Source organism: Amborella trichopoda, chromosome 3 (assembly GCF_054954075.1).
Source record: "Amborella trichopoda isolate Santa Cruz 75 chromosome 3, AtrichopodaSantaCruz75HAP2 v2.0, whole genome shotgun sequence".
Classification (NCBI taxonomy): domain Eukaryota; kingdom Viridiplantae; phylum Streptophyta; class Magnoliopsida; order Amborellales; family Amborellaceae; genus Amborella; species Amborella trichopoda.
In genome coordinates, this window is record NC_142338.1 from 36,978,260 (window position 1) to 37,122,438 (window position 144,179).

The window sequence follows — 144,179 nt, forward strand, 5'->3', positions numbered from 1 at the left end:
TGAACTCAATGCAGCCCCATCTCCTTCTCCTCCAACAACTAAAGAGCTGACAAAGCCCTGTGAACTCTCTGCGACCTCCCCTTCAGTAGCAGAACGACCGGAGGAGAACTGGAACTCCAGCAAGGCACCTTTGCAAATCCTGCTAAGGCCTCGAGAGACTCTCTTCCTTGCTTAGAAAGTCTCGGTGCTTCCCGAAAAGGTTCGCAATCACGCTGCGAAGCTTCACACCTCCTGAAGCTCGCCAGAAAAATCCCTAAGGACCTGTCTCTGCAAGTGTTAGCTGGGAGATGCTTACTGAAAAACCCTCACCAGATAGCTTTGGTTCTCTCTCTCTTTCTAAAAAGCTTTCTACTGTTTACCCTTCAATAAAACAATAAACTGGGGTTTCTCCTATTTTTATACCCCGTGGTATCGCGAATTGCCCCCAATAAATTCAGAATGACGCTCCAATCCCCAACTCTTGGAGGCGATAAGACCAGGCCGGGGCGGGCCAAGCCCGAGACTCAAAGCATCATTGCCACGCGCCTCGTCAAGACTTGCGGCGCATGCCTCATCAGAAGGCTAGTGTCGCGCGCCCCCTTAAGACTTTTACCAAGCGCCTCAACCAAAGACTATTGTCGTTCATCTCGTCTAGAGATTATCACCATGTGTCTCATCCAGGGGTCATCGTCGTGCGTCTCGTCCACAAATCACCACTGCATGGAACGTCAAGGGCTACCTCGTGTGCTTCACCAAGGGACTTAACGCATCACCTAGGCATATTGATGAATGTGCCACTCCACACCTAGTGTCACGCATAGGCCTTGACACTCCCCTTTAGACCATCATCTCTCATACTCAGGAACTTCAATCCCTACATCACAATCTCACTCCTCAGGGAGCTCAGTCTCCAGTGACAGCTATATTCCCCCATGGAGTCACATCCCCTCACCGCTACTGCCACGGTCCATGCTGCATGACTTTAAACTGCACTGCCACGGTCCGCGCTGCATGACCTTAAACTATACTGCCAGGGTCCATGCTACATGACCCTAAACTGCACAGCTATAGTCCTTGTCACATGACTCAAAACTGTACGATCATGGTCCGTATTATACGACCTTAAACTATAGCGGAGGTCTAGTTGCATGACCTTAAACTGCAAAGTCCTTGTCACATGACTTTTAACTTATGACCATGGTCCAAATGTGTGACCTTAAACCATAGTGCGTGTCTTGGCCGCATGGCGATAAAAGGCTTAACACCATGGTCCAAACTATATGACCCTAATCTGTACCAGAGGTCTTGTTGCATGACCACAAACTGCATGGTCCTAGTTGTATGACTTTAAACTGCATAGCCATGGTCTGAGCTACAAGACCTTAAAACTGTAATGCGCAGTGCGACAAATAGTCCATACGCATAACTCCAACTAGACCCCCAGCGGAGTTAGATATATGCAAGGATTGTACTCATCCCATCATCTCCAGAGTGTTAAGGCCATTCTTACCCCTTCAACCCACGGTGGGGTACATCTATGCTCTGGCCTGTCAAAGTTCCATGCACACTAATATTTATTATCCTCGTGGAGTCACACTGGTCCCTCCTAATCCCTAGTGAAGCCTCTCCCATTTACTACTCCTCGTAGGGTCACCACCTTCATCTACATCTCTTTGCATGTGTATAGGCTTAACTATCTTTATCCATAGGGAATCAGATTGCTATCCACATACCTTCCCCCCATGCAGCCCTATTGACATGGCAATTCATACACGGTCCACGTTGCATGACCCTAAACTGCATAGGCATGGTCCAAACTATATGACTTTAAACTATAGCGGAGGTCTAGTTGCACGACCTTAAATTGCACGGTCCTGGTTGCATGACCTAAACCTGCATAACCACAGTCCAAGCTATATGACCTTAAACCATAGTGTGCGTCTTGGCTGCATGACATTAAACTGCTTTGCCCAGGTCTAGGAGGCATGACCTTAAAACATGCCCCCGTTAGCCGCACACCCCTTTCACGTGCATCTTCATGCACGCTTTCCCCAACCACCCATTTGTGTGTGCGTACCCTCTTCTTCTCCCCAGTGAGCATACTTAGGTGCATACGCCCTTTACGTGCATCTCCACGCATGTCTTCACTAGCCGGCCCATTCATGTGCATGGGCCACCTTCACCATCTTTCATCATCCCCTAGTGAGTCTTACTCATGCTCGCCAAACGGCAAGCCATCTCGGCACCTATATTAGTCGTTAGCTAGTGGATCACCACCTTTGACCTATCATCCAACCAACTCTCCATAGGAAACTTTATGCCATCCTCCCAAGTGAGTCAAAGTCATCACCAGACTCACTCTGTGGCCTCTACAGACTGTCATTCCTTACTGTTACAGTCCAACTATATGACCCTAAACTATAGTACGCATCTTGGTCGCATGACGTTAAAAGACTTCGCATAGGTCTCGAAGGCACGACCCTTAACCACGCATTCTCAAAAAAATGGGCATGGTGTAGGGAGCGCCATGAGTAAAAATGATAGACAAGCATGCTCACAAAACCATGAGTAAAAGAGTTATGTGGAAAAGAACCCAAGCACGGTGAAAAACCCAAGAGGGCATCGTGAGCAAAAATGGATAAAAAGGGTGGACATGACCATAAAGTCATGGGTAAAAGAGCCTAGAAATAATAAAAGTTAGTGAAAACCGTCCTCAAGGTGCCACTTCCAATGTTCAAGTGAAAACCCATCAAAGGGGGCTTGAACCGACAAAGCAGGTTGACGCACTTTCACAGCATCAGTTGACTCCCTGATTTCATGGCTCATCTGGGAGTGGGAGCCACATAAGATCTCCCCAGTTTCATGGCTCATCAGGAACTAAGAGCCGCATAAGATCTCCCCAGTTTCATGGCTCATCAAGGAGTGAGAGCTGCATAAGATCTCCTCAGTTTCGTAGCTCATCAGGGAGTGAAAGCCGCATAAGATCTCCCCAGTTTTATGGCTCATCAGGGAGTGAGAGTCGTATAAGATCTCCCTAGTTTCATGGCTCATCAGGGAGTGAGAGACGCATAATATCTCCCCAGTTTCATGACTCATCAGGGAGTGAGCTGCATAAGATCTCCCCAGTTTCATGGCTCATCAGGGAGTGAGAGCCACATAACATCTCCCCAGTTTCATAGCTCATCAGGGAGTGAAAGCCACATAAGATCTCCTCAGTTCAACAACAACAAGAGTCCTTGAGGGTGAGGATGGCGACCAAAAGATCCCTCCAGAAATACTAAGAGCCATCGCAAAGGCAAGAAACTGACGAAGCCAGGGTCTAGCCTGCCATGGGTTTCAGTGTAGTCTTCGTCAAACCCCCTAGCCTACATGGGACCAGACATTCGGGTTGGGTCAGAAGCCTTTGACTGGACCCCGCTTAACGGGACCTACAAGAGATACCTTGAGCATCAAAATCAAACTTGGTGTAGCAGCAAATCGATCGAAGGTTCATAGCATTTGGCCTTCAAAAAGGCTTGGTTCTGTACGAGGAGGTCCTGACAAATGCCTCATGCTCTAGAACGACAAATAGTCTCTTGAGGGTGTGGACTTTGACAAAGATCCCTCAAACTTCCCGAATGATTGCACTTCTCGATTCTCTTGAAGTACAACATTCGGCGGGGCATGTTGTTGGAAGGTATTTTTCATCAACATGGGGCCCCCACTCAATAAAGGTCTAGCAAGTAATCGAAATTTTGACAGTCTCATAACAGCCTCAGAACTGACTAAGATCTTCATGAGTTCTCTCAAGCGTTTCTTGCCAAGTTTCATCGCATTTCGACATGTCTAAAGCAGTGCAGACTGAGAAATAGTTTCGGCAAAATCAGCCCCTAGCACCCTAAAATGGAACCCTATAACTAGAGCTACATTTTCAACATCTCAAATTGCTATGGGACCACCACTATTGGATCAGGCATGGTTGAAAACCCATAGATGTCAAGTTTCGGCTCAAATGGACATTTCAAGAACTTATACGCGAAAGGGTGAAACTAAAGAAGCCACATGCTATTCCCGTGCAGCCACCTGTAACACTGCACCATTAAAGGGACAGTCACGATCAATGATTTTCGATGATTATATTTCACTCATCTTAAGTTGGATCGTGCTCAAATTTGGTGAGCATGTTTGTTTACTCAAGACGAGCGATTCGATATGTGGCACGTCCCGTGACGATACCCGAGCGCAAAGAAAAGCTAGAGAGAAATTATTGATCCGTGAAGAAAGTACAGGAAATCTAGCAGCATCATGCCTCGTTCGAGTCCCCAAATCACACCGCTTGCGAACTTGATCGACGTAAGACCAATTCCATTACGGGCATAAGGTCTTGGGCCATCTCTGACCCGAACCCTGTACATGATTAACGGTCGGATTCTGCACACAAAGCTAATGAACAGACTACAAATTCTATCTTCGAAATCCTGGATTCCAGCCAAAATTCCAAACTTGTAAAATCTTCGTTCGGCCACGAAATTGAGTTGTGTTTGGTGCCCTGTGATAGTAGTGGCATGCTCAATGTGATTTCGCGAAGAAAACACATAAAAACATCAAGGAACAAACACACTATTGATCCAAAGTTTCAAGATCTACTCGAATTTTAAATCACATGATTGTGCACCAAAAACACGATTCATGGCTCGAAGTTGGTATCAAATCGATCATCATGTCGAGCTCTACAAGAAAACAATCATCTTACGATCAACCAGGCACCAGAACGACCCCAGATCAGCCATGCAAGATCACGCAAGTCCTAGGGCAACACAGGGACTGTTCTGGAATTCTACAACTTGTTAGGAAGGGGGCAAATTTGTCATTTTGCACCATATTTTCTAATTTCTTTTAATTCAATTTAATCTTAATTTCCAGCAATTAAAGTTACTTGATCATCCACCCATGTTTGTGGCATACTTTTATATATAAGTACCATCATTATACGTAAAAAAAGAGGAGAAGAGACAGAGGTATACACACACAAGAGAAAGTTTTCACTTAATACAAGTTTATCTTTCTTATCATTGTAGTGTCATGTTTGAGAGAGAGAGTGAGGTGAGAGAAACTTTTGACTGGTACCCCTAGAGTTGAGGTAAACCTTCTCTCTCTTCTTTTTCTTTTCTTCTTCTCTCTCTCTTCTCCCTCTTTTTCGTCTGAGTTCCTTACAGAGGTCATGCACGATAGTGGCAGTGTTGTGCATGCCTCTCCCTTGGTCCCACAGGTTGTGCAGGGCGATGGCAACGTCATGTACAAGTTCCCCTCCCCTTTTATTCATCTGTCTCTTTCTTCTAGTGAAGTCTGTAGACGCCACTGCCTATCGCTGCCCACAAACGTAGTAGTGACGTCTCAACGAACAACCCAGACAATGAAGTTTGTTGCCGCCTACGAGAATCTTCCTCTATTGCATGTCTGACGAAGAAGGCGATACCTATCGTCGCCCGCTAGAGGCTTTGGCGACAACCATTGTCGTCCGCAAGATACCTCCCCGCGATCGGTGCCCATCATCGTTTTCCCTATGTCTCATGCCTCTTGCCGTGCGACCTAGGAGAAACCATCGTCGTGTGCCTTGTCAAGAGCCAGCACCGTCCACAAGGGATGTGTCATCTCCTCGGATTGTTAACGGCGATGCCCATTGACATCCAGATTTCCCCTTCTCTTTGCCATCTCGTTCTTTTCTCTTTCTCCTCTCACTTGACTGAGGGTAGACCTAGCCTATCACCGATGTGTCGACCTCGATTTCAAGTAGTATTGCCACCGTTTTGGTCTTGAGAACCATGCCCGTCTTGTTACCACTTCGAGTCGGTAATTTCTAGTTGTCATGTTATTCTTACCCCTACATCAAGCTCTATTCTCTTTTCTATCTTTCACCGAACCTTGCACGTCATCGCCTTCTCATGTGAACATGCATTGCCCTTAGACAAGGGTGGGTCCCTTCGACCCACTTGTCTTACAAATTAACCATATAAGTGTTGTGTAAAAAAACAATAGGATTACAGGTCAAGGGAGGCGATTCTGAACCAACTCAAGCAGCTGGGGGGCCTGCTTCGTGATCTAAGAGGGCGCCCACGTGAGCCAGCCTGAGTAAGTCCCGAACCCACCTAAAATTCCTCTTTCATTGGTTGGTATACCTGCCCCTTGCCCTAAAACAAGGTTCCGAGAGAGCGATCTCAAATCCCGGTTCACCAGAAACCTGAGACACATGCCGCCAGATCACTTAGATCCGGAAGGCTAGATCGAGGCACATAACCAGTGGGTTCATCCTAATGTATTTCAATGACATTGCAATGAATGATGTCGTTCGTCTAGGGTTCCTCTGTGTCTTGTAACTGGGGGAACCAATTTTATTTTCGTAAGTCTTCTGAGGTAGAAGACTCTACTTCTTGTTGGAGAGGCAACACTTCCATCCTCTTTGCTTGTTTAAACTGCAAGCTCCAATAAATCCTTCCCCAGAATCGAAAACGATAGTTTCCTTCTTGACAGGCTCACTCGATGGAGGTGTGGGCAAAGTTGATCAATTCGGGTAAAGTATGTTGCCAAGGAAGAAGGGAGTTCGTAGACAACTTGATACCTGAGATCTGTCTGAAGAAGGGGGGGGCTGACTGGTTGCCACTAAGGGCATTCTCCTATCTCGAGCCCTGTCCTCGAGGATAACTTGTGTGTGCAAGGAAGGAGGAATGGAGATGATGGTGCTCGATGGGAATTTCTTCGAGTACCATGTAGCGAGCAGCTTTAAGGCAGTCGGGGGGGTGGCAGATGCTCGTTTCCCCTTCATGCTGGCAGCATCCTTGGGCCTGCATGTGTGTGCTTGATCCATAGCAGTGTTTGGGGTGGTTCTAGGCCACCAGCATGTATGTGCATTTGTTTGCAGGACTTTTGATTATCTTGAAAGTCGTGTGCTCGTTTGGTTACAGCCTTTGGGCTGCCCCGAGCTGTAGGATTAACATGGATGGTATTGGTGGCATTAGAACCACATGTGTTACGTCCGGGCCTGAAGAAACCTGAAGCTATTGAGGAGACTGGGGTGGGTTGTTACTTGCCCCATCTCGTCACAGTGACGGTTAGACCATCAGTGATGACGTGAGTGTATGTGTACATGACTGTTTCAGGGCCATGCGGACTGGCGTGGAACTTGCCAGAGCATGGTGTGTGTAGTGACTTGCTAGCACTAGCGATGCCCTTGTGTGACACAAGTGGGGTTACCTTTTGGTTACCCGCATATATGGTGATCTTGTTGAGACCCACCCAACGAAGGGGAGTAGTGGTGCAAGGACCACGTTGAAGCTTGCGATTGGCGGGGTGCCTGCCAGTGATAGGGTGCTTATGCGAGGGGGATGACTGTGGTGCCACCCATGCATTTAACATCAATGGATTTCCCTTTGATTTCGGAGGAGGAGGAACAAGGGGTGTGCCCTGAGTTTTCCTAGGTTAGACTTGGATAGCATGGTCAGTCAGGCGGCTTGAGTAGGATGTGGAGGAGGCATGATCAGATGATCCGCTCGCCACAGGCAAAGTCTCAAATATGAGCATGCAGAAAACCCCAATTCAGACAAAAGAGGGATAATGGAATCCCATTGCAATTTTAGAGAGAGAAGGAAGAGAAACAGTTCGAGCTAACGATAGGATGGCGTGTCCCCAGTGGAGTCGCCAGTTGGTTGGGGCCTAATTTTTGCCTCAGTCCTCGCCCAGATAGGGGGTGCACACCGGGGGAGAAAATCCTCTCTCAAACAACCACGGGGGATTTGTGCGTGTCACACTTTCGTGGGTGCACGTTCGTGAGCTCTCCGGAGTGTTGATAGGAACCAACAACGAGAGATATTTTTACGACAGTAGTGTGTTCCGACGCCTGCCTTGCCGCTTCGGGTTCGTGGGATACACCAAGGCATTTCGCCCTTTTAGAATAATAACGAAGCCCTCCTATTGTCTGCCAGTAAGATTGGACAGGGACTCTCTTCAGGCTTCAAAAGATATATTCTCTTTCTCTCTCGTGCTTGCGATTGCGATGGGGGTTCGATTATTCCTCTCTGTGATGATTCCCTCAAAGAGGCTGACTGGCTAGTGGAAGGGTGAGGAAGGACCCGAGAGTTAGAACTCTTGGGTTCACTCAGGGTTGAACGTTTGTCGCGAACGTGGGTTACTGCACGGAGCAGATGACGGGTAGAGAAGAACAGAGAGAGGGTCCGAGGTGTGGCCTAGCTTAGTAAAGAAAGAGAATGGAACCGCACACTCGAGGGGTATTTTCTCTATTTGAAAGTTTCTCTCTCATCTTGATCGGATTAAGGGTTTAGAAGCAAAAGACAAGTGAAAACAAGTGTGATACCTCTATTTGAGTGATGATTAATCCACCATTTTCCAAATGACTTAAGCTTGTTTATACAGAGAACTCACCAAACATGAGTGAATGCTCAAAAACTAATTAAAAGAATTTAAATAAAATCCTGAAATTAGGTACAATGACCAAAACGCCCGTAAAATATGTTATGCTAATGAAGAAACCATTCATCTAGGAGGAGCCTTTTGCTATTGCCAGATCTTCAAAGCTTTTACGATGCTTTTAGCGATGGTTCGGTCGATTTGCCATCGTATCTTCAATGCTTGTTCGATCCTGAGCATTTTGGCGCCCTTTAATCATGTTGAGGCAGCCTTTTCCCCATAAGGTGGAAGTTCGGCAAAATTCATGAACTTCGGTCTCTAATGCCATTCGACCTGTGATGCTCTGAGTCTTTATTTTGTTTGCAGATGAAGGAGGAGACTGTCACAGTCGTTTTGTATAAAGTTTGGTCCGTGTTGGTCTGTATTTGCAGCGTTTCCTAATTTGGGAGGTCACCGAAAAAGGGATTTCGGTGACCAAGCAGTCCTGCTTTTTTTGTAACCTTGGGATTTGTGCTTATCCGACTTTGGATTAAGTACAACAGTTATACCAGTTTGCAGCTCTTCGCGAGGTGGTTGCATTGAACTCGTTTTTGTGTTGATCCGATGCACGGATCTCGAGGTATGCTTCACAAGTGTCTTCTTCTTGAAACCCTTATTTTTCTTGTTTCGTACTCACCTTCTTTCTAGCAAAGGTTTCACATTGGGTCGCACAATGGTGCATGTCTTAGGTTAAAATGACGGGGTCGTCATGATTTAGAACATGTCTAAGTTTGAGATTTTCCTGATTCCAGACGAAGGTTCTATAGGTCATTGAAGTCCATCTCGAAAAGTGAAGTCGCAGCCTCCATGGTTGGGGACTGGTTCAGTGGGGCCGCACCACGATAGTGTAAAACCTACCCGTTTTGAGGTAATTTGGGCGTAGAATCCTTTTGGGTGGTCCGATTGAGTCCAAATATGGTCCTCGAGGGTTGTTCGACATTCTGAATACAACGACGGTAGTATGGTACTGTTCTGAAGGCATTAGCATAGGGCTACAGTTGTAAGGTCTTTCCTTGATACGGTAGTACTCTTCCCAAGTTGTTCAGTTTGACGCTTATTTCGTAATACAACTTTGGTCTGTTAGTATCTTGAGTACTAGTAGAACCGAGTTGTCACTGGCCTTCTCCTTATTCGTGTGAGGGACATAAGTATATCAAAAATGACATACAACAATAAGGATGTTAAATTTATAGTGGATTTTATGTATCAACATACAATTGTTTTAGATTTAATAAGAAAACACACAAATGGAAGGGAATTGAAAATGTATAGTAAAACTAGATTTTCCACTAACTTTTTGATAGTTCAATATGTATTGCAAGTAGAAGAGGGTTTGAGATTGATAGTTTCATCTTTTGAGTGAAGAGCTATGAGTTATAACAAGAGTAAAAATGAGAAAAAAAATCACAAAAATAATTCAAAGCTCCAAATTTTGGAATAATGCGATTGATACAAGCACTGCATTAAAGCCGCTTATCAAGGTGCATTGTTTGTGAGGGGTCAACTATTGAGGATTTATATGAAGCAATGCAAAGGGCAAGGGAATCACTAAAAAGAAATTGTAATGGCAATGAATCTAAATATCTTGAATTGTTGAAGAACTTTGAAAAGAAACAAAAGAAAAATGTAATTCATCCTGTTCATATTGCTGCCATATTTCTTAATTCATCTTTAATGTGTGGTGGGTTTGTTAAACTTGATAATCCTGAAATGAAGGCTAACATTACCTTTATTTCAGATACAAGGCTCCAGAAAGCGCATAAAAATGTATTATTTACAGAGTTGCTGAAGTTCCATACATGGGATCTAAATGATTTGATGGTGTTCCGATATGATTATTGTCAACAGCTCATCCTCGTAAGTATCTCATTGTATTATTACTTTTTTGTAACTTCTTGTATTATTAGTTTTTTCAGTATTTTAAGAAAATAAATTTTCTTTCATATTTAATTTTATTTTAAATGTGACTAAAAACTTTCTTATTATATAAGAGTTTGTTTGGAAGTATGTGGAGAAACATTCTACTTGTTAGAATGGTTGACATTCGAATTTTGAGCCAACCATGTAGCTCGTTAACGTGTGAAAGAAATTGAAGTACTTTGAGGTGACACACACAAAAAATGGAATAAATCGACACCAACTATGTTAACTAACTTGGTTTACATGAGAGTGAAGTCGAAGACGATGACTGTATCTCGTCAAAATGAAAAGCGTGATTGTGATGCAATTAATCTTGAACAGCTTGGTTCATTGCCAAAAGATATTTCCAAATAAACGAAAAATGAGAATACCTCTATAGATTATAATCTTGATGATGATGATGATTCAATGCTACATGACTTGGGGCTTACACTTTCCCAAACTCCTAAGTTTTCTACTAATTCTGATGACTCTACCATGCCTTATTTCAATTTTGAATCTTTATAGTGATTTTTGTATTTAATTTTGGATGATGGGATGAGAGTCATGAGATATTTAAATTGATTGACTTATTTATATTAGTTTAATAAAAATTTTACGGATAGATTAGTTATTAATGGATTTGACATATTTTTTATTTTTAAAATTTAAAAATTTATTCTTTTTTTCACTCTGATTTTTTAAGCCCAATCCAATATATTTACAATATTTTTACATAAATTATTTTTGCCAATCCATATTTTTGACCCGATTTTTCATGCTACTTTTGAAAATAAAATCGATTTATTTTCGATTTTATAGTGAGCTGATATATTGATATTCTCCAACTTGCTAACTATGATATGGACTCCAATTCAAATGTTTTAAGTATTCTTCTAACTTGATTGTAGAATCTACTTAATGTAGGTTGTTTGCCTTACTAATTTAGGATACTTGAGATTTCTAGGAATATTTAGGTTGGACTATGGTCTAGGTATAAACTATGATTTAGTATATATCCTATGGTGTATTGAAATAGTATGATCTAGGAATCTAGAATTCAAAATTAAAATTAAATATGGAAGGGATGTCTACACAACCCAAAAAAGGAAATTTAGTATTTAATATTTGAATTTTTTTTATTAAGGTTGCAACTAGCGTTTTAAAAATCGCCGAGTCGAACCGGACTCGCCCGGTTCGACTCGGAATTCACGAAAAAGGGACCGGATCGGTTCAAAAACCGGGAATCGTCCGGTTCTAGAGAGAACCGGACGATTCCGCACAGTGACTCGCCGATTCACTGTGCAGAATCGGCGACTCCGTGAAGAACACGGGTTGCACAGTGTTCTTCACGGATTTTTTTCAAATTTGTCATTTTTTGATCATTTTTTTTGTTTTTTTTGGCACGTGATCTATTTTTTAGGCTGTAAACAGCTTTATTCAGCTTTTTTAACGATTTAATGGTGGAAAAATTGGTTGTTTTTGGATCAAGAAAAATTCGGGGTTTAGGGTTTCCGCCATTTCTGAAATTTCATGCCAAATAGGGCATGAATCTTTCAAAATTTGTAGGCATATTGATCTTAAAGCTGTGAATCAAAAGATTTTGTTACTAATTTGTGATAATCGTTGAGAAAAACAGACTTTTTTGGAGATTGAAGGCTTCGGTTCACAAAAACAGGTAAGAACTTTGGGTTTTTTTGTTTTTCCGCCATTTGATTTATTTCATGGCATATTTTGAACAAAATGAGTTCAATAATTAGGGTTTTAAATCTTTATTGTGTCTAGTATGATTTAAAATTTTCAATTTTACGTAATCTGGTCAATTACAGCAAGAAATTTGATATGAACAGTGAAATGTCTGCGGAAAAAAATTCCGCTGTTTTTTTTTTTTTTTTCCGCCTTTTGATTTTGTTTTCATGATATATTAGAAATAATGTGTTAAAAATTTAGGTTTTTGATTCCTTATATTGTTGTTTATCAAAAAATATAGTCAATTGGATGTAATTTATTCACTTGGAGGTGAATTTTTGAGTTAAAATCGCTTATGTAAAACGACTCTGTGAAGAACAAATTTTTTTTTTTTTTTTTTTTTTTTTTGTAGCCCATGATAGAATTTTTTGTAATCTATGATCGAATTTTTTGTAATCCATGATCAAAATGTTTGTTTTTTTTTCTTGTAATCCATGATCGAATTTTATTTTTTATTTTTTATTTTTGTAACCCATGATAGAATTTTTTGTAATCCATGATCGAATGTTTTGTAATCCATGATCGAAATGTTTGTTTTTTTTTGTAATCCATGATCGAATTTTTTGTTTTTTGTTTTTTATGTAACCCATGATAGAGTTTTTTGTAATCTATGATTGAATTTTTTGTAATCCATGATGTAATTGTTTTTTTCTTTTTTAGTAATCCACGATCGAATTTTTTGTTTTTTTTGGTTTTTTTTTTTTGTAATGCATGATCGAATTTTATGTAATCCATGAACGAATTTTTTGTATTCCATGATAGAATTTTCTGTAATCCATGATCGACTTTTTTGTAATCCATGATCGAATTTTATGTAATCCATGATCGAATTTTTTGTAATCCATGATAGAATTTTCTGTAATCCATGATCAACTTTTTTGTAATCCATGATCAAAATGTTTGTTTTTTTTACTTGTAATCCATGATCGAATTTTTTGTGTTTTTTTTTTTTTTGTAACCCATGATTGAATTTTTTGTAATCCATGATGGAATTGTTTTTTTTTGTTCTTGTAATCCACGATCGAATTTTTTGTTTTTTTATGTTTTTTTTTTTTTTTGTAATCCATGATCGAATTTTATGTAATCCATGATCGAATTTTATGTAATCCATGATCGAATTTTATGTAATCCATGATCGAATTTTTTGTAATCCATGATCGAATTTTTAGAAAATTTATGAATTTTTTTTTTTAATCCATGATCGAACTTTTTGAAAATTTGTTAATTTTTTTTTTTAATCCATGATCGAATTTTTTGAAAATTTGCTGTACTTTTTTTTTTTTATTTCTTTTTATCCATGATCGAATTTTTTGAAAAATGATGATTTTTCAAAAAGATGTGAAAATCGTGATAAAGTTTTGATTATCATGATGTATTAAACATTTAAACCTAATTTTTAATTTTTATTGTTTGAGTTTGCTGTAATTTTTTTTTTTTTTTTTTCATGATCGAATTTTTTGAAAATTGATGATTTTCCGAAAAGATGTGAAAATCGTGACAAGGTTTAAATTATCATGAGGTATTAAACCATATTTTAAATTTTTATTGCTAAAGTTTTTGTTGAAAAAATTGTATGTTGATGGATTATTTATGCAAAAAAATGCATGTTATTATATTTTCAATACAAAACTGTATTTTTTTTATCTGTTGTTTATGGATTTTTAAGTTGGAATGACTGATGTTAGCCGGCTCTTTGAAGAATTGTTTTTATTATTAATTTTTTAATGCAAAAAATGTATGTTCTTGATAATTGAGTTGTAGCCATGTTTGGAGCTTGCATTTTGTATTATTCTAAATGTTTGTAATTGATATGTACGAAATATTATTGTCAAAAAAGGTATTTTGCAATAACAAATAACAACGAATATGACTACATGAACTACCGCAACATATTATCACTACATATTGTGATTATTTTTCTTTTTGAACTGTCAGGTTAATTTAAACTTTTTACATCTTAAAACAGTTGAATCATGTCAAGATCTACAGAAGACCCTGCATGGCAACATGGGGTCAGACTTGATCCCAACAAGAAAGACAAAATTATTTGTAATTACTGTCAAAGAGTGATAAGTAGTGGGGTACATAGGTTCAAGCAACACTTGGCAGGGGTTAAGGGAGAAGTTTCTGCATGCACTAGTGTCCCTAGTAATGTAAAAAAACAGATGGTGGCAATTCTTAATGCTAGCAAAGGTAAAAAAATTGCCAAACATAGGATGAATGAGGAGATAGCTAGTTTATATACACCATCAAGCAGGAATGATACAGAAGAGCAATATAATTATGACCTAAAAGAGCAATATAATAATGAGCTGGACATGGCCACAAGATTGAGTTTATATGAACAATATCAGAGGGAATGTGGGTTTAGAATGCCTGGTGGGTCTAGCTCAGACATGCATGGTGGGCCTAGCTCCGATATGCATGGTGGGCCTAGTTCAGATATGCATGGCGGGTCCAGCTCGAGCATGTATGGCGGGCCCAGCTCAAATATGTATGGAGAGGTTGGTGGCAATATGTATCAAGAAGAATCAGTTGTTGAAGAAATTGTTTCTAAGTTACCTAGGAGTGCCAGTATTGCAGGTCATGGTCGTAAAGACCCATTTCTCTCAAAGCCTAAGTCACAACAGATGACCTTAAAAGGCATGGTTAAAGGTACAAGAAACATGTTAGGGAGATATGTTGGTAAATGGTTCTACGATAAAGGGATTCCCTTTGATGCAGCCAATAGCCCATATTTTCCACCTATGGTTAGTGCAATCCAGAGAGCCGGGCCCGGGGTAAAACCCCCGACGGCATATGAGCTCAGTGGGCCAATATTAGACGAAGAGGTAGAGGAAGTTAAAAAGTGGATTGAAGAATATAAACAGAGTTGGCCAAGGACAGGAATTACTCTCATGAGTGATGGTTGGTTGAATAAAGTTAGCAAAAAGGAGTTTTTAAACTTCTTGGCCTATTCCCTAAAAGGTACAGCTTTTTTGTCTAGCAAAGACGTATCAGGGACGAAGAAGGATGCAAACTTCTACGTACGACTATATGATCAGATAGTGGAGGAGGTGGCGGATAAGCATGTAGTCCAGTTTATTACGGACAATGCGCGTGCATGTGTTTCTGCGGGCAGCAAGTTGATGGATAAGAGGAAGCATCTAGTATGGACCCCGTGTGCTGCACACAGCATCGATCTTATGTTAGAGGAAATCGGTGAGATCAAAATTGTGAAGGAGACTCTAGATGAAACAAGGTTGGTGTCGAGATTTATATACAACCACTCGAAAATATTATTTCTGTTTAGAGAACACTCTAAGAAAAAAGAGATAATCAGGCCTGCCATAACCCGCTTTGCGACCGATTACTTAGCTGTGGACTCCATTCGACAATCTGAAGGTGCATTAAAGAGATTGTTTACTTGTGAAGAGTGGTTAAATGACCGCCTCTCGAAGTCCAGTACCGGTGTAAAAGTGGATAACATAATCTCAAATAGGCTGTTCTGGTCTCGATGTTCCAGTGTTGTAGAGGCCACTGCCCCTTTGGTCACGGTGTTAAGAATGGTGGATGCTGATAAGAAAGCTACCATGGGTATCCTTTATGAAGGTATTGAGAGGGCGAAATCAGCTATTGGGGAGAAGTGTAATTTTGCTAGCAAAGTGATCGAGATTATAGAAAAGAGGTGGAACACCAAATTCGGACGTCCAATTCATTATGCTGGTAAATATATATTTATATCATTACAATGTTTCAGTTTAAATCATTTTTTTATGAAATTGTAAATGACATTTTTCTACCTATATATTTTTTAGGTTACTACTTCAACCCAAAATTTTTCTATTTGACACCTGAACAACCCCACAAGATTATGGAAGGGGTCAGATACATTATTGCAAGGTTGGAGAGAAGCCATCGAAACCAAGTAGCAGCAATACAAGAGGTATTATTTAATGTTTGGGTAAGAACTTCATTGAGTTGTTATATTTGTGAGGAATAATGCACTAAAACGTAATATATTTGTTTTAGCTTGCTATGTATAGGGATGCTATAGGATCTTTCGGAACTAGACTTGCCAGAAATTCTCGAACTATGATGGATCCAGGTTATCCCCTCGCTAATATTTTGTTTATTCATATATTTAATCTTATGAATTGTTCTTGCCCTTACAATGCTTTTTACATTTTAATCCAGCTGAATGGTGGGAGATATATGGTACTGATGCACCTCACCTAAAGAGGATAGCAATCAAGGTGCTCTCCCAAACATGTTCTGCTACTGGCTGTGAGCGCAACTGGAGTACGTTCCAATGGTTGCACACTACTAGAAGGAATCGACTTGCTTCTGAGAAGCTTCATAAACTAGTCTACGTTCATTATAATTTAAACCTCAGAGAGCGACAAATAAGAATGAAGCTTGAAGACTATGGGCCGATAGACTTAGACACAATATTTGTCACAGACACAGCAGACCGATGGGTAGTCGAAGAGGAGGAGCCAGTGTTGCACAAGAGAGCGTTCCTTGAGGCTATCGGTGATGAAGATATTGAAGAAACTGATGAGCGGCATGAAAGAGGAAGCAGCCAGCCAATGTATCCACAATATGTCGATGATATTGCACCTAATGAGGGAGAGTGGGAAGGGGGTCTAAGAGAAAATGAGAGAGATGATGATTCTGAGGCCACCCTATCCCAGCCATATTATTCACATATCGAGTCCCAACAGCAACAGTGTAGGGATGAGCACGACAGTGCAGGTGAGCATGAAGGATGGACAAGCTTCGGGGATTTTGGACTGGGAACACAACAAAACACTAACACTCAGGGATTTGGGAATAGTCAGACGCTCGCTAATATCGATGATTCGTTTTTAGATCGAATCAATGAATTGTCAAACGAATTCAATCAATGGCACCAGCGTGACCAAGAAGAACAACAACGTCGTCTATCATTTTATTTTTAGATCGTATGTTATTAATTTTATGCTTTATTGTAGTCCATGTATGTTGATATACTTATTCCATGATAATTCTATGTTTATCCTTTTGTGTGATGTAAATTAAATGTTGAATGGCGGTTCATGCAGGGAAAGAACATATCAATATTCGCATATTCATCCAAAAACATGAAAATTCTTAATGGAGTACCCTCATTTTTTATTGAATTCCTAAAAAACAATATTTATAATGAATTTTAATAATTTTTTCGGATTTTTTTGAAGCTTTATTCTGACCGATTCACTCGATTCCGATCCGGACCGCCGATTCGTCAATCCGGATCGCCGATTCGCCGACCCGGATCGGTTTTTGAAAAGCCCGATCCGGGTCACCGATCCGGTTTTTAAACCATTGGTTGCAACGATGCATCTCAAAAATCCATCGAAAAAAATTGTTTTAATATTGAAAAAACCTTTTAATTGATCATCTAGATATCAAGAGATAAGAATATGAAAAAACAAAAAGATTTTGAGTGCAAGAATAAGTGCATCTTGCACTATATTATCTAGATCGTCAATTTTCAAGATTTTCATATGTTTATATATTTACTTGATTTTAACTATTTTTGAGATAATCTTAAGAATTTTTTACATCAAAATTAATAAAATTTAGAGGTGCGTCTTAATTGGATTGTTAAAGTTGGGATTGTATACAATGAAACTATTTACCTTTTGTACAGGGAGGTAGGTCATAATTACTAACAACCATCCGATGTGAAATCTGAAAGCTTAGGTGTGTCATAAAGTTCGAAAAAATTTCTTTTAAACTTTGAGCTTGGTCAATAAAATAAATATAGTTACCTAATTTCATATCCAATAGTTAAAATTAATTGTGACCTTCTTGTACAAAGGGTAAAAAGGAAAAATTTATATCTAACTGAGGCTCTAAACTATCAAATTAGAGCTTATATAACAAATTTAATGAGAATAGGCTGTTTTGATGTCCAAATATCATCCGTTTTGATGTTTAAATATCCTCAAATCAATAATCTTGACAGCAATATGCATGGACACGAGAAAAAAATAGATTTCTAAGTTTTAAAAATAATACATTTTGTAATGTATTTTTTAACCGTCAATTTTCAAAATTTCTAAATTTTTATAGAGTAGTTTATCTAACACTATTTTGAAGCTTTAAACTTAATAAATAAAAATAAAAATATATTTTAAATCTATTACAAAATATTTCCAATATTGAAATCACACCCAAAGGTATACTTCCCCTTTCTTTATTGACATTTTGAAATTAAATTAAAAGGTTATAAACAAGGTGTTACGTACGTGATGTCTTACGGCAAATTTGATAAATTTCCAAAAAAAAAAAAAAAAAACGCACGACAAAATGGCGAATATCCAGTCGTCGCCGAGGACAACAGGAAGGTTGCGAGCGGCGTAACTCTTGCTTGTTTGTCAATCTCGGCGCGTAGAGGGCGAGAGACTGTCTCAGAAGTTGCAGAGAGAGATGAATAGTCCAGGGGGAAGTGCCCTTCTTGCTTCCCATAAACTCATCCCCTTCTCCACCCTCTTTCTCTCCACCCCTTTCCGTCTCCACCCATTTTCACCCAAACTCTCACATTCTCGTCTCATTGCCCATTCCTCTCTTCCTTATCTCTCCTCCATATCTACTTTCACCAACACCCCATTGATTACCCCCCATGATATCGATTATAAGAAGAAGAATGTGAAGGAAAAGGATATAGTGGATTTTAGTAGAAGGGATTGGAGGGCGAGAGCAGATGAGGGGGAAGCAGAGGGTGGAGGCGCGGATGACTTCGAATACGAGGAGGACGAGGTGGAAGAGGTGGACAACAAGAAAGATTATGACGTCGAGTACGACAGCCTGCGGCCTTCTCATAGCGACGACATTGAGATGGTCGACAGCAAGACCTTTGTTTCGACTGAGGGATGGGACTCTGAGATGGTGGTCGATTACAAGATCAATGAGGATGAGTTCCATAAAATCCGACTTCTTGACTGTGACTTCTTCATAAGAAAACCCCCAGACCTTGATAACGATGTCTATGACTTCAGAGAGGTGGGTTTTCTTATCTTTTTGGAGTGTTTGGGCTGTGAGTTGCTGCTATCTTTCGATGGTTTAAGGCCTTCGTTTTTTTTTTCGTTTCTTTTTTGAGGGAAGAATTTTTGGGTTGTATTTCTGTTTGTTTTCTTTCTCAAAAAAAAATACAAGAAGAATTTTTGGATTGTTCTGAGTGAATTATCATAGCATTTTAAGTTTGAGTTGCTGTTATACTTCTTGTTTTGATGGCCAAAACTTGAAGGAACAAAGTGTGGGATTTGGTTATGCCTTTTCTTTTCTGGTTTCTTCAGGATAAAAATTATTGGGGAAAGAAAAGCTGGGAATTAGGGACTAGGGTTTTCTCTATATTTCGGTATAAATTTAATCTCTGATTTATCGCTTCCACTCTTCTTGTTTTGGTTTGATTATTAAATTATGCTCGATTACAGTGTTATTTCTGGTTCTTATGGTTCCCTGTCTTAGAGAAACCTTATTGTGCTCAATTATATATAATCACTATCTATGACGTTTGTGATGGGGCTGTTTTGAGCAGTTGTTCGTTTAGCTTTGTCACCTTGTGCTAATGTTTGCAATTGCTTCTGATGATGGTTGTAGATGTATGTCACTCCTCCAGACACAGATGTGTATGCGATTCCTAGGGTCTTGGCGCCCATGCCCAAGAAGGTAAATTTGGCCATTTTGTTATAATTTACTTTTGAATGTTCTCCTGTTGAATGCTTCTTCCGTGTGCTCTTGTGGAATATGGAAAACATGTAAATGGGTATGCTAATGTGCTTTGTCAAGACACTTTTTGGTTCATTATCACCCTTGAAACTTAGTCTATGCCGTGAGCATTACTTTTTTTGCATGTGAGCCACAGGGGTAGCCTATGCTTGTACCAACTCACCATATTGTTGCTACTTGGGGTTTAGAGCTGCCTATAACTTAGAGGATTAATATAGAGTTCTAAGAGCAATATGATGTGGCGGTATTTTTTAAACTTTTTGATTTGTTTTAAGGTTTCGAAACTTGCAAACTAATTTGTTCAAACGACTAGAGTTTCTATTTAGTGTTGGATTATGGTAATTGTCTGGATTGAAACTTTATATTATCCTAACCAGGTGGAAGTATGTTCTTGGTAAGATCTTTGCAAATTTGTTCATGGGGAAGGAAAATTTTGGAATATTGTTTTTTATGTCCGCAATTAAGTTTGAAAGGAATTAGTTTTTTTTCAACGATTTAAAACTCAAAAAACTCGGGTTTAGACCCACCAGGGTCCTGACCCGTAGTCAGTGGTCAGAGTTGGCTGACTCTCACTAACACTCGTCCAAGTCTCTGAGGAAATACTAAGGTATCTTTTTCTCAAATCGGCCGGGCATGTTGCCGTATCCCAGTGACTTGGACGAGTCCGAACCTAAGTCATCAATTGTTAACACACCAGTTTGTTTAATTATGTTTGGTACATAATAAGTCCTCATGCACAATAGAACGTCTGTGGGGAGAAATGGCATGCAAGAAATGTCAACCATCTAATCTCCGGTGACAGGTGGCCACCACAATGCCAAATTATTTCACTCAAGGACTGTGAAGAAAGGTCTGGACGATAACTGATACATCATTTAGAACTTTAAATGCCCTGGATATATAAGAAACAATGTGGTTTGCTGGCTATCTAAAACTATGGCAGTATCTTATGGTTATGTCAAATACTTTATATCAAGGTCATGATGTAATTTTCAAGTTTACTGGCAAGTTGCGAAGGATAGTTCCTAGATTGATGAGCGTATGAATTGATTTGAAAACCGATCCTCCTTAGTAACAATTAGAGCTGATTGATGAGTTGCAAGTATTTAGGAACCTGAAGTGGGTTCACTTCTCAGCTGTCACAGCAAACATCATGCCCTGAGAACACTGACGCCATAGTAGTAGGCATTTATAGTAAACAAAGATATCCTGACATTTGGCATCCCTAGATTATTCATTTATTGATTTTTATGAAATTGACTGTATTGTATTAAGTCATAAACATATATTGTTTACAACTAGAATTCTCTAAGGAAAGGAAATCCAAAACATGTCATCAAGTTTGTGGTGGTTTCACTTGCTTTTGCTAAGGTGTCCACAGCCTCATGAGCCTCTATCCAGGCATGCATGAAGACAGACAGTCCTAGTGATCTCAAAGATTCTCTATCAAATGGGACGCAATGTCCATGGCAATCTTGCCCAATGAATTACATTTTGGGAGTCCACTTCAGACTGACCCTATCTACTATTGAAGAGTTTTTTTCTATAAGGGCTTGTGCCTCAGCCAATGTGGGTTGGCAGTGGCAGTGGGACACATGAAAAACAAAGTGGAATGGGCTGAACTATCTCTAAAGAGGCCTCCTATATGTGCTGCTCTCATGTTGCCTAAGGACTAACCATCAAAGTTTAGTTTGATTACCCCATTGAAGCCATAGGCTTGACCTTGGGATTATTGTCAGTTAGTATGAGTTGTGACTCTCCAACGGCCGCATGAAGTTCCCTGAAGAGAAAACCAGAAACTCCTTTGTGATCCTTGCCCAAGTGACGATGAAAGTTAAGATAAGTTTCTCAACCCCAACTATAGCTCGGCTTTTCAAAACCCTGCAACTGTGCTTGAGCCAAACGGCCCAAATTGTTTGAAACAACTAGGGACACAAACTTAAGAGCCGCAGCATGTATGGAGGGAGAATTATGTGAAACAATGTTGAACTTTTAAGATGTAACCCTCTACAGTCTAAAAAACAGATGATCTGTAGTTCTTTTACTTCTTTGGAGTTTGCACAGAATGCCTCGACTTGGAAGATGGACTCCTGTCTCTTGATTTTCCACAAAGCTTTGTCAAAACTGGGCTTCAAAAGTCCTCTAACATTTTCCTTAGTTGGGAAGCACCGTATAAACCTGCCTTTTTCTCATTAAAAGTCCTCTGAATGCTGTACAGTATAGGAGGAAGGTTACAGAAGATTCTATGTTATTTTAAAACCATACTGAAATATCATATTACTCTTTCTACATTCTCCATGACATATTGAAACGATTAAAAGGCTACAGCATGTGGGATTGTGCTTTAAGGAATAATTTTGGGGACCAAGAACTTGTATTGAAGATGAGCATTATTGGAAATTTCAATTCCATGGTAGGACAATCAACTTTAGTTTAACTTCCATGATATCATAAAATTTACATTGAATTCTGGAAAGGAGCCCTTATTCAACCTCATTATTACTTGAAGATGATTCCATGATATACTGTGTGCCATCCTGGGGACATATTAATCGTTCTATAACTCAAACAAGGCTGGTTTAAATGTATCAAGTCGCTACCTGTCTCTGGGGACATGGACAACTTGTATGTGTGCTTGCTTTCTAGCTAGCCATGTTGGTTTGTTGCATGAACGACATGTTGACATTATGCCATTACTGCCATTTGATTTTCGGATTGAACATTTTACATGGAGTTCTTTTCAAATCTTCTCTGTAATGAGAAAGCTGGCTACTCTTCATTTCTTCTTTGCTGTTTTTCTTTATTGAAATAAGCTAGGTGCCTAGTTGTTTCTAAACCATTGGTGGTGCTTCCGAACCCTTTCACTCTAGCTAATCGAGTGAGAAATTTCATTACTTCGATGTGGCCTGGTGCTTAGTAATTTAGTGAAATTTGTGGCTATGTACATTTAGAAGGACCCATTAGTCTTATAGGTGCTTCCATTCACAGTCGATGGATGATATTGAGATTGTGGAGAATGCGTTGGGCTTCCATACTCATTGGTTTTGCAATAGTAGTTCGACTAAGAAACTATGAATGATGGCAGTGCTAGCCTCATCACCTAATATTTCATGCATTTCCCTGGAACTCTTGTTGGATCTTTGCTTTAAGCAACATTTGAGTACCAGAAATCTGACTTCCATGGTTTCATTGAGACAAAAACTACAGTGATGACAATAGCATAAATCGTATATTTGTAGCTGGTAGTCTGGTACTGCACCCATAAAAGGAGGTGGGCATGATTGTAAACCAATTCCTTGGTATTATTGACAAGATTCACTAGTTCTGCATGCTCAGCATAACTTATGATTTTCCACCCTTTAGCATTCTACAAATCTCACGAATTCTGCATGCTTACATTCAGAGTTTTAAGACTTGGCCGACGTCACTCGGAATCGGCTGGGTAACTCGGAATCGCCCTAAGGGTGACCTGAGTTTTGGGCGAGTAGGGTGTCCAACAACTTTATAAGTTTTTATTTATATAATGCGGCGACTTTTAGTTGTTTATGATTAAATGGCTCCACGGGTAGCGGTGACGAAGTTTCCTTGCAGATCGAACCCCCCCCCCCCCCCCTGAAACATCATTTTTGAAAGTTTTTATTTTGAAAGACTCTTTTGGTACGAGGAGAGTTCCCCAAAAAGAAAAATTACCCAACAGTAATTGAACCTGAAACCTGCTGCGAAGGACCAAATTTATTTTAAACGGCCTAACCAACTTGCTTTCAACGCTTTGATTGAAAAATCTGTCACTAAATATGTATATATGTCAATTTTTATGTTCATTTTCATTAAAAAAAAGTGAGCTGGACTTGCCCAAGTTATTCGGACTCGGTCGAGTGACTCGCCTCGGCTAGGGTCCGAGTACCTTGGCCGAGTCAATTTTTTTAACATTGCTTACATTACAAGATTGCATCCCTTAAGCGCAAAAGTTTGAAATGGCTATGAAGCTATTGACTCTCTCTAGAAGTGAAAAAGCCATATTGCAAAGCTGCATAGAAATGTGATAAAAATGGAAGCAGAAGCTATTTATCAAGAAAAAAAACTGGAGCAGTGGTTGTCTGTCTCTATCTCTCGAACATGATCCAAATGCAAGAAAGTTGGAATATCATCACTGGAGAATGTTTCCAAAGCAGTAATTTATCCTTTAGAACTAGCCAATAGAAGGCATAAAAGGGTGAAAAATAACAAGTATATAGGGAAGTGTAAGACAATGGGCTTGTAGCCCATGTTTGCGTCATGAAACTAACTAAAACAAAAACACAAACGCCACATCTTGGCTTATGTAGATCATTGAATCCCTCCTTCCCCCCCCCCTCCCCCCTCCCCCCTCCCCCCTCCCCCCTGCTGGAATGTTGAACTCTATCTTATTATGTAATATGTTTCTATATACTGCATAGGAACTTCTGAAGTTTGCGTGTGTTATCTTAATCTTGATCCTTTAACCTCTATCTGATATTATGTTTGTTTAATCTCTTTTTCATGATGAAGTACATCCGCTGTTCAAAAAGTGATTATGCTTATTATCATGTTACTGAACCACCGATCGATGGACCTCGGGATCCGCTATATAAATCTGAAAGAGGGATCATGAAGGTATGGGCATCATATTATGTGCTTCCTTGGAATCTGAATATGATATCTTATCTTACATATTGTTTAGACAATGTCTTGTAAATGGCAATTCTTTGGTTCAGGGCATTGTAATTGATCAACTGTGTGCATATGATATCCATTGGAATGAAATTGAGCCTAGGAGATAACTGGCCTTTTTGCTAACACAAACATAACTTGTCTGATGTTGAGCTTGTTGAGTGTCGCCTCTACTACTCTATATTCACCTATTGGGATGTGCTTTTGCATGTTTGTTGCAATTTTTATTTCTATTAATATAAATTATCAAAAGGACTAAGAGAAACTCTATTTACCCAAAAAACGATTAAGAGAAACTCTATACCTTTTATATTGTATTGGACTGCATATTATGTTTCCACTTGTTTGTGCGATTGACTTGTTATTTTCTGTGGCCATAGTCCTTGCCATAGTTTTGGTGGAGTCCTACACCCCATTTCCCGGGGACCTTTTTTGTGGGGCATCAAAGGCTAGGGTCTTGTTCCAAAGGGATCAAGCCCCATTGTATTTGAGAGAGAAGTTTGCCGTTTGCATGGCGAGCATCCATTCTGTATAACAAGAGAGGTACAATCTTGTGTTGGAAGGTGAAGGGCTTAAGATCTGTAGTTGTTGGCTGCACTACAGATTCGAGAATCCAAAGAGGGTGTATCTAGTGGCTGATTGATCACTTTCATCATTTTGGGACTATAGAGCTTCCTACCATATTCCTTGTTTCTCTTTGTCATGTTTTTGTGGTGTTAACTTGTAGGTGAAAACCAATTCCTTGATTTATTTCTCGTTACCTGGCTATGTGATAATATTCTTTGCTATTGAAGCCATTGCCCTCTGTAATAGAAAAGAGGCTTCAGAAGTGCCCTCTTTAGAAGCGTAGCCAGTTTCACTTCGTTGATTTGAAGTTTGTTATGTTTTAAGACTGGATGAAACCTCTCTTCTATGTGAAGATTAATCTTTTGCCTTTATTTCCATTTCCAATCTTGTAGATCTCTCCACTTTGTCTTTTAAACTTGCTTCTTGTTGTCTATTCCCCATTCTTGTTTCCCTATTTATATTCCATATTTTTCTTTTTCAACATTTTTGTTTTTCTTACTATTTTTATTTGTAGTTGTTGATCCTTTAATATGTTATCCTCTTACTTTTTTTATTCGCGGACGACATAGTTTTGATCAATGAGACCCGAAGTGGCGCCAACACAAAGTTAGAACTTTGGAGGTATGCTCTAGAATCTAAAGGTTTTAAAATTAGCCGAACTAAGAGTATATGCAATGTAGTTTAGTAATTATAGGAGTAGAGACAAGGAAGTAGTTAAGATTGACGATCAAGAAATATAAGAAAGAGCGCATTTTCGATATTTTGGGTCGATAATTCAAGAAAATAGAGAGATTGATGAAGATGTCGCATATAGAATTGGAACTAGGTGGGGGAAGGGAAGATGTGCAACCAAAGTTTTATGTGATTGCCGCATACCAATGAAGCTGATGGGAGGTTCTATAGGACAACTATGAGACTAGCTTTGCTCTATGGGAGGGAATGTCAGGTGGTCAAGAAACAACATACCCATATGATGCGCTAAGATGAGTATGTTGAGATGGATGAGTTGCAAGACAAGAAGGGATAGAATTCGTAATGAATACATTTATGAGAACGTAACTGTGGCTCTAATAGCCATTAAGATGAGAGAAAGTAGACTTAGGTGGGCTGACCATGTGCATTGTGGATCCAGTACAAAACTTGGTAGGAAATGCGAATTGATTTAAGTGAAAGGTTCAAAAAGGGTTAAGGGTAGGCCCAAAATGACATAGTTGGAAGTAGTGAGAAAATATATACGGACTTATGGCCTCATTGAGCGTATAGCCCTTGATAGAGCAGAAGAGCTGACCAAGATTTGTGTAGTCGATCCCATACAGTTGGGAAAAGGCTCTGATAATGATGATGATGATGATGATGATGATGATGATGATGATGATGATGATGATCTTTTAACATATTAACAATTATGTTGCAATGGAGAAAGAGTTTTGGGCACATGTATCATTGTAATGATCAAAGACAAGAATCGTATGTAATCTATAAAAGCAATAAAGTGCATCGTGGAGTAACATATTCTCCTTCGAACTACCAAATAATGATGAATGCAACATGCATGATGCTTAGTAATGCAGGATTTTGAGAAGTAGCTTGGACATGGATGACATTCCCAATTGGTTGCCCATGCATTTCCCATTAACCATTCACTGATAATGTCCTCCTTTTCATGGATGGTGATAAAAGAAGTCACTTCAATTTGACGAATTAGTTAGCATCTAGCGACAATACATTAATAAAAAGTCTTTTTTTTTTTTTTTTGAAAATGGTGACACTATATACACACACATACACATACACACAAACATACGCACACACACACATGCACGTGCACGCACACAAACACACATAAATATATATATATATATATATATATATATATGAAAACACCTAAAAACATGCATGAGTAAACTTCGACAATATTTTACTCATGGCTCATCACTGTTGAAAGTCCATAATCAGAGGGTCACGATTATTTCATAGTGTTTGAATTTTAATAATTTTTTATAAATCAGATTAACCTTAAATTTTGTAGGCTTGTGCATCTCAATGTGGCACACCTAAATAAAGATAAAAAAATAATTCAAACAATAAAAATGACGAAACTACTACAAATATTTCAGGGAAATTTTTGTCATTTTATTTTCAAAACATATTTTGTTTGATATTTTATATCTGTGCGAGTTGGTTAGATGTAAACACACTTCAAATTTTAGATAACTTAGATATGTAGAAAAATTTAAAATTCAAATACTATTAGATAATCATAGCTGTTTGATGGACTTTGGATGTTGATGAGCCATGAGTAAGTACTGTAGAAATTTTCTCATAGTGTTTGTGAGTGTTATCCATACATATGTATATGTACACACACTAAAGTAGTTAATTATGAAGAGTACTCACGAGAGGTGAGTATAAGGTAGCCCACATGCTGGGTGCTCTAATACAAAAAGGTAAGGAATAAATAGAGAGAAAAAAATGTAAGGAATCGATGACCGCCCCCTTTTAAAGTGACACCGCCCCCTTTTAAAGTGATATGTCAAGGGGAAGGAAAAAGAAGAAAAAAGTGGCGGGGAGGAGATAAAACAGAGGATATCCCACTTGCATAGGTGGTCTATGCAAATGACAACAAAGCTAATAGAAAAGAAACAGAGGCAAAAAAAGTGTAGATGGCAAAAATACATAGAGGTCACCCACAAGTTGGGTGCTCAGCCACTAAGGATTTGAAGAGAAAACATCAAAATATCTAGTGGAGGCCATCCACAAGTTGGACACTCATCCATTAGAGGTAGGGAAGAGATAGGGATGGTCCCAAACTTGGAATAACCTATAATATGTAATAAAAAGCTGGGCTGGAGAGGGGGAGAGAAAGAAATGAAGATCGGGGGTGAGATGGGACAACCCACCAATTGAGTGCTTAGAGAGAATAGAAGTGACTTAGAAACTGCCTTGGGGGAAGAGAAAAATGAGAGGGGGGGGGGTGCAGAGTAAAGAAAAGAAGAAATAGAGAAAAAGATAGAGAGATAAGAAAAGAGGTGAGACATAGAGAAAGAAGGGTGTAGGTTAGAGAGAGAGAGTAATGGAGAAAGAGTGTGGAAAAGACTAAAAGTCGGATGAACAAAAAACCAAATTGTAAGATTAGAGAGGGCCCAAGGTGGCATCGCCTTGCGTGGCTAGAGTGTCATTCTCCATGTTAACCTCCCACCAAATATGACGAAAGGCTGGCCTTTTTAAATAAAAAATATAGCGAAAAATAAAATTGAGGTGCCAAGGACATTGACTCCGTGTTGGCCCAAAGAAATACATTGGCATTCTGTCCTTCGATTATAACATTTTCTCCCCAACTATGGTCGAACCGTGTAAGGCCTTCAAGCAGGGCCTTGGCCTCTGCCTAATTGTAGTTGCCATAAGGAATCCGAAGAAGTAACCAATGGCATTGTTGTCATTATCTCCGAAGATGCACCTGAAACCACAAGGTCCTGGATTTCTGAGGGAGCGACGATCAATGTTTAATTTGGTTGAGCCCTTGGAGGGTGCGGCTTACTGCGAGGAGCGAGTGGCCTTGTGAGATCTAAACTTGATTATTTCTACCCAATGTGAGAAGAAGTATGCTTTGGGATTATGCTTGAAAGGATTGAAGTTGGATGCCCAAAATATAGTGAGGTTACAAGTGGCATCTGCAATAGCCATGCTCAAGTTGAATTTTCTTCTAAAGATCCTTGAGTATGCTCCCACCAAATGGTCCATCCGTCCAGAGAATTGCCATAACTAGAGCTCTCCAAAGGAAGATCTCAAGCTTGGGCTATGGCGGGAAGAAGGAGGTAAAGAGTTGGTCAACTGATTCTGGGGTCACTCATGCTAGTTAAAGTTCTTGAGTGTCAATTCCCAAATAAAGGATGCAATCCTGCAGTAAAGAAAGAGAGGGGAATGGGTCTCTTCTATTTCAGAGCACAAGTAGCTGCATTTAGGAATTATCTTCCAGCTAAAGGCTTGGATTTTGGGTAGGAAAGAAGGGATTCAGACTTTGCTAGTAGGGGAGGGGTGAGGGGGAGTCGAAGAGATGGACTGGTAGAAAGAGGAAACATGGAATTTTATGGAAGAAGAATTAGTCAAGATGACTCGGTCCAAACCACAGCCAGTAAAAAACAAATATTGCAACATATTATGGAGCATAAGAAAATCTTCCGTCTCCAAATCTGAGAACGGTCTTCTAAAGGTAAGGTTCCATACCAATGGGGTCAGGGACAAGGCCAAGCATTGGGAGACCATGGCATTGGGTAGGTTTTCCACTAGGAATAAATCTGGCCATACAATTTTGTGTGTTTGGTGTCCTATTTAGTAGTTGGACTGAAAAAAACACTCTTATCTCTGTGGTTAACTTTGAACCTATTGGAAGCCAGAAATTTCTATTGATAGGCCTAGACACTCAGTGTTGATTAGGTCTATTAAGCGGAACCATCCATGTTGGCCGGTGCTGTACTAGTGGAGGATTGCCTATCTCCACAGGAGTTGATGGTGGATGGCAAAGTGCCACCATCTTTATTACCTAGTAAGGGGTAGGTTCATCCTTTTTAGATAAGGAATGCCTAGATCCCCTAAGGATTTGGGTAGAAAAGTTTATCCCATTTTACGAGATAAATTTTGTGTTTAGAGGTATCAACTGACCAATGGAAAGCTTTCATGAGGTGGTCAGTGGTAACAATAACCAAGGCTCTCATAAGAAAAAGAGACATGAAATAGATTGGGATATTATGGGAGTGCCTTTGATGAGGTCCGACATCCAAGGGAGAGGAAACGACCTTCCCATAGGCCCAATGTGCGTTGAAGGCGCTTGATGACTAGGTCCTAAAGGGTCTTGTGGGATTGCCAATGCACAGAAGGAGACCAGATACTTGACAGGCAGAGAGTTAGTTCTACATCCTATTCGGGATTTCAAATTTGGAGATAGCATCAAGGTGACCCCAATACCTAGGAGTTTGAATTTAGCTAGGTTGACCTTAATCCTAGTGGATAGCTTGAAATAGCGAAGGAAAACCTAGAGGTTATTGACTTCGGAGAAAGAAGCATTGCAAAAAAGACAAGGTTATCATACGCGTAATGGAGGTGGGAAATGGACTCTCCAAGTTTTGGAGCTTTGAAGCCAAAAAGAGTACCTTCCCAGTACAACCTAGCAAGGGATCTGGCAAATATCTCAGCAATAATGATGAAAAGAAAAGTTCGTCAAGGACATCCCTGTCCAAATGGTCATCAGCCTTTTCCCACTCCAATTTAATACTCAAACTACTTGCCAGAGGGGGGCGGGAATGTCTGTAATGAATAGCTGTGAATTCATTGATAAATTATAAACTTGTAGAGCAGTAAGAGTGTCTTCATGGGTGGTAATAACTTAAAGGACCTTATGATTACATGTTCTTTTAGTGGGAACTTCAAAGGCTTTCATGAATCCACTGATAAAGAACAATTCAGAGCAATTATTGGTTGGCAACCATAATGCATGGATGCATGTGATTGGGGACACAACTACATCTTTTTCATATTTATTGTACATGCAGTTTAGAGCTTTTGACATGGAAAATGGCTCCCAATTGAAGTATCTGTGCATCTTATGTTATAGCCTTGTTGTAGTTTTGATGTTACTGATTTTTTTTTTTTTGTTGCTGTTTCCTGTAACCTGGACTTCCCTTGGGTAGTTGGACTGATGATAAAATGCTTGAAACACATCATTTCCCTTTGGAGGTCTGCGATACTCTTTGCAGGCCTAAAGATGAGGGGCTCCGTGTGTTAGCATACCTGTGTTCATCAACATAGCATTGATACAAATAGGATACTTGTTATATAAATTAAAAAAAAAAAGCATAAAAGCAGACTATAGAAATTTGCAGGACAATATTATATTCTCATAAATTTTATTCTCCTGCCGGAGTATATTGTCTACTTATGCCCTTGAGCAAAACCAACTCTAGGATTAACTTCAGAACCCCAATTTTTGTAGATGTAATCTATTCTACCCATAGAGTATTCTTAATAAAAAAATTTCCTAATTGCACTTTCTTTGCACTTGTAATAAACAATGTCTCAAGATTGAATAGAGACCGTGGAGTTTTTTTGAGTGTGAGACCTAAGTGGTAAAAAACTGATTGCAGCGAAAAAAAGAAATTCAAAATTCAAATCGCAATTTTGTTATTATAATTTTTTTTTTTTGAGTTTATCTTTTAAATTAGGAGGTGCGCAGGGATAGGTGGGCATTGAGTTTGTGCGTGAGTTGATATTTATTGATTGGGTTAGTTAGTTTAGGAATGTTAATAGGATAAGGTTAAATTTAGGAATTAAATAGGATAAGGTTAAATATGGTTAGTTTAGGAGTATAAATAGGATAAGGTTAGATCTAGGGGGGTTTATCTTTTCAACAATAGCTTTGGGTAAAACAGGGGGTTTATCTTTTCAACAATGGGTAAAACGTGGGTGACACGTGAATTTAAGAGAGATAAGATAGGGATGAGAGAAAATAGGTTAAGGGAGACAAAATAGGAAAGTCAATTGTTTATCTTTTTTTTTTTTTTAGTCTATTTAAAGGGACTTTCCCTTCATTGTAAAGGTGGTGAATGAGTTAATAAAATTTAGTCTCGTGAAGAGATTATTTTGGAGTAGATTCCCTTGCAAACCTTTGAGAGAAGGTATATTCGGTCAACCTTTTTTTTTTTTTTCTTTTTCTTTTATTGTTATTTTTCTGGTTTATTTGCCCCCTGCATCAATTGGTATCAGACCAAGTTAGGTCCAGAGTTTACAATGCTACCAAAAGTGAAGCAAGCTAAGCCGGAGAAGCAAGTTAGGTTCAGAGTTTACAATGCCACCCAAAGCGAATCAAGCTAATCCTTCTCCAGCTATGGATGATCGTTGGGGAGAAATTTTCACTAAAGCCCTAGAGGATTTTCGAACTGAAGTACGTGAGATGAATCAGAGGATGAATCAGAGGATTCAACGCCTAGAGGATTTTGAACTGAAGTACGTGAGATGAATCAGAGGATGCAATGGTTGGATCAGAGGTTGCAGCGGTTGGAGAATAATCTTCATCGTAAAGAAGGTGCTCCTAGCCACATTCATCTTGCACCAGTAATTCCACAACAAACTGAGAATGTTGATTTCAAGCGTAATGAAGAAATTTACAGGACAGATCCACGTCCTACACAACAACCATGAGATTTTGATATTAAAATCGATCTCCCAAAATTTGATGGTCAAAAGTGTTCATCGATTTGATATGGTGCTTCTTTGGAGCTGGATCCATTCCTAATTAGGAATAATCAACCCAAGTTCGTAGTCGACAATTACTCTTGGAACACATTTGCAAGCAAAGAGTCTTACATCAGTCTTAAAGAAATTGAAGGTAAAATACCGAGGCTCATGGTGGGACTTCATCACCAACTTTTGAGAAGGCTCCTAAAAGATTTGAGTTCGATAAGCTCAAGGTTGAGCTTCTCCGAACCCCGAGAGAATGATGCAACGAAAAAAAGAAATTCAAAATTCAAATTACAATTTTATTATTATTATTATTATTTTTTGAGTTTATCTTTTAAATTTGGAGGTGCACAGGGATAGGAGGGCATTGAGTTTGTACGTGAGTTGATATTTATGGATTGAGTTAGTTAGTTAAGGAATGTAAAAAGGATAAGGTTAAATTTAGGAATTAAATAGGATAAGGTTAAATATGGTTAGTTGAGGAGTATAAATAGGATAAGGTTAGATATAGGGGGGTTTATCTTTTCAACAATAGCTTTGGGTAAAACGTGGGGGTTTATATTTTCAACAATGGGTAAAACGTGGGTGGCACGTGAATTTAAGAGAGAGAAGATAGGGATGAGAGAAAATAGGTTAAGGGAAATAAACTAGGAAAGTTAGTTGTTTATCTTCTTTTTCTTTTTGATCTATTTAAAAGGACTTTCCCTTCATTGTAAAGGTGGTGAATGAGTTAATAAAATTTGGTCTCGTAAAGAGATTATTTTGGGATGGATTCCCTTGCAGACCTTTGAGAGAAGGCATATTCTCTCTACCTTTTTTTTTTTTTTTTTTATTGTTATTTTTCTGGTTTTATTTCCCCCTGCATCAAAAACTCAAACTTCAAATTTTATTCTTTTGAAAATAATCATCTCGTGATTCTTTGGTGGATCCCAAAATTTCAGATTACAAAAATCCTCCTAAGTATTCTGACCTAGGGAGTAGATGTATAATATCATCCCACGGGAGCATAGTATTTGCATTCATATTATAGTGCTAAAGCGAAATGAATAGTTTCATAGACCTAAAGATAATGTGATATTTAATACGATATATATCTAGATCATGTAAGAATTTGTATTCCTTATATGCAATATATGTTAGATAGGATCCTTGTATCTCTAACCATATCCTGGATTTTTGGAATGGCTGAGTCATATACCTGCTTCCTGTGTCTTTTTTAGTACCTATATCCATTATCTGTGCCTCTTAGGTTGTGTCACTTGTTCTCTATTTACTTATCTCATGCGTTAGCTCAATGGAATGAACATTGACATGGAAAAGTGGTCAGGTATCTAAATAGGGAACATGTAGGACAATGAAAGTATGGCCCTTGATAGAGCAGAATCGCAGATGACGATTCATGTAGCCAACCCCAAATATTTGGAAAAAGGATCAGATGATGATGATGAGGATGATATGACAATGAAAGCTAAATAGAAATAAAAGAAATAAAAGAAATAAAAGAAAGAGAAACCCTTGCATGAATAACTTGGCCCTTTTTGTATACATTTTTTATACATAAGTATCGATAAATTTATGGTTCACATAAAGGTAGGAATTGTAAATGGCGGAAAAAGTTAATTTGGCATTTATGAAATTTATTATGAGGTTGTATTATGTGATGCATGTAAATCACAAATGTGAAACACATTACTTCGAAAGAACGTTCCTCCCCTAAAGTGGTTTACTTTTTCTTTTAATGCATTCCTTGAACTTTAATTTGGTGTCCAACAGATCTTCTTGACAAAGCATTATCGAAATCGACGGCTGAAGGACTGGGAATTTGTTCTTGATTTTGAGGAGATTTATGTTATTGACTCGAAGACAAAGTCAATTACACGAGCAAAAGTTTTAGTAAGATATCTTGTCCAGTGTAAACTGCTAGCTGCACATTAAATGTTCCCTTGCACATGTGTATTTCTTAACTCTGTTTATTACCTCTTTTATTAAACAATATACTTTCATGTTCATTGTCCAGTAATCTAATCTCATTACGTGATGAACCAGGTCTACGAGTTAAAATTTGTGGACCATTACCCTCTGGATCATATGGGTGGTCCAGTGTTTCAAAACACGCTGGGTGGCCCAATATAAAGAAAAGTTGTTTTAAGGGTTAGATTTTGTGTAAAAAATAAAAAAAAACATATTGAGACATATTTTAATCCATAAATCCATGCATTTCAAATTGAGACATATTAAAAAATACATATTGAGGCATATTTTAGTCCATAATTCAAGATAGCAACTTAGCAAGAATGCAAGACATCAATTCATTATCAAGAAAATGAAAGAAAATAAGAAATAACAGATAAGAGTTAGGGCACATGATCAAATGTCTATAGTCTACAAGTCCACATAGCATATATACTCCTCCTTATTCCATAAGTCCATATCGAATTATCCATAGTCCACGCTCCCACATAGTTAAAACTTAAAATTTACAAACCAAACCAAAGTTACTGATTCACATTACACGAGGAAAACAAAAATGTAAGAAATACAGACTTGAAGACTCAAAAGAGTCTTCAATCATCCGTGATCATTCAATCACTCATCATTAGAAAAAACAGGGTCAGCTGCATCTGCATCATATGCATCGGAGTTGAAGCCATCATCATTGGAATCATCTCCCTCTTCGACATAATGGTCGTCCTCTTCTGTCTCTTCTGAATCTGCCTCTGCTTCATCCTCTTCCTCCTTCCTCGTCCTCTTGGAAGAGGATCTACTGGCCCTAGGAGGGTCGGCTGATGTCCCTGAGGCCTCCATGACCGTATCTTATATCAACCCTTCATGCCACTTGGCTTCATCATCATCAACCAACCACGACATAGAATTATCCATATTTTTTGATCTGAGGGGTCTCTCTTATCTCTCTTAACAAACCTCTCCTTGAAGTATCGATTATACTTGACATAGACTAGGTCATTGAGCGTCTTTGATTTAAGCCTGTTCCTTTTCTTTATATGAATCTAATACAATGAAATGAAACTAATTATTATTTAATTATAAATAATTAAATATATAATAGTAATACTACAAAACTACAAATTTTTTACAATATATAATAGAATTAAGTACAACTCCATTTCCGTTCCCCCTAGTTTAGGATAGGGCAAGTTGTTCTACCTCTTGACACCCATGACCCGAACCCTAGACCTCATCTCTGTTATGGATGTATCTCTCTTCTCTTTTTTCTTTTTTACAATAGTCATAATTTTTTTTATCTCGTTTTTACATGGGACAACATCCCCCTTGATATCGGCTAGATGTTTCTTAAACCGGTTTATGCCCCTATTTGTATCCTTGCCACAATCATTTCATCTTGTGATTTTATCTAAAGGATTCGGGTTATAGCCATATTTCCATCCTGGATCACCACTTCGATTAGATCCCGAAGAAGACATCTCGAAATAATACAAGGAATGTAAAAAATAAAATATTTCATCAACTTTGATCGCTCGAACTCCAAATTTCCACCTTTGATATTTTTTCTAAGGTCAAAAGCTTATAAAAAACCCTTTAAATCTCAAAACTAAATCTAATCTCAATGGGTGATGTGTAGATCAATTTCTCGTAACTTTGAGAAACCCTTTGATGCTATGGAAATCATAGAACACTAGTTTTTGAGGTTTGTCTCTCTCTAAAATAGGCTATAATGGGGTTTAGGTTTCAAATGAACCTAAAACTCACCTTTATCCCTTTTTAAAAGAAAAAAAAACAACTAAAAAATGCCCTCAACAAGGGTATTTGTTGGGCGTCTGCCTAGGCGGGTGCCCTAGTGCTTAGGCTGCTGCCCAGGGGCAGGCTGCCTAGGCCTTGGGCTGCCTAGGCGGTCGGCCTTTTAGAGCACTGGGGTGGTCTGATCTGAAATGATTTTTACTGTATCTTCTGTTTCACTAAGATGAAGAAGCATTGGTACCTTAATGATTGGAAATTCTGTAGAAGTGCAAGGTGTGATGCTTTTCTTGTGTAAATCGGATTCTTTTGCTTTGTTGATATGCCTTCTGTATGTTGGATTTCTAAGTATTTCTATTTATGTCCTGTTTGAAGTGTGAAAAACAGATACCTAATCTGGTTACACGAGTACTTATGCTTGCCATCCACATTAGGTCACCACCCTGTTCTGCCGGCAAACGTTTTTTTGAGCCCCTACAATATTCTTGTCTACTCCTAGTCATAAATTATTCAGTATGTGAAACCAGTCTTGGGAAAATTGGAATCGATAAATAACCTTGCGTCTGTAAATATCACTGCAATGTTTATCATCATTATCATGAGAGCCTTTCCCACCTATTTGGGGTCGCTTGTACGAATCTTGATCTGACATTCTGCTCTATCAGGGCCATACCCTCAGTGAAGCCATATGTCTCCTATCTCTTCTTACTACTTCCAACCAAGTCCTTTTGAGCCTACTCCATCCCTTGCCTTTTTGAGCCTTCCACTTAACCAATTTGCAACTCCTAACTAGTGCTTAACTGGGTATGTCTGCACATGGCCAGGCCATCGAAGTCTATTTTTTCTCATCTTATCGCCTATTGGAGCCATACCTAAGTTCTCCCCAATGTAGTCATTTTTAATGCTATCCCTTCTTGTCTTGCTACTCATTCATCTCAACATCCTCATCTCAGCTACAATAAACTTGTGGGTATCATTGTGATGTTTATGCAAACCTTCATTAACCAAAGACCATTGTTCCTTGATGCAATATTCTGCAAATTGGATCTCTAAGTACTGCCATTGTTCCTCTTGTTGTTGTTTTTAGCGAGAACAAAAGAGAGCACCGGAGCATATAAACTTTCTTGCATTGTTTTTGTGAGTTTTTATCCGCTAGTTTTGAGGTAGAACCATAAATTCCATGACTAATTCATATCATCATAAATGTGTCCTTTGCAAGTTTTCTTTCCTATACACTTTCCCATAATTAGATGATTATATTGTGTGTGATGTGTCACCTTCAAACTATCTTTTTTGCACTGAGTTTCCAAGTCTGATGTTGGTCTTGAAGAAATCACTTTATCATTCTTATAGTTTGGTATTCTGTTGCAATTTACGCATTTACATGAAAAGGAACTTCAACGTTTCAATACTCCACACATGATCTGGATTTGGACAGAGGGTATGTTTGTGCGAGTGTCTTCAGTACTGATAGAGATGCATCGAGTGCTCAAATTTTGGGTGCTTATGCAGCCATGCAAATGTTCTTTTTGAGGGTCTTCCTTCTGTTTAAGCCATGAAGAGAATCCTTTTTCTGGATAAGTTCCGTATTTTCCAGAAACATGTGGTGGTTGGAGCGAACAAGGATTATTAGGGAAAGTGTATGAAACTATGTTCTGTCTTAATATATTGGGTTCTTGCATTGAAAATTCCTACCTTAGTGCGATCTTTTGGGGCTGTAAGCAGTGCTAGCAATGAGGGACACTAGATTAGCAGGGAGCTTTGAGAATGTGAGACCTGTTTTTCAATTCTGTTATTTGGGAGGATAAATTATGATGTTAAGGAAATGGAGCTCTGAACTTTCTGAAAGATTTAGAGGTAGCCTGCATGACTAGCTTGGATCCTTACTATTTTTACCTGGCACATCAGATTATTGCTATTTTGACTTAAAGAGCTATTGACACCTGGATTTGTCTAAAGGCGGGTGAGGACCTTAAACTTTTCCTTAACCTGTTCCAAGCCCGGGTAAAGGAGGTGGGTTGTGTTAGGTAGGCAGCCAATGTAAGACTTTACCAAAACTTTCCATGAATCCTGAGCTAATTGACACCTAGATAATGTATATGCTATTTACTAGTGTGTCATGATTTGACAAATGTACAGCTAAATATAAACGAGGAGCCATACATGACTGGTATCGATATAAGATAGAAAGTATCAGGAAGAATAGAATCGGCTTCCATCTCAACGCATGGTCAGGGTGGTCAACGCGGCTTTATGGCTGCATCTCGGCTGCTCTCAACTCGAAATACTCCAAGCAGTCAATATAATGAGCCCATGCAACTTTATATACAGCGGACATTATTGACTATTAGGATGATCTGCGTGGGATACATCCACTGAGAACCGTACTGGCAACAAAATTGGTCCTCATTAAACAAGGACAATACAAAGGGCATCAGATACCATTCATATTCACGCAATGCAGCAAATTGCTGCAATTTGTGTTATCTTCAGTCCTAGATGAATTTTAATTATGTGTTGAAATGAGTTTTTTTGGCTATACATGACATTTGCATCATCTCATGAACACCATGTGCCATGTGCTGAAGGCTCGCTTAATTGCAATTGTTAAATCAAATTTGTTTCCATGTTACAATGAAAACATTCAGTTCTCAAAATGTGATACAATCTCTACCTGTCCAAGTTTGCCCTTGTTTATTGTATAGTGTGTTCCTGTCTTCATGTTCAATGTTATATGTTATGAGTGGAATATCTGCTCTTAGTTGCTGTTCTTTGATATGTGTTTGATCTCTTATTTTTTTTTTTGTGACTGAAATATTTGTTTAAGTTCTCAGCTCTTTTTTTTTTTTTGAGAAGAGTTAACTATAATTGTATTAATGGTATCGAGATATACAGTCAAGTGAGTCCCCCCAGAGGGGTACTCATTACATCCCCGAAGGGTTCAAACAAGAATATAAAAGAACCTGTGACAGGTTAAAAAAAATGACTAAGGCACCCCCAGGTTGTTAGATTGGGCTCCCTCCTTGCCAAAAGGTCTGCATCCGAGTTGACTTCCCGAAATAAATGGCTACATGAGATTGAAATACCACGCGACAGGTGTGAAATCTCATCAAAGATATCGTCTAGACGCTAGGTTGTTAGATTGGGCTCCCTCCTTAGCCAAAAGGTCTGCATCCGAGTTGGCTTTCCGAAATACATGGCTACATGAGATTGAAATACCTCGCGACAGGTGTGAAATCTTATCAAAGATATCGTCTAGATGCCAAGGGCAGGGAGATAGGCCGGAGGCCCACCAAATAACATTCTAAGATTCTCATTCGACCACCAAACAGGAACCTCAATTGCCATCAAAACTTTGCAATCCTTTCAACAAGGCACGGGCTTCATTCAAAGTAGAATCAGTTAATCTGATGGGGGCAGGAAAAGACCAACAAAATATGACCCTCATTGGATCGAAACAAAGCACCCACAACCGAAGGGCCAGGATTACCAAGGAACAACTATCAAAATTTAGCTGGATGGAACCTGGCTCTAGTGGTCTCGACACAGCTGCCCGTGAGTTTTTGGGACTTACCACATGAAGGAGGTTTGCCTAATTTCTATGAAAGTTAGTGGCTGGGAAGTCTTTGAATAGCTTGTGTTTGGAAGTCGAAAAAGCCACAAGGGTTGTCACTTTATTGACCAAAGCCGTAGTCGAAGCTCTTTCTCCTCTAAACATCCCGTGGTTTCTTTCAATCCATAGAACCTTCAAAATGGCAACGACAGAGGCTTACCAAAGTTCTCTGCCTGCCTTAGGTCAAGGCGAATAAGGTTAGGCTTGGAAGAGATGGGGAACAAAGCTTGGGGTGACCCAGTACCACTGAAAGAGGCCCAAAACAGAGGTCCATAAGGTTCTAGCAACCCCACAGTGGAGGAGTAGATGAGCATTAGTCTCCTCCTCCATGCACAGGGCGCATCTATTGGGGCATTGCAATCCTCTCCTTTGTAGTAAATCTACCGTCAATACCCTTTGGGGCGAGAATTGGTTCCAGGCTTTAGATAAAAGAGAGGGATTAGGGCCAACAACTATGGGGTTTGACGTGAGGATGGTATAGAAAGAGAATACTGAAAAAATTCCATTAGGGGAACGTTCTCAGATGATCTAGTCTACCCCAAAAGCAGGAAGGAATACTGAGTGGAGGACTTTTACCAGGGCCTCGAAGTTATCTACTTCATTGTCATTGAGGGGTCTCCTAAAATTTGGTGACCAAGTTCGAAGAGAACCCGAAAACCCAAAATTATTGGCCACAGTTGAACATGCGTCACTTGCTATTCGATGGAGGGTAGGAAACTTATCCCTCAAAGGTGTGCAACCAACCCAGTTATCATCCCAAAACAATACCCTTGTCCCATCTCTAGGGCAAAAGCGAATCTACCTCGAGAATTGCTCACCAAATCCCCAGAGATAACACCAGTGGTCTGTAGTTAGGAGTCCTGTGATCTTACCCATAGCAGCATTTGAATCTGATCGCCTTTCTCCAAAGGTGGTTTGATGAGGGTTATTCTTCCTGCCTTCGATATGGCTCCATTGAGTAAGTCGTGGCATCCCAAGGCAAAGAGGAAGACCAAGGTAAGACGTGGGAAGCTTCTCAACTGAGCAACTCCAGCTATCGGCTAGGAATTGAATGAAAAGGGGGTTAGTACAGACCCCCATCATCTTGGACTTGTTGAGATTCGCCTTAAGCCTGATCGCCATCTCAAAGCACTTGAGATAAATCCTAAGAATATCAACCTGCTGAATCAAAGCGTCGCAAAAACTCAAGGTATCATCTGCATATTGAAGGTGGGAGATATGGTGGCCCAGATTACTAGATTTGAATCCACGTAACAGTTCTGCTTGGTAGAGCCGCGAGATATAGGTGCTAAAGACCTCAGCCACGATTGCAAACAAGAGCGACGATAATGGGTCTCCTTGGCGGAGTCCTCTGGAAGCGGAGAAGAGACCTTTTGGGGTTCCATTAACAAGAACCGAAAAGATTGGGCTAGAAATGCATCCTCTGATCCACCCTCTCCACTTGGGCCCAAAAGCCATCCTTCTCATAGTTTCATCTAAAATATCCCAATTAACGTGATCGTATGCTTTTTCCCAATCTAGTTTTATTACTAGTCCCAGGGTCTTCGATGAAGAGCAAGTGGATACACTCATGGGCGATAAGAGCCCCATCCACAATTTGGCAGCCCTTGATGAATGCGCCTTGGGTGGGAGAGATGACCTAGTCCAGCACAGCCCTCAATTTGGAAGCAAGGACTTTGGACAATAGTTTGTAAGTGCTATTGACCAAGCTAATAGGTCTAAAGTCTTTGATCTCTTTAGCCCCTTCAATTTTGGGGATTAATGCGAGGAAAGTTGCATTCCTTGCCTTATTGATGATCCCACTAGAGTGAAATTCTGAGAAGAATTCCAACATATCAGGGCAGATGAGCTCCCAGTAGGTTTTGAAAAACGTTATAGGGTAGCCATCTGAGCTGAGAGCTCGGTCGGGGCTCAAATCCTTGACAGCCAACAAAATTTCAGTCTCTGTGAATGAACGTTCCAGCCATGTCACATTAGCAGGAGTGAGGGATTGGAAGGCTAAATCGTGCATAGTGGGTCTTGGGCCATGACATGAAGAGAACAAATTGGAGAAGAAGCACACTGCTGTGCGCTCAATCTGATGGGGTTGATCTAGGACCACATCATTGACCTTGAGATGGGTAATGACATTTTCGTTATTCCGACAATTAGCTATCTTATGGAAGTAGCTTGTATTTAAGTCTTCCCAATTTTAGCCATTTGACCCTTGCTCTTTGCGCCTAGTAAACCTCCTCCTTATGGAGAGTTTTGTGGCAGTCAAACTTGGCCTTAGCTCGTTGTTCATGTTCAGCTGGTAACAAAGATCTAGATTCCGCCTCAGTGTTCCAAAAGTGAATGTCTTGGATCAAAGGCTCCTTTCTAGCCCAAAAATTCCCTGGGTGTTGGCCCTTCCAAATTTTTAAGTTGGATTTCAGCATTTGCCACTTTCTATATACCATAAATCCTGACCAACCCTGCACTACAAAGGAGCTCAATGAAGTTGCCACAAATTGATTGAAGTTGGGTTCCTTAGTACACCATGATTTGAACCTAAAGGGCTTTAGGCCACACTGGATGCCTTGAGTATCGAGCAAAATAGTGCGATGATCAGAGGTTGTTTTGGGTAAGACTGTCGAATGAATGCCTGGGAAAGTGTGATCCTAATCAAGGGAGATGATGAAGCGATCAAGCTCAAATAGAGAGGGGTTTATGGAATGATTTGACTAAGTAAATTGGGCTCCTTGGAGGGGATGTCGATTAGGTGGTTATGGGACATGAAATCAAAAACTTGCACCATACCCAGGGATATGGAGTGGTTTTAATTACACTTATGAGACCAACGTGTGACATTGAAGTTCTCCCCCCTCCCCCGAAACACCAAGGGGCTGGACCTGGTGGAGATGGCTTGTAATTCAGCTCAAAAGGAAGGCTTGCGGTTGTCGGCATTAGGTCCGTTGATCACAGTGCATTTCCAGTGTAGTCTATTAGAAACCTTGGACAGGATCACCATAACTGAGAAAAGGCCTACATTAGAATCTTGCAGATTGTGTAGGGTGGGATCCCAAAGGATCCAGATACAACCCGAGGCACCTTGCTCTTCAAGAGCAGTCCACGTGCAGGGCCTGAAGCCCCAAATGCTTCAAATATCCGAAAGGGTGGGAAATGGTAGTTTGGTCTCACACAGAGCCAAAAGGGAGGGGGAATGCTTAGCGTACAGTTCTCTGACCACACTTCTTTTTTTGAGGGTGGCCAAGGGTATAAACATTCCACATTAAGACTTTCACTGGGAGAAGGATGAGATTTGGGTCCTCCTTGAGAAGCAAGGGGGTTGAGACAGGGTTGCCGAGGTTAAGTGGGTCAGAGAAGAAGGATGAGGGGTAAGGGATTGAGAATGGCCAGTGTCATAGTTGACTCCAAAAGCTAGCAGGTTATCCAATTCCCTTTTGCTTTCGTTTTTTTTTGTTATGGAGGATGAGACTAAATCAGCAATGATGAAGTCTTTTAGGGTCTCTGTGGGGCCATCGAATTTGGAGCCCATCACACACATGACCTCCTGAGGTCACCTTGTGCACAATGCAAGTCGTAGAAGAAGGTGGAGTCATCTTAAGCCACTGAGTGAGACAGATAGCTCGTGGGGGACAGCCATGAGGAATGAGGAGAGTCAGTAGACCCCTTCGAGGGGGAACACCACAGAGTGGAGGGCTGTAAGTGCAAGAAACAGGGTGGAAGGGCGAGGGCTTTTTCTGGAGGGTAACTCAGAAAAAGGGGGTGGGGGGGGAGGGGGTAAGAATGCGTAAAGGGGTAGGATTGGGGGTTTTGGGGGAGAGAAGCAAAGGGTGCAACCCGGGTGAAGGGACCCTGCTGGCCACCAGATGGAGAGATGAGAGGAGAGAGAGAAGCAAAGGGTGCAACCCGGGTGAAGGGACCCTTCTGGCTAGGCGATCCGTGAGACAGGATAAGCCACGAGCAGTCCCTTACAGCCGAGGTATTCTCGACGGCTATTGAGGGTAACTCCAATGGGCACTCTAAGGGGAGAGAGGGTGAGGGACACAGAGCTTCAGTTCTAAACTTTCAGATAGACAAGAAAGGTGAGATTGCCTGGTTCAAACTGAGAGTCTGTGAAGGTGCAGGGTTGGCCAAAGCGGTATCTTGCGCTCTAGCCACATGTAGAGAGAAGGCCGCAGAGGGAGTGCCTGCAGATGAGGAAGACCCTGGGAAAGGCCCGCAGCTTGGCATGTCGAGGAAGGGTACAAGGCTAAGACCAGATTGAGTTGGGTTAGGGGTGACTATCGGATATGGGTTACCCTTGCCCTTAGGCGAAAGCTGAGGGGTAGGATGGGAGGGAGGGCAAAGATCACAAGCAGGTGAACATGGGGTGAGATCCACCGTTGGATGAAGAGATCCCTATCCTTGAGGAGGTCGCGAGATGGCTGGGCTTGAGTTGATAACCATCGTAGGATAGAGAGTCTTTATCGCGAGGGGTTGACAAGATGGGTGGGCTAGAGGACAATGTGTGAACACGTGTCAAAACTCCTGATGAGGCAGTAGGGTGGTAGGTGGAAAGTGGTCTAGCGGTTAAGCACGTGTGAGCCACTCCTTCACTTCGAAGCCCATTATTAGGTGCTTTGGTGGCTGCCATGTGGGTTTGTACGGCGGTGCTCGTAGGTACCCTGAAGCTTGTACCTCGCGGTATGCCGAGCTGGATGGATTTCTTTGGACGTCTAACGACTTGATATTGGAATGTTTGACGCGTGGCCCACCTGCTAGGGACCGTTGACTATCTCCATTTGTGAAGGGGCACAACAGGGTGGTTTCCTATAGTCCTTATGGGCTCTAGGATTTCTTAATCGACTACCGCGAATCACCATCGTCCACTCCTCCACAGCCTGCTGAATGGGGTATCGTGGTCTTGAACCAGCAATACTGTGGTCCTGAACATGACAAGGAGAGGAGGGGGAACCCTTCACCCAAGAAATTGAGACGCAGAAAAAAAGCACGTCTACCTCGAGCCAGAGGTAGTTGGGGACCTGTTCCGGAATGAGAGCCTCAACTAGGACTTGAATGGAACCAGGCTCATTTATGTGCACCATTCTTGTTTATTCGACATGCAAATCTACATGGGATCATTATGAAATGCATCATATTGAGTTGTCACATAGTATGTCCGTATTTACGTCTTGAGAATTTGATGGTTGTTATATTGGTATGCTTTCTTAGGGAACTACAATGTATACAATGAGACCATTTACTTTTTGATATAACGATGTCACAATCATAACACTAAAATGTTCTATATCAAAAAATTAAAATATAAGGATGTCACAATCATCATTGACCGTTATATTTGAAATCAGATGGTTCAGAATGTGTCATTGTTTAAGCACAAAGTCCAAAATAAAATTTCTCGAATGTTGTGGCACTTTCTTCTATTAGATTTCACATCTAATAGCTAAAATTGATTTTGGCCTCTTTGTACAAAAAATAAATGGTCTCAAAGTATACAATACTTAAGTATATATGTATATGTGTGTGTGTCTGTATAATCCCTCTGTATATATATATATATATATATATATATATATATATATATATATATATATATATATATATATATATATATCGGTTGTATAGTAGTATAATGCAACCACCCCTCTAGAAAACCATATTTTTGGCATTTGTATGACCCCAAATTTTACACACATTCTCTTCATCCTCATAATCAATCCTACGAAAAAAAAATTCTAATTTGCACCCTAGATATGGTCAAAATTAGTACCCATCCAACAAGGAATCTCAACCATCCATTTGGTGAATTTAAGATCTAGGCCATAACAAATTCAAAATCACTTTTTTATTTTTTAGCATTATTAATCTAATGATGATAACGCTATATAAAAATTTTGGGAATAAAAAAATTCTTCTAAGGCTTATATCTAACCATCTCAATAAAATGGACGGCTTATATTAATTGGGCTAGAATGTAAACTTTCTGGAGGATTTTTTCGAAATTTTATTTTTTGTGATTGTTCTTCAGAATGACAAGAGTGTACATTTACAAATTTGTGTTAAACAAATGTTTCTAACATGGTGTTTGAAGATGGTTGCATTATACAACTATACAACGGTTGCATGAAATCATTTCCCTATATATATATATATAGATATATATATACAGGGAAAGTATACAATGAGACTATATATATAGAGAAAGTATACAATGAGACTATTTATCTTTGGTACAAGGTGGTCACAAATAATCTTGACCATTGTATGTGAATTCGGATGGCTGCATTTATTCCCTTGACCACGTTCAAACTTCAAAATAAATTTTCTCGAACTTTATGACACACCTAAGCTGTCAAATTTCACATCGAACGGTTGTAATAATTGTGACCTCCTTGTATCAAAGGTAAATGGTCTAATTGTATACACTCCCATAGATATATATTTATATATATATATATATATATATGGAGAGAGAGAGAGAGAGAGAGAGAGAGAGAGAGAGAGAGGGAGAGAGATTTTTTGATGTGGTAGAGAGTCACATTCATAAATCGCCTTTTGGAAAAGAAAGAGGGAAAAGAAAAGAAGTAAAAGAGGAGTGGTCAGGTAAGTTGGGTCTTATTGATCTTTCCAAAGTGTTGGAGGGAGCTTTGGATCTACCTCTCACGCCATATATCATGTTCTAGTGGTTTTCACTCTCCCACCATCATGTTCGTCCATTGATTAGAGCATTTTAAGGTAGGTTCTATAGTAAGGCATAACCAGTTTTACTTGTGCTTTTCTCGAAAGGAGCAAAAGCATAGTTGTGGGAACCTTGGGGATAGGGCCAAGGTCCCACCTTAGGAACACGATCCTGCGGTCCCTTGAAGGGATCTTAGAGGGAGCTGGATTTAAAGAAATGGGATCTCAGTATGCATGCTTGTAGGATCCCTTTAATGAGAGTAGCTATACTATAAATGAAGTATTGAACTATTGCTCCTCAACGTGGTATACTAGAATTATGGTACTAAAAACCTATAGTTTAATATCATAGTAAGCCAATTTATGATATTATTAAATTGTATTATGGTAGTAAATTGGAGTATTATAACTATGACATTGCTAATATGATAACGTGTGTGAATGGATATAGCAGGAATTGTTCTCATTTTATGTATAGTGGAACTTGGATCCCTCCAAGTCAAAACCTCCTAGGGACATGGGATCTCGTTCCTTGATATCCTAGGATCTAGGTTCTCAACTTGTTGAATGTATGGACATCGATCCCAACCCCATTGAGCTTCCACCATGTGGTGGTTTGGTGTTTCCCAAACAGATCCTGCTTTCGAGCCCGCTCCTACCTCCAAAACAACTATAAGCAAAATTTGAAACTTTTGAAGTAGTTTTATGATCTTTTTAATTCTTAGAACCATCATGTAGTGGTAAAATTTATGTAGTTCTTAGAACCGTTCTGTACTGGTAAAATTTATGTAGCCTGTGCTTATTTCCAATTATTGGAAGGTATATTAGTAGTTCCATAGCAAAGCATGATATTTTTTTGGGCAAATCAAAGCCTGATATTCTTGCATAAAGTTTAGGGGCTTGAGTATGTGGGGTCTCATTTTGATGCTACATTGGTCATTGCTGCTATAGGTAACAGTTCCGGGAGGAAGAGACAGGGATAGGAAGGAAGACTTGCTGGTTATTCGCGACAATGGGACCTCATTCAAAATCATTCGTTCGGTAAATCCCTCTCTTCTCTCTTTCATTGTCAAACATGTGTTTGTACCTCTAAAACTTGCCTTCATTTTGCCAGAGTGAGAGGGACGACCCTACTACTATCATAGAGAGAGAGGAGTGGATTAAAACAAGAAAAGAGATGGAGAATCACCTTCGAAAGTTCCGAGACTTTGAAATTTCCAACTGGTTCTGAAATTTCACTCTGGAGCTTCATGCACATACGAAGGTCACTTCTTTACCAATTATACTCGTATTGCAATACTCGGTCACCAACCATGAGGTGCAAATCCCACTATGGTGAGGTTCAACTGGATTTGAAGTCCAGGTGCAAATTTATTTATCTCTGCTCAAGCCCGTGCATTCACACACATGAGAGAGAGAGAGAGAGAGAGAGAGAGAGAGAGAGAGCTTGATATACCTTCCAATAATTGGAACTGGAATGTGTACAGGATTCTGGTGTTGAAGGCGTGGAGAGAAAAATATGGAGTTGTGTACTGCATACTTTTCCACTGCTTTGCCCCTGCCCAGGTCTTGTTACATGCTACTGCTACTGCTACAAAGATGCGAGTATGATTAAATCTTGGTATGGTAAAATGTTTACACCCTTGTTGATTGGGCTTCGACGTGTAACATAGGGTTCTTCCATGGCCAGCAACTAATGTAACTGCAATATTTTGGTAAACCCGGTAAATCCAATATTTGGCATTGGTTTGGTTTTGGTCCAAAAGACTCGTCTACAAAATATATAAGAGAAGGAAAAGAGTACCATAGTAATTGGTGAGTGAAAAGATTTGATCGGATGGGTTGGCTGAAAAACCAGATATAGAAAAAAAGAAAAGTTAATGGGTTAAGTTGTGCATAATGTGTAAAGGAAGGTCAGGTAGTTAATTATTTTTATTCAGGTGAATATTAGTATTCAAAAAATAAATTGGTGGATCATCTACTCATTGATCCTATTCTAGATGATTCGGATAAGTGATATGGCAAAATAAAAAAAAGAAAGGGAGGAGAAAAAAGGGTTATTTGTACCTTTCGTGATCGATTTATGCCAATGTCAATGCATTGGATCTTTTATTTATCAGACTTCTATCCCAATCAAATTGGTGCATTCATATAGTCTCACCTCAGTAGCAGCTAATCCGGTTGATCCCGTATGGGCAGAGATGGGGACAAAAGAAGCGGGGCAAAGCCTATACTGTTAGGTCTTTTGCTGCACTGTATCCTCCTTTCCACTTCCCCGAATGGTTCTCGGTTGGAACTTTCTTTTTCCAACGTTGAACTTTTAGAAGAAAAAAAAAAACGAAAAAAAAATAGTATAAAATGGCATGCTGAGTTCGAACCTAGGACTTAATATTGAACATAAGAAAAAAGAAAAAATAAAGAGATGCTGGTGTTTGGTGTTTGGGTATAGGACTGAAAGATTCACAAATGCATGTGATCGTTGTCCAGGGACTGAAAGATTCACAAATGCATTCGATAGTTGTTATGCTTGCTAATTTTTTTGGCAATGGTGCACAAGATGGTTACAATTTCTTTTGAAGTTTGTACTTGGTCAATGGAATAAATGCAATAATCCAATTCACATTTAATGGTCAAGATTAATTGCGACCACTTTGTACTAAAGGTGGATGGCCTCGTTGTATATTTTTCTTTTATATGTCACTAGCAAAAATACACTTGCTGCATGTGGTTTATGATGATGTAAAATGAAATGAGAGATGATACTATTGCATTTGACAAAACGTGCATTTTAGTGCTACGTAGAACCCGATTTGGAGTGATAAAAAAAAAATCATGTATTGGGAGAAAATGACATCTTTAATATATATATATTTTTTGACAGAAATCAGAGATTATATTAAAGATCTAAAAAGAAATTACAGAGTCGGAGATTAAAGTCTTAGATACAAAGGCCTCCCTTTTTGCAAGAAAATCTGTTAGTCCATTAGCTTATTTATAAACATGCACAAAGGACGATCTCAACTCCTAAGGAGACTTTTGCTTCCTCTTCAATGATACAGTAATGACCCAGATTCCTAGCCACCAAAAATTTTAAACCATGAAGAAGTGCATAAAGTTCTACGTAATTAGCAGTTCTTCACTAAGAGGACCAACATAAGTAAAGAAATACTACCATTCCAATCTCTAACCACACCTTCAAATCCCACCAGCCCAGGATTCCCTAATGAATTGCCATCAAAGTTGAGCTTAAAAACCTCCATCAAAGGCGCAACCCATCTTTCTTTAGGCCTGCATTTAATGAAACCCATGTGAAAAAGATTTGGTAGATTTCTCCTCACATCCACTTCTGAAATGTCATGTCCTCATTTTGTCACAGAAAGATAAACCCAAATTGAATGCAAAATCTTGTCCATAATTTTCTCAAAAGTTTGACTTGTCCCATCAAAAGTTCTTCTATTCCTCTCCTTCCACACCTCCCACAAGATCACGCCTCTCGTGATTTTCCGTATTATCAAACCTAATTGAGGTAAAAAAGGAAGTAACAAATTTGAAAGTAGACCCTCAACCTTTGACGACATAACCATTGCAACTCCAAGCTGACAAAAAAACCAACTCCAGATTCTAGAAGTGAATGGACAATGGAGAAATAAATGAGCACGTGTTTCACCATCCTCCTTACACAACAAACATACATTTGGCATGATCTTTTCCCTCTTGATGAGATTATCAACTGTCAGAATCTGGTTTTGAATTGCCAGCCATAGAAAACCTTGAACTTTAAGAGGTAAAGGTCATTTCCAGACCACAGCAACTTCAGGCATGGTCCACCTCTATCGATTATGAAACAGTAATTGGTACATCGACTTAACCGAATAGTCTCCATCTTTGTCAATATCCCACACTACCTGATTAGCAACATTGTGAGAAATGTAAACTTCATTAAGTAGCATCAATAAGTCAAAGAATTCAGCAAAGAGAGAGTCTGAAATCCTATTGTATGGAAGATTAATATTTCATACTATTTGGTTTTCCATGTGTTCGAAAAAGTCAGAGACAAGCGCATTGGGATTGGCCATCATCTGAAATACAAGAGGAAACATACATTTCAAGGGTGAAGACCCTGACCATTTGTGATGCCAAAAAGAGATATTGTGTCCGTCTCTTAGAGACCACTGAATGTCCCTGTGAATGAGAGATCTACAAGAATGAATAGATCTCCAACAATAAGACATCTCCATAGTACCATTCCTCAATCCAACCCACATTTCAAACTTATTCACTTCATACTTTGCAGCGATCACTTTGTACCACAAATGGTCTTTGAAATGTAAGCTCCTCCACCACCACTTACATAGCAAAGCCTGATTGAAAAGTTTGACTCTCCTTATTCCTAGACCTCCTTCACTCTTGGGTGTGCACACCCTATCCCATCGTAACCGATGAAATTTCATAGAATCTGTAGAAGAACCCCACAAGAAGTTTCTCATTAATGTTTCGATTTTCCTGGCAACCGACGAGGGGATCTGCAAAATGGACATATGATAAATAGGTAAATTTGACAGGCACACCTTGACCAGAGTTATCCTTCCCCCAAGGAAAGGTATTTCAATTTCCACAGATCAAGCTTCACTTGAATCTATTGGATGATTTTGTCCCAAACAGCAATCGAGAGTCGACTGTTCGAAATAGGCATCCCCAAACAAGTGATGGGGAAGTTCTCCACTTTACACCCCAACATCTCTTCCATTTCCTAAATTAAAGCATCACTACAATTAATACCAACTATTGTTGTTTTATCAAAATTAACTATAAGCCCTAACACAACTTCACATCATCTCAAAAAGGTAGCAATATTGTTAACCTGGCCAACCTCAGCCTCACAGAACAACAAGGTATCATCTGCATATTGCAGATGGGAAATGTAGGGGCCTCCATTTTCCATTTGAAAACCCTTAAAATGACTACTCCTTTCAACATTTCTCACAAGCAAATTGAAACATTCTGCATAAATAGTAAATAAGAAAGGAGAAAGAGGGTCACCTTGATGAAAACCCCGGGATGCCTTGAAGAAGCCAGTAGGGCTACCTTTGTATAGAATAGTAAAGTGAGCAGAGGATAAACATCCAGAGATCCACTTTCTCCACAACTCCCTAAACCCCATATTCTTCATGATTTCGAGCAAAACAGTCCACTCTACCCTGTCATAAGCCTTTTCCATATCCTGTTTAATGACCCCCCAACACTCCCACTCAACTTTAGAATGAATACACTCCTGTGCCACCATTACACTGTTTGAAATCAATCTATCTTTAATAAAAGATGACTGGGGAAATGAGATAATAGCTGGTAATGCCCCTTTTAAACGTTCTGCTAGAACCTTCGCCATAATTTTATTAAGGCTAGTCAAAAGACTAATGGGTCTAATGTCACCAAGAGTAGATTTTTTAGGAATCAGTGTGATATAGGTGCAGTTAACCCCTCTGAAAAGTTCATCTCTCCTAAGAAACCCCCTGGTCATTTCCAGCAGTTCACTATAAATCAAATTCCAAAACTTATGAAAGAAGATTAAAGGGAAGCCATGAGGACCAGGTGCCTTATCGCTTGGCAATGAAAGAATCATACTTTTTAATTCCTCCATAGAAACATCTAATTCTAGGAAAGACCTTGAATATGATGGTACAACCTTAAACTCCACCCTAGTTAAATGAGGAATATGCTTCACCTTAGAGGTGAAAGCTTTTTGAAAATGATTATTTGAAAATGATTAACAATGGCATTAGACATACCACGACAATCCTCAACATTGACTCCTTGAATCACCAAATCATGGGGGTATGATTAGAGGACAACCAAGGCAAGGCTTTGACAGAGGCCAACGGAAAGAATTTCGATCACTCAACACTTATCAATTTTGGACATTAATAGATTCGATGTACTACCATTGGTCCAAGTAAATATTGCACCAGAGATCAGCAGATCTAACAGAGCATGGGCTCTATAAATCTGTTAAAGAGACACATAGAAGACGTAATAGCCCCACCATGACTGCTCTCATCTGGTCATCGAATAAAGTGAAAATCTACCCCCCCCCCCCCCCCAGAGCAAATTGGATAAGCAAAATTAAGAATAAAATATGACATCTCACTAATAAATTTTTTTTTAAAGCAAAACTTTGAGGTCCACAAACATTCTTTAATCCCTACTGGAAATCAGAATCTGGCCCCACAAAACCTACCACCAAAAAATTGTCTTTTATAGCAAAACTAAAAGAGAGCAGAACTGTTGGATTCCACAGAATCCACAAACCCCTAAAAGCTCCAACAGAGTCAATCCCCATAAAGTCTACTGCCCCAGGACCCCACACTTCCCTAACTCTAGATAAACTAGGACTTGGAAGTTTGGTTTCCTAAAGGATTAGGATAGTAGGCTTAAATTTAGAGGTAAAAAAACAAACGTCTTTTTCCCTTTTGAGGTCACCTAGACCTTGTACATTCCAAGAGAGAATAAATATTAGAAAGAATTAGAGGAGGAAGAACTAGGTCCATCCCTACTCTCACCAAAAAAATGCTTCTTCCAAGAGCAAGGCTTCGTCCATGGCTTCATCAAAAGCGTCCTCCAAAGCCATCAACAAAGGAGAGGAGCTAATCTCAATAACCTGTTCATCATGGATGATGACCCCAGTGGCAGCACCAGGGTGGTGCGAGCCACAAGCCAGCAACCTTGCAGACGACCGTGTACCCTTCGTAGGACTTTTACCATTATTTTTATTCTTGCCCTCTTCCTTTGCAGGAGACTGATAGGGCTTGTCATTCCCAACATCTGGATTCATCTTTTTGCTTACCTTCTTCTTCTCCAAAATGTCTTTGAATACCACCCCAATTGGAACATTGAAAGCCATACCACTATCAAAGACGATAGAGGTAACAATATCCTCTGCTTTATCTTCCTGAGCCCCAACTATTGGATTCACAAGAGCGTTTATCCTCAAGGACAACCCTCTCTCCTGTTTTAACAGCCACCATATGAATGAGCAAAGGTCTCTCCTCATTATGGATGACGTTAAGAGGAGAAGAGGTCTCAGCTTCCACCAAAGCTAAATCAGAGACTTGCAGCAGGGAGTCCTTAGCATGCTCCTTTTGCTTACCATTCACCCCCACTCTTGAAGTATTCTCTCCATCCTCTAAAATGACCTGCTCTTGAGCCTCATCAACCAACACAATTGCCAGAGGGTTGAGTTTTGAGGGATCTACGGACGAGCACTGAGAAGGTCGACCCTTCATGGTTGTACGCCTATGCATCAATGGATACATCTTGCTTAGCACAACAAATACAAACTGGAGGGCCACTTTTGAGCGCAGATGATGTCCAGTAGAGACAACAATGAAGGTCAACAAAAACCAACAAAGTTTTTGAAAAGCCTCTTCCACCGCCTTCAAAGAAGTAGCCTAGAGATTTGGAAAGGTTGATAGCTTTGGGAAGAAAGGACCCCCACCCAGTCGATTCAGCGAGCCCACGTAAGTACCCTCCACATTGCATCCCTTCATCATCACACATTTCATAAAGTGGGTCGCAAATCCCACCTGCAGCGAGCAGTCTTCGGTTTCTGGATTTTGCAAAAGTACATTCGCAGTGGAGGCCTCGCTGTATTTTTCATGTTCAACGGAGGCCTCGCTGTATTTTTTAGGAATCGTCCCACAAGTATTCAGCGTTTTTTAATTTTGAAAATTTGAACTTCCTTCTTCCCTGCCCTGAAAAACTGAGGGTCATTCTTCGCTGGAGAATTAGCTTTTTTCACCGGAAAAGATACACCGGAATTAAACCTCGGTTGACATCCCCCCACCTTCTACCATCCTTCATCGTTCACCAATGGGGTCGTAGCAGTCTTCCCCACCGATGGACCCACATTGACAACTTTGGGCTTAACAGAGACCTGGATGAAAAATGTTTCTTGACCCACTTGCAAAATTCCCCACACAAATTAGCCAGTTTATGAAATGTGATCAACGACCAAGCATGGGAAGGAAGACCTAATAATCTGATCCACTGACTTTCATTCCGCAAATAAGAAACATGGGACGATGATTTCCAAAGGTCAAGAGACATAAGCTTACCTCTACCTCTCACAAAGCGATTTTTCAATGGCAAGACAACATCGTCCTTATTTTGTAGAAAGAACACAATCTTGTTCTCTCCCATTATTCTAACCTTTGGAGCATAAGACAGACCTCAACCCCTTCTAGCCCAGCCACTATGACCAAAGATCTCATTTGAGGGTGGAGAAAAGGAGCCCACTACTGGAAAACTTGTGCCTGAAAGTAAACCACCTGATAAATCATACCTGATAGACACTGTAGGAACCTGAATGTTGCCATCAAAGCATGCTTCTTCCCTACTCTCCATTTTCTCTGTTTAGTTAATCTATAGCCTGAATAAAGTCTGAAATTGAGGTTTTGGATCCAAACCGATTAAATTATCAACAATACTCATACTATGTGTCCCTATTCAACGCACACCCTCTCATACACTCTCTTCCCCCAAACCCTAACCCTCTCTTCACCCTTCGTCTCCATCCTCTCTCATCATCTCCGTGTTACTCCAACATTCTCTCTCTACATTATCTCAAAATCCATACCATTAACATTATTGAAAGCCTGTCCATGCTCAAAGTTCGCAATTCACAAGAGTGATGAAATGAAAATCATGGTGGGCATTTACTTTTTTTCTTTTTTTTTTGGTCAGTACAGCAAGATTTCTCTTTCTACAATCCAAAGTTACAAACCCTAAACCCTAGCTTCACACTTTGAATACCAGAAGCTAACTCCAATGTCCTTTCACTCCAAAACCCTAATCTCTTAAAAAATCTCACAACCTTAATTTCCCCATTTCACAGTGAAAGAAAACCTACGCTTAAACCCTAATCCTACTCCTACTCTTTACTTTAAGAGATTTCCTGGACTTCCTTAATTCATATCTCCATCTCTCCCCACAAGTCCGTCTCTCGCTCAACTTTCATGTCTAGTGCATCGTAGCACAGATCTTGTCCTTTGGCTAAGAATAGTGAAATTTCCACTCGTTTTTTTTTTTTTTGCTTTTGTTTTTGTGTCTCTCTAACATAAATTATTTCAGAAGACATCTTTAGTATTGAAATGGGGTAGAAATCAAAGATGCAAAGAAGAAACAATTGTGATGTGGAGAGAGAAAGAGGCATGGTGTAGGATGCTAATGAAGTAGCTCACATCTGAGAAGATGTTGTAGAGGAGATGATGTCTATGCCTCTGATTACGATAGAAGATAAACTTCGGGAGGATGGGTTCAAGTAGGCCAAAACCTGTATGGTTGACTCTTTTTTTCGACCCTCTAATGATATTTTCGGTCTTGGAGATTGGGCCAAAAGAGGGTGGACCCTGAGTTATATCCCGGAGGTTAGGATTATAAGATATAATAAAGGGAAAATATCTCATTATCCCTTATTTTTAACTTTCATATTTCATGAGATCCAAGAATTGAAAATATTACTTGTAAGCAAAATGTCTCCATCTTTTCTATCTTACAACCCCTTGGACCCCTTTGACCATAAATTTTTAACCCAAACAAACACTAAAATGACACCCTATTCAAACTTCATCTCTCTCTCGAAAACTCCATCTCTCTCTCTCTACGCTTCTCGGTGAGTTTACTAACTAGCCAAGGGGTTTAGCTTGAGCTTGAACACGAGCACACCTTCTTATGTGTAAGAGAGAGATGGTATTTTAGAGAAAGAGAGATGGAGTTTGGGTTTTAGAGAGAGATGGAGTTTTAGAGAGAGATGGAGTTAGATTTTTATGAAGAGAGATGGAGTTCTAAGAGAGAGAGACGATGATATAAGAGAGATGGAGATTGGGTTTTAGAGAGAGAGAGTTTTGGGAGATAGAGACGATGATGTGAGAGAGATATGGAGTTTTAGAGAGAGATAGATAGATAGAGTCATGTTATAAGTTGTTGAGGTCAATAATACATGGTCAAAAGGGTTTAGGGGGTTAGAAGATATAAACGATGGAGTCCATTTGCTTACAAGTAATATATTTAATTATTGGGTTTGATGGGATATAGAAGTTAAAAATACGGGATAATAGGATATTTTCCCTATAATAAAATGGTTGTCTTGGAGGTTAGGATTATAGGATATAATAAAGTGGTTATCTGGAGGTTTGTTGTACTCTGTGAGATAGATTTCTCAGGGTCCGAAGCAATGGTTTAAAAAATGGATCGGTGCCTCGGATCGGGCACCCTAAAAACCCACCCAGATCAGTGAATCGGTGATCCAGATCGGGAATCGACCGAATCGGTAGGATTTAAGCTTTCAAAGATATCCAAAAAAATTATTAAAATACATTATAAATGTTGTTTTCATCAATATTGAGATGTTTTTTTCCTGTATGAATTTATTTTAACAATTAAATTTACATCACAAAAGAAAAATCTTAGAATTATCATGGATGAAATATATAATCATACATAGACTACAATAAAGAATGGTTTAAATCGATGAAAAATGGCCACCAAAATCTCGAATTGGTGGAAAACATTTTATACTGAAATTGAAATTGTTGATTTACATTTTATAATTATTTTATTATACAAACAATAACAAATCCAACCTTTTATCTTTTTTACAAGAAATACTTGGTGTATTACCTTTGATCTTTTTTTTTGATAAAAACCTTTTATTTCTTATGACAATAATATTTTATTTATTTATTTTTACAAGAAATGCTTGTCGTACTACTTTTTCTTTTTTAACAAGAACCTTTGGTTTTTATAAGAAATACTTGTTGTATTATTTTTTTATTTTTTATTTTTTTTAACAAGAAAAATGAATTTTGTTGTATTACTTTTTTTTTTTTTTTTGACAAGAACCTTATATATTTTTTTTACAATAAACTTTTATACTTTTATTTTTTTTGACAACAAAAGGAAATTTTGTTGTATCACTTCTTCTTCTTTTTTTTTTATTAAGAAACACATATTTTTTTTTACAAAAGCCTTTTGTTTTTTTGTATAAAAAAAATTAGTTTGTAAAAGAAAAGTTTTATTTGTTTGTGAGGGAAAGATGGAACATAGCTAGGAATTGATCTCGCTTCGTCCAAAGCAGTAAACGATGTGCTAACCATCACGTCAAAGATTCATTTTGTAATATTGGTAGGCCACTTAATAATTATATTATATCTCTTTCTTAGCTATTATCTTACCACAATTATCCCTGAAAGTCGAAAGGTTTGATGGGACCAACTTTGTTTCATGGAAAAGAAAAATCAAATTTGTACTCTATGAGGAAAACTTGCATAAGGTACTCTTTGACGACTGACCTCATTGTCCAATTCACGACTCATCTCAAGTCATTAAAGATGAGTACACCAATTGGAAGAGGAGGAATTTGAGATGCAAATACATTCTTTTATTTTCCATGACTGACTCATATGTTTCTGAGTATGAGTCAATTTATACTACAAGTGAGATTTATGATAAACTTGACCGAGAGTATGTTGAACCGTCTCTTATGAAGCAAACCATGGCTATGAGGAGGTATAACGAATTAAAGATGGCAGAAGGTACTAAGTTTACAGATCATGTGCACGTATTTCGTGCGCTAGTCAGAGAGCTAGAAGACCCAGGCATGAAACTTAAGGAACCTATGCAAGTGATTTATCTTATGAATTTACTTTCTAATTCATGGGAGACCTTCATATGTTCCATCTTAGCCAGAAGAAAAGCACTAAAACTGGAGGAGCTCATCACTATAAGCAAAGTAGAAGAGGAGAGGAAAAATTCAAGGCAACTACTGACAACAACTCCAAGGGAAGCCGTGTATACGGTTCTTAAGATGTATATGACTGGATTTATAATCACTTTCATTTTGGAGAAAGTGGTGGTAAAAAAGGGAAAAGATGTGATCATGATTGGACGACTTTTAGATGGGCTATTTACTATTGAAATAAAAGAGAATATTGCTTATGTCTCATCCCCTAATGAATTGGATCCTACTTTATGGCATATGAGGTTAGGACACATTAATATCAAATGAATGGAAAGATTAAAAAGGGACGAGATTCTTCAAAATTATAAGGGAGATTTATTGAAAGTGTGCGAGTCTTGTGTACAAGGAAAATTAATAAGACCAGGACACATGAGCTACTAGCGCATTTGAAATCATTCATAGTGACATATGTGGACCTATGAATGTGACCATCAAAAGTGAAAAAAGATATTTTATCTCTTTTATAGATGATCACGGGTGATATGGCCATGTGTTCCTTATTCATGCAAAATCAGAAGCCCTAGAAAAATTCTAAGAATATAAGGCCCAGGTAGAGAATCAAACCAACCTAAAAATTAAAGTCCTTAGAACCAATAGAGGGGGGGAATATTCATCAGACCTTTTCAAAGAGTTGTGCATTGAAAATGGGATCATCCGTCAGTACACCATGCCTTATACTCCTGAACAAAATGATGTAGCTGAGAGAAGGAATAAGACCTTAGTGGAAATGGCAAGGAGTATGATGGGGCATGCAAATCTCTCATTGGAGTTTTGGGGAGAAGTCGAACGACATGTTACATCCTTAATCGGACTCTCACAAAAGCTGCCCCACTTACTCCTCACGCAATTTTTACAGGTCGTACTCCCTCCCTTGAACACCTGAGAGTTTGGGGTTACTTAGCCCATGTCCTTATCCCACATTAAAATAGAACCAAATTGCAATCCAAAACTATCAAATCTATTTCATTGATTACTCAGATCATGGTAAGGGGTATCGATTCTACAACCTTGAAACTGGTGCGGTTATTTAAAGTCACGATGCTCACTTCTTCGACAAAGAGTTCCTTGAAGCAAGGGTGAGTAGAAAACAAGCCGATTTTTATGAGGAGGCCCAAAACAAGGATGTAGTTTAAGACCCTGAACTTGAAATTTCTAAACCAACCCAACCTGATCCTGAACTCCCTATAGAAAGTGAACCTTTACCTGAACTAAGACAAAGTAACCGAGTCAGTAGACTACCTCTTCACCTAGAACAATTTATCTACCTTGGAGAACATTTTGATAAGGTTGGGGAAGATCTAGATTCAGAACCTAGAACTTACCGTGAAGCCTTGACCTGTCCTGAAGACGAATACTGGGTAGAAGCCATGAAAGATGAGTATGCTTCCATTAACCCAAACCATGTATGAAAATTAATACCTCTATCTCAAAAGAGTAGGGCCATTGGTTGTAAGTGGATTTTCAAGAAAAAGTTGAAAGGGAAAATAGAAAAATACAAAGCTAGGTTGGTTGCAAAGGGTTTCACTCAGAAAGAAGTGATAGATTATGATGAAACTTTTTTTCCTGTTGCCAAATTTCCATCCATCCGAATCCTTATAGCTATAGCTGCCCATTTTAACTTTGAAGTTCATCAAATGGATGTCAAAACAGCTTTTCTAAATGGGGATTTAGAAGAAGAAATTCACATGACCCAACCTGAGGGATTTGAGGAGAAGGGGAAAGAGAACCTAATATGAAAAATTAATAAATCCCTTTATGACCTGAAACAACGCGACAGTGGTATATAAAATTCCAGGAGACCTTGCTCTTGCAGGATTCTCTACAAATAATGAGGATTATTGCATATATCAAAAGGTCAGTGGGAGTGATGTGGTCTTTATATCGTTATATGTAGATGATATGCTAATTATTAGTTGCTCAATTGCCTTAGTAGTAGAGACGAAAAATTTTCTTGCACAACATTTCGATATGAAGGATCTTGGAGAAGTTTCATATGTGTTGGGCATCAAGATAATAAGAAACATAAGAGAGAAGACTATCCAAATTTCCCAGGCAACCTACTGTAAGAGGATACTGAAAAAGTTTGATATGAGTAAGTATAAGGCCATGTCTACCCCAATTGACAAAAAGACGAAGCTTAGTAATAAAATGTGCCATACCAAAGATATGGATATAAGAGCCATGGAGAGAGTACCATACAGGAGAGCAGTTGGGTCCCTTATGTACGCCATGACGGGAACAAGGCCTGACTTGTCCTTCATGATTAGTCTGGTGAGCCGTTTCCAAAGCAATCCAGGAGATGAGCATTAGAAAGCAGTTAAAAGAATTTTCAGGTATTTAAAGGGGATCATGAACTTTGCACTTACATATAAAAGGGGAACTGAAATAGTAATCGAGGGATATTCAGATGCGAATTCTACATCTAGGTATATGTTTATGCTTGGAGGGGGTGTGGTTTCTTGGATGTCAAAGAAACAAGACATTATGGCTTTGTCCACCATAGAATCCGAGTATGTGGCATGCTGTTCAGTAGTCAAGGAGGCCGTGTGGATTAAAATATTTCTTAATCAACTTAATTTTCATCCTGTACGTTGTAAGACAGTACAGATTCTCTACGCCAACACTGCAGCTATTTGTGTCTCTAAGGAGCCTTGATTTCACTATAATTCCAAACATATCAAACCATATTTCTATCACCTAAGAAATGAGATGAGATTAAAAAGAGATAGAGATCAGCTACATCTCTACAGATTTGATGATTGTAGACCCTATGACTAAGAGAGTTATCCCTAATTTTTTTGTAAGACATGTGAGAGAGATGGGGATGAGAGAAAATCAAGAAGAGAGACTGTAAGGCCTTCAAAGGTCAAGTTGGAGATGTTGGGTTTATATAGGCTTTAAAGGCCTTATGAGTGTGTATTGAAATACTTTTATAGTGAAACATAAACTCAGTAGGAGTGTGACCCCTGAGGATCATACTAAGCAAATGATGTTCGCTTAATCCAAACTGTGCTTATCGATCTAGGCCAGTTGATTGAAAAACCCAAGGTACTTGGGCATAAAACATTAACCGAGGAGGGTTTTGAGTTAACCCTTGATGAGGTCGGAGCTTACACCTAGATGAGTGAGCCGAGGGACTATGTGACTTGTGTGTGTGATGGTAGGCCTACTAAGACGGAGGACAAAACCTCATCCATTTTTCATCACATGGCATGCATAATGATGGATCGTTCGGGAAAGCCAGATGTCCATCTTTGGGTGAAGCATATGCATGTGCGAGAGATACCCCTATGCGCCATAGAGCTGTGGTTGCATCAGGACGTGGTGACCTTGACTTGTCTCTCGGGGAGGACTTGTAATCTACAAACTGAGATTGCGACCCCTTGATTCATCGATCGGACTTTGGTGACCCGCCAATGAGCCCCTGCTTAGACTGTGGGTCATGAAAAACACTGGGTCGGTTCGATAAAGCTAGTATGGTCTGTAGTCCACAGTTGAAGGTGGAGTACCCCATAATTACAAATTGAATTCCCAAAACCATATGGATCCTTTTCCCATCTTATTAATGTAATTGTGTTCATTTTATTATTGAAATGATATTAGTTTTATTATTTGAATTTTTATAAATCTCTCAATATTTTAATTATGATTTTTTGGACTTATAAAAATACAGTTATTGATTTTACAAAGTTATAAAAATTCAAATATATATTAATTCGTTTTATTTAATTTTAAAACTTTTATAAAATTTCATGGGGGCCCAAAGTGCACATGGGCCCACCGTGTGGCATGTGGGTGGGGCCCACATGTGCCACATAGGGGTGGCACGCCCCACCCCATTGGATTCCTTTTGATAACTTTGTATTCAAGTTATTTAAATATGGAAAGCGTATCTTATGATAGATGGTCAATTTGTAATATAGTAAATATTGACCATATCTTATCTAATTAAGATAGTAAATATTAACTTGATATTTCTTAATATATTCCTATGGAATATATGAGATGGATAATGCAATTTTATGGAATGCATGATATCTTTAATGGATTTAATTTATTTAAATATATTAATGGGAAAATGGTTTAAGGAAAGGGGGATAATGGTTCATGCACCTTCCATAATGTTGATGGCCTATCTATGGAATGGATGGCTCAGATCTCTCACCCCACAAATCGTCTTGATCAACGGTCCATATTCAATCTCAAGAAAGAGACGAACTATGGGAAGCCCTAAAGAACTCTAGACCTAAATTTCACTATAAATAGGGGTGCTCTCCCCCCATCTCTACACACCTCTCTCTCTCTCATACACTCTCTCTTCTCTCTAGGGGCCACACCCCTCTCTCTCTGCTCAGGCTTTCTCTCTGTAACCCTCTCTCTCTTCTAAGACTCGTAGGGGGCATGCCCCAACCCTAGGTCTCCTTTTCTCTCTCTCTTGACCTAAAGAAAATTAGGGTTTGAGCCTAATTATTTTGGAGTTAGGGTTTTGTAGAGATTTAAGAGTGGTTATCTAGTTTGGCGAAAATTAGCTTGTCCGAGATTGAAGCGAAAATTAGCTTGTCCAGTTGAGGTAATCTTTGGCATCTTCTCCTTTACTGGCTCTTTTATTTTATATTCTCAAGCATAATATAAGGTTGTATGAATGTCATCAAGTAGTTAAGATTTATTTTATTGATGTGTTATTTATTTTTTAGAATTTCTATTGTTTGTAAGAAGACCACCTGTGAGTGATCTTCTTGCAAAAATTATAAGGGGTGATTATTATTAAAAAAAAGATTTGGTAATCGAAGGGTCATATTTTCCTCCAAAACGTTCTTTGGTGTGTGGCCCATGATGATTTTCTTATTCAGATCGCGATTGATGATGGGACAGATAGTTCCTCCCTTTCTGTGGTGGACACTACTGCAATTTTTCCTAAGAAGGATGATTGGAGCGCTGTCTTGTCTCATAAAGGTTTTGGTGTAGAGCAACAGGTAGCGTTCTGAACACATCAGGAAATGGGATTTTCGATGACCATCATGTAAACGATGTGAGCGCAATAAGAGGAATAATTGTCAGTTTTTAAAACTCCCATTTTCAAATTTGAAAGAGGGATGGATTCCGATTGGAAGGCTGCTTAATTTTACTGTTGCTTTTTTGAGAGTCATGCTTTGGGAAATTGGGGGCAACAACTATCAAATCTGATGGGATTGTGGATCAGGTGGGAGATTTCTTATCATCCAAAAAGGGGATTGTAATGCCTGTGAGGGAACAGGCTCAAACTAATGGCAGCCTTGCAGCCTCACCAGTTTTGGACTTTGGCTTTAATCCTGTGATAAATGGTGTAGGCAGCGCAGTACAACCATATCGGTGGCAGGTAAGGATGCCCTTTGGAAAGTGCATCTCTGTCCTTTATGGCAGTCTGTGCTAGGCTTCGCCGACTGATCTCAGAAGAGAAGGAGATAGAGACAAGAAGAAGAGAGATAGAGATAGAAATGAGAAATAGGGGAGGTGAGAGAAAGAGATAGAGATGAGATAGAGAGAAGGAGAGAGAAAGAGATAGAGGGGAGGAGAGAGAAAGAGATAGAGGGGAGGAGAGAGAAAGAGATAAAGGGGAGGAGAGAGAAAGAGATAGAGGGGAGGAGAGAGAAAGAGGGGAGTAAAGAGAATGAGGGGAAGAGAGAAAGTTACCTACTTGAAGGGTACCGACCCTTTTCTTCTCTTTCATCTCTCTCTCCAAGATGTACTCAAGAACTTCAGCAAGAATGGAAATTTTATTGATTCAATGAAAAATGAACCAAAGGGTCTTTTCAATTTAGCTTTGCATGCTTATATAGAATTGGACTAAAAAATGGGTGTACGCTAAAAAACTAGCTACAATTTAAGATAATTACAATTAATTGAATTTAAAGAAATTTTAAAAATGGGTACAAAAGGACAATTTTACCCTTGACTAACAATGTGTAGAATTCCAGAGCAGTCCCTGCTGCTGCCTGAGAACTTCTGTGATATTTCGTGGCTTACATGGGGTTGTTCTGATGCTAGTTTGATTGAAAGATTATTGTTTTCTTGTAGGGCTCGACATGGTGATCATTTTGATACCACCTTCGAGCCATGAATCATGTTTTTAAGACATGATCATGAGACTTGAATTTTGGATGAATCTTGAGAACTTCGGATCGATTGTGTGCTTGTTTCATAATGTTTCTTCATGATTTCTTCATTCTATCATACTGAGCATGCCATCACGATCATGTTGCAACAAATGTAGCTTAATTTCGTGTCCGGATGAAGATTTTACCGTCTTGAGTTTTTTACCGAAATCTTGAAATCTGGCTGCCGAAATTTGCAGCAGCTTTGACGCCTTCATGTGTGAAATCCAACTGTTCATCATATGTGAGGTTCGACCAGATATAGCCTCGGACCTCATGCACATAATGCAGTTGGTTTTGTTGTGATCGGGTATGCGAGGGTCGTAATCTTGCTACTCGAACGAGGCGTGCTGTTGCTAAATTTTCTGCAACTTCCTTCACAGATCAACGACTTTCATTTAGCTTTTCTCTCTGCTCGGGAGTCATCATAGGGCGTACCACATATCAAATTGCTCGTCATGATAAGACGAACATGTTCAACAAATTTGGGACCGATCCGACTTGGAATGAGTGAGTTATAGGCCCCAAAAGTGACTGCCTGTGACTGTAAAGACAACAACCTTTAATGTATTTTGATGGAGTAAGGCCACACGGATATAGTGTGCGTGCCTCTCCCTTTTCGATATTTTACCCATAACTTTGTTGTGGAGTGCCCGATTAAGCCAAAACTTGACCCATAGGGGTTTTCGACTGTGACAGATCTAATGGCGGTGGTGCCACAACTGTTTGATGCACCAAAAGTATGGCTCTAGTTACAGGGTCCATTTCAAGGTGTAAGAGACTGATTTTGCTGAAATTGTTTCTTTGTGTTCACTGCCTTAGACATATTTGATAGCGATGAAACTTGGCAGGGGTCTTTTGAAGTACTGATGAAGATCTTTGACCAATTCTGGGGCCATTCTGAGATCGTAGGGAATTTTCATTGTTTTGTAGGCTTTATTTACCTACTTCCTATCAGGGACCAAGGTGCTGAAAAATATGTTCAAACAGTGAGAGGGTTTTTGCTCGGGGGTGGGGGGAGCTCTGTAGAGGTCTTAACTCAATTTTCATTGCCTTGATTCCTAAAAAATCCACTACTTCGGTGCGTCAGATATTAGACCTATTAATCTTCTCACAAGCCTATATAAAATTGTTGCTAAAATACTTGCTGAGACTTAAAGGGGTTCTACCTTTGATTATTTTTAGTCCTCAATCAAACTTTATCTAAGATCCCCTAATCACGGATAGTCTGTTAGTAGTGCAAGAGTGTGTTCATTCAAGGGTGTTAAGCAAGTTGCTGAGAGTTGTCATTAAACTGGATATGGAGAAGGTTTATGACAAAGTTGAATGGGGTATTTTAATGGAAATCCTAAAAAAGACGGTTTTCAGTGAGAAATGGAGGAATTGGATTTTTGGATGTATGTCATTTGCCCATTTTTCTATACTAATCAATGGTAGCCCCAAAGGCTTTTTTAGAGCTTCCAGGGTTTTGCGTTAAGGTGATCTATTGTCCTCATTTCCCTTTGCTTTTATGCAGAATGCTTTATCCTTTTGATAAAAGTTGTGGAGAATGCAAGTAATTTTACAGGGTTTCATGTTGGCGATGACAATCTTTGTGTGTCTCATCTTCAATATGCGTATGCATTTATCTTCTGCTAGGCAAACATTGATCAAGTATCCAATATAGCTCGGTTTTTGAGATGTGAGGTGGCTTTGGGGTTAAAAGTCAATTTTGATAAGACTTCTCTAATTGGCATAAACTTTTGTTAGCTTTTGGTGAAGGAATTAGCAAATTCCCTGAGATGTAAGGTGGACTTTTTTCCCATTACTTAATTGGGGCTTCTGGTTTTTGATGGGAGACTTCATATTTCGGTTTAGGATAAAGTCTTACAGATGATACAAGTTAAACTAGACCTTTAGAAACCTTAACATTCTATCCTTTTAAGATCATGCGTAGCCAATTTATCAATCTATCAAATGTTAGATATAAAAATTTCCTATCTATTGTAAAAAAGATTGAAAAAATGATAAGAGATTCTTTATGAGGTTTGGGAGAAGAGGCTAGAAAATACCATCTTCTTTGTTGGGATAGAAAGAGTGAAGGTCGTTTGGTTATTAGAAAGGTTGGGCTTGTTAACCAAGCTTTGCATTGTAAATGGTGGTGGCGTAGTTTTAATTTGAGGGATCACCTTTGGTTTCAAGTGTTTTCTCATAAATATGGACTTGATAGTCATGTTTGTCGCTTGGGGGTGGTAGAGGTAGTGATAGTCGATCCTTGTTTTGACGGTCTATTTTTCTTTGTAAGCCTTTGCTTCAAAGAAATATTAGATGGTCCATTGGTGATGGACGTCAGGTTTCCTTTTGGCATCATAAGTGACTTGGAGAGTGGATGCTTCGAAGCGTGGATGCTTAAATGCAAAATGCTTAAACAAATATTAGTTTCCAAATAGAAAAGTAGAGGACATCACATTCGGGGCCAAATTCACCCATGCACCTTATATCAGAAACACAAGTTTTATATTTATACTGGGCACTGAGCAATTCCAAAGGTTTAATCCTTTCTTACAATTTACCTCGATTGAAGAAAAGGAAATAAGTCGAAAACCTTTGATTTTGGCTTTGAAACCTATACATTCGTTTCTAAGGAAGAAAATATAGACACATTAAAGGAAAAATATATCATCGAGGGCATATCAGCCCATATACCTGTGGATGTACGTTGGGGGTGTTATCCTTCAAGTCTGATCTTCCTGAGAGAACAGGTCTCAAATGAATCTTAGAAAATGATTTTCTCTCTCTTGTGGCTTGAATATCACTCTCTTTTCTACTCTTAGCTCTTACTGAAGCAAAACCTCACAAGAACACTTATCTTTACGAACTGTGTCTATCAGAAATGTGTGACCTCACTACAATTGAGAAGTCCCCTTTTATACTGCTAAATTATGGTTTTTCAAGGGATAACCATGCATTTTCCATCTTCGAATCCTCACCCCCCATCTTCATCTTGGATTTATGCATTCATATGGATCACATGATTTACAGGGCGTAGTCCTTATCTTCATAATGTTGTTTACCTCTTGTGTTTATCTTTTCATGCTGCTGATCTCACTGCTAGGTTGTTCACACAGATACAATCACTGATGCTTGTTTTTAAATTTCGAACTTTCGAACCTCATGATCTGTTGGGTATTACTTTTATAATAAACAAAGCTAGATCCATTGATCAAATTATACTTTGCCTTTAGAAAGAGTATGAATACTTAGTCTTAATGGAAGACTAAGAATAGACCACATGAAGAACATGAAGCAAACCTACGGAGGATAGGTATGGTTCTCATCATGCAAGTATTCCTTAATCGGAGCATGGCTTAGTCTATGGATTTTGGGAATGGGCCAAGGATTGTCTCAATGACAGTCTATAGCTGCTTAGAGATGGCTTAAAACCTTCTCACTTTCAACGGTAATATAAAGCTTCATAGAGATGGCTTAAAACCACCTAAATCACAACAGCAGTCTAATGCTGCTTAGAGATAACTTAACCCATCTCAATCTCAAGGATAATATAAAAGTTGCCTAGAGATGGCTTAAAACCATCTTAATTTCAATGGCATTCTAAAACTGCCCAGAGATGGCTTAACCCATCTCGATCTCAACAGTAGTCTAAAGCTGCCCAGAGATGGCTTAAAACCATCTCAATTTCAACATCAGTCTAAAGCTGCCCAGAGATGGCTTAAAACCATCTCAGTTTCAATGGTAGTCTAAAGCTGCCCAGAGATGGTTTAAAACCATCTCAGTCTCAAGGAAAATTTAAAACTACCCAGAGATGGCTTAAAACCATGTCAATCTCAATGAAAGTCTAAAGTTTCCCAGAGATGGCTTAAAACCATCTCAGTTTCAACAATAGTCTAAAGCTGCCAAGAGATGACTTAAAATCATCTCAATTTCAACAATAGTCTAAAGTTACCTAGATCTGGCTTAAAACCATCTCAATTTCAACAGCAGTCTAAAGCTGCCTAGATATGGCTTTAAACCATCTTATTTTCAATGGCAGTCTAAAACTACCTAGACATGGCTTAACCCATTTTAGTTTTTCAACAACAGTCTTGAACTGTCCGATGACGGCTTAACCTACTATCAGTATCATTGTTTACTATCAGTATCATTGTTTGGCAGTTAAAGCCTTAAAAGATTTATGGATTATACTATCAATTGGTTTCCACAAAGAAGGGAATTGTTTATTCGAGAATAAGGAATTCTCTCGTTTAGTCAGCTCCCTACAATTCTAGGCTCCTTGCTCTTATCACCCTTAAAATGTTAGCATGGATTGCGTTAGAACAATAGAAGTGGCTACAACTCATTACCATCAACATTGACAATATTGATGAATCTTTGATTCTGCTCTTACAAAATCATGGGGTTCGAAGGTTCGAGAAGCGTCAGCGATTGCATTTGTGAAGATAACGTAGCAGAAAAATAAATAGCATGAGAGGTAAATAGAAGGTAAACCACGTATCAAGATAAAGATCGTGCACTGCAAGATTTATGTTTCAAATGAGTAGATAAACTCAAGATGAAGGTGGAGGGTGAAGATTCAAAGATTTGAAACACATGATTATCCCTAAATTAGAACTATAAAAAGGGATGCTCCTAGGTTGAAGAGGAGGTCACACTTTTGAGAAGACACATTTTAGAGAATGGGGTAGTATTTAAGATGTGAGGAGAGAGATAATCGGCTTCTATGATCCATTTGAGACCCGTTCCTTCTTGAAGACAGACTCGAAGGATAACTATTTCATGCTTATAGGTATATAGGCCAATATGCCTTAGACATTATCTTTTCCTTTTTAACATGTATGTATTTTTTTCTTTGAAAATAGATGTTTAGGCTTCAAAGTCAGAATCAAAGGTGTTTGGCTTATTTTGATTTTTCAAAGTTGATATAAATATAATAGAGGATTAAACCTTTGAAATTACTCAGTACCCAGTATACATAATAAAGCCTGTGTTTATGATATGATGTGCATGGGTGAATTTGGCCCCGAATGTGATGTCCTTTGATTTTCCATATGGAGTCTAATGTTTTTTTAAACATTCCATATTTCCTTTAACACATACACATTTTGAAGCGACTAAATCTTTGGTGACTCCACTGGGGAGTTATTTGCCTTTCATCTTTGATAGAGTCTCGAAGTCAAAACACTCTCTCAACAAGTCTCGATTCACAATCTTTTCTACTCTACTCTCGTGTCTTCTCTACTTACCCTATTGAGCGACCCATTGTGTTAATTATAGGCCATCAGAGGTACCCATGGTTGCAGTAATGACATCCTTCTAGGTGGGAACAATGAAGGTTCCACTGTATGCTTCCCTAATCAGGGGTTAATGCACTTTTCCTAAGGCTGCGGCAATTCCGCATATTGAAAAAACAGTGAATGGAGTGCTAGAAGCTGAGTTACAAACCTTGGCTCGGGCTACATGGAAATCTCATCCTCAAGTGGATTTGATCCTAGGCAACAGACCTTTGAGGATGATTTTGACTTACCCCAATCAGCATCTACGAGCAAAGCCGAACGACGGTGCGATTACTTGCAATATCCAAAGAAAAGCGCCGCTCTTGCAATCTGTGAACCTAGCCTTCCTTGCGCTAAAGAAGAGTAGCCAACCCATTCCTGCAAAGGCCAAGTCACAATCTAAGTCGATTCTGTGCCCCATGCCTATTTCTCAAGGCTCCCGCTTCTTGCTTTTGATCATACGAGTTCTGCGCTCAGCTATCAAGAAAGCTCAGATGCCGGCAGTCAGACATCCTCATGATGCTGATGCACTCAATATTTGCAATATTCATTGTTCGGCGATTAGGAATCCTCATGATGCTAACTTTCCTAGATCGCCGTATGTGACCCAGATGCCAACAGTCAGACGTCCTCATGATGCTGATGCACTCATTCTTCGCAATAATCATCGGCTGACGGTGAGGAATACTCGCGATGCTAACTTGCCTAAATCACTATATGTGACCCAGACGCTGGCGGTCGGATGTCCTCATGATGCTGATGCACTCAATTTTCGCAATATTCATCGGCTGACAGTTAGGAATCCTTTCAATGCTAACTCGCCTAGATCGCCGTATGTGGCCCAGATGTCAACGGTCAGACGTCCTCATTATGTTGATGCACTCAATCATCACAATATTCATGGACTGACAGTTAGGAATCCTTGTGATGCTAACTTGCGTAGATTGCTCTATGTTACCCAGATGCCGGTAGTCAGACGTCCTCATGATATGGCAAAACCAGAAAAATGGTATGATGATATCTTTTGAGCTAATCAGTCTGGTGGTCGGTTTGATGTCTTTCAAACTAATAAGCATGATAATATGATTTTATTCATGGCACGCTGATGATGTATATGAAATGTGTTGCTAATGAGAAATGTGCTCTATTATGAATGCAAATGCATGCTCTATTATGAATATGAATACATGCCTTACTATGATAATAAGGTGTACTCTGTTATAATATGGAAGCATGGTCTACTATGATTTGAACGCACGTCGTAAGACATGCTTAGAGATGATATGAATGCATATAGTAAGACATGCTCAGTTATGAAATGAATGCGTGACAATAAGGCATATTCTGTTATAATATGAAATAATGCTCTGTTGTGATAGGAAAGCATGATAATGACATATGCTCTGTTATGATACAGAAGCATGTAGTAAGGCATGCTCTGTTATGATATGTGTACATGATCATGATACATGTTCTATTGTGACATGTGTGCATGATTTTTTAGACAAGTTATGTGATATGTGATATTTGATAAGACCTGTGTGGTCAGTTATGTAAGATACGATATGTGATAAGACCTGTGTGGTCAGTTATGTGATATGGGATATGTGATAAGACATGTGTGGTCAGCTATGTGATATGTGATTTATTGGCGTGCTTTGAGCGTATTGCATGGCCATAATGTGATATGTGATTTATTGGCGTGCTTTGAGCGCATATTGCATGGCCATGAACTGATATGTGATTTATTGACATGCTTTGAGTGTATTGCATGACCATGAGGTGATATGTTAAGAAAGTGGTACTGGCTCCTGTGATCTTTCCCTACCCTCCATGATAGGAAGGAGTTAGGATGTGATGGAAATTTGAGAGGGTCGGCCCCAAAATCTATATGGGCACTATGCATTGGGTCATCTTTTAGTAGTGTAATGCTCTCTCGCTAGAAGGGCATAAGGAGAGAGTCGTGTCTTGCAAAGCCACCGCCTATCAAAAGCTCCAAAGTGCACTGAGGACTGTGTGTGCTTGAGAAGGCATTCCGAAATGGGTCACCATTTGTCATTGTTCTCTCTCATGAGTGATGGTAGAACTCTTAAGCAATGGGTTTGGCTTGGCATGATGGATATGGCTTCTACTTCAGGAGTAGGTGATATTAGGATTATTTGTGTTTAATATATGCTGGCCTGATTTGCTTGATCTGTTATGATGCTCATGATGAAAAGATTTGATAAACTGCTAGTTCATATGATATTTGATATCTGATTGGTGATTGCTCCACCATGGAAGGAATCACTTATGATACATTACTAAATATAATTGTGATACATGACTCGATGTTTGATACCTGTAAGAATGTTGAGTATGGTTAAGAGGCGCTGTGTGTAGACAAGAGTACATGGAACATGGATATACTTACTGGGCTTATAGCTCACTCCTTTAACTCTCTTCTATGTAGAGCGATAGCTCGCGGGTTGAGGACAGACGGTTGAACGCGGCTGACGGTTGGAGCCCCATAGTACTGGTGGAAGCTTCTTTTGTTGTATGGTTTGGATGGCAGTAGCCATATAGTTCTTGTTTTTATTAAGTCATGTAAATGTATTTGGGCCTTTGGAGCCTTGGACATATCTGTAATACTTTTGGATCCCTTTTGTATATATATATATGCAGTCAGTAGCTAGGTTGTCCAATTTAGTGTGTTTGTGTGATTGGAGTTTTGCTTTTCTTTCGTGGTTTGCTTTAATTCGTTTTTTTCTTAAAGCGTTGAACGCACTCCCACCTGAGTGGCATTCTCTACCTTTGGTCGCGGTCCTGCACCATGTTGCCCTCTGGAAAGTACCATAGGACGATTGGGTCAAAATAGGATTCTTGGCTTAGAGAGTCTTAGAAGTGCCCTTAAGGTGGTTTTAGATCGGCTAGTAACTGAGAGTTCCTGTTTTAGGTCAAGATGACGAGGACTCGTGCTAACAATTAGAGCTCGAGTAGTGATAACACTAAGGCCTTACGGGAATTCTTCAAGGCGTTTAGGGTCATGACTCAAATGATGAAGGACTATATGCTGGCCCCTACTGCTTCTGCCCTAAACCATGTAGATAGTGGATTGATTGAGAGGTTTAAGCGACTTGCACCTCCAGCATTCTAAAGACATGGACGAGTGGAAAAGGCTGAAAAATGGAGGAGGCAAGTACAAAAGATTTTTGAAGTGTTGCATTGTTCTGATGAGCAAAAAATGAGATTGGGGACCTTTATGTGAGAAGGGGATGTCGAGCATTGGGGGAGTTCAGTGAGGCAATCCGGGGAGGAGACAGGGACTGCAGCAACCTGGGAAGGTTTTCTAGTACCATTTAATGAGAAGTACTTCCTTGTTTCAGTCTGAGAAAAAAATGAAGTGGAATTTATTGAGCTACAGCAAGGGAGACTCTAAGTGGAACAATATGCAGCTAAATTTACAGAAATCTCTCGGTATGCACCGCATATCATTAACACAGAGGCGCATAACGCGAACAATTTTGAGAGGGACCTTTGGCCAGAAATTCAAGGGAGAGTAATGACGGCCAATCTTAAGACATTCTCCCCATTGGTGGACATGGCTATGAAAATCGAAAAGGGTTGTGAGGAGTACCAGCTAAGGAAGGAGAAGCAGAAGGTAAGGCCTCCACCTCCGAGAGGTTTTTTAGAAATAGGAAATTGAGGGAATGGTATAGCTCAAAAGTCCTTTTAGAGCGATGTCAAGCAAAGCCAGCCGGCACACTGTGGCTCTTACAGGAAGCCTGCTCATGTGGCTTCCGAGTGCTGGCTGAGGACGAAGGCATGCTTCAAGTGTGGCAAGTCAGACCACCTATTTAGAGACTGCCCCATGATGAGGGACGAGTCTAAGCCTAAGACTCAAGGCAGCATTGGTTAGGTGCCTCGTTCTCTCCCTCCTGATCGGGATGACCTGGTGGCACGTGTCTCGGGTTTCAGGAGAACCCAGGACTTGAGATCACTCTCTTGAGAACCTTGCTCAAGAGCAAGGGCATGTATACCAACAGATGAGAGGAATTTAAGTGCGTTCGGGACTTATTCGGCCTTGCTCTTGTGGGTTCCTTCTTAGATCCGAATTGGAATCGCCACCCTTGGCCTGTACTCTCCTGTTTCTACAATCACACACACATGGTTAATTTTACGAGACAATTGGGCCGAAGGGACCCCACCTTGCCTTTGAGCGAATGTACACGAGAGTGCACATCCCAAAGAGGAAAGGGTAAAAGAATAGATGAAAGAAGAAGAAAGACATAGAATAGAGGAATGGAGAAGATATGAATTTAACTAGGTGGCTAGACTAACACAGTTGCTAGACAAATAAGTGATTGACTAGACATGGTAGCTGGATGGGCACGGTGATTAGACTGGCACAATGGCAATGCTATTAGACGTCACAACGATCATCGGCCAGCCTAACACGATGGCTAGCCAATGGTGGAAGTAAGGTGGGCACGGTAATTAAGAACGGCTCAGCGGCAATACTGCGAGACGATGAGACTACCATGGCAGTGTTGAACTTAGCCTCCCTTGGTCAAACATGAGGGAAAGAAGAAGAAGAGAGAGAAGAAAGAGAAAGGGAGACATGCACAATACTACTGATGTTGTGCATTTGAGAAGAAGAGAGGAAGGAGAGAGAGAGAGGAAAAGGAGAATAGAGGAGTAGTGAGAAAGAAGAAAAAAGGTGGAAAAAAGAAAGAAGGTAGAGAAGGAAGAGGAACAAAGAAGGGGAACATGGATGGTGATGAACTTCCGTCGCTCATGACAGAGGAGAGAGAAGATAAACAAAACATGGATGGTGATGAGCTTCTGTTGTCCATGATAGAGGATTAAGAGGAGAGGAAAAACATGGACGGCGACAAGCTTCTGTCGACTATGTTAGAATAGTCAAAAGAGAGAGAAAACATGGACGACAATGAGCTTCCACCATCCATAATAGAGGAAACAAAGGGGAGAGAACACTAGATGACGACGAGCTTCCACAATCCATGATAGAGGAATCAAAAGAGAGAGAAAACATGGACGGCGATGATCTTCCACCATCCATGATAAAGGAATCAAAAGAGAGAGAAAACATAGATGACGATGAGCTTCCATCGTCCATGATAGAGAAATCTGACGAAAGAGAAAACATGGATAGTGATGAGCTTCCACCGTCCATGATAAAGGAATCAAAAGAGAGAGAAAAAATGGACGACGATAGGCTTTCACCATCTGTGATAGAGGAATCATAAGAGAAAGAAAACATGGACGGTGATGAGCTTTCGCCATCCATGACAGAGGAATCAAAAGAGAAAGAAAACATGGACAGCGATGTAGAAGAATTAGAAGAGAAAAAACATGGATGGTGATGAGCTTCTGTAGTCTTTGAAATAGGGATAAGAAGAGAGAGAAAATATAAAGGGCTATGAGCTTCTGTCGTTCACGATATAGGGATAAGAAGAGAGAGAAAACAAGGACGGCTATGAGCTTTTGCTATTCATGACATCGGGATAAGAAGAGGGGGAAAACATGGACGAAGATGAGCTTCTACCGTCCATGAAAAAATGATGAGATAAGGGAACTTTGAAAGAGGCCCAGCCTGCCACTCGAGATAAGGTCCAGCTCATTGTTTATGTCCCAAAAGTAAGTATGCTTCATGTCCGGCGATAGGCTCCACCATGCATGAATAGAGAAGAAAGAGAGAGAATAAAAAAAGAGAAGGAAAGAGAGGAACAAGAAAGGAAAGATTAAAGAGAGAGAAGGAAAGTGAATAAAGAGATTAGGGAAGAAACAGGAAAGAGAGATAGACAATAGGAGAGAGAAAGAGATAGACGAGAGTAGAGAGAAAGAGATAGACGAGAGGAGAGAGAAACAGAGAGAGGAGGAGAGAAAATTACCTTCACTAAAGGGTATCAGACCTTTTCTTCTCTATCCTCTATCCTCTCTCTCTCTCCAAGGCTCGCCCACAGTTTCAATGTGAAAAACTCTCAAATTTCATTAATGAGACTGAAAAATCAAGGGTCCTTTAACAATTATATTTAACATGTACTTATAGAATTGAGCCTTAACATTTGTTGAAACATGATCGTGACGGCATGCTCAGTGTGATTCAATGAAAAAATCATGAAAAAACTTCAAAAAACAAGTACACTATCAATCCAAAAATTTTAAGATTCAAGCAAATTTCATGTCTCATGATCATCGCTCAAAGACAAGATCCATGGCACAAAGTTGGTATCAAATCGATCGCCACATCGAGGCCTATAAGAAAACAGTGATCTTTCAATCAAACGAGCATCAGAGAATCTCTGGATCAGTCATGGAAGATCACACAAGTTCTCAGGTAGCAGCAAGGTCTGTTGTGGAATTCCGCACATTGTCTGGCAGGGGCAAAAAAATCATTTTGTACCCTTTTTTGAGATTTTTTTTTTAATTAAATTAAATTGTAATTATCTTCAGCTTTAGGTAGTTTTTTGGTGTACACCCATGTTTGGGCCCAATTCTATATAAACATCCAAAGCCTAATTGTAAAAGGGACAGTTGGTTCATTCTTCAATCATTCACTAAAGATATCAATTCTTGCTTAAGCTCTTGGGTGCGTCTTGAAGAGCGAGAGGAGAGGGAAGAAAAGGGTCGGTACCCTCGATAAGGTAACTTTCTCTCTCCTTCACTTTTCTCTCTCATCTCTATCTCTTTCTCTCCTCTTTTCTCCCTCATCTCTATCTCTCTTTCTCTCTCCTCTTTTCTTCCCCATCTCTATCTCTCTGTTTATCTCTCTTCTTTTCTCTCTCTTTTGTTCTCTCTCATTTCTCCCTTTCTCTTTCTTGCTTTCATCTTTATCTCTATCTCTCTCTTTCTCCTCCAGTATATCATGTTTCTCTCTCCCTACTCCTCTTTCTTTCTCCTTTCACACATGGCGAACAAATCGTCTAGCGTGATTCCTTCTCGCCCACAAGCCATGAATTGTAAGCTGAGCCTTAGCCTGAGTAACGGGCGGGCCTTCCTCAAAATTCTCTATCTTTCTCTTTTCTGTCACAAATGGCACAAGCGTATCACCACCTGTGTTTTCTCTCTCTTTCTCTCTTCTGTCACAGACGGCACAAGCCTATCACCGACTGTGTTTTCTCTCTCTTTCTCTCTTCTATCACAAGCGACGAAGCCTAGCACCACTTAAGTTTTATCTCTCTTTCTTTTTTTTTATCACAGCAGGTACAAGCATAACGCCACCTGTGTTTTCCTTCCTCATTCTTCTATCACAAACGGAGCAAGTCTATTGCCACTTGTGTTCCTTCTCTTTCCTCGTTCTTTTATCACAGACAGTGCAAGCCTATTACTGCCTGTGTTCCTTCTCTCTCTCTACTGTCATAGATGATGGAAGCCTATCGCCGCCAGTGTTTTTCCTCTCTCTTCTCTCCTTATGTCACGGCCGGCGTAGGACCATCGCCGTTAGAATTTCATCTTCCTCTTGATCATGTCACAACCGACGGCAGCCTGTTGTTGCCTGTGTTTCCTCCTCACTTTTTATTCCTCATGTCGTAACTGGTGGAAGCCATTGCCGTCTAAGTCTTGTCTCTTCCTTATTCTAACCTCAATATTTCTTCTCTTATTCTTCTCTTCCTCCTTTTGATGACAAGTGGGGAAATCCACTTCGTAATGCCCTCATACTCACACACTGTCCCCAGCGCGCTTTGGGGTTTTCGATTGGTACTTATCTTGTAAGGCATTACTCACTAGTCTTTTCATATGAATTTTGGGGGGTGTGACCCTCCCATTCGCTTTCACCTAACTCCCTCCTATCATTTAGTGAGTTAGGGAACATTGCCGACCTCACTATTCTCAACATCACAGTACCCACTACCAATGGGTATCCCGTTGGGTAGTGGTCAGTATCAGCAGAACAGTGCCCACTGCCGATGGGTGTCTCATCACGTAATGATAGTATCACAATATCATAACATAGCATTAGCCACTACCAATGGTTGTCCCATTGTGTAGTGGTCATTATCAAAGTATTATAACATGCTCAAGCATGAGTTTTACTCATACTTCCAGTCTCATTATCTAAAGTTTGAGTCGTGTTCATAAATATATAACTACCATGTCAACTATGCCACTTAGCAGTAAACGAGCATCATATGAGAGCTATCACATGACACTCACACTTATCAATGAGCATTTATGACACTTTAATGCATTTGCACTACGACATTCATCATGTAACATTCATCAAGGAACTACCACATGGCAATTGCACTTGTCACTTGCCACGTATGACATGGTAACATAACATTGTTCACATAACACTATGACATTTAATTAGTATTCATCACATGAAAGTATCACATAGCACTTAAGCTTATCAAGATCCACTTGCAACACTTAGTTACTTGAGTGGGGTTCAGAAAAGAGTGCCTAATTCCTCTACATTCACAACCATGTCATCCTCAAGAAAAAGGGGCGTTGTTCTCAAACCGTGGAGGCTTTTGGTATGGTTCCAAATTCAAATTCGAAATAGACTCGCTCATGGTTCATATAAAAGTGATTTGAACACATTTGGCCAGGGTTTGGTCATAAATGCAATATGTTTTCAAGATGAACACAAAACAGAAATTCTTTGGATGACGCATAACAATGATATACCTCTCTTCTCGGAGGCATAACTCCCAATCTAGGGAGAGTTTCAAAATTATTTAAACATGAAACTTTAAGTTTACACATAGATCTTTAAAACAGCAGTGGTTTGAAGGTGTTTGGGTGGCAGTTGATAGGCCAAAATCTCAACACAATATAAGTGACAATTGATGGAAATTTCAACTACTGTGGACATTGACTTACACTCACTTTTTGGGGAATATCTTTCAACCATACGAAATTTTAACGTGGTGTAAAAATAAAAATACGAGCATTTATTTCATTCAACTTCAATTTGAGCCCATTTGTACACTGTTTGGACACCAAAAATCTGAACATGAAAACACTCATAGTTCTTGGAAATCTCATTTCTAAATCTTGGCACGTTTCAAATAGCTTATAACATCTCATAATCAAGATAAACCTTGCAGTAAAACCTTGTCTGTGTTAAGCTAGTCTTACAAATCAACAAATTTTCTTCATTAGCAAATAGTTTACCCCCCCCCCCCCCCCTCCCCAATCGCACATGGAACTTGGAAGCGCGAATTCGAAAGTTCAAGTTCATTTTAACCAAACCACCCCCAAATCCTTCATTCTATTACTTTACTTATATTTATTTCTTTAAATATACTACTACAAATTTAAGTGATGCATGAACACTAAAACCTGATGCTTAATGGTGCCTACAAAACTTCCACTCGTAAGCCACTTCAAGCTCCTAGTGTTTGAACACTTTTTTCAGCTCCTTGGTCCTTGATGCGGAATGAAGAAGAAGTAGGTCAATAAAGCCTCAACATACAATGAAAATTTTGACAGCCTCATAATGGGCCCAAAACTGGTCAAGATCTTCATAAGCACTCCAAAAGGCCACCAGCCAAGTTTCGTCACAATCCAACAAAATTTGTAGTGATCCTCTAGCACCTTGAAATGGACCCCGTAAGTAGAACTACATTTTCGGTGCGTCAAATAGTTATGGGACCACCATCATTGAATCTAGCGTGGAAACTCCTATGGGTTTCACCTTAATCGGTATTCCAGGACAAAGTTATGGGTAAAATACTTAAAAGGGGCAGGCCGCACACTACTCTAGTGTGGCCACCCTGCACCAAAACATCATTAACAGTGGTTGTTTTTACAGTCACAGGCAGTAACGTTTGAGCCCATATTTCACTAATTTCGAGTCTGATTATGCTGAAATTTTGTGAGCATGTTCATCTCATCAAGAAGAGCTTTTCAATATGTGGTATGCCCCGTGACGATACTCGAGCATGGAGGAAAACTAGAGAAAAGTTGTTAATCAGTGAAGAAAGTTGTAGAAAAAATCAGCAGCGACATGCCTCGCTCGAGCAACCAAATCACGATGATCGCGCAACGGATCAACATGAAAGTAATTTCATCATGCGCGTAAGATCTAGGGCTACTATTGGTCTGATCCCCCGTACATGATGAACAGTTGGATTTCACTCATGGAGGTGTCGAAGCTGCTGTAAGTTCCAGCTGTCGGATTTCAAGATTTCGGCAAAAAATGCAAGACAACAAAATCTTCGTCCGGACACGAAATCGAGATGCATTTGTTGAAACATGATCGTGACGGCATGCTCAGTGTGATTCAATGAAAAAATCATGAAAAAACTTCAAAAAACAAGTACACTATCAATCCAAAAATTTTAAGATTCAAGCAAATTTCATGTCTCATGATCATCGCTTAAAGACAAGATCCATGGCACAAAGTTGGTATCAAATCGATCGCCACATCGAGGCCTATAAGAAAACAGTGATCTTTCAATCAAAGGAGCATCAGAGAATCTCTGGATCAGTCATGGAAGATCACACAAGTTCTCAGGTAGCAGCAAGGTCTGTTGTGGAATTCCACACATTGTCTGGCAGGGGCAAAAAAATCATTTTGTACCCTTTTTTGAAAAAGTTTTTTAATTAAATTAAATTGTAATTATCTTCAGTTTTAGGTAGTTTTTTGGTGTACACCCATGTTTGGGCCCAATTCTATATAAACATCCAAAGCCTAATTGTAAAAGGGACAGTTGGTTCATTCTTCAATCATTCACTAAAGATATCAATTCTTGCTTAAGCTCTTGGGTGCGTCTTGAAGAGCGAGAGGAGAGGGAAGAAAAGGGTCGGTACCCTCGATAAGGTAACTTTCTCTCTCCTTCTCTTTTCTCTCTCATCTCTATCTCTTTCTCTCCTCTTTTCTCCCTCATCTCTATCTCTCTTTCTCTCTCCTCTTTTCTTCCCCATCTCTATCTCTCTCTTTATCTCTCCTCTTTTCTCTCTCTTTTGTTCTCTCTCATCTCTCCCTTTCTCTTTCTTGCTTTCATCTTTATCTCTATCTCTCTCTTTCTCCTCCAGTATATCATGTTTCTCTCTCCCTACTCCTCTTTCTTTCTCCATTCACACATGGCGAACAAATCGTCTAGCGTGATTCCTTCTCGCTCACAAGCCATGAACAGTAAGCTGAGCCTTAGCCTGAGTAACGGGCGGGCCTTCCTCAAAATTCTCTATCTTTCTCTTTTCTGTCACAAATGGCACAAGCGTATCACCACCTGTGTTTTCTCTCTCTTTCTCTCTTCTGTCACAGACGGCACAAGCCTATCACCGACTGTGTTTTCTCTCTCTTTCTCTCTTCTATCACAAGCGACGAAGCCTAGCACCGCTTAAGTTTTATCTCTCTTTCTTTTTTTTTATCACAGCAGGTACAAGCATAGCGCCACCTGTGTTTTCCTTCCTCATTCTTCTATCACAAACGGAGTAAGTCTATTGCCACTTGTGTTCCTTCTCTTTCCTCGTTCTTTTATCACATACGGTGCAAGCCTATTACTGCCTGTGTTCCTTCTCTCTCTCTATTGTCACAGATGATGGAAGCATATCGCCGCCTGTGTTCTTCCTCTCTCTTCTCTCCTTATGTCACGGCCGGCGTAGGACCATCGCCGTTGGAATTTCATCTTCGTCTTGATCATGTCACAACCAACGGAAGCCTATTATTGCCTGTGTTTCCTCCTCACTTTTTATTCCTCATGTCGTAACTGGTGGAAGCCATTGCCGTCTAAGTCTTGTCTCTTCCTTATTCTAACCTCAATATTTCTTCTCTTATTCTTCTCTTCCTCCTTTTGAATGTGCACGGCCGTGTACATTCCCCAAAGGCAAGGTGGGGTCTCTTGACCCACTTGTCTTGTAATATTAGCCATATGTGTGTGATTGCAGAAACATGAGAATACAGGTGAAGGGAGGCGATTCCAAACCGGTTTTACGACTCGGGGGATTTCTTCGTGATCTAAGATGGCGTCCACGGGAGCCACCCCGAGTAAGTCTCAAACGCACCTTCAATTCCGCTCTCATCGGTTGGTCCATCTGCCCTTGCTCTTGAGCAAGGTTCCCGAGAGAGCGATCACATGTCCCGGGTTCCCCTGAAACCCGAGACATGTGCCACCCGATCTTTCGAAACCGGTGGGTGAGATCGCGGCACCTAACCAGCTTGGCGACTCCACTGGGGACTTACTACCCCTTAATCAGATCATGCTTGTTTGGCGAAGTTTCTCCTTTTATTTTCTGTATCTGCACTTATGGCTTCTGGGTTCTATAACCCATTCATCAGGATTGGGGATTTTCTTATCCCCAGATTCATGAGTGTCCCCAGTGAACAAGTTCCTCAAACTTCGTTCCCAACCTTCCTTTTGAACAAAGACCACGGGTCTAGCTCCTAGGTCTTAACCTGGATTGGTGTGAGGAGGGACTTAAAGGTCCCTAGCTCCCCGACTCCTTGCTCTGGTGGAACTTTCGCCAAGGCCCCTTGCATCGGCAGCACATCTGTTGCCGCACACAGCATGCACCCTGCCATCGACAAGTCACTTGTCCGTCGAATTGCGGAAGTACGCCGAAAGCCTTCCCAATCCCTTTTTGTAAAAGGCAAATAAGTTGTCATTACTTATGTGGGTCGCCATAAGGCTACCCCCCACATTCTTGCACCACCACGAGTCTCTATCCGTAGAAGCTTGACACATTGAGGTGGAGACCCTAGGGCCTCCACCTCTTGCACACACCATAAGGCTCATGGGTCATCCACTCGAGCCACACCTCGGGGCAACCCTTATGTTACCTTGAGTCAGGGTCCAGGATCAGACCTCCCAAGGCCAGGTCTTAGATATGTTGTTCATATGCATCCCATTACTCAGGGCAACGCCGTAATTGTGCCAACCTGAGTACATGGAAGACGACCCCCTCGTCCTTCTACTCATCACACACTCGCACATCCTGTAAGGGGTAAGCTTCCACCTGTTCTCTTACAGATACCTGCTCATAATTCTCGGCCTACTAAGGCCAGACCACTTTCTCGTGCCCCAGCTGACACCTAGGTCACCCGTGATCCTTCTTTAGGGGGCACACACGCTTCTCAGCCACAGACAGCCCCTTGTCCTCGACTCAGGCGTCCTCATGAGTCAACCATGCTCTTGCCTGCTCCTCCTTCGTGCAAGGACCTCCAGCCTTGGTACTCCAAGACCTTCCCTAAGAGTACCATCCTGAACCAGCCTGGTCATCTCGATCATGTCTCTGGAGCTCATAAGAGGGATGACTCCAATCCCTGACCCTCATCCTTTGCCACACCTGATGGCGATAGCTCTCTCTTGTGCAAGAAGGGTTGATCGGTCACAGTCCCAATCACATTTTTGACGTGAGGTCCATCAAAACCTCAAAGTTAAACGCGATAAAGGTCTGCAAATTCTGACCACGGCGGTCGAGGCAACCAGCTTTGATGACCTTCTTCTGCTAAACCCCTTCTACCCTCTTCAGATGACGAAGCCTAGAGAAGAAGTACATGAGCCTTGCATTGTGGTTAGTGTTGTAGAAAATGACCCAGCCACTCTGCAGCCACGGTCCCAAGAATCGAGTCCAGTTGGGGAATGCTGACCGATCTGTCGCGCACGACCCATCAAGTTCGCAAGCCCTCAACTGCAACAAAGGCTGACCTCCCTAGAGAAACAGTTAATGTAATGATTATAAATGAACCTGACTCGTAGGAAGACCGCATGAACAAGTTTGAAGATATGGTACGCATGATGATGGAGAAGATTGAATGTATAGATGTCGCAAGACAATCAGCTAATCATAAGGTCAATTCCCGTCACTCAGAACGTACACCTACAAGGCAACCCCTTACCTCTGCTTCACAGGACAATTTTGTCCCTCACCCCATCTCACAGGCAGACATTGACGTTGTGGTAACCAATAGCTTAAAGAACAGACAAATTCCATGGATACAGGGTACAACACCTTATCAAAGGTCGTACCCATCATACATTGACCAGGTCTCAGACTATAAGAAAGGGAAGTTTCCCCTATTCAAAGGAACCACGGCCTCTAAAAAACATATCATTCACTTTCAAGTAGCATGTCGAGAAATAGCGACTGATGGGAAACTCCTTCTCTGTCAGTTTGTTGAAACCCTTGACGGCCCAGCTTTTCAGTGGTATGCTCGACTTCCCCCAAACTCGGTGCATACTTGGGAGGAAATGGAGAAACTCTTCCACCAGTGCTTCTATGAGGTATAGAGAGAGGTTCAAACCATCGAGTTACTTACCCTGACCCAAACCATGATGAGCCCTTGGACCAGTTCATAGAAAGCCTATGACGCCACCACGGTGGGTCACAACAACAATCTGCAAGCTCGGGGAACAACCTAGGCAATGGTAGTTCTCGAACTAATACCCTGGGCCGTCAACAAAAAGGAGTGATCAGTGCACCCATCACGGTCATGATCCAAAGAAGGCTCCCTCCCAAACTTTGGACCTCTCCAAAGGGGTGAAGACAACTCCTCAGGCAGGTAAGCAACAGTCGTACAACTGAGTACCCCCACCTGCAAATGTTAATCAGGATGACTATTGGATCAGGCATAGGAACAAGTTCTACCCCCTTTGAGAAGGAATGGGTCTCAACGCTATTCCGATTATTATTGGAATAGTACATGATCGAGCTTCTAGAGGCCAAGTTCCTTAAGCAAGCAAGGCTCGATACTCAGGCGAACTACTGTGCTTACCATCGAAGGATCAACGCAGCAGAAGCCTCCCACGGTCCAAGAGGAAGATGAACCGCCTAGTCTCCTTCTCTCCTTTTTCGTTATAATGCTTCAAGAATGTCTTATCACGCCGAAAACATCAAGGCAGCCCCGACGCCTTGTTAACGTTGGTTCCCATACCACCAGATATGGGAGCATTACCTGTGCGAATGTACCAGTTTCCATGATATAATCACAAAGAAAATACATGAATGTCAAGAGTCTTACAACGTTCCAATAAGTGATCGCCAAGTCACTGCTCCACTGGTACAAGAGGACCTCCCGACACAATACCTTCTTAATAATGACTCAGATCCTGCTGAACCCTCGACTTCCCAACCATGGATAATCCACCACAGGCGAAGTAGACTCTAGTCTTTAAGGCGATAAGCAGTTCACCAAGCTAGGGCTGTTCACAAGCCTAGAGAGACGAATCAAGCACCACCTCAGAAAACTCGAAGGAGACGGGCACTAAGGGCTGCTCACTAAAGAAACAAGAGAGCCCAACCGCAAATCGAGCAGAAATTTCTCACACCTCTTCCCTACTGTCAACTTTACTAGACTTCATCCTTGACACGATCCTCCTCCCTTCTCCATCCCATCAAGAGGACATCCTCAGTCATCTTCTCCTCTGATTACGTCTAATGAGGATGACAACGTTAAAAGAACCCCTTAGTGGTCTAAGCAAGAGAAAGACCTGAAAGATTCCCTGCACACGTCCAACCCTGGTGATGATGTAAAAATCTGCCCAAATCAATTCGATGAGGGGAACGACCTTAAAAGTCCCCCACCTTCTAACCCTTCTCCTTCTTCTTCTTTTGTTTCTCATCCTTCTTCCCCAATGTCTCCTACAGGTACAACCTTGAAATGTCTAAACTTCAAGGCTCTCAATAGAAAATTTGATGGAATCAACATAAGCAGGAAGCAACGAAGGTAGTTGAAAAAGACCCTGGATCAGGCAGCTGGATTCTTAACAGTTGTTGATGCCCTGGAATTTAAAGCCAAAGCAAAGCCATCCTCTTCAATGAAGCACAAGAGTTCAAAGTCAAAGAAACCCTAGTGGTCCCCTGAGCTTGACTCTGAACAGAGATTGAGAGAGTCGAGAGGGTAGAGCTTCAATTCTCAGGAAGCTTACCATATGGTACAGGTCTATGAACTATCAGTTGGGGCAGGGAAAACACTACAGACACTCATGCAAAGACCGTGTGATTCGTACAAGGACGCTTCTCACCCTACAATCGCTGAATCTTAACCTCCATGTGACTTCCAAATCGAACCCTTACAGCTTGCTATGCTGTCCACGTTTGAGGTTGACCCTTCTGTCCATTGGTTCACCAAACATACAGAAATCATGACCTACCCTGGAGCCCTCTTTGAAGCAGATATGTCAGGATCATCAATCTCTACACTTGAGATTAACAAGAAGACCTCATAAGCTGATGATGAGGAGTTGAAAGAGGCCTCGAAAGAATGGGAAGAAGGCGGTCAAGCCATAGCTAATGAGCTCAAGATGAGAAATATTAGAGATGAAGCCAACCCCAAGCCCACTTTCATTTCTGTGAATATGTCTCCAGAAGAGAAAGAATATTTCACTACTTTCTTATAAGCAAACCGTGACATCTTTGCTTGGCATTATCATGAGATGCCTGGTTTAGATCCACAAGTCATCGTTCATCATCTTGGAATTGATCCAACTATCAAACCTGTTAATCATAAATCAAGAAGGTTTAGGCCTAACCTTGAAATGCAGATAGATGTCGAGGTGACCAAACTCAAACAAGCAACCTTCATTCGTGAAGTCAAGTACCCAAAATGGCTAGTAAATATTGTTCTAGTCTAGAATAAGAATGACCAAATCTGGGTTTGCATTGACTTCCGCGACCTAAATACCACCTGTCCTAAGGATGACTTCTCGTTGCCATTCATCGAGATGCTCATCGACTCTACGGCTCACTGTCAAATCTTTTCCTTCGTGGACCGGTACTGCGGGTATAATTAGATATGGATGGCGCCCGAAGACGAGGAAGCCATTGCGTCTTAACTCCAAAAGGGGTCTTCTGCTACACAATGATGCCTTTTGGATTGAAGAATGCTGGTGCCACATATCAGAGGGCAATGACGACCATCTTCATAGATATGATGCACAAAGAGGTGGAGTGTTACGTAGATGACTTGATGGTAAAATCCAAAGAGAAAGATGCTCATATGAGAGACCTTGGAAAGGTATTCGAGTGATTACGCCTTCATTAGCTTAAAATGAACCAACTGAAATGAGCTTTTGGCGTGCATTCGGGAAAGTTCTTAGGGTTCATTGTCAGACATCGAGAGCTTGAAGTTGAGCAAGTCAAGATCAAGGCAAACCAAGAAATGGCATCACCAACCACATTGTGAGAGTTACGCTCTCTAAAAGGGTAGTTGGCATACATCCGTAGGTTCATCTCAAGTCTCTCAAGTCATTGTAAACCCTTTACACACCTGTTAAAGAAGGATACTCCATTCATTTGGATGAAGCATGTCAGGTAGCCCTTGATGACATCAAGAAATTTTACTCAACCCTCCAGTGCTTTCTACACCAGTGTTGGGAAAGTGCATTGAACAAGTCGCTTAGATCATTATTAGCGTAAAAAAATGACAAAAGGAAAGAGACTACGTTATATTATCTCATCTGTAGGATGCAAGGGGCTGAGAATAATTATCCCACTATAGAGAAGATGTTATTGGCCCTGATCTTCGTAGTAGAAAAAATCTGTCACTACTTGCTTGGTCATGAAGTGAAACTTATATCAAAAGCAGACTCGGTAAAATTTCTCTCCCCTGCCTGTCAAGATGTCTTACTATAGGGGTATTATTTCTGATGGAATTGGAGATCACGTATATCTCACGAAAGGCCATCATGGGCCAAGCATTGGCCAATTTTCTTGCAGCACAATCCGTACCGGTGGAATATCCTTTATCAAGTGATCTCCCTAATGAGGAAGTATTATGTGCATAGCTTGCTAATGTACTTCAATAGAGCCTTCCAATCTGATCGAGGAGGCACCGAAGTGGTATTCCTGACTCTGAAAGGAGGAGTATTGCCACTTTCTTTCTCTCTCGCTGAGGCTGGATCTCATAACGAGGCATAATATCAGACCTTTATAATTGTATTGGAGAAAGCCTTCGATCTAGACTTGAAGCAGCTCAAGATCTATGGCGACTTTGAGTTGGTTATTAGAAAACTCAGGGGAATATATAACATAAGAAAAGACACTCTCAAGCCTTATCATGTTATTGTAAAATCATAAATGGCCAAGTCTGACGACGTATCCTTGAGTCACATCTCCAAGAGGCTAAACTCACAGGCTGATGCACTTGCAAAGCTCGAGGCTACAAATCAATTGTCCTCATCAGAACCCACACTTGTCTGGGTGGAAGAGTGGAGACACATTGAACTAAGAACCGAGGCAGACGCGGATGATGAGAGAAATATTTTCCCCAAATGCCCTCCTTATCTATTCGGAGCACTTCTATCGGCCAAAGATGTAATCAAGACTGAACAAGAAATGGCACAGAGTCAAGGAGCAAAGGTTCAAAACAAGGAACCGGAGTTCTTCGACCCAATATGCGCAGAAATTGAGCACGCAGAAGATTGGAGAGAGCCCCTCACTAATTTCTTAAACATGGTAGACTTCTAGAGGATCGTGTCGAGCAAAATAGTGTGTGTTGATTGTCTACCAAGTATACCCTCCTTGAAAGAGAGGCTCTCTTTAGACGATCATTTGACGGTATTCTTCTTAGATGTGTGGGCACACAAGAAGCAAATAAGGTCCTGGAAGAAGTACACTCAGGAATCTATGGATTGCATCAGTCTGGTCCCTAGCTTTATGAACGAATATGCAAGTTGGGGTTCTATTAGCCTTCAATGATTGTTGATTCCATAAACTATGCTAAGAAGTGCCAGGTGTGCCAAATCCATTCAAGCTTTGTTCACCAGCCTCTAGAGCCCTTACACCCTACAGTGGCATCATGACCCTTCTCACAATGGGGTATGGACATTGTAGGGCCTATTGACCCTACTTCGACAATGGGTCATGTCTTTATTCTAGCTGTAACATATTATTTCTCTAAGTGGGCTGAAGCAATCCCCCTTAAGCAAATTCCCGGAACAACAGTGGCTAGCTTCGTGCGACATCACATCATATATCGGTTTGGACTGCCATATCGGATTATATCTGAAAACGACCCTTAGTTCAAGAGTCATCATATTGTTCGCTTGGTTAACCAGTTCGGCTTTTAATGGAGGTACTCCACTATGCATCACCCTCGAGCCAACGGATTAACTGAGGCTTTCAATAAGACCCTGTGCAATGTTTTACAAAAATCGATATCAAAGATGAAGATGAACTAGCATGAGAAGCTTCTTGAAGCCTTGTGGGCCTATCGTACTACCACAAGAAATGCCACTGATTCCACACCTTATTCCTTAGTCTATGGGGGTGAAGCAGTTTTACCCCTTGAAATTCAAATCCCTTCATTGCGTGTCATTGTACATCGAGGACTAACCGAAGATGGGAGAGTCAAATTCCGGTGTTGAGAATTGGATGCACTCGATGACATGTGGTTAGAGGCTCAGCAGAACCTCGAACTCAACCAGGGGAGAATGAAGAAGACTTTTGACAAGTCAGTTAAGGTTCACTCATTCGCCCGTGGGGGTCTAATTCTGATCATCAGGAGACTGATTGTTATGCATGGTCAGCGTAGAGGGAAGTTTGAACCCAAGTGGGAAGGTCCCTTTATAAGAAGACTGTCAGAGTCCCCTGACCCTTCTGTAACTTTCCAAAAATCATGGAACTACCCAAAAATCACTGAAATTCAGGCAGAGTACCACTACATCTCACGCAGTTTCTCCAGAGTCTCGGTGGAGCCTTGAGAAGTTTCCTGTTCCTTGCTACAAAGGTCTCAGTGCTCTCTAATGAAGTCTACAAGCACTCTGTAAGGACCCACGACCTGCTAAAGTTTGCTAGAAATCTCCTGAAGACCTGCATGTTGCCAGTTTTGAAAGGGAAACTCTTGTCGGAAGTCTCTTAACAGAAGCTCCTGTTCTCTCTCTAAAAAGCTCTCTTCACTGTTTTAACTTTTAGTAAAGTAGTAAAATGCGGTTTTACCTCCTTTTATACTCAACAGTGCTGCGAAGTGTCCCTCACAGGTTCAAAATTACGCTCTAGTCCTCATCTTCAGACGGCAAAAGGTCCAGGCCGGGGTGGGTCACGCCCGAGGGTCGAATGCAAGTCATCGCCACCTGTGCCTCATGAACCCGCTGCTATCGCCATGCCTTATCGCCACATGCCGCACAGAGGCTATCACCACGCACTTCACAAGAGGCTATCCTCACGTGCTTCACAGAAGGGCATCGCCGCGTGCTTCAGCAAGAGTCATCGTCATGAGCTTCACTGAGGTCTAACGTCGTGCGCACGTCATCTAGGCTTAACGCCCCATGCATCAACCAAAACTTAGTGCCGTGTGCATGCTACAATACTGTTGAATGTGGATTTTTCCCACTTTTCCCCGAATGTGACCTATCATCCCCACAAGCAGGCCACCACTATGTATCCCCAAGGAGTCAAGTCTCCAGTTATGGCCATGTTCCCCATGGAGTAACATTCACTACCCACCTAATGTGATCTAGGTGGACGACCCTAAACTGTTATATGACCTTAATTTGTAGTGTAGGTCTAGTTGCACGACCTTAAACTATATGGTCCTAGTTGCTAGACTTCAATCTGCATAGCCATGGTCCAAACTATATGACCTTAAACTGTAGCGGAGATCTAGTTGCACGACCTTAAAATGCATGGTCCTAGCTACAGGACTTCAAACTGCAAAGCCATGGTCCAAACTATATTACCATATACTGTAGCGGAGGTCCTCTTAAACTGCACAGTCCTCGTTGCATGACTCTAAACTGCACAGTCCTCGTTGCATGACTTTAAACTGCATAACTATGGTCCAATTGTATGACTTTAAAGACTAGTGCACGTCCTGGTCGGATGACGTTAAAAGGCTTAGCACCATGGTCCAAACTATATGACCTTAAACTGTAGCGGAGGTCTAGTTGCACGACCTTAAACTACATGATCCTAGCTGCAGGACTTTAAACTGCGCTATGGTCCAAGCTACATAGACTTTAAAACTGTTACGCACATAGTCCATTCACATTATGGACGTCACTATCCCAGTGGGGTTACACCTCTACTCCCAACTGCAGTTCCTAATAGAGCTGTATTCAGGCCACTGTCCCTCATCTCCAGTAGGAGTCACAACCCTATTGCAGCCCATTATCCTTAAGGAGTTAAGGTCATTCTTATCTTCTCAATCCCCAGTGGGGTTGCATCTGTGCTCTGTCCTTCATTCTCAGTGGAGTCACACACATACCATTGCTTAGCCCTTTAATCTCTTATTAGTTAGTCGCACACTAAGCTATCCCTAGGAGTTGGGTTACTTTCCCACGAGCCATGGAGTTCCATATTTCACCTTAGGGAGTCATACTTGTCCCCTAATCCCCAGTAAAGTATGCTCTTTAATATAAACCTCCTACTAGTTCTAAACCATTCTTTTCCCCAAGGGAGTCAAATTATTATCGACATACCTAATCTTCATGGAACTTGACCTACATGACAACGCACACACTGGTCCATGCTGCATGACCTTAAACTGTACAGCCGTGGTCTAGTTGCAAAACCTTAAACTGCATGGTCCTAGTTGCCAGACTTTAAACTGCATAGCCATGGTCCAAACTATATGACCTAAAACTACAGCGAAGGTCTAGTTGTATGACCTTAAACTGCATGGTCCTAGTTGCATGACTTTGAATTGCATAACCACGGTTCAAGCTATATGACCTAAAACCATAGTGCACGTCCTGGCTGTATGATGTTAATCTGCTTTGTCCAAGTCCATGAGGCATGACCTTAAACGCACCCCCACATGCACTCACACCCCCTTTACGTGCATTTTCACGTGCGCTTTACCTAACTGACCCATTCGTGTGCGTGCACCACCTTCACTGCTACGCCAGTGAACCCATTCACTTCACTGCCATCATCCATCATTCCTCAGTGAGTCTCACCCATGCTCACAAAATGGCGAACCATCCCGCCATCCATACTCGTCATAAGCTAATGGGTCACCAGTTTTCACCCACCATGCATCCATCTTTCATAAGTAGCCTCATGCCATCTCCCCAAAGTGAGTCAAAACCACCATCATACTCACTCCTTGGCCTCCACAGACTGTCATTAATCACCACTATAATCCAGGTGTATGACCCTAAACTATAGTACACGTCCTAGCCGCATGAAATTAAAAGGCTTCCCACAGGTCTCAAAGGCATGACCTTAAATATGCCTTCACCAAATAATGGGCATGGTGTATACATGGACAAGGGAACACCACGAGTAAAAATGATGGACGGGCATGGTCACGAAACCATGAGTAAAAACATTCCGTGAAAACAAAAACCCGGGCCCAGTGGAAACCCTAAAAGGGCACCGTGAGAAAAAATAGATGAAAAGGGTGGACATGTCCGAAAGGTCATGAGTAAAAAAAGTCATGAATAAAAGAAAGTTGGTGAAAACCATCTTTACGGTGCCACTTCCCCAGTCCAGGTTAAAACCTACAAAGGGCCCTTGAACCAACAAAATGCAAGTTGACGCAGCATCACAGTCTCAATCGACACCCAATTGCCAAACAGGCACAATTCTGGCTAAAGAGGTCTACACAAAATCCTCGACTGCCATTATCCAATCACAACACAAAATGGCTCACCCGGAAGTGAAAGCCTCATAAGATCTCCCACACTTCAACATCAAAACTAAAATGAGTCCCTGAGGGTGCGGGTGATGAACAACAAATCCCTCGAAAACAAAATGAGTCCTTGAGGGTGCAGGCGATGAACATCAAATCCCTAAAAAACAACAACAAGTCTTTGAGGGTGCGGGCGATGAACAATAAATCCCTCAAAATGCTAAAGAAGCTCACGAAGGCAAGAAACTGACGAAGTCAGGGGAGAACCTGCTATAGACTTCAGGGTGAGGCCTCGCCATGAGGACGCCTCGCCAAAATCCCTCTGTAACCTATAGGCCAAGACTTTCGAGACAGGCTAAAAGCCCTCGACTGGACCCCACAGGATGAGGGCCCATAGAGGTGCCTTGACTGTTAAAAGCAAATCTGGTGTAGCAACAGACAACGCCAACCGAAGGCTCATAGGACTTGGCCACCAGATAGGCCAAATTCTGGCCAACGAGGTCCACACAGAAAGGCTTAGCAGTTAGAATCCCAAATAGTCCCTTGAGGATGTGGACTTCTACATGATCCCTCAAAGTCTGTTCTCCCCCTAAAGTCTCCACGGATGGACCTGTACATTGCATCCAAACGTTTGAGATTCTTTTTTGAATGTTGTCCCTCTGGCTGCTCTTGAAGCACAACAATCAGACGGGCAAGTTGTTTGAAGACATTTTTCAACACCTTGGTCCCTGATGAGGAAAAAGGGAGAAGTCGGTCAATAAAACTCAGTCTCAAAAGGGCCTTAAAACTTGTCAAGCTCTTTATAAGGACTCCAAAAAGTAACCTACCGAGTTTCTTCGCAACTCAACATGTCTAAGGCAGTGCAAACTGAGAAACAGTTTCGGTAGAATCAGTCTTTAACATCATAAGTGGACCCCCGTAACTAGAACTATATTTTCGGCGTGTCAAATTACTGTGGGACCACTGTTATTGCTCCAGGAAGAAGTTATAAGTAGAAGATGAAAACAAGAGGAGTCGTACACTATTCCCATGCGGCCACCTTGCAACTAAACTTCATTAAAGGGACAGTCACAAACAATGATTTGTGATGACTATATCTCATTCGTCTCGCGTTAAATGATGCTCAATTTTTGTGAGCATGTTCATCTCATTAAGACGAGTGTTTTGATATGTGTCACACCTTGCGATGACACCTGAGCACGGAGAAAAGCTAGAGAGAAGTGGCCGATCCGTGAAGAAAGTTGCAGAAAAATCAACAGCGACATGACTCGCTCGAGCAGCCGAATCACGATGCTTGCGACCCTGATCGACGAGAAACTAGTTGCATCACATACATAAGGTCCATGGCTATCAATTGTCCTAACCTCGCTCATGATAAATGGTCATATTTCGCACACAAAGCCGATGAAGTGACTGTGAATTTCAGCACCAGAATTCTAGATTCTGGTCAAAAATTCAAAAGTTACGAAATCTTCGTCCGAGCATGAAATCATGTTGCGTTTGTTGCCACACGATCATGAAAAAGTGCTCAATGTGATCCAGTGAAGAAGTCACGAAAAAACATCAAGAAACGAGCACACTATCCATCCGAAGCTTGCAATATTCATCAAAATTTCTTGTCGTATGAATGTGGCTTAAAACACGATGCATGGCTAGAAGTTGGTATCAAATCGATCACCATGTTGATCCTTATAAGAAACAGTAATCTTTCAGACACACGGGCACCAGAGCAACTTTTAGTCGAAAGAAAGAATAACAAAATGATTGTTATGAGGAAAGAATAATAAATGAAATAAGAGAAGAAGGGAACAGAAGGAAGGAGGGAGAAGAAAGAAAGAGAAGAGTATGAAAGGCGAAAGAAAAAAATAGAGAGAGGGAAGGAAGATGCAGTCGGCGTTAGGCATTGCCGACTGTGTTCAAAGGAAGAGAGAGAAAACACAGTTGATGCTAGGCTTCACTCACTGTGTTATATAGAGGAGAAGAGAGAGAAGACGCAGTCAGCACTAGGCTTCACCAACTGTGCCAGAATAAGAGAGACAAAATACACTCAACGCTAGGCTTCGTCGACTGTGTTATAAAGACAAGAAGAGAGAGAAGACACAGTAAGTATTTGGCTTCTCTGACAGTGTGAAAAGAAGAGAGAGAAAATGCAGTAGATGCTATGCTTCACCGACTATGTCAGAAGTAAAGAGAGAAGATGCAGTAGGCACTAGGCTTCACCACTGTGGTAAAAGAGAAGAAAGGGAGAGACCCAGTCAATGCTAAGCTTTCATCGGTTATGATGAAAGAGAAGCAAGAGAGAGAGATCGAGCTGACGCTAGGCTTCGTCGACTGTGACAGAAGAGAAGAAAGAGAGAAACCCAGCCGGCATTAATCTGACGCTGATTGTGATGAAAGAAAAGGAAGAGAGGAAAATTGAATCGGCGTTAGGCTTCACCGACTGTTATAGAAGAAAGGGAGAGAAAAATCGAGCCGACGCTAAGTTTCACCGATTGTGACAAAAAGGAGAGAGAAATCCAGCCGATGTTAGGCTTCGCCGACTGCAACAGAAAAGAAGGAGAGAGAGAAATCCAGTCAACGTTAGGCTTCAACGACTATAATAGAAGAGAAGGAGAGAGAGAAATCCAGCCGGCACTAGGCTTCGCCAACTGCAACAGATGAAAAACAGAGGGAGATAAAGATGAAAAAAAGCGAGAGAAAGAGATAGAGATGAGAAATAAGGGAGGGGAGAGATAAAGATAGAGACGAGAAAGAGGGGAAGAGAGAGATAGAGATGAGAAAGAGAGGAGGAGAGAGAAAGAGATAAAGATAAGAAAAAAGGGAGGAGAGAGAAAGAGATAGAGATGAGAAAGAGGAGAGGAGAGAGAAAGAGATAGAGATAAGAAGAAGAGAGAGAAAGAGATAGAGATGCGAAAGAGGGGAGAGAAAGAGAGAGGGGAGGAGGGAGAAAGAGGGGAGGAGTGAGAAAGTTACCTGCTCGAAGGATACCTACCCCTTTCTGCTCTCTCCTCTCCCTCTCTGCAAGACGTACCCACAAGCTTAAGCAAAATTCATAATTTTATTGATTGATCCAAGAAGAATGAATTCATTTTTTTTTACAATGAGGCATTTCCCGTTTATATAGAATTGAGCTAAAACGTGGGTGAATGCCAAAAAACTACCTAAAATTGACGGTAATTACAATTTAATTGAATTTAAAGAAATTCTAAAAATGGGCACAAATTGACTGTTTTGCCACTGCCTAACAATGTGTGGAACTTCATAACAGTCCTTACTGCTGCTCGAGAACTTGTGTGATCTTTCATGGTTAACCCGAGGTCATTCTGATGCTCGTTTGATCGAAAGATTAATTTTTTCTTGTAGGGCTCAGCTTGGCGATCATTTTGATACCAACTTCGAGCCATGAATCATGTGTTTGAGTCTTGATCATAAGACTTGAAATTTGCTTGAATCTTAGAAACTTCGGATCGATAATACGCTCGTTTCTGAATGTTTTTCCGTGGTTTCTTCATCGTAGTGCACTAAGCATGCCGTCACGATAGCGTGGCAACAAATGGAACATGATTAAGAGCCCAAACGAACCAATGATAGCCTTGGACCTTACGGACACAATGGAATTTATTTCGCATCGATCAGTTATCCGACTGTCATGATTTGGTCCATCAAGCGAGGCCTGTCGCTGTAGAATTTTCTACAACTTCTTCACAGATCGGCAACTTCTCTCTAGCTTTTCTCTCTGCTCAGACACCATCTCAGAGCGTATCAGATATCGAAACGCTGGTCTAGACGAGACGAACATGCTCACAAAATTTTAATGCAATTCGACTCGAAACAAGTGAGATATGGGCCCTGAAAGTCACTTCTTGTGACCTTTAATGGTGTTTTCGTGCAGTGAGACCACACGGGAATAGTGTGCGCCCTACTCGTTTTTAGTCTTTTGCCCATAACTTTGTCTTGGACTACTTGATTGAGCCGAAACATGACCCATAGGGGTTTTCGACTGCGTTGGATCCAATGGAGGTGGTCCCACAGCTGTTTGATATACGAAAAGTACGACTCTAGTTACAGGGTCCATTTCAGGGTGCAAGAGACCGATTTCCTTGAAATTGTTTCTTTGTGTTCACTGCCTTAGACAAGTCTGCTTACGATGAAACTTGACAGGTGGTATTTTGAAGTGCTGATGAAGATCTTGATCAATTTTGGGGCCATTCTGAGATTGTCATGAATTTCCATTGTTTTGTAGGCTTTGTGGACTGGCTTTCTATCAGGGTCCACGGTGTTGAAAAATACATTCAAACTCCGGCATTGCCTGTAAAAATCAGCACGATCCCAAAATTAAGAGAGTCTGCACCAACCTCTCATGAAGACGTGGAAGACATGACACAATTGTTAAATTATCTCTTTCAAGATGAGAAGAGATATGGAAAAATAATCATGTTGAACCTGTCGATGGGAATTTCCCCATAACCCCGACAGACATACCATGTCAGAAAGATGAAGGGGAAGCCTCACCCTCTGTCGCTTCTATGCGAGAATCCCTGCTGGTGGAAGCTCATAGCGAGCATGGTGGAAAGAAAACTACAAATTCAAGCTCGCTGACACCTACAATTACACATACTCATGATGGTAAGAAAGTGTTACATATCCCCATCCCCTTTCTTGAAGTTGTGAAGGCAAGCATCACTAAAGAAAAGCAAAAATTTGACCAGAAGGTTTTGTGCATTCCTGTCCCCCTAAGGGGAAAGAAAGATGTTTCCTCCACTCTTCCAGTTGACTGTCTCGAAAAGCAGCTCAAGGTACTACAGATACCTAAGGTTCTGCACTTGGAAGAGGAGGGTGTGAATTAGTTTCATTCTTTCCCTACACATCAGCAAGACTACCTCAAAGTCCTACAAATCCTTGAAGTTATACTTATCCCAGTCCTTGAAAAGGAAGGAGACGACGTCAAGACCACAAGCCAGGCTTACCACATGAAAGATTCCAAAACGACCCTGCATTAAGCTCAAAATTGCTTGCCTGGAAGAAAGAAGCGGTCCGGCTTCCTCCATTCCCAACTTCACTGACACCTTTGATCAGCAATATGAACCTCAAAGACGGGTTTGGATTATAACATTAAAGCGACTGACACAAGATTTTCTTGACCAAGCGGAGGCTATAAGAAGAGGAAAAGTAAAGATGAGGGAAGTTGCCCCTTTGAGATCCATGCTCGCTCCTTTACCAGGTTTCACCCAAAAAACTCAGAGAAACAACTGTCAAGATAAACTCAAGAATTAATCCTTCTGGTTGTCAAGGTCATACCCAAACGGGATTGATTACAAACCAACTAACAAGTAAGGGTTGAATGATGGCAAGGGGATGCTTCACTATCATAAAAAATATGGTGTCTCAGCACAATCAAAAGGAAGGACTTGGTTACTCGGGGCATCCAAGCCTACCCCCGTGCCGCTTCTTCACCGACAAAATCTCCCATCTGATGGTGTCGTAAGAGTTACCACCATCCCCTCGAAAACTTACCATTAAGGAAGCCGTTCCTCGAGAATCACAAGTAGTGATAAGGGTTAACCGGATCGATCAAGAGTCTACGGGCTCAAAGACTAAAGAAACAAAAAGAGAAACACCAATAGTGGGCAGACAGTCAAAGTACTTGAAACTAAAGGGCAGACTATCGACCCGCCTCCCCTCGGTGAAGAAGAGATAGACGAAGCCCCTGAGGTCATAGAAGACAGTGGCCAAGCCACAGATGATGACTTAGAATACGTAAATTTGGGTGACGAAGATGAACCAAAGCCTACTTTTATGTCAACCATTATGCCTCCTTAACAAAAGAAGGAATACATAAAATTCCTAAGGGCTAATGGAGATGTATTTCCTTAGCATTATCAAGAAATGCTAGGTCGTGATCCCCGAGTAGCAATCCATAAACTAGGGATAGATCCATCCTCCAAGCTCGACAACAAAAAATCGTGGACGTTCAAAGCTTAAAGCGGCATGTTTCATTCAAGAAGTCAAATACCCAAAATGGCTAGCTGATGTCGTGTCAGTCAAAAAAAAAAAAGGACAAATCCTAGTCTATATTGACTTTTGTGATTTGATTTCAACTTGTCCAAAAGATGATTTTCCACTCCCCTTCACAGAGTTATTGATTGACTCGACCGCCAACTTCCAAGCATTCTAGTTCATGGATGGCTATTCTGGTTATAACCAAATAAGGATGGCCCCAAAAGATGAAGAGTCCACTTCTTTCCTTACTCCGAAGGAAGTCTTTTATTACACGGTGATGCCCTTCGGTCTCAAAAATGCTGGAGCCACCTATCCAAGGGCCATGACCACTATCTTCGAAGACATGCTCCACGAGAAAGTGGAATGCTACGTGGATGACCTTCTAGTCAAGTCCGACAGAAGAAGCAATCACATAAAAAATATGAGAAAAGTCTTCGCCTTCATCAACTCAAAATGAACCCCTTGAAGTGTGCCTTTGGCATACATTCTGGAAAATTCTTGGGGTTCAATGTCAGGTATCGTGGTCTGGAAATAGAACTTATTAATATTAAGGCCATTCAGAAAATGCCACCGACAAGAAATCTGCGAGAGCTCAAATCTCTTCAAAGTCAGCTAGCCGACATATGAAGGTTCATCTCTATCCTGTCATAGCAATGCCAGCCCTTCGAATGGGATGACGCATGTTAAAAGGCCTTTTAAAGGTCAGCTGGCCTACATATGAGGCATGATAAAAGGCCTTTGATGATATCAAAAGTTATCTGCTGAACCCTTGGTTCTTTCTTCTCTTACTCCGAGGAGACTCCTCATTCTATATGTGATAGTGCTGGATGAGTCACTTGGAGCGCTGCTAGCCCAAAATAATGACGAGGGGAAAGAGATGACTCTGTATTACTTGAGTCAAAGAATACAAGGGGCTAAGGGAAATTACTCGCCATTAGAAAAGATGTGCTTAACCCTAACCTTAAAAGTACAGAAGCTCCGACACTATCTGCTCGCTCACCTAATTCAACACATTTCCCGAGCATACCCTGTAAAATACCTCCTGTCCCGCCCTTGTTTATTGTGCTGACTCACAAAAAGATCATTACTTCTCATGGAATTCGACATCATGTATGTACCACAAAAAGCGGTCACGGGCAAAGGCCTCACAGACTTTCTGGCTGCACGTCATCTATCACCCAGTACCCCCTTGATCGATGATTTACCATTTGAAGAGGTGTTCCACGGCAAAGTCTAGGGCCAATGGAAGATGCATTTTCATGGGGCATTTTAATATGAGAAAGGGGGTGTGGGTGTAGTGTTCTCTACCCTTCGCGACAACCCTCTTCCTCTATCCTCTCCCTCCCGGGGACAGAGTCGCATAACGAAGCCGAATATCAAGCACTCATCGTAGATTTGCAGATCGCTGGTTAGGTGCCTCAATCTCGCTCTCCTGGTCGGGATGACATCGCGGCACACGTCTCGAGTTTCACGGGAACCCAAGACTTGAGATCTCTTTCTCAAGAACCTTGTTAAGAAACAAGGGAAGGTTTACCAATCGATGAGAGAGGAATTTAAGGTGGGTTCGGGACTTACTGGGGCTGACTTGCATGGGCGCCCTCTTAGATCACAATGAAAGCCCCCCAATCCTTCAACTGGTTCGAAATCGCCTCCCTTGGCTTATACTCTCCTGTTTCTACAATCACACACACATGGTTAATGTTACAAGACAAGTGGGGCAAGGGATCCCACCTTGTCTTTAGATGAATGTACATAGGCGTGCACATTCAAGAGAAGAAAGAAAGAATAAGAAGATAGAGATTGAGGTGAGATGAAGAAAAGGAAGAGATAGAATAGAGGAAAGGGAAGAGGAGAATTTGACCAAGTAGCTAGACTGACACAGTGGCTAGACCAGTAGGTCGTTGACTCGACGTGGTAGCAAGACGGGTAGGGTAACTCAGCCCAACAAAACGACATTACTACTAGATGATGGAACCAATACCAACCAGCTTAGCACGATGGCTAGTTTGTCGTGATAGTAAGACAGGCACGGTAACTCAAACTGGCACAACGACATTACTGTGTTAGACGACAGAACTACCATGACAGTGCTAATCTTGACCTCCCTTGGTCAAACTAGGGAGGAAAAGGTAAGAAAAGAGAAAAGAAAGAGAGGGCAAAGGGAAAATAAAAGAAGAGAGAGAGAAGAAAAGAGGAAAAAGAGTAAGGAAAGAGAATAAAAGAAAAAGAGAGTGAAAATAGAAGAAGAAGAGAAAAATAGAGTAGAAGAAGGGAGAGGAGAGAGGAAGATGAGAAAAGATGAAGAAGAAAGAAGAGAGAGACAGAGAGAGAAAGAATAAGGAAAAGAGAGAAAGGCAGGGAGAGAAGGAAGAAGGAAGGGAGAGAAAGAAGACATGGACGGAGATGGGCTTCTGCCGTCCATGACAAGGAGGTAAGAGACCTGGACAGTGACCCGGTCCGCCACTCGAGTTAGGGCCCAACTCACAATCCATGTTCTAGGAAATAAGAAAGGAAATAGAGTGCCATGCACGATGATAGGTACCGCCGTGCATGACTAAGGAGGAGAGAGAGGAAATATTAAAGAGAGAAAAGGAAAGACAGAGAAAAGAGAGGAAGAAGAAGGAGAACAAAGAAAGAAAGAAGAAGAGAGACAAACATGGAAGATAGAGAAAGGAAAGATAGAGAAAAGAGACGAGAGAAAGAGAGAGAAGAGAGGAGGAGAGAGAAAGAAAGAGAAGAGAAGAGGAGAGAGAAGAGAGATGAGAGGAGGAGAGAGAAAGAATGAGATGAGAGGAGGAGAGAAAGAATGAGATGAGAGAAAGATAAAGATGAGAGGAGGAGAGAGAAAGTTATCTTATCTAACGGTACCAGAATTTTTTTCTCTCTCCTCTCTCTCTCTTAAACATGCACACAATCTCAATCCAAAATTCTCAAATTTTATTCATGAAATTGAAGAATGAGGGAATCCTTTACAATTAAGTTTGGCACATATTTATAAAGTTGGGCTCAATCATAGGTGGATGCCCAAAATATAGCTTAACTGATGATAATTACAACTTTTTTGAACTAAAAAAAATCTAAAAATAGGGTGCAAAATGACATTTTTGTCCCTGCTCGACAATTCATGGAATTTCAAAACAGTCCTTGCTGCTGTCCTAGAACGTGCATGATCTTCCATGGATGATTCGGGGTTGCTCCGACGCCCGTTTTGTCGAAAGATGATTAATTTCTCATTGGGCTCGGCATGACGATCAATTTCATATCAACTTTAAACCACGGATCACGTTTTTAGGCCACGATCACGTGACTCCAAATTTGCATGGATCGTGGAAACTTTGGATCGATAGCGTGCTCGTTCCTTGATAATTTTCTTTGATTTCTTCGTTCAATCACCCTGAGCATGCCGTCACAATCACATTGCAACAAACACAGTTCGATTTTGTGCCCAAACAAAGATTTCGTAACTTTTGGGTTTTGGCCATAATCTGAATTTCGACTGCCAAAATTTACAACAACTTCAATGTCTTTGTGTTCCGAATCTGGCCATTCATCACGTGTAGGATTTGGACCAAAGATAGCCCTAGATCTTACAAATGCAATGGAACTGGTCTCATGTCGATCCGATGTGTGAGCACCATGATATAGCCGCTCGAGTGAGACATGGTAGTGTTTAATTTTTTGTAACTTTTACCGCGAATCACCAACTTCTCTCTAGCTTTTCTCTCTGCTTGGGTATCGTCACGAGGCGTACCACATATCAAAATGCTCATCTTATTGAGACGAACACGCTCATAAAATTTCAGCGCTCCAGCTCTATATGAGTGAGATACAGGTCCTCAAAGTTGCAGATCATAACTGTGAAAAAAGTCACCATTAATGGTGACTTAGTGTAGGGAGGGTGCACGGGAATAGTTTGTGGCCTACCCCTTTTCAGGATTTTACACATAACTTTGTCTTGGAGAGCCCGATTAAGCCGAAACTTGACCCATATGGGTTTTCGACCGTGCCAAATCTAATGGCAATGATCCCACAGATGTTTGACACACCAAAAATGGGGTTCTACTTACAGAGTCTGTTTTAGGGTGCTTGAGGCTGATTTCTTCGAAACTATTTCTTTGTCTGCATTGCCATAGACACGTTGGATTGCGACAAAAAAGACAGGTGGCCTTTTGAAGTTCTTAAAAAGATTTCCACCCATCTGGGGAAATTATGAGACTGTTAAAAATTCCACTATATGTCAGGATTTTATTGACCGGCTTCCTCTTTTATTCTGCATCGAGGACCCAAGGTGCTGAAAAATGCATTCAAACAACTTACCCCGCCGAATGTTTTGCTTCGAGGGAAGCGAGAAGGGCAACATTCTAAAATTTTCCTCACCTTTATTTCTTTTTCTTCCTAGCCACAGGGCCATGTGAACGCCGAGGAGATATCAATTCGGTGCTGTAACTAGGATGCTCGGACATTTGGATGCAATGTGCAGGTCCATCCGTGGAGACTTTAGTGGGAGAAGATACTTTTTTGAGGGATCCTGTTGAAGTCCTCACCCTCAAGGGACTGTTTGTGATTCAAACAACTGAGGATTTTGGACAAAGCTCGTTGGTCAAAATCAAGCCTCTCTGTCGGCCAAGTGTCATGCGTGCTTATGATACAAAATCAAACAGATCATTGTCAGAATATCGCTCAGATCTTGAAACCTTAAACTGATAAAAATAATGTAAATAAGATGGTAAAGAAAATGGGACAAATCGAATTCAGATCTGAGGTCAGATCTGCCCGCAAACATGCAGATCTAGTCTCAGATCTGTGGTAGTACCAGCATGATCCAAGACAATACAAAATACGATTTTTAAGCAACTAAAAATATCACAATGAAATAAAAAAATAAAATAAAGATAGATAAAATGGAAGAAAATGATATTGAACCGGGCCAGATGGCCCGGGACACCCAAGCAATCTGAGGCTCCCCCATATTAGAACCGGTTCTCTTTTGTCTCATCGATCAAGATTTTTACCAGAACATCTCTGGTTGAAGAAGGGTGGTTGTGCCCTAAGGGTAAATCTAGGGTGGCTGTGCCCTAGGTCTAGGTTTTCTCAGACTTAGGTTTTCTCTCAAGAGGCTCGGGTTCTTGAAGCAGTTTCTAGGGCTTCACTTCTCTCGTGTAAATATCTCATATTTTTTCTTTCTAATCTCCATTTTTTCTCCGTCTCGCCCCAAATGGCCCCAAAAAGAGGCCTTAGAGGGGGTCAAAGCTTCTTGGGAAGGATATGCATGCATAATAAACAAATCTCTAGGTCAAAGATGCACAATTTGAGGATCATAGATTTGGGTGGCATGGGTCCTGTCGCTCGGACGGTACAGGTCGTGTCGCCCAAGTAAATTGAAAAAGTCAAAATTTGATTTGGGGCTGATCGGAAATGGGTGGCATGTTAAATGTCGCATGCATCAACTTTGGATGAAATTGATATTTTTCACTACTGGTGTGTTCCTCATCCTCTTGAGAAGCTACCAAAAAATATTTGGTTTAAAACGGATTTTTTTCTGTTTTTAATGATTTTTTTGGTAAACAAGGTGTCTATAAAAGTCTGAGTTAAAACAAGGTTTTCTACAGGGTTCCGGGCAGGCAAACTGATTCCAATCCTAAGGTAGGTTTTGTGAACTATGGATTTGGGTTTACTAAGTTAAGTGTGATTCTAGAGGTTCAGAAAACCATCGAAGTTTCAAAATTTAAAATGGGGTGTCTACAGTTGCCCCTCTTCGGCACTCCTTGTCCTTCGGGGGACAGGTGAGTGGTAAAGAAGTAGACATTTTGGCGTTCCCTGTCCTTTGAGGGGCAGGTGAATGTCAAAGTTAATTTCTTCCTGAAGTCCCGTGGTCAGAGGGCACACCAACTAAACCTCCATCATTGTGTTCATCGAGCCCACCCACCTAGGGAATCTTTCCTCTTAGGGTTTTCGGCATGAGATGTTGATGAGTTACACAAGCTTAAAACTCGAATTGGATTTTGTTGCCATGCCACTTAACTTCAAGGGTTTTCAGTTTGAAAATTGTTATCCCTGTCATCTTCTTTGATCTCTTTAAGGTTGTCTATAGGTTTAAGAAAGAGGGGATAATGCAGACATTTAAAATTTGTTTCTGATGTCCCATGGTCAGAGGGCACACCAACTATCCCTCAAAGTTGTTGTGCTCATCGAGCTCACCCACCTAGGGAATTTTTTCTCCTAGGGGTTTTGGCGTGATTGAGTTACACAATCTTGAAACTCGAGTTGGATTTCATAGCCAAGCCACTTAACTTCAGTTTCAAATCTGCAAACCTGCAGTTTCCAAGATTTTTTCCGGATTTCCTAAGACTTTCTATAAGAAAAGGCTTTCTATAGGAAGAGACTTATCTGGCCAAATCCGAAAAGAGAGACGAGGCAGCAACGCGGTAATCGTGGGAACGCGGTGATCATCATATACGGGTGTCCAAGCTTCTTCGTTTTTTTTGAATCGTTTTAGAAATTTTCAAAGTAGGGGGAGATTTGAAATAGAACTCAGAGCAAGGACATGTTATGATTTTAACAAGGAAATTAATGTTTTTGAAACCATAAGACATATAGTGAAAATTTGGAAAAGAGGAAGATAATTTTGAAGAACAATGTTCGTTAGCGGTTTTAGTTCCTATAACCATAGATCCCTCTAAGCAGTTTAACGTCATGCAGCGATGGACGATGTACTCATACCACTATGGAGTTATTATTATTGTTATTATTGTTTTTTTTTTACTGCCCCTGTACGAGGGTGGTTTTCTTTTAATGTAGGTCTTACAGTTTATCATTTGTGACCCCCTTTGGTGGAACCTATGTGAGCGTATCGAGTCCTTGCATGAATCTTCGGGATAAGGAATCATAAAGTATTTCTTTATCTTCCAACCTCAGCTCTTGTGTTACAGTTCAAAGAGAGTTCTCGGAAGTTTTGAGCAAAAAATAGTCTTGAAAATACAAGATACTGCCCCTAGGTGTTAAGAATCTCTTCGGATTTTCGATTTCATTTCTCCACCAAAAACCTTTCGAAGTTTCAGATGATCTAGGTTCTTAATAACATTCTGCGATCTAGTGCTTATTGATTTTTCTTTTAACACCACTTTGACTCAAGGGGACGAAGAGGAGATGTTTAGAGAGAAAAGACTTTGGAGAGTAGAAAGGAGGAAAGAACGTCTTCTTTTTTTGCCTCCCCGGGCTTCCTTTCAAGTGTTCAATCTGGTAGCTTTTTTTCAAAGCTTGAGGTTCCTTTCGGATTTTCAGCCCAGCGGATTTTGTTTTTTATCGCTCCAAGGTCCCTTTCAGGTTTTCAGCCCGGTAACCTTTTTTCTAACGCTTGGGGTTCTTTTCGGATTTTCAGCTCGAGAGATTTTTTTTTTTTTTTAATTTGAAGAAGAGAACAATGACAAAGGAAGAGGAGGAGGTGGAAGAAGAGTCAAAGGTTCCCTTTTTTATTTTTTAGCAATTCGCCTTAAGATCATGTAAGAATTTGATCATCTTTCCCTCCTCCAAGTTACAGGGAGGTTCTAATATTGGTCGTCCTCTGATTTCCCTTAAACAAGGTTGGCATCCAAAATCTCTTTTGACATGGTTGTTGAATTTACGTTAAACGTTTCCTTTAAACTGTTCCACTTGAACTTGGATTTTGGGACAAAAAATCACTCTTAGTTTCTTAATCCCTCAGTCTTCATTATGGACAGAAAGGCTCATCAGGGTTTTCTCGTTAATGGAGTACTTGATGTTACACATCAGGCGTTAATGCCTTTTCAAGTGTGAGGCATGAATTCCTCATTTGGTTATTTGCAAGGGGTAACTGATCACCCTTCCTTTTCAATAATCTTTTTCATTACAAATTTTAAATTCCTTTTCAGTAATCTTTTTCGAATTGCAAATTCGAAATTTGCTCCTATTATATCCTCTTTTGCCCCTATTGAATATTTTGATGGGGTTGCCCTTATAGGGCTTTTTGTTCCGTTGGGAACTTGTTCTTCACAAGATGAATTCTCTTGATATGGTGGTGCTCCGGTTATCAAATTCATGCTCATGTAGTCAATGACTTTTAGAGAGCTTACCTCTTGAGGAGGTAACATGATCGAATTTTCAATATCCAATTCTTGATCCTAGATTGATGGATCAAAATTTTTTGTGAAGGTGGCCCAGATGGGCCCCTTAGAATTTCCAAAGGTTGGAGCTATATCAACTCTAGTGAAGATGCCAAATCTTAGGGAATAGTGGAATTTGGGCTTTTGGCTTCTCCATCTTCTATAACTGGGTTCATCTCGAGAGGTGACTCGGTTAAATCTTCTAAGCTTGGTTTCTCATCTCATATAGGTGTGTTGGCTAAGAAGTCTAGTGAAGGTGGCCTAGGTGGGCCCCTTAGAATTTCTAAAGGTTCATCTTCTTTCGATATTTGAGGTGTTGGCCCCTTGTTTGAAAATGTAATGGGAGACTTTGAGGTGTTGACCCCTTGTTTGAAAGATGATCCCTTCTCGTTGATCTGGACCACATCAATTTATAACACATCATCCTCATCATATTGATCCCCCTTAGGTGGGCCGTCAAGGTTTGGAGGTGAAGAGCTTCATTTTAGCACTTTCTCATTTGCCCCCTCACGAGTTATTGTTCCTAAATTAAAGTTTTTCTTGTTGACGTGGGCTTGGAAATCCATAGCTTCAAAACCTTGGATGAGTTTAAGCTCGAGTTCATATTGCTCTTGCAAGTTTGATCGTTGCCACACATGTATGAACCATTTTTTGTGTTAACTTGGAAGTAAGGGTTGAAGGGTCCATATGCTATAGTTTGACTCTTGATGATGGGGATTTCTTGTGCCACTTTTGGGAGTGTATCTTGGAGTTAAATTCCATATGTGATACCCCTTTCTTTTCCCCTTTCTTCTGTTATGGGCTTGGAGCTAAGATCATCCTCGTTGCTTTGATCTTTAGTCATTAACTCCTGGGTGAGGTTATGCTTGTTTTGTTCTTCATCTACTGGACTTTCCAGTTGATTTCTTCATGTACTTCAAGTACTTTGTGGATGGTCTTCAGGTTTGGGCACAACTTGTGATTCTCCTGAGTTAATCAGGTTGACATAAGATTTGTTTGTCAAAGCATCTAGAGTTTCAGGTTTTTCTATGTCATCATCCTCTTTCTTTTGACACTGATCGTGCCATTATTAATGAGGTCATGAACTCTATGTCTTAAAGCCTGACAATCCTCAGTGCTAAGGCCATAGTTTTGATGTCAATCGTACCATTGAGATGTATTTCCTCTATGGAAAGGTGGAATCTTGGCTTCTGTCGGTAATTCTACGAGCCATGCCTTAAGCAACTTCTTCATGACGTCGGTCATAAGCTCATCAATGGGAGTGAATTTCCTTGGTGTAGAAGTCTGCATTCTCCATGTTGTAGAATGAATTTTAATCTTTCCTTGTGAATGTTTTGCAGAAGGGTTGTTTTTCTTGATCATGTTCACCTCTCCTTCTTGAGAGCGTTTTTCATCTACGGCTTTGTCTTCCTTGTTTCGGTTATATCGTGATATTCTTTCAAGCATAATATCAAATGAGTAAGGGACTTCCCCCACACTGAAGAACGTGACATAATCTGGACTTATATTCTCTAATGCTATGCTTATCTTCATGGTTTCAAGGAGTGGAGTTTCAATGACTCACATAGCAGCCTCCTTGAATCTGGTTATAAACAGGGAAGGAGACTCGCCCAACGTCTGATTGGTGGAAGTTAACTAACCAAGGGTGATGGGTCCTGGCCTTCCTCCACATTTCGTCAGGAGTTGCTTGTGGGTCATCCTTCATGAATCTTCGGTGCGACATTAAGGGTTATTCTGATAAGCTATGCGAGAACATGACCTTAAGTTGGTTGGGTCGATCTCGTGTTGTGTGGATCATCAATAAGTAGGCATTGATGTGTGCCTCAAAATCCTCTTTCCCTGAAAATCTGTTTCTGAACTGTGGCGTCACAAACCCCACTAGTAGATCTTCTGGGTGTCCTAGAATTTCTTGTACATAAGCTTTAGGAGTTGAAATATCCCATATTCTCATTTTCTCTGAAGAGTCTTGAAGGTGTTTCATACGAGTGAATTGAGCCGTCGTTGTAGCTGTAAGCTGGCTCAGTTGTATGGTTTGTTGAACCTGATTTTGTGGTATGTGACTCGTATGAGCCTGCTATTGAGGCCATGTAGTGGGCTGCGCCAAGGCATGAGCCTTAGGAATGTGTTGAACTTGATGTGCGGGTTGTCGGCTTGTAGACTCAGCCGAGTCAATTTGGGTCAGAGCATATCCATTACTCGGAGATTGCACAACTTGGCCAAGCAAGGAGGCCTGCAGGATAGGATCACCATTTAACTGGGATGGACGACTCAAGCTACTATGACGACTAGACCTCTGACCCTGGGTGGCTAGGTCTACCTGACCGTGACCTTAGTTAGATGATCTATCCCTAGGGTTGGGGTATTCTCTCGCCCCAAACTAGATTGAATGAGTGAAGGAATTCCATGACCACTGCTAGAGGGAGTCTACCCTCTAGGTAGTCTTAGGCTCGAGTGATGATTAAAATTAGACCCCTGGCACGTAGTGGGTTGGATTGGCAAACTAACAGCCTTAGGATTATCCTGGTTTGAACAAAAATGTTGGACTTGGCGCACGACTTGAAGTTTTGACCTGACTTTCTTGGACTGAGTGTGTTGGATGGTGTATCCTCTATTGAGCAGGTCTTGAAAGTAAGCATACACTTTAGGATTTTTTTTATATCGAGTTAAATCAAACCCTGATCTTTACTAGTGATGGGTGACTCGGGTAGACTTTCCCTAGTTGTATGTGAACCCACTCGCCCACTAACTGGCTGATTGACAAGACAGGAATGTTAGGCTGCTATAGGACCATCGGGGTTCATATGACTAAGATCGACTGACTCAGAGATTTGGATCGGGGGCCTTATTCTTGTTGTGCATACTGTATTTGAGTTTAACCCCTATATCTTGGAGGATTCCCCCGGCCTGATCCCTTGACTATTCAGTGTATTACAAACCTTATTAGCTTGTTCGGTTGTGACCTCTAAAGAGTGGCCTTGAAGGCGGCTTGGACGGCTAGGTTTGGTTTTATGAGGGTCGAGAGTCTGCTCACTGACACAAGTGCTATGGATTATCAGTGAGGGAGCACTGTGACGGTGCCTCTAGAACTGACTAGGTTCTCTAGAGCTAGACTGAGCAAGGGCCATAGGGTTGGACTTTGCTCTACCATGGGTCATAATTCCTAGACTTGGTGAGATCTAGACTCGACGCCTCATGGTAGACCTACTATGTCTCTAGGGGCAAAACCCTAACTAAGATCTAGGCTAGGATTAGACTGAATGAAAGCTGTTAGACTCAATGGGTTTGGTTTGAACCTTAAACTCGGGCAAGCCTAGCCTAGCTCTAGAGGTAACTCTAAGCTTAGACCTATGATAGAACCTAGACCTAGACTAGATGGGTATGAGTCTCGGCTCAGACCAAGAGTGGGTCTGGGTTTGGACCTGGCTGTTAGGCTGGTTCAAACCTTAACTGAGCTGAGTGCAAGTCAGGGCTTGGACTAAGATGGTTGTGATAATCTGACTAGGTGTGGACCCGGACTGGATCAAAGTTGGTTTAGGCACGAGCCCTTCGCTGGAACCAAAAGGGGGCCTAGGTAAAGACCTGGGTGTGATCTTGGTTAGGGCCTAGGCTAAGCTAGGAATGAGCCTGAACTTGGACCCAGAGAGTTTTGATGATTAGACTAGGTGTGGACCCGGACTGGATCAAGGACAAACTAGGAACGATCCTTCGACTTGGACCCAAGGGGGCCTAAGTTTTCACCAAGGCGAAATCGGACGTGGGCTAAGCTGGGTACAATCCTCGACTTGGACTCAGAGAATTCAGCTCGGACTAAAAGTGGGTCCGAACTGGGATCTAAGATTAACCGATAGAAATAAGCAAGCAAGAACATGAAAACTTTTGAGCGAGTATTATAGGTAGGCTTGGCTTGAGAGTGGGTTGCTAGCTATTGAAATGCTGCTAGGCTGATATAGGTCCCCACATAGGTCCTGACCTCCTGTTATAAGATGTTCACCAGGTCCTACTGTACGTGGAGTTGCTTTCAGGCAAAGGATTATAGAGGGGAGTTCACAGGTAAAGTTACGCGAATCCCAACCGCCTCGACCCTCAAAGCTTGGTTCCCCTCACGCGGTTAGCACCGATTTTGAGGGGCTTTGAAATATTTGTTTGTTGGTTTCCAAGGCACTCTCGGTCTGGTGGGTGCTGAAATGTGTAAAGAAGCACACAATTAAAATAAAGTCAAGAACACGATGCACACAAAACAAGAAAGAAAATAAGTGAGCGCTCAGCACTGATCATGCTTAGCGTAGCACACTTCGAGGCGAAACTCGCTCAAAGCATAGTATAGATGGTGGGTAAGCAATCCCTAAGAAGGTAAAGTCAAAACAATGAGACCATGCATGGTGCATGCTAAGTCGAGCGTGACCCGAGTCGAGGGTGACTCGAACGGGACACGGTTTAGGGAGGGTGCAAGAAGCCAACGATGTACGTTTATTTTTTTTATTTTTTTATTTTTTTTATTTTTTTTAATCTTTTTTAGACTCGATGAAGTACAGTTAAACTAAGCATGGTGAAAGCAGGGAAAACATGGCCTCCCTAAAAATTTAAAAACTAAACTAAAATAAAAGAGTCAGAAATAACACAGACCTACCTGAAGCAAAATATGTTTTTAGTATTTTTAAAAATTTTATTTTGCTCTGAAAGTTTGTGGGAAGTCATAAGAGTGTCCCAAGACACAGCCTACAAAATTTTAAAAAACTCTAACTTGGGAAATGGATGGCACTAGAGGGCGTGTCGCCTTGGACTTGGGTGGCATGGCTCATGTCACCTGGGCGGCACCTCTGGTGTCGCCCGAGCGGCACGCCTCGTCTCGCACAAGGCAAATAGGGTCGCCCAAAATAAATTATTATTATTATTATTTATATTTTTATCTTGTTAATATTAATGAAATAAGACTACTTTAAACTTGGAAGAAGTATGAAAAAACATTATTTATTCTGAAATAAATTAAAATAGAGTCAAGTATAATAGTGTAGACAGAACAACAAAGTATTTTTTTTGGTATTTTTTAAAATTTTATTTTTCTTTGAAATTTTGTTGGTAGCCACAAAAGAGTCCCAGGAATAGATATGAAAAGTTTCAAAAGATTATGAAATTAGGAGTGTCGCCCTAGATCTGGGCGGCACTGGTGGTGTCATCTAAGCCACACAGCTAGTGTAGCCCAGAAAAACCAAGGTATCACAGAACCCTAGATCCTAGTAACTTTCAACTTCTTTGACTCTTTTGTGACTAAAACCAGTGAAAAATGATGAATAAAAATTGTATTTTGGAGCTTGGATCAGGCTCAAAAGGCCCCACGGTGGGCGCCAAACTGTTTACGGTACAGAATCAAAAAGATATTCATCAAAAGATCTCATGGATCTTGACACTTTAAACAGATAAAAATAATGTAAATAAGATGGTAAAGAGAGTGAGAGAAATTGAATTCAGATATTAGGCCTGATCTGCCCAAAACAGAGCAGATCTACTCTCAGATCTGTGGCAATGCCAGCATGATCCAAGAAAATAAAAAATATGATTCTTAAGAAACTAAAAATATCAAACTGAAATAAAAAAAATAAAAGCAAGATAGATAAAATGGAAGAAAATGATACCGAACCAAGTCGGATGGCCCGAGACTCCCGAGCCTTCTAGGGCTCGCTCGTATCAGAACCGGTCCTCTTTTGTCTCTCTGAACCGGATGTTCACCAGAAAGTCTCTAGTTGAAGAAGGGTGGTTGTGCCCTAAGGGTAGATCTAAGGTGGTTGTGCCCTAGGTCTAGGTTTTCTCAGACTTAGGTTTTCTCTCAGGAGGCTCAGATTCCTAAAGCAATTTCTAGGGTTTTCTTTTCTCTTTTCTCATGTAACTCTCACTGGTTTTTTCTTTATGATCTCTATATGTTCTCCGTCTCCCCCCAAATTACCCCGAAAAGAGGCCTTATAGGGGTCAAAGCTTGTTGGAAAGGATATGCTGCATAACAAACAAATATATCAGTCAAAGATGCACATTTTGAGGATCACGAATTTGGGCGGCATGGGTCGTGTCACCCAAGTAAATTGAAAAAGTTAAAATTTGATTTGGGGCTGATTGGAACTGGGCGGCACGGGGCATGTCGGCTTGGCGGCACAAATCAATTTTGGTTGAAATTGAGATTTTTCACTTCTAGTGTGTTCGTCAACCTCTTGTGAAGGTACAAAAAACGCTTTGGGTCAAAAAATATTTTTTTACTATTTTTAATGATTCCTTTGGTAAAACAGGGCGTTTACAGAAGTTTGCGTCAAAACACGGTTTCTACAGGTTTTCGGGCAGGCAAACTGATTCTGTATCACAAGGTAGGTTGTGTGAACTATGAATTTGGGTTTATTAGGTTCAGTGTGATCCTAAAGGTTCAGGAAATCATAGAATTTGCCAGATTTAAAATGGGATGCCTACAATGCATAAGGGCACTTCTTTCCATTTGATCTGGGTTTTTGTATCCTCTGGTGGTGGTCCACATTTCGAGGCTTTTGTTTTGGATAGACAGCCAAAGAACCCTTGATGGGCATATGTTTTTGTTACACTCAGGTTTACTTTGACAAGTAGGGTACCTCTATGGTCCCTGTCCTGCAGGGTTCAGTCCTAAGCTTTTTGTTGACCTGTCCCGAAGGTCTAGGCCTATCCGCTAGGAGGGATTTGACGAGGCGGCCTTATGGCGAGGCATCACCCTGAAGTCTTTTTCCTGGCTTTACAGTTAGCCTTTGAGGGCATCGTTGGTTTTCCATTTTGACTTTCTTTGCATTGGTGTTTATTTTGGATGGTCTGCTGAAGGGCCTTCGGTCGGTGGCTGTCTGCTTTGTGCACCAAAATGTCCTTGGCAGGCAGGGTACCTCATTTTCGTGGTGGCCGGCTTTGGGCTCAACCTTACTTTCTGCGGAGCAGATTCAACAAACAAGATACCTCTCTTCTTCGTCCGAGGCAACCCTTGAGGGCTCAATCCTGGTTGCTTCATAACAGGTCCAAGGTCTGGCCGACTTAGCCTTTTTGGGGCATCTTTAGCATCTTGAAGTGCATTAGAGACCTATTGGGAATGGTTCTCTTATTCATGAGACATGTGTTGCCTTCGTGGCGAATCTTCTATCCTTTGAGTCCTTTTGCAAATGGACTCAGATTGTCGAAATCTTTTCTTGATGCCTATCTTTTTGGGTCCTGATATCAGGGTATTCTGACACCAATGATTTTTATTTTTTAAATGCTGGCTGTAGCCACCTATAGAGGCGAACGCTGCATCAAGCTGCTTATTGGTCCGAGCGCCCTTCATGGATTTTCACTTGGACTTGGGAAGTGGCACCGTAGAAACGGTTTTCGCCAACCTCCTTTTATTTGGGGCTGTTTTACCCATGACCTTTCGACCATGTCCACCCTTTTCTCCCATTTTTACTCATGGTACCCTTTCAGATTTTCACCGTGCCCGGTTTTTATTCATGAAACTGTCTTACTCATGATTTGGTGACCATGCCGGTCCATCATTTTTGCTCATAGCGAACCCTTGACCAGGTGTACACCATGCCCATTATTCTTTTTTTTTTTTTTTTTCTTGAAGGTGTGTTTAGGGTCATGCCTTCGGGACCTGTGCGAAGCCTTTTAACGTCATGCGGCCAGGACGTCATGTGGCCAGGACGTATGAATTATGAGATTTTCTCCAATATTTTGAGATTTTTGGGGATTTTTCCTAAATTCTTAGAAGTTTTCTAAAGGTTTTTCCTATTTTTGGTATTGTTTTGGGTAATTTTCCCAATTTCAAGAGTTTCCAAGGTGTTTTTAGCTCTTTTTTTCTCTTTGCGTTAGGGAGAGGGAGTATTTATAAGATTCAATTGGTGATTTTTCTTAAATATTTTAGAGTTTTTTCAAAAAAATTTGGATTTATCTTAAAATTTTAGCTTTATCTAATTAAAAAAATGCATTTACTGCATCATCAGATGCGTTGAATGTGTCATCAGCTTGCGTCTGGGCCTGTCTGGCCCGTTACGGCTCAGCCCGCGACCCGAAAGTTGGGTTTCACAGTGACTAAATTGTCATTTGTTTTATCTTTTTATCCGTAGGTCTGATTCAGGCGATTCTTGGATCGTTGGAATGTTCTTGTGCTCTAATTCAAATTGGGATAAGATTTGGGTAGTTTAGGGCAATTAAATTGGGTCTCCTAGGATAATGGGGTGTCTACAGAAGGTTGTCGAGGCTCGGAGATGAAGGGCTTCCTCTCAAAAGGCTCAAAAGATCAACTTCGGGCTTTTGGAAGCGATGATCACAAGAAAATATGAATTGGCTGGGATCATCTTCTTCGTCTCCATTCTCAATCATATGAATGACATCGTTCTCTTTTGTGTTGTCTTGAGCTCCCGACTAATCGGCCGTTGTAACCATATTCTTAGGGAGACGAATTGTGAAGATACCCATCTTTTGATTAGGCTCTTTGACAGGTTGATTTCTAGGTGTGACAGTGATGTTCCCCCTATTGATTAACCCTTAAATCACCCATTGCAAATATATGCAGTTTTGGGTGTCATGGGCATGGTTTTGATGCCATTTGCACCACTTGCTCTTATCCATGACTTGAAATGGTGGTTTAGTTGGTGGCGGGAGATAAACCATGTTTTTAGCTAGAAGCAATTCCAGCACTTTTTCCAATGGGTCTTTGAGAGGAATGAAATTATCCTCTCGCCTGTGGTTATTATTTCGAGCATTGGCTCTAGGCTAACTCCTTCGGTTTTGGTTCTGATTGTTGTGCTGGGTGGCTGAACCTTGAGCCGGTCCGTTAATGACAATCTCATTAACCTAACTGAAAGCCTTCCCCTTGTTATTTCTTTTACTCTTATTTTTGGGAGTCGTTATTGGTTTATTATCGAGCCTGGTGCTGAGGGGTATCTCTCTTGCCCTTTCATGTCGCGCCACCTACTCGATCATGGAGTCGAAGGAATGGGGGATAAGACCTTAGCTTAAAAAGGTCATGTATTCAAGAGGGACATTCTCCAAGGCCATAGAGATTTTGGCTGGGTCTGTTAGTGGGCATTTTATCACCCGAATTGCCGCCTCATGGAATTCTACCCTTTGGAGGTAGAATTTCAAGCATGCCCATTCTTATGAGCATATCCTGCATCACTTCTAAAGTGCCTTCTTGTTGAGTATTGACGTGACAGTAGGCCCACCGGTCGGTGGGTCCCCAAGTGTAGATTGGTAAGTTGAGATTTGGGGTAATTATAGGCCTGCATGAGCCTGAGGTTGATGGGCTGCGGTCACCAAGACAGTTTGATACATTTGTGCTTGAGGTGCCAAATGGGCCCTATATTTTGGCAAACTCTAAAGGAGAAAAGGTGATGCCCCTTATCAACGGGCGATACTTAAAAAAGTAATATTTCTGATGTATCACTAAAATGCAGTGCACGCAGTAAAATAACGATATGGAAAAGAAGAATATTAAGCTAGCTCAAAAGAAATTCATTTCATTCGTTGCATTGAAAAGAGTTACAACCTATAATCAAAAGCCCATTACTAGGGAGGTTACAAAGCTTTTGCATTTGAGGATAAGAGGACAGTTACAGGCCAAAAAGAAATGCCCTCACCATGAAGAAGAAGCAAACCCACAAAAGAAATGCTCTTCTAATGAAGAAGAAGTGAAACCACCAAAGAGGATGGTCACAGGCCAAATAGAAGAAGCCAACTAGTTTCGTGTCAGCTTCAATTCATCTGAAGAGACACGGAAAGCTTTCTAGGAACCGGCCCATGATGAAACAACATGGACTTCCCGGTTGTGCTGGAGGACATGGCTTCCAACACACCACAGTGGTAGGGCCTCCTCATTTGCCAGTACTCTTGACCCCCTCGAGACATCGCCGTCCAGGGTCATCGCCACGCGCGACTCAACACCGTGCGCAGCCATCACCATGTACAACATAATGCCACGTTCTACCATCACCACGGGCAGGCCAACGCCACGTGAGACCATTGCCATAAGAAGTGTTCTCTCGAGCATGCTATTATCGTGCATGGCTTACGACGCGTGAAGGAAGCATTGCATGCCACTTAATGTCTTGCATGCCCTTGAAGTGCTCAAATTCCCACCATCTCTAGCTCCCTGGGGACATTAACTCCCATGCCTCTTCAATTGCCCCAACCATCGTGCCTCCTCAACGATCCACCTCCTCACAACCTTTCAACCCTTCGAGTTTCACCGGAAACACCCCTCAGCTAGCTGGAAAGCCCATCTGACCCTATTCATTCCCATACTGGCATGGCCTCTTCCTGACAAAAGCACTTTGCTACCAGCCGGAACCCCGTCTTACCCTATTTTTCCCCCTTTTTCACAGCCGGGAATCTAGTAGAAAACCACTGGAATCCCCAGAAAGCTTCCTTGTGACGCCACAGGTTTCCCTTCTTCATGTTTTCTCACTTCAACAGTTCTCCACAAACTCACCGAAACTCCACTGAGTTCTCGGTGAGCCCACTACTATTGCTCCTTCTTCTCCTATGATAACCAGAGGATTGTCAGACTCCTCTAACTTCTCTACAACCCCCCCTTCAGCCACGGGACTATTGAAGAAGCATTCGAACTTCGACAGAGCACCTCTATGAATCTGGCTAAGGCCTCGAGAAACCCTGTTTCTTGCTCAAAAAACCTCGTCAGTCTCCAGAAGATGTTCGCATGCACCTCACTAAGCTCTACAACCTGCTAAAGTTTGTCGAAAGAGCTTCTACAAGCCTGACTACTGCAACTTTAGGTAGAAAACTCTCGCCGAAAGTTTCTCGCTTAAGGGCGCAGACTCTCTTTCTCTCCATCTCTCTCTCTCTCTCTCACTCTCTCTCTCTAAAACTATTTTACCCTTCGGTAAAATAGTAAAATGGGGTTTTCCTCTTTTTATACTCGGTAGTACCGCAAATTGCCCTTGACAAATCCAAAAGACACTGCAGTCCTCATCTTCAAACGACAATAGGACCAGTCCGGGGTGGGTCAAGCTCGAGACCCGAAAGGGCTATCGCCGCATGCCTTCATCAAGGGTTATCGCCACACGTTGTGTAAGTTGTTATCGTTGCGCACTGCATAAGATGTTTTCACCTGCACGTTCATCAGAGGCCATCACCGCGTGCTACGTAAGATGCTATCGGCACCGGCCTTCATCAGAGGCCATCGCTGCACGCCTCTGTCAAGGGCCATTGCCATGAGCCTTCGCGCAGAGGCTATCACCGCGCCCTTCGTCAAGGATTTAACGCCATGCACCTCAACAGGTGGCTAACCCCATGTGCCCATCATCTAGGCCTAATGCCGCATGCGCCATCCAACGCTTAGTGTCATGATCAAGCCACAACACTCCCATCTGGACCAATGTCCTACTGCCTTAGGAAGGTCATTCCTTGCATCACTGTCTCACTCCTCAGGGGTCCAGTCTTCAGTGACGACCTCGTTCCCCATGGAGTCACATTCCTTCACCACATATTGTTCTGTGCTGCGTGAGCTTAAACTGCGCAGCTGTGGTCCAAACTATAAACCTTAAACTGTAGCGGAGGTCTAGTTGCATGACCTTAAGTTGCTTTGTTCTCGTCACACGACTAAAAATTGTATGACCTTGGTCCGTGCTACATGACCTTAAACTACGCAGCCATGGTTCAAACTATATGACCTTAAACTGTAGTGGAGGTCTAGTTGCACATCCTTAAATTGCTTAGTCCTCGTTGCATGACTCGAAACTGTATGACCATGGTCTAGCCGTGTGAACTTAAACCATAGTGCATGTCCTGGCCGCATGACGTTAAAAGGCTTAGCGCCATGGTCCAAACTACATAACCTTAAACTGTAGCAAAGGTCTAATTGTACGACCTTAAACTGCATAGTCCTAATTGCATGACTCTAAATTGCATAGCCACGGTCCAAGCCACAAGACCTTAAAAATATATCGCATGGTGTGACAAATAGTCGATACGTATAAATTTAACTAAGAGATGGACCATCTCTTCGCTAAGGGTGTATTTCATCAACATCCCCAGTAGAGTTAGATGTATACAATTGTCATACCTACCCTTTTAATCCACAATGGATCTATTTCGCACCAACATTCCAGTAGGAATCACATCCTGTTGTGACCCGCTATCCCCAAGGAGTTAGGGCCATTCTTATCCTTTCAACCCTCAGTGGGGTTCATATGTGCTCTGGCCAGTCATTCTCAACAGAGCTATATGGCATTAGCCCTATGGAGTCACACTAGCCCTCCTAATCCCTATTGAACTGCTTCTGCTCGACACTCCTCATAGTGCCGCCATCTTTATCTAAACTTCTCTGTTTGTGTATAGCCTTAACTATCTTTATCCTCAAGGAGTCAGATAGTTATCCACAGACCTATCCACCATGCAGCTTTACCTTCATGGCGACCCACTTACTAGTCCTAACTGCATGACTTAAAACTGCACAGCTCCGGTCTACACTACATGACCTTAAACTGCACAGCTCTGGTTCGTGCTGCATGACTTTAAACTGCTCAGCCCTTGTCCAAGCTATATGACCTTAAACTATAGTGGCGGTCTATTTGCACGACCTTAAATTGCATGGTGCTATGTGAATGACTTTAGACTGCATAACCATGGTCCAAGCTATATGACCATAAAACCATAGTGCACGTCCTGGCTGTGTGAAGTTAAACTGCTTCGCAAAGATCCAGGAGGCATGACCTTAATGATGCCCCAACACACGTGCATACACCCTTTACGTGCATCTCCACACATGCTTTCCCTAACCAACCCGATCATCTGTGCGCACCGTATTCGTTATCGTTATTTATCATTCCCCAGTGAATCCATTCACCATTCCCTAGTGAGTCTTACCCATGCTCATAAAATGGCCAACCATTCCACAATCCATATTCGCCGTCAATTAGTGGGTCACCACTTTTCACCCACCGTTCATACATCATCCATCTTTCATAGGCAACCCCGTGTCATCTTCCCAAAGTGAGGTGTAACCATCACCACACTCACTCCATGGCCTCCACAGACTGCAATTCATCACCATTAGGGTCCATTTATATGACTCTAAACTATAGTGCTCGTCCTAGCCGCATGCGTTAAAAGGCTCCGCACAGGTCTCAAGGGCATGACCCTAAACACGCCTTCACCAAAAAAAATGGGCATGGTGTACACCTGAACAAGGGAACTCTATGAGTAAAAATGATGGATGGGCATGGTCACGAAACCATGAGTAAAAGAGTTCCTTGGAAAAAAAAACCCAAGCATAGTGAAAACCCTAAAAGGGCATCGTGAGAAAAAAAAGATGGAAAGGGTGGACATGACTATCAGGTCATGGGTAAAAGAGCCCAAAAACAAAAGAAGTTAGTGAAAATCATCTTTACGATACCACTTATCTTGTTCAAGTGAAAACCCGCAAAAGGGCGCTTGAACCGACAAAACAAGTTGATGCACTACCACAACCTCGGCCGAAACTCAATTTCTAAATAGTCACAATCTTAGCTAATGAGGTCCACTTAAAATACTTAAATGCCAGAATCTAATCAAAACATCAAATGGCTCTCTAGGGAGTGAGAGCTGCATAAGATCTCCCAACATCAACCACACTAAATGGCTCGCCAGGGAGTGATAGCCGCAGAAGATCTCCCAACATCAACAACACCAAATGGCTTGCAGGGAGTGAGAGCCGCTTATGATCTCCCACATTTCAATAACACAAGAGTCCTTGAGGGTGAGGATGATGACCAAAAGATCCCTCCAGAACGCTAAAGATCATCACGAAGGTAAGAAACTGACGAAGCTAGGGCCCAACCTACCTGAGACATCAGGGTATGCCTTGCCATGACAAAGATACCCTGAACATCAAAAGAAAACTTGGTGTAGCAACGAACAATGCCGATAAAAGGTTCATAGCATTTGCACTTCAGATAGGCCTGATTCTGTCTGAGGAGGTCCCTACAAAGGCCTCATGTTTCAGAATCACAAATAGTCCCTCGAGGGTGAAGACTTTGATAGGATCCCTCAAAATTTTTTCTCCCCTTAAAGTCTTCATGGATGGAACTGTACATTGTGTCCGAACAACCGAGAATCCTAGTCATGGCATCGCATGGACCTCCTCAGTGTTCATGTAGTCCTTGGCTAGCCTGGGAGAAATTTCCCTAATGATTGCACTTCTTGATTCTCTCGAAGCACAACATTCGGTGGGGCATGCTGTTGGAAGATATTTTTTGTCATCATGGGGGCCTCACTCAATAAAGCGTAGAAACAGTGGAAATTCTGATGACCTCAGAATAGCCTCAAAACTGGCCAAGATCGTGATGAGGTTTCTTAAAAGTCTTCTTCCATATTTCGTCGCATTACAACATGTCTAAGGCAGTGCAGACTGAGAAATAATTTCGATAGAATCGACCTCTAGCACCCTGAAACGGACCTTATACATAGAGCTACATTTTCGGTGTCTCAAAGTTTATGGGACCACCACCATTGGATCTGTTATGGTTGAAAACCCCCAGAGGTCAAATTTCAACTTGAACAGACACTCCAGGATGAAGTTATAGGCAAAAGAGTGAAACAAGAGGAGCCGCACGCTATTCCCGTGCGGTGACTCTGCAACTCCACACCATGCTGGGGTGCACTGCCTTCTTTTGTTGCCAACAGTAATGCCTAGCGCCATTCATAGTTCCCTTCTTACCCTGATGCCATGAGTAGTAATGTCTAGCGTCATCCAAGGGTTGTGACACTGCTCTTTGGGACCTCTCAACCGTCTCATACTTGCTCTTCATTCTCTCCTCTTCTCACTTGACTGAGGGTGGATCTAGCCTAACACCGTCATAACGGCCTCTGTTTTGAGTAGTCTTGCCACCGTGCTGGTCCTGAGTACCATGCTCGTCCAGCTACCACTCCGAGTCGATCACTGTCCGGCTATCGAGCTAGTCTCATCCCTTCATCAAAGTTTTCTTCTGTTTTCGACCTTTGCTGGAAACTTCCACTCCATCTTCCTAACCTCTCACATTCTTAGCCACACGAATGTGCATTGCCTTAAGACAAGGGTGGGCCCCTTTGGCTCATTTGTCTTGCAAATTAACCATAGCAGTGTTATGCAGAAAAACAAAGAGATTACAGGTCACGGGAGGCAATTCCAAACCAGCTAAAGCAGCTGGGGGGCTTTTCGATGTGATTTAAGAGGGCGCCTATGTGAGCCAGCCCGAGTAAGTCCTGAACCCACCTTAAATTCTTCTCTCATCAGTTGGTATACCTGCCCTTGCTCTTGAGCGAGGCTCCAAGAGAGCGATCTCATATCCAATGTTCACTAGAAACTTGAGATACGTGACGCTAGATCATCTAAATTCGGAGGGTGAGATCTCGGCAGCTAACCAGTATTCAATAAAGAGAGTTCACTCTGAGGTACTTGAGACGGTTGCAACTCAGTGATTATGCAAACAGCCAGCACCTGATGAAGGTCTTCTTGAGGTTCCCCTGTGTCCACCATGGGTGTAGGCAGTATAAGAGGTTGAAGGTCAGGTTTAGGTGGGAGAGGTTTACTTTGGTCTGCTAACTGGCTTAGTGGTGCAACAGGCTTGGTTTGGGTGATAGTGACTGGTTTTAGTGAAGTGAAGATTTGTGATTGAGGCTTAAGAGGTGATTGGTTATATGGGACTAGAGACATCCTAGGGAATTGGCAGATTGTCCTGAGTATTTAGGCAAGGAAGGAGCCCAAGGAGCTTAAGGATGGGTAAGTTATTTGGGTGAGGGAGAAGTGAATGTCTACGAGACTAAATAATGTCTGGCTTCTAAGGTGGAGGTTGCAGCATTTTCTTGACCTCAGGTTCATTTTCCCGTGCTGGGTGATGCTTCTGAGATTTGCACCATGTGACAAACTTCCTGAGAGTAGAAGCTTTGCCCTCTTGACTCTCTCAGCCTCTGTTCAAAGTCAGGCTCAGGAGGCCACTGGGGTTTCTTTGGTTTTGACTTCTTTCTCTTCCCATTAGAAGAAGATGGCTCTGACTTGGCTTGAGCTACCGGAGCGTCAGCAAGTGTTAAGATTCCAGCCTCTACCTTAGCTGCCTCTAGTGCGTCATGCTTATGTTGGTTCCTTTAAGTTCTCCATCAAGAGCCTAGAAGTCTAGACATTTCAAGATCATACTGTTTGAACACATTTTTCAACACCTTGGTCCCTAATGTGGAATAAAGAGGAAGCAGGTCAATGAAACCTCAACATATAGTGAAAATTTTGACAGTCTCAGAATAGCCCCAGAACTGGTCAAGATCATCATAAGCACTATAAAAGGAAACCAGTCAAGTTTCATTGTAATCAGACATATCTAAGGCAGTGAACAGTAAGAAACAATTTCAGAAAAATTGGACTCAAGCACCTTGAAATGGACCCCGAAATTAGAACTATATTTTCAGTGCTCCAAGAAGTTGTGGGACCACCACCATTGGATCCGGCATGCTCGAAAATCCCTATGGGCCAAGTTTCGACTTAATCAAGTACTTCAAGATAGAGTTATGGGTAAAATTTTGAAATGGGGTAGTTGCTCACTATTCTTGTGTGGCCACCTTGCACCAAAACACCATTAAAGGTGCTTGCTTTCACAGTCTCAGGCAGTGACTTTCGGGGCGCATATCTCACTCGTTCTAAGTCGGATCATGCACAAATTTTGTGATCGTGTTCATCTCATCAAGAGGAGCATTTCGATATGTGGTATGCCCTGTGACGATGGCTGAGCAGAGAGAAAAACTAAAGGGAAGTTGTTCATCTGTGAAGAAAATTATAGAAAAAATCAACAGTGACAAGCCTCGCTCGAGCGGTCAAATCACGAGGCTCGTGCATCGGATCGGCGTGAAACCAATTCCATTGTGTGCATAACATCCAAGGATACTATTCGTCCGAACTGCGTACATGATGATTAATTGGATTTCACACATGGAGGCGTCAAAGCTGTCGTAAATTTTGGGTGCCTCATTCCAAGATTCTGGTTGAAAACTCAAGAGGTCGAAATCCTCGTTGAACATGAAATCAAGCAGCAATTGGTGCAACATGATTGTGTTGGGATGCTCAATATGATTCAATGAAGAAACTGAAGAAAAACATCAAGAAACTAACACACTATCGATCCAAAGCTTTCAAGATTCAAGCAAATTTCAAGTCTCATGATCGTGGTTTAAAAACATGATTCATGACTCAAAGTTGGTATCAAATCGATCGTCATGCCTAGCCCTACAAGAAAACAATTATCTTTCGATCAAACGAGCATCAGAGCAACCCCGGATCTATCATGCAAGATTATGCAAGTTGTCGAGCAGCAGCAGGGACTGTTCTGAAATTCGACATATTGTTAGGCAGGGGCAAGACAATCATTTTGCACCAATTTTTAGAATTTCTTTAAATTGTAATTATCTTCAATTTTAGGTAGTTTTTTGGTGTATACCCATGTTTGGGCCCAATTCTATATAAACATGCAAAGCCTAATTGTAAAGGGATCTTTGGTTCATTCTTCAATCATGTAATAAAGACTTCAATTCTTACTTAAACTATTGGATGCGTCTTGTCGAGAGAGAGAGGAGAGAGAATAAAAAAGCAATTATCCCTTGATAAGGTAACTTTCTCTCTCCTCCTCTTTTCTCTCTTATCTCTAGCTCTCTTTCTCTCTACTATTTTCTCCCTCATCTCTATCTCTCTCTTTCTCTCTCCTCTTTCTCCCTCATCTCTATCTCTCTCTTTATCTCTCCTCCTCTTTTCTCTTCTCTTCTCTCTCTTCCCTCCTTTTCTCTTTCCTTCTTTCATCTTTATCTCTTTCTCTCTCTATCGCCGCCTGTGTTTTCCCTCTCTTTCTTTTCTTCTGTCACAACCGACACAAGCCTAGCGCCGTCTGTGTTTTCCATCCTCTTTCATTATGGTGCAAGTCTATTGCCGCCTGTGTTTTTTCTCTCTGCTCTTTCTTCTGACACAATCAGCATAAGACTATTTCCGCATGTGTTCCTTCTCTCTATCTTCAGTCATAGACGATGGAACCACATCACTTCTTGTGTTCTTTCTCTCTTTTCTCTCCTTATGACATGGACGGCCAGGGACCATCGCCACCTGAGTTTCATCTACTTCTTTCTCATGTCACAGCTGGCAAAAGCCTCTTGCCGCCTGTGTTTCCCCCTCATTTTTCTTCCTCATGTCATAGACGACGGAAGCCACTGTCGTCTGAGTCTTCTCTCTCCCCATCTCATTACTGTCTGTGTCCTTCTCCCTTCAATCCCTTCTCTCTTTTCTTCTTTTGTCAATGTTTTCTCTCTTACTCTCTTCTTCTTCTCTTTTCTCTTCTTTTGTTATTCTTCTTCTCTTCTCTGTATCTTCCTCTTTTTCTTCTTTCTTCCTCTTACCCTTTCACTTGACCAAGAGAGGTCGAGATTAGCCTGCTATGGTAGTCCTGTCGTTTAGGTGTAATGTCGTTGTGCTGGTCGGAATTACTGTGCCCTCTTTATCGCTACGATAGACTAGCCATTGTGTGTAGCTAGTTAGTATTGGTATTATTGTCTAGCAGTAATTCTGTTGAGCCGGTCTGAGTTATTGAGCCCATTTTACTGTCAAGTTGGGTAAATTACCTACTAGTATAGTCACTGTGTCGGTCTCACCGTCTAGTCAAATTCTTCTAACCCCAATATTTCTTGCCTCATTCTTCTCTTCCTCGTTTTAAATGTGCATGCCAGTGTACGTTCCCCAAAGGCAAGGTGGGGTCTCTTGACCCACTCTTGAAAAGGAGGGTAAAAAGAAAATGAACATGATAGTCAAAAAACAAAGTTTAACTCTTTTTATTGCAGTAAAAATGAGTTACAGGTTACTAGCCAAAAAGCCTAGTATTAGGGAGGTTATAAATCTCTTGCATCTAAGGAAAAGAAAACAGTTGACACCCGTAGTGTTGCTTTTGCATCTGAGGAAAAGAGAACAGTTGACACCCACAGTGTTGCTCTTGCATCTGAGGATAAGAGGATGGTTCCAGAACAAAATGAAATGCTCTCCTCATGAAGAAGAAGAAAAACCACCAAAGAAATTCTCTCCTCATGAAGAAGAAGCAAAACCACCAAAGAAATGCACTCCTCATGAAGAAGAGGCAAAACCGCCAAAGAGGATGGTTACTAAAAGAAGAAGCCAACCATTTCCAAATATACAGAGCAGACTTCTCTGGCAAGGAACTAGCCTATGATGGAGAGCATACCCTGATCACAGTGGATGCCCTTCCACAGAACAACATGGACTTCACTGTTGTGCTGGAGGACTTAGCTAGCAACAGGCAGAATAAGCCAGGCTTTACCACTGGTCACCACCCTTTGCCTGCCCAAGTCAGCACCGTGCGTGAACATCACTACACATGACTCATCACCATGCACAACAATTCCCACATGCAACTCACTGCCACATACAAGCAACATTGTGCGTGTCATGATGCCCACCATGAACTGACAATCACCATCTGAAGTCAGCATCGGCAGTGTCGTCCAAAGGATAGAGCCGGCTATGTTGCTGACTCCTAGAGCCGACGGACTTTTCTGAGGCCAGCGTCGGCTATGTCTTCTGAAGGCTAATGCTGACTGTGCTTCTAACTCCTAGCGCCAGCTGCCTATTTTTAAGGATCAGCACCGGTTTTGCTCTTAAAAAGTCCAGCACCGACAGCGTATCCTAAGGTGTCGCCGTGACTATTCACTTCTCGGTGATGACTATTCACCTCTCGGTGACTTTTCGCTTTCCCACACCCCCTTGATTCCCTGTTTCCCTCGATTTTTTGTCTAAGATGCTCCGCCTCCTCAATGATTCCACGATTTTCAATGACAACCATCGCCAATCCTGACCTGACGCACATCTCACACGTGTGGAATCGCAACCGTCCACCTTCAGCAATGGTCTGTCTCTTGCGCCCTTCATATCCCGTTGGAAACTCTCTTCCACTATCGAAAACCCTATGCGATCTTTCCGTAAGTCAACGGGAAACCACCGCGCACCAGTCGAAAAATTGCTAAAAACTAACAAAAATTCCTGAGCAGTCCTCTGCTCCAATTTCTACCCCTTCTCCCCTTTGCTAAAACTTTTAAAATCACAGCCGAAGTTTCTCTGTTTCCTCAAAAAACTCCTTGCATTATCTGGAAACTCTTGCAGATCTGGTGGAATCCTGTCTCCTTTCCTGCAGGCCTCTCCTTACTCGATTGTACCCTCCCCTGCTCGCTGGCAAGCTCTCACTAACCCTTGCTGGAACACCTTGTGCTTGTCGAAACTCTCACCGGAAAACTTCACCCTCACCGTTAAAAGAAATTTTTTTTACCTTAAGTCATTTTACCCTTCATGAAACAGTAAAAAATGGGAGTTCCCCCCCTTTTATAGCCAATGCTTCCCTCAAATGCCCCTTGCACAACTAGGAATCCCAGCCATATCCAAGAAGGCCAAACGTCAATGGGCCGGACCGGGTCGGGCTCTGACCCGAAGCCTGAGGCAAGTTTTACCGTTGCCCATAAAATCCCGTGCAACACAAACCATTACCTGGTCGAGCTCGAGTCAGAGCTCGAATAATAACCCACACCCAGTACTTGTTATGTTGTCGAAACTACCCAACACCAGCTGTATTTTTTATAACCCCAATGCCGGTTGTGTTCTCAGCAACTCAGTGTCGGCTACAATCAAGAGATAGCACGAGCTGTACTCAACACTGGCTACATTTCTAATGACTCCAGCGCCAGCTGCGTTTTCAAAAGACTCAGTGCCGGCTGAGTTTTCAAGAAATGTTCATTGTCACACGCCCCATGCTAAAAGTCATGCGTGTCTTATAATTGTTATAACCAGTGAAGTTGCACCTTGACCATGACCAATTATCCTCAGCGGAGTGGTACCCAAGTCGTTCTACTTAGGCCAGGACTTCTCATCTCCAGTAGGAGTCATACTCATACTACAAATCATTATCCCAAGTGGAGCTAGGGATACCACTGCAAACCCCAGCGGGTCTGTCGTGCACCTAGTTATCCTATCCTCAAGGAGTCGAGTACCATTTTTCACTTATAAGGGACCCACACTTGTTCCCATTATCCCCAATGAAGTCAGTCTTCCCATTTGAACCCCTTGTTGGCCTTAACCATTTTATCCCCAAGAGTCAGATTCCCATCTGCAGACTTATTCCCCCTGTAATTTCACCCACATGGAGACCCACGCCTCAGTCCTGACTGCATGACCTTAAACTACACAGCTTCCGTCTAGGTGCACGACCCGAAACTTCATGATCCAAACTATACGACCTTAAACTGTAGCGGAGGTCTAGCTGCATGACCCTAAACTTCACGGTCCAAACTATATGACCTTAAACCATAGTGCAAGTCCTAGATGCATGACGATAAAAGGCTTAGCACCATAGTCCAAACTATACGACCTTAAACTGTAGCGAATGTCTAGTTGCACGACCTTAAATTGCATGGTCGTAGTTGCATGAGTCTAAACTGCATAACCACAGTCCAAGGCATATGACCTTAGACCATAGTACACGTCTTGGCTATATGATGTTAAAGCGCTTTGCACAGGTCCTAGAGGCATGACCTTAAACACGACCCCACATATGCGCACATGCCTTTTACGTGTATTTTCACACATGCCTTCCCTAACCGACCCATTTGTGTGTGTGCACCACCTTCATTTACCTCCACAGTGAGTCCATTTATTTCATTATCATTCATCATTCCCTAATGAGTCCAACCCGTGCTCACAAAATGACAAACCATCCTGCCACCCATACTCATCGTAAGCTAGTGGGTCACCACTTTTCACCCACCATTCATACATCATCCATCTATCATAGGTAGCCTCGTATCATCTCCCCAAAGTGAGCTCAAACCATCACTCTACTCACTCCATGGCCTTCATAGACTGCCATTCATCTCTACATGGTCCAGTTGTATGATCTTAAACTGTAGTGCACGTCCTGGCTGCATGACGTTAAAAGGCTTCGCGTAGGTGTTGAAGGCATGACCATAAACGTGCCTTCACAAAAAAAAAAATGGGCATGGTATATACCTGATTAAGGGAACACCATGAGTAAAAATGATGGACGGGCATGGTCATGAAGCCATAAGTAAAAGAGTTCCATAAGAATAAAAACCCAGGCATGGTGAAAACTCAAAAGGGGCATTGTGAGCAAAAAATGGAAAAAGAAGGGTGGACATGGCAGAAAGGTCATGGCTAAAAGTGCCCCAAATAAAAGGAAGTTGGTGAAAACTGTCTCTATGGTGCCGCTTCCCAAGTTTAAGTGAAAATCCACGAAGGATGCTTGGACAAATAAATAGGTTGATCTAGTACTCACCTCAACAGGCGACCTCAGCCCACACTCAAAGAGAAAAATCCCTGATGTCACTATACCAGAACTCAAAAATACGAGCTTCAAGAAAAAGATTCCAACAACCTGAGTCCATTTACAAAAAGGACTTGGAAGATAGAAGACTCGCCAGCAAGACAAGTCTCATGACGAAGAGCATCATTCCTAGGAGGTTACGAAATGCACTCCAAAGATGCCGAAGACCCCCCAAGAAGGCTAAGTCAGCCATGACTTTGGACTTGTTACGTGAGACTACTAACAGTGGGTAGGGGTTATACCCAAAGCTGATCACCTCGATAAACTGAGGTACCATAGCCACCAAGGAATCACTGGTGCACGATGTAGATGAGAGCCGATAAAAGGCTCTTCAGCAGACCATCTAGAATAAACAAACAAGAAAGTCACTCTGACAAACCAAAGACGCACCAAGAAGGCTATGGCAGCCATGACTTTGGACTTGTTACGCGAAACTGCTAACAATGCTTAGGGGTTATACATAAAGCCACTCACCTCAATAAACTGAGATACCTTGCCCGTCAAGGAATATCTGGTGCACAACGCAGAAGAGCATCAACCAACGGCTCTTTTATTGTCCATCCAAGATAAAGAAACTGAGAACAAATGGGAAAAATGCCCTTCAACATGGCATTCAATCGCTAGACAGGCCTGATTCTGACTAACGAGGTCCGTACAAAATCCTCAGCTTCAGAATCACAAATAGTCCATGCGAGGGTGAGGAATTCAACTGGATCCCTCAAAAACGTCTCGTCTTCCTTTAAAATCTCCACAGATGAACTTGTACATTACATCCAAATGTTTGAGCATCCTTGCTGCAGCATTGCGTGAATCTCCAAGACGTTCATGTGGTCCAGTGGCTAGGAAGAAAAAAGTAATAAAGGCGAAGAAAATTTTATGAATGGTGTCCTTCTCGCTTCTCGAAGGACAACATTCAGTGGGGCAAGTTGTTTGAACACATTTTTCAGCACCTTAGTCCCTGATGCATAATAAAGAGGAAGCAGGTCAATAAAGCCTCAATATACAGTGAAAATTTAAATAGTCTCAGAATGGCCCCAGAACTGCTCAAGATCTTCATAAGCACTTCAAAAGGCTATTTGCCAAGTTTCATCGCAGTCAAACATATCTAAGGTAGTGAACCCAAAGAAACAATTTCGACAAAATTAGACTCTAGCTCATTAAAATGGACCCCATAACTAGAACAATATTTTTGGTATGTTAAACAGTTGTGGGACGACCACTATCTGATCTGGCAGGGTTGAAAACCGTTATGGGTCAAGTTTTGGCTTAATAAGGCACTCCAAGATAAAGTTATGGGTAAAATACTGAAAAAGGGTAGGCCACACACTATTCCCTTGTGGCCACCCTGCACCAAAACTCCATTAAAGGTGTTTGTTTTCATAGTCACAAGTAGTGACATTCATGTGACCATATCTCACTCGTTCCAAGTCAGATAGCGCTCAAATTTTGTGAGCGTGTTCATCTCATTAAGACGAGAGTTTCGATATGTGGTATGCCCATGATGATGCCTGAGCAGGGAAAAACACTAGAGAGAAGGTTCTAATCCTTGAAGAACATTACAAAAAAAATCAGCAGCAACACACCTTGCTTAAGGCACCAAATCACGGCGCTCGCGCATCAGATCAAAGTGAAACCAATTCCATCGTGTGCATAAGATCTAGGGCTACTATTTTTCTGAACCTTGTACATGATGAATGGATGGATTTAAAACATGGGGGTGTCGAAACTGCTCTAAATTCTAGCCGCCGAATTTCAAGATTCTGACCAATAACTCAAAATGACGACATTTTTGTACGGACACAAAATCGAGCTACATTTGTTGTAACGTGATCACGATGGCATGCTCAATGTGATTTAGTGATGAAATCAAAGAAAAACATCAATAAATGAGGGCACTATCGATCCAAAGCTTTCAAGATTCATGAAAATTTCAAGTCTCATGATAATGTCTTAAAAACATGATTCATGTCTCGCAGTTGGTATCAAATCGATTGCCATGCTAAGCCCTAAAACAATCATCTTTAAATCAAACGGGCATCAGAGTAACCCCAGATCAGCCATGGAATATCATGCAAGTTCTCGAGCAGCTGCAGGGACTGTTTTGAAATACCACACATTGTTAGGCTGGGGCAAAACGATCCTTTTGCACAAATTTTTAGATTTTTTTCATCCAATTAAATTGTAATTATCTTCAATTTTAGGTAGTTTTTGGGCGTACACCTATGTTTGGGCTCAATTCTATATAAAGATGCAAAGCCTAATTTTAAAGGAACCTTTGGTTCATTCTTCAATCATTCAATAAAGATTTCAATTCTTGCTTAAGCTTTTGGGTGCATCTTGGAGAGAGAGAGAGAGGAGAGAGAAGAGAGAAGAAAAGGGCCATTATCCCTCGATAAGATAACTTTCTCTCTCCTCTTTTTTTAATCTCTATCTCTCTTTCTCTCTCCTCTTTTCTCCCTCATCTCTCTCTTTCTCTCTCCTCTTTTCCCCTCATCTTTATCTCTCTCTTTATCTCTCCTCCACTTTTCTCTCTCTCTCTTCTCTCTCATCTCTCCTTTATCTTTTCTACTTTCATCTTTATCTCTTTCTCTCTCTTCCTCCTCTACTCTATCCTGTTTCTCTCACTTTGCTCCTCGTTCTTTCTCCATTCACTCATGGCGGACCTATCGACTGGCGTGATGCCTTCCTGCTCATGAGACATGAACAGCTCGTCGAGCCATAGCCCGAGTGGTGAGTCGAGCCTTTCTTAAAATTCTCTCTCTCTTCTATCACAGATGGCACAAGACTATCGTCGCTTGTTTTTTCTCTCTCTTTCTCTCTTCTATCACAGACGACGCAACCCTATCGCCACCTGTGTTTTCTCTCTCCTTCTTTTCTCCTGTCACAACCGGCAGAAGCCTAACATCGTCTGTGTTTTCCATCCTCTTTCTTCTATCACAGATGGCGTAAGTCTATTATCACTTGTGTTCTTTCTCTCTCCTATTTCTTCTGACACAGTCGATGCAAGCCTATTATCGCTTGTGTTCCTTCTCTCTCTTCTGTCACAAACGGTGAAAGGACATTGTCGCTTGTGTTTTTTCTCTCTCTTCTCTCCATATGTCATGGTTGATGGGGGACCATTGCCGTCTGAGTTTCATCTACTTCTTTCTCATGTCACAACAAGTGGAAGCCTATTGCCGCATGTGTTTCCTCCTCATTTTTCTTCCTCACGTCATAGCCGGTGGAAGCCATTGTCGTCTGAGTCTTCTTTCTCTCCATCTCATTGTCGTCTGTGTCCTTTTTCTCACTTCCTTCCCTTCTCTCTCTTCTTCTTCTCGCGTTGTTTTCTCTCTTACTCTCTTCTTCTTCTCTTCTCTCTATCTTTCTATTTTTCTTCTTTCTTTCTCTTACCCTTTCGTTTGACCAAGAGAGGTCGAGGCTGACCTTCTATGGTAGTCCTGTCGTGTAGCCATAATGTCGTTGTCCTGATCAGAATTATTGTGCCCGCTTTATCACCACGATAGATTAGCCATTGTGTCTAGCTTGTCAGTATTGGTATTATCGTCTAGTAGTAATTCTCTTGAGCTGATCTGAGTTACCGAGCCCATTTTACTGCTATGCCAGTGTACGTTCCTTATAAGAAAGGTGGGGTCTCTTGACTCACTTATCTTGTAAAATTTTTTGTATGTCCGTGATTGCAGAAACAAGAGAATACAAGCCAGGAGAGGCGATTCTGAACCAGTTTTACGACTGGGAGGCTTTCTTCGTGATCTAAGAGGGCGCCCACACAAGCTAACCTGAGTAAGTCAGGAACCCATTCTTTTTCAATAGGATAAACTTTATTATTATGCCTGACCTAATAATCTTCTTTATTAAAGTTCGTAGGTTGAGGTACCCTACTTGAGGTGTTGTCTTTGTTGTGCTTACCCTTTTGGAGAGGTCCAAAGTCTAAGAGGCAGCCTTCTTTGGATAGCTTACGGTGACAGTCGCACTGATTACTTTGTTTTGCAGGTTGTCCCCTGTGTTGGTTCGAGAGTTACCATTGACTTAGTTATTTCCCGAGCTCGAAGATTGTTGTCTTGATCTGCTATGGTGGCGTGACAAATTCTCTATGCGAACTGACCTAGAGATGAGCTCTGACATGCAGGTCAGATTGGAGACCTCAACATGTTGAGCAATCTCTGGTCACATATTTCACACGCAAGTCAGCACTACTTCCTTTTCAGGCATGGGATTAGGGTGGCGAGCAGCTAAATCTCTCCACCTTGTTATGATTTGGTCCATGGGTTCATCAGCTTCCTGGGTCAAGGTGAGAAGCTCGAAGATTTGGACTTCTCTCTCATCCTCGTAGAAACGTTGGTGGAACAGTTTCTCCATTGTCTCCCAAGTATGTACTTAATTTAGGGGAAGTCGAGCATACCATTGAAGGCAGGGCCAACAAAAGTATCAACAAACTGACGGAGGAGGAGTTTCCCATCAGCCGTTGTCTCTCGACATGACTCTTGGAAGTGGGTGATATGCTGGTGTGGGGATGTGGTACCATTGAACAGGGGAAACTTCCCTTTCTTGTAGTCTAAGGAAAACGATAGCTGATCAATGTATGAGGGGTACGGCTTCTGGTAAAGAGTTCTACCATGTATACCCAGAGTCAGCCTGTTCTTTAAGCTGTGGGTTACCATAGCATCGATGTCTGCCTGTGAGAGGTGATGAGGGACAGAATTGTCCTGTGAGGCAGACGGAGGAGGTTGTCTTGGCACTGCATCGTCCGATTGCTGGGAGTCAACCTCATGAGGAGACACATTGACTGAGAATCGCATGCTTTCTATACGATAAATTTTATTGATCATTGCTTGCACCATCTATTCAAACATATCCATGTGTACTTCTTGAGAGTCGTCAGGTTTGTTTACAATCATGACGCTGGCTGTTTGTTCAGGGAGGTCGGTGAGTTGTGCATGGAAGATCGGTCGGTAAGGGCTCAGCATGGGCTAACTTGACTCCACTCTTGTATGCCGAGCATGTAAGGACCGGTTCTCGACAGTTTTGGGATCAGGGCTGCTGAGTGGTTGGGTCATCTTTTACGACACTGACCACCATGCAGGGCTCTAGCACTTCTTCTTTGGGCTTTGTCGTTCGAAGAGGGTAGAAGGAATTTTGATGTAGAGGATCTTCAGAATTGGGTGCCCCAACTGTGTGGGTTGCTTCCCTTGTCAAGAGTTGCCGACCCCTATCGTGCTTGTCTTTGAGCCATTGATGAACGTCATGCCAAAATTGCGATCGGGACTGTGGCTGGTCAGCTCTTCTTACACAAGAGAGAGTTGTCTCCATTAGGTGAAGCAAATGGTGTGGGCCAGAAACTATAGTCAACCTTGACACGGGACGACGAAGGACTTGATCTCCCATCGGGTCATTGCCCCAAGCTTTCTTATGGGCTCCAGAGGCATGACTGAGGTGATGGGGCTCGCTCAAGATGATACTCTTGAGGAAAGTCTTCGAGTACCAAGGCTTGAGGTGCATGCCCGAAATAGACAGGGAAAGTGAGGGAAGGATCGACTCATAATGGAGTCTTAGTGGGGAGCAAGGAACGATAGTTTGGGAAGGCAGTGTGTGTACACCCCTTGAAGAAGGATTATGGGTGACTTTTGGGTCAATTGGGCTCGAGCAAGTGGTCTAGCCTCAAGAGGCTGAGAGCCGTAAGCTCGTGTTTGCAAGGGAACAGGTGGAAGCCTGCCCCTGATAGGGTTAGTGTGTGTTAAAGGGAGGACGAGGGAGTCGTCTTTCGTGTGCTCGGATTGGCGCAGCAACGATTTTGTGCCGAGTGCTGGGATGCACATGCAAAATGTGTACAGGATCTGACTAGAGAAGGCCTGATCCTAGACACTGACTTTAGGTAACATAAGGGTTTCCCTGAGGAGTGGCTCGAGTTGATGACTCATGAGCCTTAGGGTTTGTGCATGATGCGGAGGCCCTAGGGTCTCCTCCTCTACGTATTGAGCCTCTACTCCTAGAGACTCGAGGTGGTGGAGGAATGTCGGGGTTTACTTTGCGGCGATCCATAGAAGCAACAAAAATTTCGTTACCTTTTGGGGCAAGGGACTGGTTAGCCCTTCGGCGTCCCTCGACAATACGACCAGCAAGTAGCAGGGTGTGCACTGTGGACGGTAACGGATGTGCTACCAATGCAGGGTGCTTTGTTGGAGGTTCCACCAGAGCTAAGAGATGGGGAGTTAGGGACCTTTAGGTCCCTTCTTAAGGTAATCCAAGTTAGGATCAGGAATCATGACACCGGGTTGGTTAGGTGCCTCGATCTTGCCCTCCGAATCTCTGAGGGATCGAGCGGCTCGCGTCTTGGGTTTCAGGGAAGATCCGAGACATTCGTGCGATCACTCTCTTGAGAACCTCGTTCGAAAACGGGGGCAGATGCTACCAAGCGGTGAGAGATGAATTTTAAAAGGTGGGTTCGAGACTTACTCGAGCTGACTGGCATGGGCGCCCTCTTAGATCACGAAGAAAGCTCCCTAGTAATGAAACTTGTTCAAAATTGCCTCCCTGGCTTGTATTCTTCTTATTTTCTGCTCTATGCAATCACACACATTTATGGCAAAGGTTATGGGACAAGTAGGTCTGACCTCACCTTTTTCCTCTCTAATGAGCATACACGAGCATGCGCATTCAAGAAGAAGAAAGAAAGACAGGGGAGAGAAGAATTTAACCAAGCAAGAAGGTCAGGGCAGGGACTAGACTGGTGGATAATTGACATAGCGTGGTGGTGAAATGAGCTTCGTAACTGAGACGGGCTCATGGGGTCACTGCTAGACATTATTGTCGATATCGACTAGCTAAGCATGATGGTCGGTCTGTCGTGGCAGTAAAGCGGGTCAAGCGAACCTAACCCGACAACATTACAACTAACCTCAATCTCCCTTGCTCAAACGAGAGAGCAGCAGAGGAATGTTTAAAGATAGGAAGGAGATAGAAAGAAGGAGAGAGCAGAAGGAAGAGGAGATGTAGTCGACATTAGCCATCGTCGACTATTTTAGGAGATAGGAAAGAAAGGAAGCAGTAAGCTTCACCGACTATGTCAGATGAGTAGAGAGGACGGGAGCCAATTGACGCTTAGTCTCGCCAACTGACAGAAGAAGAGAGGGAAAACCAGTTGGCTCTAGGCCTTGTCGACTGATAGAAGAAGAGAGAGGAGACCAACCAGCACTAGGTCTTGCCGACTGGTAGAAGGAAAGAGAGGAGACCAGCTGACGCTAGGTCTCGCCGACTGGTAGAAGGAAAGAGAGGATACCAGTCAGCGTTAGGTCTCGCCGATAGGTAGAAGAAGAGAGAGGAGACCAACTGATGCTAATTCTCGCTGACTGATAGACGAAGAGAGAGGGGACCAGCAGGAGCTAGGTCTCATCGACTGATAGACGAAGAGAGAGGGGACCAACCGGTGCTAGGTCTTACAGACTGATAGATGAAGAGAGAGGGGACCAAACGACACTAGGCCTCGCCGACTGATAGACGAAGAGAGAGGGGACCAAACGACGCTAGGTCTCATCAGTTGATAGAAGAAAAGAGAGAAGGCCAATCAGTGTCAGGTCCCGCCAGTTTATAGAGAAGAGAAAGAGAAGAGAGGGAGGGATAGAGAAAGAAAGAGAGAAGATAGAAGAGAGAAAAAGAGAGAGAAAGAGAGAGAGGGAAGGAGAGAGAAAGTTGCCTGCCCGAAGGGTATCGACCCTTTTCTTCTCTCTCCTCTCTCTCTACAAGACGTACTCACAAGCTCAAGCAAGGAATCAATAATTTTATTGAATCTTCAAAGAATCCACTCGAGATCGAGAGGTCGTGGGGGGTTTTGTGCTGTCCTTTTTATAATGAGGCAGTGCCTGTTTATATAGAGTTGTGCCTAAACATGAGTGGATTGATAAAAATTAAACCCAATTACTGAAAATTAAGATTTAATTAAATTAAAGGAAATTCTAAAAGTGGTGCAAAAGGACAGTCTTGCCTCTGCCTAACAACATGTGGAATTTCAGATTAGTCCTAGTGGCTGCTTGAGAACTAACGTGAGCTTCCATGGCTGACCCGAGGTTGTTTTGATGCCCGTTTGATTGAAAGATTCTTGTTTTCTTGTAGGGCTCGACGTGATGTTTTGATACCATCTTTGAGCAATGAATTATGTTTTTGAGTCATGACATGAACTTGAAATTTATTTGAATCTTGGAAAATTCGGATCGATAGTGCGATCTTTCCTTAATGTTTTTCTGTGATTTCATCATCGTAGCGCACTAAGCAAGTCATCACGATGGAGTGGAAACAATACGACCGCGATTTAGAGCGTGAAAGAAGATTTCGTAACTTTTGAGTTTTGACTGGAATCTAGAATCCAGCGTCTGGAATGTCAATAACTTCGTCGACTTCGTTCATGAAATATGACCATCCATTACATGCGTGGTTTGGTCCAATGGTAGCCTTGAACCTTACGCACACAATGGAATTGGTTTTGTGTCAATCCGCTGCGTGGGCATCATGATTTGGTTAATCGAGCAAGGCATGTCGCTGCTGAATTTTTTACAATTTCTTCACGGATAGGCAACTTCCTTCTAGCTTTTCACCTTGCTCGGATATCGTCCTGGGGCGTGCCACAGATTGAGTTGTTTATCTTGATGAGACGAATACGCTCACCAGATTTGCGAGCGATCTGATTTGGAATGATTGAGTTACGATCCTCGAAAGTGCCCGTGACTATAAAAACAGCCACCTTTAATGGTGTTTTGGTGCAGTAAGGCCATACGGGAATAGTGTGTGACCTCTCTTGTGTCAATGTTTTGCTCATATCTTTGTTCTAGAGTGTCTGATCAAGACGAAACTTAGACCATAAGGGTTTTTAACTATGTCAGATCTAATGGCTAGTGGTCCCACAATAATTTGAGACACCGAAAATGTAGTTCCAGTTGTAGGGCCCGTTTTAGGGCGTAAGAGGCCAATTTTCTGAAAACTGTTTCTTTGTGTTCACTGCCTTAGACATGTCTGATAGTGACTAAACTTGGCAGGTGATCATTTGAATTTCTAATGACGATCTTGAAAAATGTTCGGGCCATTTTGAGGCTGTCAGGAATTTTCCACTATTTCGTAGGCTTTATTGACCAACTTCCTACCAGGGACCAAGGTGATGAAAAATACATTCAAACAGCATGCCTCACCAAATGTTGTGCTTCAGGAGAAGGGAGAAGGAAAATCATTCAGAAAGTTTCCATTGGCTTCTACTTTTTTCCTTCCTAGCCACAGAACCATCGGGGAGATTCACGTAATAGTGTAGCTAGGCTGCTTAGACATAGGGATGCATTGTTTGCGGGTCCGTCTGTGGAGACTTTAGGGGGATAAGAGTCTTTTTGATGGTGTTATTTTGCTACAACATCAGGTTTACTTTTGATAATCAGAGTACAACTACTGGTCTTGTCTACCGAGTCAAGTCAGAGGCAGGTTTTATTAGCCGATTTCAAAGGTTTGGTTGTGCCGGCTAGGTGAGCTAAAGTCTTCGACAGGTTCTACCCTGGCTTTGTCAGTTTCTGCCTTGCGGGGATGTTGGCAAATCTACTTTGTCACCTAGCCTCATAGAAAGGGGGGTCTATAAGAGAAGGAGAAGTCATGCACACTCCGCGCATAGGGACGAGGTCTTATAAGAGAAGGAGAAGGCATGCACACTTTGTGCATGGAGAGGAGTTCTTGTAAGAGAAGGAGAAGGCATGCACACTTCTTACATGAGGAGGAGGTCTATAAGAGAAGGAGAAGGCATGCACACTCCGTGCATGGGGAGGAGGTCTTGTAAGAGAAGGAGAAGGCATGCACACTCCATGCCTGGGGAGGAGGTCTTGTAAGAGAAGGAGAAGGCATGCACACTCCGTGCATGTGGAGGAGGTCTTGTAAGAGAAGGAGAAGTCATGCGCACTCTATGCATGGGGAGGAGGTCTTGTAAGAGAAGGAGAAGGCATGCACACTCCATGCGTGGGGAGGAGGTCTTGTAAGAGAAGGAGAAGGCATGCAAACTTCGTGCATGGGGAGGAGGTCTTGTAAGAGAAGGAGAAGGCATGCACACTCCGTGCATGGGGACGAGGTCTTGTAAGAGAAGAAGAAGACATGCACACTCTGTGCATGGGGAAGAGGTCTTATAAGAGAATCAAGAGGCATGCACACTCCGTGAATGGGAGGAGGTCTTTTAAGAGAAGGAGAAGGCATGCGCACTCCGCACATGGGGAGGACGTCTTGTAAAAGAAGGGACAATGACTGAGCTACGTTGTCACCCAGCATTGAAGAAGGGTGTCGACTGGGCTACCTGTTCACCTAAGACTGGAGAAGGATGTTGACTGGACTACATGTTCACCTAGGACTAAAGAAGAACATCAATTGGGTACCAGTTCACCCTGGACTGAAGAAGGACGTCGACTGGGCTACCAATTCACTAAGGACTGAAGAAGGACTTCAACGGGGCTACCTATTCACCTAGGACTGAAGAAGGATGTCGATTGAGCTACCTATTCACCCAAGACCGAAGAAGGACATCGACTAGACTACCTATTCACTCAGGACTGGAGAAGGACATCGACTGGGCTACCTGTTCACCCAAGACTAGAGAAGGACGTCAACTAGGCTACCTGTTCACCCTGGACTGAAGAGGGGTGTCGACTGGGCTACCTATTCACCCAGGATTGAAGAAGAAATGTCCAAGAATGATTTTAACGTCTAGACCCTATTAGACGTCTTGACAAGGAAGAGATTGCTGGCTGAAAGCACCTATTTATTGACGCAAGAGTCCTTTGCAGGGTTTCACTTAGACTAGGGTAGCAGCGCCATAGAGACTGTTTTCACCAACTTCTTTTTATTTGGGGCTCTTTTAACCAGATCTTTCAGCCATGTCCACCCTTTTTGTCCATTTTTACTCATGATGCCCTCTCAGGTTTTCACCGTGTCCAATTTTTATTCACGGAACTCTTTTACTCATGGTTTCGTGACCAAGCCTGTTCGTCATTTTTACTCATAACGTTCCCTTGTTCAGGTATACACCATGCCCATTATTTTTTTTTTTTTTTTTTTGTGAGGGCGCATTTATGGTCATGCATCCTTGACCAGTGTGAAACAATTTAACATCATGCGACCTGGACGTGCGCTATGGTTTAAGGTCATACAACTAAACCGTAATGGTGATGGATGACAGTCTATGAAGGCCATGAAGTGAGTGTGGTGGTGATTTGGCTCTCTTAGGGAGATGGCTGGAGGCTACCCATGAGATATGGGTGATGTATGAAAGGTGAGTGGATGATGGCGACCCACTAACTTACAACGAGTATGGATGACAGGATGGTTCGCAGTTTTGTGAGCATGGGTGAGACTTACTTGGGAGTGATGTAGGGTGATGAAATCATGGGGATATAATGAAGGTGAACCGCACACACTAATATGTAGGTTAGGAAAGGTGTGCGTGAAAGTGCATGTAAAGGCGTGTGTGCAAATGTGGGGGCATGTTTATGGTCATGCCTCCTTGACCTTGGCAAAGTAGTTTATCTGCATGCGGCCAAGACGTGTACTATGGTTTAAGGTCATATAGTTGGACCGTGGTTATACAGTTTTAAAGTCATACAACTAGGAATATGAAGTTTAAGGTCGTGCAACTTGACCTTTGCTACAATTTAAAGTAATATATTTCAGACCATGGTGTTGTGAAGTTTAATGTCGTGTGACCTGGACGTAGACTATGGTTTAAGGTCATATAGTTTGGACCATGCAGTTTAAGGTCGTGCAACTAGATCTCTGCTACAGTTTAAGGTCGTATAGTTTGGACCGTAATTATACAGTTTAAAGTCATATAATTGAGACCTTGCATTTTAAGGTCGTGAAACTTGACCTCCGCTACAATTTAGGGTCATATAGTTTAGACCGTGGTGTTGTACATTTTAAAGTCATGCGATTATGACATAGATTATGGTTTAAGGTCATATAGTTTGCACCATGCAGTTTAAGGTCGTGCAATTAGACCTCTGCTATAGTTTAAGGTCATATAGTTTAAATCGCAAAGTTTAGGGTCGTGCGCCAAGACTAGGGCTATGCAGTTTAGGGTCATGCAGCACGGACCATGGTTATGCAGTTTAAAGTCATACAACTAGGACCATGCAGTTTAAGGTTGTGCAACTTGACCTCCACTACAGTTTAGAGTCGTATCGTTTGAACTATGGTGCTGTGCATTTTAACATCGTGAGATCGGGACGTAGACTATGGTTTAAGGTCATATAGTTTGGACCATGCAATTTAAGGTCGTGCTACTTGACCTCTGCTACAATTTAAGGTCATATAGGTCGGACCATGGAGTTTTAGTGTCATGTGTCTAGACCAGGGTTGTATAGTTTAGGGTCATGCAGCACGGACCATGGTGTGGGTCACCATGTAGGTGGAGCTTCATGGGGAATTTTCCTGTGGACAGTAATCTGACTCCCTGGGGATAACATGGCTCAAACCATTCACAAGCTGAGGGCTAGGTGGAACTGGTGACTTGATAAAGGATGACCAGCAGAAGTGGACTTTGCTGTTGTTTTTAAGGAGTAAGGCACTCTCTAGGGTGAAAGATGAGACTTTATGACCAGTAACCTGAGTCTCTATGGATTGGGGAGGTAACAATGACCTTATCTTAATTGAGGATGCTAGGCAGTAGTATGGGTGTGACTCCTAGTGGGGGATGAGGGACAGCTCATGACTCCATTGGGGAGGTCACAGTTTAGGTGCAACAGCCTGGTCGCAAATCCACTAGGGATAGTGGTAGGTCATATACTGCTTGAAATACGGTCGGCGCCACGTGTAGGGCTGATGGTTTGTTGCGAATTTTCAACCAATGCTAAGTTCTCACAACACAACTAGCGCTGAGTTCTCCAAATGAAGCAGGCTTTGAGTTCTCACAACACAATCGATGCTGAGTTGTAATACAACCGATACTATTCAGCTGGCAGTGTGAATGACTCGTGATATCATCGGAAGTCAACTGACGCTGAGTTAACCGGCGTTAGGACCGTTTCAGAGACACACCCGATGCTAAGTCAACGGGGGCTAAGGTTGTATTTAAAAACATACCCGACGCTAAGTCAACTGACACTAGGTCATATTTGAACTCACACTCAGCCCTAAGTCAACTGGCACTAGGTTATATTTGAAAATAGACCCGGCGCTACATCAACTGGTGCTAGGTTTGTTTAGAAATTGACCTGGCACTGCATCAACCGACGCTAGGGATGGATTGATGAGAGTTCGTCGGGCCTCGTGACGAAACCTGACTCTGCTTGTTGTTGCTTGGATTCCCTTGATCGCAACTAGTATTCCGAGTTTGGGAAGGGCTTTTGAAGGTAGTGTAGTCTATATAAGGGGGTAAAACGCTGTTTTTCCCTTATTTTCCACCAAGGGTAAAAACTTAAGCAAGTTTTCTTTAACCGCGAGGAGAGAGTGCTCAGTTGAAGTTTCTGGTGGGCGGTGGGACTTCAGCAACAATCTCCGCAAGGAAGGTTCTTCAGTAGGAAGCAGGATTCGGTCAAGGGTTTTGCTGAGAAGACCTCCGGCGTGAGTACTTTGCCTAGAATTTGACGAAGTTGCAGAGAGAGTAGCAGGGAAAGGAGAGCTCTTCGGGGATCTTTTCGGGAAGAAGAGGAGGCTCTGGCTATCGTTTTTCTTTCGAGAAAAGGGGGAAAACACATCAGCAAGTATTTACGCACGTCTTGAGGGCTTTCCAGGGGATTTTAAGGGGTTTCCCGATGGTTGTGGAAGTTTTTTGGCACCTTCATGGTGTCGCAGAGGTTTCTCCTGAGGTTCTGGTGAAGTACAGACTAAAAAGATAGGCAGGAAAGTTTTATGTGAGTTTTGGGCCGTGTGGGAGCAATTTCGACAGAAGACAAACGGTCGCCAGAGGTGGGCCGTACGGCTGCAGGAGGTGAAATGTCGTGGGGAAGGCATACGATCGTTGGAGGTGAATCGTCATGAGGAAGGCATACGATTACTGGAGGTGAATCGATGTGAGGAAGCCATACGGTTGCTGGAGGTGAACTGTCATCCCTGAAAATCCTGTGACCATTTAAGGAGGTGTGAAAACGAGAAATCTCAAGAGGCAAGCAGTTACAATAGGGCTGGTGTTAACAAAAGTCCAACTGACACTAAGATAACTGACACTGATGATTTGGAGTGCTGATACAACCGGAGTCGACCCTCAAGCAAAACAGTTAAGGGTTAGGAGCACAACCGGAGCTGGCCTTTAGAGAAAGCAACCGGCACTGGCTTCAGTTGGCGCTTGTTAGCACATGTGGCTAATCACGATGCGAAGAAAGATGTTTGCATGTGTCAGTAAGTCATGTGCGGTGTTCGAGGCACTCGACGATGAGCCATGTACGGTGATGTCCATGGGCCGACAAAAAGTGGCGAAGGATGAGGCATGGCTTGTGGTATTTATTGGAAGCCAAATCCTCCAGGATAGCAGTGAGGTCGACGTTGTTCTATGGAAGGGCATCCATTGTGAACAGGGTGTGCTTCTCGTCATGGGCCAAGTGTATGTTTGACATAAACGTCGGATGGAATGAGTCTAACTTCTTGGAGTGGCTCTACGTTATCTTCTTGTCTGTAACCATCGTCTTACTTGCCAGATGAATTAAAGCTAACTCTCCAAGTGGTTTTGCTTCTTCTTCATGAGGAGGTTCTTCGTTTTGTGGGTTTGCTACTTCCTCATGGGACACACATTTGTTTTGGCCTGTAACTGTTCTCTTACTCTCAGATGTAAGAGAAAGAGCACAAGTTTTGGTCATTTTTACTGCAATATAAAAGAAAAAAGTTAGCATTTTGTTTGGACTGTCTTGCTTGTTCTCGCATTAAGATAGTACTTAATGATAGTACTTCTTTAGGTATCGTCTGGGGGCATCCCCTCTTCCCCACCATGAAGTACTAGTATGTAGGCCCCATTGGGTGAGACCTTTTTGACTATAAAGGGACGTTCCCACTCATTCTCAAACTTCCCTTTATGCCAGCCATGCATAACAATGGGCCTCTTGACTGCTAAGACTAAATCACCACAGGTGAATGAGCGGATCTTGACAGATTTTTCAAAATCCCTTTTCATTATCCCTTGATTGAGTTAAAGGTTCTGTTGAGTCCCTAGCCTCTTTCCATCGAGTGCATCAAGTTCTTGATACCAGAGCTTGACTTTCTCATCTTTGGTTATTCCTTGGTGAATAGCTATTCGCAATGAAGGGATTTGTATTTCGAGAGGTAAAACTGCTTCACCCCCATAAACAAGGGAATAAAGAGTGGAATCAGTAGCATTTTGTATAGTAGTGCGATAAGCCCACAGTGTTTCGGGAAGCTTCTCATGTCAGTCCTTCCTTGTTTTTGATATTGACTTTCTTAGAACATTGCGTAGAGTCTTAATGAAAGCCTCAGCTAATCCATTCGCCCGAGGGTGGTACACAGTCGAGTACCACCATTCGCAACCGAACTGATTAACTAGGCGATTGATGTGATGACTTCTAAATTGAGGGTCATTGTCAGATATGATCCGGTCGGCACTCCGAAACGGTATATGATATGATGTCGAACAAAGTAGGCCACCACTGTCCCAGGAACTTGCTTAAGGGGAATCTCTTCAGCCCACTTAGAGAAATAATCTGTTGTAGCTAGGATGAAAAATGGCCCAGTGCGAAAGGGGCGTCAATGGGCTTTATGATATCCATACCCCATTGTGAGAAAGGCCATGATGCAAAGGGTGAAAGGGCT

The 144,179-nt window shown here is 41.6% G+C and overlaps 3 protein-coding genes across 6 annotated transcripts; 2 read left to right on the forward strand and 1 right to left on the reverse strand.

Moving 5' to 3' along the window:
- The first annotated feature begins 12,706 nt into the window (after positions 1–12,706).
- LOC148782865 (uncharacterized) lies at positions 12,707–17,137 on the forward strand. Its single transcript, XM_088862515.1, has 2 exons — positions 12,707–16,150; positions 16,240–17,137. Exon 1 carries the CDS (start codon positions 14,037–14,039, stop codon positions 15,828–15,830), a length of 1,794 nt encoding a protein of 597 aa, XP_088718641.1. The 5' UTR covers positions 12,707–14,036; the 3' UTR covers positions 15,831–16,150; positions 16,240–17,137.
- A 1,273-nt stretch (positions 17,138–18,410) lies between these two features.
- PTAC6 (plastid transcriptionally active 6) lies at positions 18,411–48,041 on the forward strand. 4 transcript variants are annotated; one of them, XM_011625185.3, is made up of 7 exons: positions 18,411–19,074; positions 19,672–19,740; positions 24,328–24,432; positions 34,060–34,179; positions 47,228–47,317; positions 47,391–47,639; positions 47,764–48,041. In XM_011625185.3, exons 1-6 carry the CDS (start codon positions 18,502–18,504, stop codon positions 47,505–47,507), a joined length of 1,074 nt encoding a protein of 357 aa, XP_011623487.1. In that variant the 5' UTR covers positions 18,411–18,501; the 3' UTR covers positions 47,508–47,639; positions 47,764–48,041. The 4 variants fall into 4 exon arrangements, with proteins under 4 accessions (XP_011623487.1, XP_006827378.1, XP_088718642.1 ...); XM_006827315.4 differs by having other exon boundaries at positions 47,391–47,611; XM_088862516.1 differs by lacking the exon at positions 34,060–34,179.
- A 1,360-nt stretch (positions 48,042–49,401) lies between these two features.
- On the reverse strand, positions 49,402–51,560 carry LOC105420790 (uncharacterized). The gene is made up of 6 exons (XM_011625877.1): positions 51,362–51,560; positions 51,138–51,277; positions 50,937–51,026; positions 50,520–50,799; positions 50,135–50,210; positions 49,402–49,564 (listed from the first exon to the last, which is right to left on the reverse strand). The coding sequence occupies exons 1-6, from the start codon at positions 51,558–51,560 to the stop codon at positions 49,402–49,404; spliced, it is 948 nt and encodes a 315-aa protein (XP_011624179.1).
- Between the last annotated feature and the right edge of the window lie 92,619 nt (positions 51,561–144,179).

Excerpts from the sequence above, each read along its gene's own strand:
- PTAC6 (XM_011625185.3), top strand. The coding sequence starts at position 18,502 with ATGAATAGTCCAGGGGGAAGTGCCCTTCTTGCTTCCCATAAACTCATC. Across the intron at positions 19,741-24,327 it reads TGGCGCCCATGCCCAAGAAG|TACATCCGCTGTTCAAAAAG; the intron begins GTAAATTTGGCC and ends TTCATGATGAAG. Across the intron at positions 47,318-47,390 it reads CATTCAAAATCATTCGTTCG|AGTGAGAGGGACGACCCTAC; the intron begins GTAAATCCCTCT and ends TCATTTTGCCAG.
- LOC105420790 (XM_011625877.1), bottom strand. The coding sequence starts at position 51,560 with ATGGTGGCACAGGAGTGTATTCATTCTAAAGTTGAGTGGGAGTGTTGG. Across the intron at positions 51,027-51,137 it reads GTGAGGCTGAGGTTGGCCAG|GAAATGGAAGAGATGTTGGG; the intron begins GTTAACAATATT and ends GCTTTAATTTAG. Across the intron at positions 50,800-50,936 it reads ACAGTCGACTCTCGATTGCT|ATCCCCTCGTCGGTTGCCAG; the intron begins GTTTGGGACAAA and ends TCCATTTTGCAG.
- LOC148782865 (XM_088862515.1), top strand. The coding sequence starts at position 14,037 with ATGTCAAGATCTACAGAAGACCCTGCATGGCAACATGGGGTCAGACTT.